This window comes from Mobula hypostoma, chromosome 6 (genome assembly GCF_963921235.1).
Source record: "Mobula hypostoma chromosome 6, sMobHyp1.1, whole genome shotgun sequence".
NCBI lineage: Eukaryota > Metazoa > Chordata > Chondrichthyes > Myliobatiformes > Myliobatidae > Mobula > Mobula hypostoma.
Genome location: NC_086102.1, coordinates 45,890,357 through 46,026,024, shown reverse-complemented (window position 1 = coordinate 46,026,024; position 135,668 = coordinate 45,890,357). Strand labels below are relative to the sequence as shown.

Sequence of the window (135,668 nt, the reverse complement as noted above, 5' to 3'; positions counted from 1 at the left end):
GTATTGACAAAATAGCTTACAGTGGTAAAAAGTACTCTGTTATGGGTGAATCGGCAGCAGGCAAAATTAACTTAGAGTAACTCTTCCCACAGAAGGCTATAGATATTGGGTTAATTTACAAGGCAAAGGTCAACAGGTTTTTTTATTAAATAAGGTTACACTATCAATGGCAGTTAAATAAGGTTCAAACCAAAAATTAGCAGTTATCTATAGGCTAAAGGAGTTGAAAGGCTGAATGTATGCATGTGTGCAATTCATATAGCAGAATTTTATATTTTTTCATGTTTCTTAAGACAGATAAGGAAACCACTCAACTCATCAAGCATATACGGGCTCTCAGAGCATTTCAGTCAGACCCATTCCCTCACTTAATTCCTTATATCCCATTCTCCCTCACATGCCCCACTCAGGGCAGCTTAGAGAGCCAGTTAACCACCTGGAACACATGGGAGAACCAAAGCAGACACGGGGAGAGCGTGCAAACTTCAGTCAGCACCTGACATCAGGATGGACCTGGCTCTGTGGGGCCGTGCTGCCCTGCTCTGCGGTGCAAATGTATTAATATCATACTGTGAAATATTAAAAATAATTATTTCAAGGTGCAAAGTTCGTAGCACAAAGCTGGTGCTTGTCTCCACAAAATTTGTGGCTTTGCTATCAGGTGGGAACTTCCCTCCTCCGTCTGCCTATCAGCTCTTCTCACCTGGATCCAACTACTGCTTCACCCCTTCCCTCACCTTTCTATACTGGCACTCCCCCCTCTAATTTGCAGTCCAGATAAAGGGTCTTGACCTAAAACAACAAATTGTCCATTTTCCTCCACTGATGCTGTCTGACCCCCTGAGTTTCTCTAGCACCTGGCTTTCTGCTCCTGATTCTGGCATTAGCAGGCTTGTGTCTCCATGGTCTATTTGTTTTATTAAAAAAAATCTAGGTTTCTTCCATGAGAATAATTGGGAAATTTCTATGGCTTCACAGACGGTTATGAATTTCTGTCAATTTTGAAAGAAGTAGCAAGAGAAAACACGAACAATCCAGACCTAAGCATTGTGTGGATCGACCCTGATGACTTCCCCCTGGTGAGTACCAATGTCATACAGTATTCACACAAATTATGTAACAAGTGCTTTGTGGCAGTAATTTGAGCTTCTCTGACTATTTCAGTTGTTTACTTACTGGGAGAAAACCTTCAAGATCAACCTTCACAGACCTCAGATTGGAGTGGTGAACGTCACTGATGTAAGTTGAACCATCAACTTCTAAGAGTTCTCTTCCAATCTTTTGTTAACACTGACATTTTGCCATGATCTGTGGATTAGGGTACATGTTCACAGGTAGATCTAACTGTGATTTTATATAGCAACATGTTTGCGTTTGATCATTACTACAAATTCACTTACGGTTATATGTGAGTCTCTATTTGATTATGTGTGTGACCTTAATCAATTCCTGTGTAGATACAATAATTTAAATATACAGTTAAGCATATCTGCTGATTTAGAGTCTTGGATATGACTTCTCTTACAACCCAGTCAGAGAGGTTTTGAATTTGTGGGACACTTTGGAGGAAGAACATCATGGATGTTTTATTAAAAATGATAAGTGTAATATTATTTTAGACCATAGACCATAAGACATAGGAGCATTTTGTTATTAATCATCTTCCTAAAGAGGTAATATAATGAAAGAATGATGTGAGACTGAGAAAGAAACCAGTTGGCTTACCAGGTTTGTGCTAACTTTCTGAAGGACACTCCACCCGCCCCACAACAGCCCTGTAAATCTTGCCGCTTTAAGTATCGGTCCCATTACCAAAATCTGCTACAAATACATTTACACTCCAAATAGTAATAACTTGCTATTAGATCCTGTTTCACCTTTCTACCTATTATATATTTTCTCTGATTCTTTCTGGTTGTTTTGCTAATTACCATTAATGTGCTGGCCAGATTTCTTCCCATTGTAAGCAGCTTGTTATATATGAATGCTCCTCCTCATTTTTCACACCTGTGTCTGATGTATTAACCTTTTCTAACTCAGGTTTTCTCAGTTCAAAGAAGTTTGAGTTTATTATCACAGAGAAATACAAAATAGATGGATGGTTTGCCATTCTGCATCAATGATGTAGAAGGTGCCTTTAACTGTGCTATGTAGGTGCAGAAATATTATTACACTGATGCAATAGGGAATAATAGTCCTGAGTATTTGGGCAGTTTTTTTTTTCTAGTTGGATTCAGTGACTTTAGTTTAAAAAAAAATGGCTTTTGCTGAATTACTTCAAGATTACTTTGTCTTCTGGTAATGAGTTTATCTGGTGGATTTATGCATTGGCTGATTTAGAAGCATTATCATGTTACAAGAAGCTGATAGTTTGTAACACGCGCTATCAATACACCATGAGTTGTATATTAACACTGTGATGTTAATATCTTGTGCCTTAAGGCTGACAGTGTTTGGATGGACATTAAAGACGATGATGATCTACCATCACCTGATGAACTAGAAGAATGGCTTCTTGACGTTCTCTCAGGAAAAGTTAATACAGAAGATGATGATGATGATGATGATGATGATGATGACGACGATGATGATGACGATGATGATGACGATGATGACGACGATGACGATGATGGCGATGATGACGATGATGACAATGACTAATGTTTTTCATTTATTAGCAATTAACAACAATTTGAATAAAATCATTCTAAATGTTTAAAGGCATTTCAAAAAGACACAGTATTTGTAATTTGAGACAAATATTTGAAATAACTTCAAATTCTCATAGCAATCAAAGTAAAAGATCAGATTTTAAAATAAAAAGCTACTGATTTATAAATCCTACTCTGTTGACTTTTTTTATTCTAAGTTTCATCATTTCCATCGTGGCTTTCAGCACCTAAGATCAACTAGACATTCTTTACAGCTAATGAAATATAATTTAAATGTTATTGTAATATGGGAGTCACAGGTCAGCCTAATTGCATACAATCTACAAACAGTTGAGGTAATACAGGTTGAGTGCCCCTTATCCATAAATCCAAAATCCAAAAAATCAAAATCTGAAGAACTCCAAAATCCAAAATATTTTTGAGCGCTGACATGACATCACAAATAGAAAATTCCACAAGGTACTGGGAACGTTCCCAGGTGATGCGCAGGTCTTTGCGCTCCACAGACAGTTCTGAGAAGTGATCTCACATATGTAATGAACAGAAGTTAATGAAAAATAGATAAAACACTGCATAAAGCAAAAAGTGAAGATCTCAATTGTGGATTGAAAGGGTAGATTTGTTGCTGGCAGAGTGAACATTTGCCGCTTAATGGTACACTGACCATGAAACAAGCAAGGTCTATCATGATGAACTGAAAATTGACTGTAAGTGTGAACATTCAGCAGGCTGCTTCCTCATATTTCAGAAGATGCATGGCCTTAAATTTTTTAAGATTTAAAAATATTTTAAAGATAAAACATCTGCTAATGAAAATCTAACACCAGAACGTCTACAATGCTGATTAGTTTTAAACCTGTCATAAAACCTAAAGTAAAATACAAATACAATGTACTGTGACCTTTTAATCAAAACTCAGCATGGTAAGTGGAGACTGAAAGCTTGCTGTTGTTTGTTGTTGTTCAACAGCTGATTCAGTTATTTTCCTAATCCTGTTGTGTTGCTTTTGTTACCCTGCACACATTATATTCTCATCACATTAATAGTATGTAATAATTTTTACTGTTAAGTACATATGTGTGATGAACAAGTGTAAGACAAAGATTTCACCGGTAGCACATAAATTCAGGGTCTGAACTGATGACGATCCCAAGCTACCTCATTATATATTCCAAAATCAGAAACACTTCCAGACCCAAGCCTTTTGAACATAGAACATAGAATAGTACAGCACATTACAGGCCCTTCGGCCCACAATGTTGTGCCAACCCTCAAACCCTGCCTCCCATATAACCCCCCACCTTAAATTCCTCCATATACCTGTCTAGTAGCCTCTTAAACTTCACTAGTGCATCTGCCTCCACCACTGACTCAGGCAGTGCATTCCACACACCAACCACTCTCTGAGTAAAAAACCTTCCTCTAATATCCCCCTTGAACTTTCCACCCCTTACCTTAAAGCCATGTCCTCTTGTATTGAGCAGTGGTGCCATGGGGAAGAGGCACTGGCTATCCACTCTATCTATTCCTCTTATTACCTTGTACACCTCTATCATGTCTCCTCTCATACTCCTTCTCTCCAAAGAGTAAAGCCCTAGCTCCCTTAATCTCTGATCATAATGCATACTCTCTAAACCAGGCAGCATCCTGGTAAATCTCCTCTGTACCCTTTCCAATGCTTCCACATCCTTCCTATAGTGAGGCAACCAGAACTGTACACAGTACTCCCAAGTGTGGCCTAACCAGAGTTTTATAGAGCTGCATCATTACATCGCAACTCTTAATCTCTATCCCTCGACTTATGAAAGCCAATTCCCCAGAAGCTTTCTTAACTACCCTATCTACCTGTGAGGCAACTTTCAGGGATCTGTGGACATGTACCCCCAGATCCTTCTGCTCCTCCACACTACCAGGTATCCTGCCATTTACTTTGTACTCTGCCTTGGAGTCTGTCCTTCCAAAGTGTACCACCTCACACTTCTCCGGGTTGAACTTCATCTGCCACTTCTCAGCCCACTCCTGCATCCTATCAATGTCTCTCTGCAATCTTCGACAATCCTCTACACTATCTACAACACCACCAACCTTTGTGTCATCTGCAAACTTGCCAACCCACCCTTCTACCCTTCTACCCTTCTACCCCAACATCCAGGTCGTTAATAAAAATCATGAAAAGAAGAGGTCCCAGAACAGATCCTCGTGGGACACCACTAGTTACAACCCTCCAATCTGAATGTACTCCCTCCACAATGACCCTCTGCCTTCTGAATGTACTCCCTCCACAATGACCCTCTGCCTTCTGAATCCACCCGGCCAAACTTCCCCGGACCCCATGCCTTCTGACTTTCTGAATAAGCCTACCTTGTGGAACCTTGTCAAATGCCTTACTAAAATCCATGTAGATCACATCCACTGCACTACCCTCATCTATATGCCTGGTCACCTCCTCAAGGAACTCTATCAGGCTTGTTAGACACAATCTGCCCTCCACAAAGCCATGCTGACTGTCCCTGATCAGACCATGATTCTCTAAATACCCACAGATCCTATCTCTAAGAATCTTTTCCAACAGCTTTCCCACCACAGATCTAAGGCTCATTGGTCTATAATTACCTGGACTATCCCTACTACCTTTGTTGAACAAGGGGACAACATTCGCCTCCCTCCAATCCTCTAGTACCATTCCCGTGGACAACGAGGACATAAGGATCCTAGCCGGAGGCTCAGCAATCTCTTCCCTCGCCTCGTGGAGCAGCCTGGAGAATATTCCGACAGGCCCTGGGGACTTATCCGTCCTAATGTATTTTAACAACTCCAACACCTCCTCTGCCTTAATATCAACATGCTCCAGAACATCACCCTCACTCATATTGTCTTCACCGTCATCAAGTTCCTTCTCATTGGTGAATATGGAAGAGAAGTATTCATTGAGGACCTCACTCACTTCCACAGCCTCCAGGCACATCTTCCCACCTTCCCACCTTGGATAAGTGATAGTCAACCTGCAGTCACATGATCAACTTTTTACAAACAGACTTTTATATTCAGTGGGTGCATATGACTATCCAACATTCTTTTGGTACTGCACAGGAAGGATCAGTCTAGTTATGTGCTCATGTTATAAAACTTATCCTTCTACCTCAGAGATAAATGTTCTGCCTTTTATCTGAGGCAGACTGCAGATTACATTTCAGGTATTTTCTTTAGTTGAATAAAAAGACAAGCATATAAAGATTAATTTGTTCCAGTGGATACTGCACTCATTTAACCAATACCAACTTAATCTTATCTATATTCAATCTGTAGACACAGTCCAATATCACGCAACACTTGACTGACAACTTCTGTTCAACATTACATGACATATGATGATTTGCATATTGGTACCACACTGTGTAAAACAGAAGTTCGGCTCAATGCTCCCAACGCAAATCCACCAAATGTTTATTTGATAATAGCCTAAATGCCTGACAATTCTCCACTAAAAGCTGCAAACCTAAAATCTACATTTGCTATAGTCAGATTTTTGACTTTAGGGGGCAGTTCTAATCTCAAATATGTTAAGTGTATAATTTTAATTTTAAACATTAGGCATACATTCTTTTTCCACATTAGTTCTATATGATAGGCATTGTTTTACTTTCCACCAGGATGTCAGCCAACACAAACCATTGAACTATGTACATTGCCAGTAAATGATAACCTAGTGCAATGCAAAAACAAAGCATTAAATTACTTTAGCGAAAAATAATTATTCAAGATTGACTGAGAGTTAAGCAACTTTCTTTAAAAACTGAAAGTGTGTTATAACATTCAAAGTAAAAAAAAATAGAAGCATTATTGTACAAGACACAGTAAGGAAAGTTCTGAAATACATGTCATGTGTGACGGCAAGCAAAGCTACTGGACGGATGATGCTAATGAGAGAGATAACAGAAGACAATGGAGAAACATTCAAAATGCTAATAAGAGAGAAGAGAGAGATTAACGAGAAAGAAACACAATTCAGATATTGACAGACCGTTTGCTTTGAACCTGAACTGTTTGAAGTTTGATGGACAGGTGATACCCCAGCAGGGGGATAAAAAGAGCAGGTTTGCTAAGGCATGACATGCCACGGGACCCTGGAAAGAGCAGTGTGCCCCCACAAGTTGGTGCGAGTTTGGAGGACCGGTTCGCGGGAATAGATCAGAGGCTCACAGGGTGTAAGGGTACGATCGGTGGGAACCTTGGGTGTGTGTCCGCCCTTGCCTGGGTGCCAGGTTCACCGCTGAAGAACGGTCGTATCCGGAATGGAGGGCTCACAGTCGGTAACCGCAGTGGGATCAGAAGACATCAAAAGGTCTGCCCGAAACCAACTGCATCCCTCACTCTCTCTCTCTCTCTCCCCCCCAACGGTAAAACAACAGCGATTACTTTGAACTGCACTAAATTGAACTGAACTCTGTTTCACTTAAGACTGATCATTTTACCCCTAGACTGCGATAGAGCTTAGTTGATTCCTATTACCCTATTTCTGTGTATATGTGTGTATTATCATTGCTAACCTGTTACATTTACATCCTTGCAATTAGTGTACTGTATTACTTATTTCTTTAATAAAACTTCATTAGTTCCTGGTAATCACAGACTCCAACGAGCGTTCCATTTCTGCTGGTTTGGCAATCCAGTTACGGGGTACGTAACATACAGAAAAAGAAATCAAAGAATAACTGAAAGTCACTTTTGTTACCTGAAACAAGTTTTTACATTTTAAACTGAAATGCTATTTCTCCTCTTCTTATAAGCTTTTGCATCTAATGAATTCTAAATGAAATTAAATGATTAAAAACTACATATTCTCTTTATGTAGTGGTTCTTAGAATCAAATAATACTCATATTTTAAAAATAAAGTGGATATATTTCCTCAATGCCGGAATATGCATAAAAGTACAAATTTAACTGTAATTTTTGGACCGACTATACTTCATTAGAAGTTTTAAGAGCGACTATACTTCATTAGGAGTTTCAATAAATACACTCAAAAACTTCTGTGGATGTACCGTGGAGAGCATTCTGATGGGTTACATCACTCTCTGGTATGGGGTGGGGGGAGCTACTGCACAGGACCGAAGGAAGCAGCAAAGGTTTGCAAATTTAGTCGGCTCCATCTTGGATACTAGCCTACAAAGTACCCAGGACGCCTTCAGGGAGTGGTGTGTCAGAAAGGCAGCAACCATTATTAAGGACCTCCAGCACCCAGGGCATGCCCTTTTCTCACTGTTACCATCAGGTAGGAGGTACAGAAGCCTAAAGGCGCACACTCAGCGATTCAGGAACAGCTTCTTTCCCTCTGCCATCTGATTCCTAAATGGACATTGAACCTGTGAACACTACCTCACTTTTTAAATATATATTATTTCTGTTTTTTTGCACAATTTTTAATCTAATCATGTTGTTCCATTGTTTAAAAAGGGTTCTAAGAGCAAACCTAGCAATTATCGGCCTGTGAGTTTGATGTCAGTGGTGGGTAAATTGATGGAAAGTATTCTTAGAGATGGTATATATAATCATCTGGATAGACAGGGTCTGATTAGGAACAGTCAACATGGATTTGCGTGTGGAAGGTCATGTTTGACAGATCTTATTGAATTTTTTGAAGAGGTTACTAGGAAAGTTGACGGGGGTAAAGCGGTGGATGTTTTCTATGTGGACTTCAGTAAGGCCTTTGACAAGGTTCCACACGGAAGGTTAGTTAGGAAAGTTCAATTGTTAGGTATTAATATTGAAGTAGTAAAATGGATTCAGCAGTGGCTGGTTGGGAGACGCCAGAGAGTAGTGGTGGATAACTGTTTGTCAGATTGGAGGCCGGTGACTAGTGGTGTGCCTCAGGGATCTGTACTGGCTCTAATGTTGTTTGTCATATACATTAATGATCTGGATGATGGGGTGGTAAAATGGATTAGTAAATCTGCAGATGATACTAAAGGTAGGTTAGCGTTGTGGATAATGAAGTAGATTTTCAAAGCTTGCAGAGAGATTTAGGCCAGTTAGAAGAGTGGGCTGAAAGATGGCAGATGAAGTTTAATGCTGATAAATTTGAGGTGCTACATTTTGGTAGGTCTAATCAAAATGGGACATACATGGTAAATGGTAGGGCATTGAAGAATGCAGTAGAACAGAGGGATCTAGGAATAATGGTGCATAGTTCCCTGAAGGTGGAATCTTATGTGGATAGAGTGGTGAAGGAGGCTTTCAGTATGCTGGCCTTTATAAATCAGAGCATTGAGTATAGGAGTTGGGATGTAATGTTAAAAATGTAGAAGGAATTGGTAAGGCCAAATTTGGAGTATTGTGTACAGTTCTGGTCACCGAATTATAGGAAAGATGTCAACAAAATAGAGAGAGTACAGAGAAGAATTACTAGAATGTTACCTGGGTTTCATCTCCTAAGTTACAGAGAAAGGTTGAACAAGTTGGGTCTCCATTCTTTGGAGCGTAGAAGGTTGAGGGGGGACTTGATAGAGGTATTTAAAATTATGAGGGGGATAGATAGAGTTGATGCGGATAGGCTTTTTCCATTGAGAGTAGAGGAGATTCAAACAAGAAGACATGAGTTGAGAGTTAGGGGCAAAAGTTTAGGGGTAACATGAGGGGGGAACTTCTTTACTCAGAGAGTGGTAGCTGTGTGCAATGAGCTTCCAGTAGAAGTGGTTGAGGCAGGTTCGATGTTGTCATTTAAAGTTAAGTTGGATAGCTATATGGACAGGAAAGGAATGGAGGGTTATGGGCTGAGTGCAGGTCGGTGGGACTAGGTGAGAGTAAGCGTTCGGCATGGACTAGAAGGGCCAAGATGGCCTGTTTCTGTGCTGTAATAAACCTGATTCTGACATCGAGTACACATATGGGCATGTATATGTTTATCATAGATACCTTCGATGATTATTCAAGCCCACTGTATTATGCCAACTTTAAATGTAAAGAAATGACAATATATATCTAGGAATGTCACTCGCTTCTATACAGTTGCAAGAAAAGGTTTGTGAACCCATTGCAATTCCCTGGGTTTCTGCATTAATTACTCATAACATGTGATCTGATCTTCATCTAAGTTACAATAATAGACAAACACAATTTGCCTAAACTAATAACACAAACAATTGTACTTTTCATGTCTTTATTGACTACATTGTTTTCTCACATTCACAGTCCAGGCTGGAAGAAATATGTAAACACGAGGAATCCTGCAGATGCTGGAAATTCAAGCAACACACATCAAAGTTGCTGGTGAACGCAGCAGGCCAGGCAGCATCTCTAGGAAGAGGTACAGTCGACGTTTCGGACCGAGACCCTTCGTCAGGACTAACTGAAAGAAGAGCTAGTAAGAGATTTGAAAGTGGGAGGGGGAGGGGGAGATCCAAAATGATAGGAGAAGACAGGAGGGGGAGGGATGGAGCCAAGAGCTGGACACTTGATTGGCAAAAGGGATATGAGAGGATCATGGGACAAGAGGCCCAGGGAGAAAGAAAAGGGTGGGGGGGGGGAACCCAAAGGATGGGCACGGGGTATAGTGAGAGGGACAGAGGGAGAAAAAGGAGAGAAAAAGAATGTGTGTATATAAATAAATAACGGATGGGTTACGAGGGGGAGGTGGGGCATTAGCAGAAGTTTGAGAAGTCGATGTTCATGCCATCAGGTTGGAGGCTATCAGGTTGATCCTCTCATATCCCTTTTGCCAATCAACTGTCCAACTCTTGGCTCCATCCCTCCCCCTCCTGTCTTCTTCTATCATTTTGGATCTCCCCCTCCCAAATCTCTTACTAGCTCTTTTCAGTTAGTCCTGACGAAGGGTCTCAGCCCGGAACGTCAACTGTACCTCTTCCCAGAGATGCTGCCTGGCCTGCTGTGTTCACCAGCAACTTTGATGTGTGTTGTTGGAAGAAGTATGTGAACCCTTGTATTTAATAATTGGTAGAACTTCCTTTATTAGCAATAACCTCCACCAAACGTTTCCTGTAGCTGCTGACCAGACTTGTACAATGGTGAGAAGGAATTTTAGACCATTCCTCCACACAAAACTGTTTCAGTTCATCAATATTTCTGGGATACCTTGCACGAACAGCCCTCTTTGGGTCATGCCACAGCATCTGTGGGTTAAGGTCTGGATTTTGACTGGACCATTCCAAAGCACAAATTTTCTTACTCTTAATCCATTTTGTTTTTGATTTACCCTTGTGCTTTGGATCATTGTCTTGTTGAATCATCCAACTTTTATTAAGCTTCAGGTGATGGACCGCTACCCTGACAATCCCCTGTAAAATGTCTCGATACAATTTTGAATTCATTGTTCCTTCAATGATTGCAAACTCTCTAGGGCCTGAGGCAGCAGAACAGCCCCAAACCATGATACTCCTTCCACCATACTTCACAGTTGGGATAAGATTTTGGTGTTGGTGTGCAGTACCCTTTTCCCTCCAAATGTAGTGGATTTCTACCAAAACATTCAACTTTTCTCATAACTGTCCACAGAACATTGTCCCAGAAGCATTGTAGAACATCCAGGTTGTCTTTTGCAAGTTTGAGACATGCAGCAATCTTTTGTTCGAGAGCAGTGGTTTCCTCCATGGTGTCCTTCCATGACCATTCTTGTTCAGTGTTTTTCTTATAGTGGATATATGAACAGAGACTTCAGCAAGTTCTAGAGATTTCTGCAGGTCTTTTGCTGTTATGCTTGGATTCTTTTTCAGCTCTTTCAGCATTGCATTTTGTGCCCTTGATGTGATCTTTGCACGATACCCATTCCTAGAGAGTAGCAACAGTACTGAATTTCCAGTTGTAGACAATTTCTTTCATTGTGGTCTGATGAACACTCAAGTCTTTAGAAATGCTTTTGCAGCCTTTTCCAGCTTCATGCATCTTTACAATTCTTCTAAGGTCCTCTAAGTTGCTTGAGTGAGGCATGGTGCACAAAAACAGATCTTTCTTGAAAAGAGTAGGGTCTGTCAGTATCCTGATTTTTTGTGTTTTTTTTAAAAATAGGGCAGGACACCTCGACAACCCACATCTCCAATCTCATCTCATTGATTGGGACACCTGAATCCAAATAGCTTTTGTAGAAGGCATTACATAGAAATAGAAATTTACAGCACGCTAAAGGTCCTTCGGCCCACAATTACCACAGAGGTTCACATACTGTTTTGACCCTAGACTGGGATTGTTTAAATTGTGTACTTAGTAATGATGTGAAGTAGCACAATTGTTTGTGTGTAGCTTAGGCAGATTGTGTTTGTCTATTATTGTGACTTGGATGAAGATCAGATCACATTTTATGAGTATTTAATGCAGAAAAACAGGTAATGGCAGCCGGTTTACAAACTTTTTCTTGCAACTGTATGTTGTGCTTTACAATATCAGCATGTCCTGCCATTTATACTGTTACCCTCTCAATGGCAGGATGTTTTAACCGTTCTTAGCATGTTCCAAGATGATTATCTATAGTATTAACAATTGTAGTGCACTGTGTATGAATATGCTAGACCCAATAAAATTATTGCAGAAGCCAAAAGACATCCTAATGTCATTACATTATGACATGGAATTAAATTGCAATTCCATTTCCTAAAAGTTGAGGGGGTGGGAGGTTGTTGGTGATAAATACAGGTGGGACAAGGTGTTGTCCCTAAAAATAGGTCCCTCCCAATAACATATGGGAGGACTGACTGAATTGCCAACAATTATGGCCCTTCCAACTTCTTCTGAACTTGGAGAAGCAATGTGCACAAGTTAGTACAGTGTTGAGCACATCTGCTCGAAAAATAGTATTGGGAGGTGCAGATGAAAACAGCAAACATAATTCAAGGTCATGATTTATTTGTTGAAACAACGCTAACCTTATTGAGATCTGGTTCCTGCTACAGTTACACAAGAAAAAAAAAACAGCAGAAAAATCAGATAATTTATGTCCAGAGTTACAGAAGTACAACTTTTTTTATGGTTCCAGTCCAGGGTTGTTCTGTAGCAGGAATTGTTCTGATCTTTAGATTGGACAATTATTGCACTGAATTGTCCGGTACTGGGAGTAGCTGGGGAGCCAACAGCGGGCAGGAATTATGGAGCTCAGCCACCACAGAAAGCAGGAGGCTGGGTCCTGTTGGTCCTCCCAGAAATAGAAGGTTGATATACTGGATACAGAAGTTAGTGGGGTGAAATGTGAGGACCAGGGAACTCTTGTTTGGCAAGGATGAGTGGTAAGAATATATAGAAAATATTGGTTGCCTTCGAGTCAAAAGCCTCATCTGGAGAATATATGAAGCAGAGACAAGAGAAACTGAAAGGGATTGCATCCTTACACTTGTGGTTGAGATATCTGTGGGAGCCTGTAGGTTTATAGCAGATGTCTGTCTCCTGAGCTCGAGACAGAGGTCCAGAAAACAGAGGATCATCAACAGTCCAGATGAGTAGGATGGAGAGTAGTAACGGTGGGAAAATTGACAAATTCTACACAAGTGCAGGAAACACTGGGACAACACCTTGCCCCACCTGTATTTATCACCAACACCCCCCCACTCCAACTCCAGCATCTGCAGTCTCATGTTTACATACAGGTTCAAATATTCAACTGCACACTTCTGAAAATTTGGAACTTTTCCCATACCAGTGAAGTTCTCTAAACAGAAAATGTTTAGGAGCAACTGGCAGATCATATAATAGCGTCAAGCTTCCAAATTTATTGATGCATCACAAACTTCTGCATCCTTGTTCCATATCTACAGACAGTTCAGTATCATGTGCTATAATTAAAAGGTTGAATTTCCACCCCCGTCCCCCCCCAAAAAAAAGCAACAACCAATCTGTTGTGCTTGTATAAAACCTTTTGAGACGGGGATTAGAAAAGCTCCCTATTTAAATGCAGCCTATTCCTTAACCAATCCTTGAAGCCAAGCGTTTCTATTTTCACGTCAGGATTGGCTGCTAGAGCAGGATTGAGGCTTCAGTTGTATGGGAGAATCACATCAATGATTGAGTCACAGCTAAATTATACTATAAGGCAGATCATAAAATAAAACAGTGAATTTGAAGTCAATTTGTTACTGATCATATCTAATACTCTTTCAAATAGAGTGGCTATTCAAGTGGCTTTCAAATAGATTTAATCCATGTTACTCTGGGTTTGAAAGTTCACTGATCAGTTATGACTGAATAAGCTCCAATTAAACTTAGGCTCATGTTTTGTTATGAACATCTAGCACATGCAAATTTTGTTTCCACTCCCATTCCCAACAACTTCCCCACAGAAGAATTGTGCATTTGATGATCTAATTTAAAAAGGTTTGTGACTCAATTACAACTTCACTTTCAGGCTAGCAAGTGAATTTACAAATATAGGTTTCAAAGTTCCTAAGACAGAAAAACTTCCTGGCTTAATAACAGTTCAAGAAACTGAATAAGTAGCTGTAATTTCAAGTTCACTATTGTGCATGGACTCTTGTTAAACAAAAGGCATAAAAATGCATTGAAGTTTTATGGGAAACATATAGTGTTAAAATAACAGATTATCCCTTTAATTATACCAGAGTCAGAATGGATCGTAATTTTCAAAATTTGTCCTCTTCTGTGAAGCTGCAGTATTGCTCTTTTACTTTCATATCACTTAATTTCATTTCATATTACTATACTTCACATACCATGAATTATTCTTGATATTTTCCTAGGCATGTGAATACAATAAGTTACAAGCCCTATTTATAAAATAAAGTGCTGAATCAGGAAGTTGGCTTAATTGTCCCTGGACATTGGATCCTGAGGAAATCTCACTTTTGCTTGATGTTACCTTTCAAAGATAACATGAATTTCAAGTTTCACTAGCTAAGAATCATGACAGACCTGCAATGTATTACATTATTAAGCACTAGAACACCAATGCTCCACTGTTTTAATTCCTTTTGTTAATGCTTACTGTCATTATTGCACAACTATTTAACTATTACAGGCATTTTGAGGGCAATTATATATTGACTTTAAATGCAGCTTGAAACAGTGTCCCAAGAGTGTTGCCAACACCCAAGGACAAGTTAAAGAAAAAAAAACTATATTCGACAACCAAGCAGAACAGCTCTAGCTTTCCTCTTTATTTTCAGGAGACTCCATGTACAAAACCTGGTGTGGAAAAAACATTTTGCAATTTGTTACAAAAATGTAAAATTTAGAGAATGATTCCAAAAAGAAATAAATTACTAAGGCTAAATACACACACAATTGTTAGTGTCTATCATGCACCTATTCAATTGGATTAAAAATTCTGTAATTTCAAATATTGTCCCTAAAATCCACAAATTCTGTTCCAGTACAAGGTGCAGAAGCTTGTAGTTATAGTCCTTGGATATACAATAGAAATTGTGTAAAAATCAGTTCTTGTATAAAATTAGGTGTGAACAGTAGTTACACAGTGACAATTCAATAACACTTTCACAAGACTAGAAATCTCAAGTGAGTTACCAATCAATCTTACAGCAATGACTTTGGCTGCCAAAAATGGTGGCCAACAATTCTTTTTTGCTTTACAGTGACAACTGTACTTGATACATTTTACATTCATATTGAGACCACAATGGAATCAAGTTGCATAATATAAATGAACATTTGTGGTGATGTCCCTGTTCATCAAGGCCATCCACACAGGGTTAAAACATTCTGACCCTTGCAGATTATAAACAGAATAGAGAACTGTAACATCATCTAATTGCAATAGCTTCTTATGACATAGAATGAAAAACCCTGGTGAGCTCACCCAACTATCCGGAAATGTCAATAAACTCCTATGCAAAATTGACATTTACTTTCAAAGGAAGACTAAATAGGATGGAAACTCCTATAGACGTCTTTCTCTTAAAACTGTCAAGAAATCTTAGTGGGTGTTTCCATTAAATATTCTGTTCATAAGATCTCTCGAAATGAAATAAATCATCAGATTATGACCTCTCCTCACCATTAATTCAAAGGGTGGGATGCAGTAGGACTATCTTTGGCAATGGTACAGTGGTTTCTGAGCAAGTGACACCCTAGAATTCTTAGGAGGTGAAGCCATGAATAGTATATGAATATCGAAACCAGAAACAAAAAGGGAAAAACCTGGCACAGACATCACAGACTGTACTATGGGCATGTTCCCTCAGGGATTACACTGGAGTTACAGTGCTCAGAGCGGGACCTGCATGCCTCAATACTTCCAGCAGAGACAAGGGACATTTTACCACATGAATCTAAATACTAAAGCTTATGCTCTTTAAACGCATATGGGAAAAAGAAAAGTTTAATTCAAATAATTGGACCCAAAGTTCTTGCATTAAATGTTTAGCTAGCATTAGTTGTTAGTTTCCTTGCATCTCTGATATTTTTGTTTAAAGGAATGTAATTAAATTTGAGGTAGTGACAGCAGAGATTATGCATAAAGGAAAGTATTTTCCATCTGCATGGTATTAAAGCAGCTACTCAAGAGGCAATAATTATACCACTTCTGTATTTAAAGAATGTTAAGAACCTCTATCCAAATGTTCTTCCGGTCATTGTTTTCTATTAGAGAGAACCAAAGCTTATTCAGCAACCTATTAAGGCTACATCTAGGTGGCAAATCCTTTCCTGCTATTCTATGTTTAGCCAGTTCCTGTTTCCTTGTCAATATGTCTAGCTCCCTAGAGAATTTATTCTTTTTAAATATACATTATCCAATAATATTTCATAGACAAGAAATTCACAGTCATTAACTTCTTAGTCCATTTGCTCAGGTCTTTTCATCACTGTACATGACACAACTGGAATAAAAGTAGCACCAAATGCGCACCAAGGGCACTCCCAATAGTACTGTGTTGTTAACTACATGACAGAAGTATGAATTGGTTCCTGTCAGTTCTCATTTCCAACTAAAGGGAGCAAGCTTTTACGTGATACTTCATCCAACAGTCAAACTGCAAGCTGACACAGGTCGACCAAAAGGAACCATTTAGATTGATAGGCAGCTTTGATATCTTCAAGCTAGAGAGTGCACTTTGAGCTGCTGGGCTACCGCTCTGGTGGGATTTACCCTACCCATTGCCATTATGCATTACTTGCCAATTAAAACCATTAAAGTAAACTGAACAAGAAGACAGAAAGATATCTTGACACATCCCATCAATCAATATGTGAAGCCTTCTAATGAAAATTTAACTTTAGGGCAAAATCAAAAGGATATTAAAATTGAAACCACAAATCAAGCCTTGCTGTAAGATCAATTAGTAAATTCATTGTCAGATGATATTTGACTTTGGGAAAAACAAGCCAAAATCATTTTCTGTTGCAAACAGTAATTTGACAAATGTTTAGATGGTTGCTTGGCTCGATCTGATATACACGTTGACCAAATACTGTACTCTGCTCCTGATCTGATAAAACATTCTTTATACACAAGAAATGTCAATTTAAAAATTGGTAAAAACAAAGTTTTGTTAAAAAATAAAATAGAAAATTCAAAGGCCACAACCATTTAAAAAAAAAGTAAAAAGTAAATCATTTCTCAAACAGAATTCAGACAGCAAACATTTCTGTATAAAAATTCCTTAAGTGGGTGTGCAGTGCATTGTGGCAAGAGGTGAGCCAGCAGGGCACATTCTGCATTGCACTACAAGAGGTAAAAGTGTGAAGAAAATGATTAAGAGTCCTCAGTTAAAGAATGCAGTTCCAACTGGGCAGATTCCAGGATATTAAACAAAATTAAATTTGGAGTATTTTACATGCCTCAAAATTTTGGAAATATGTGACACTGATTTTAGTGTGCATGATTTAAAGATACACAAAAGACAAAATTAATGCTTGTTCTTTGCTGTACAAGTGTGCTCTTGTGTCCCAGATGGATGTGTCTTAGTGTTTCCTTCCTCAAGCACTTCTCAAGCCCTCTTAAAGCAATTTAGCTGAAATTACTTCCAATTTTTATTTTAGAGTGGGGGGGGGTTGATCGTGGGTCTGGAAATTTTTCCCCTATCTTTACATTACCTGCCTAAGGCAATACATCTACAAAAACTCCACGTATTGGATAAAACACTATCTACTCTGTAACAATGCTTACACTGTGCAAGTCTACATTCCTGAACCAAATTTTCCAAGTACATTATCTGGGAAAAGCTGGTTCTCTAGAACACTAGGACTCGATAGATGGAATCTATCTACATCTTCATTTGCAGAACAGTTCGCCATTAACAGCTATTGTAACCAATCTTCTAAAAGAAAGGTCCAAATCTCAAGAAACACACATTTAGGATTTCCAAAGTACTTTCTCTAGAGGGTGAGATGGTCTATATGGAAAAAAAAGGTTTCTCTAGAAACAAGTGGAAAGACAGTGCACTTTTCTCAAAGTGGAAAATGTTCAGGTTTCTAGAGGTCCACTGCTATTATGCTGGTGTCTGGAAGCAGGCTGATACAGTTCTCATCAATCGGGGCAAAATAGGCAAGCCCGTGATAGGTGGAGCACATTTTCTTGAAGATTTAGACCGGAAAGTATAGGTGTCCTGTATTTAGGAAAAAAAATCTAAACATGGTCAAAAGATAAACACCCTTCCCCATCCAAAGTGCAGTTGGATTATCTGACCGATCTGCCATGTGTCCTTGGCATTAACAGCTTACACTGATGTCTCAGACTGAAGACGCAACACAAACTTATGAGATTTTGGGTCGATGAACTCCTCAGAGAGTTTGATGAAAGGAATTTTTTTCACTACGACTATCAGACTGAAGTCAAGACATTTCAGTGTGAAAATCAAGCCATCCTTTAGCCCATTGGTCACCGCCTCTTCACTACTCAATGTCCACTGACTGGCCAACCATCTGTTCTTATCGTACTGGAGGGTGGGTCCAGGGTTCAGGTAACGCTCCAAAAAGGCCTACAAGTTAAACAAAACAGTGAGGAAAGTTCTGAAATACACAAAAAGTGGAAAGAATATATCAGATAAAATGTGAAGCATGTGCTTCGTGCTTCAGCAAAAACCAAATTTAAATGAGCAGATAATTCTTTCACACTAATTCTGGTAACTTTCTGCTCCTATATCTTACTTAGTCTCTAGATGAGGGAAGCTTCACATATCAAAGTAAATGTTTTAGATCAATTTATGTTAAAGTCTGTACTTTTAATGTCATCCTTTTCATATCCTGACATTTCCAGCAAATGAGACAAACATTAAGTTTTCAAATAGGTGCTTTCTCCTTTCATCTTTCACTGGACGGACTCTCCCAATCACTCTAATACCAGTTCTTAACTATAGCTATGAATCAGAGTCAAATCCAGACAGCTCTGACAAAGTTAAATTAAGCTTTGCTGAAAATACTAATTTTGACTAAGCAGTATACATTTTAAGGAAAGTGCTCAGAGTATGCTGATTTTGTGCAGATCAGCAAATCACTTGCATGAAGCATACCTTTGGAGTCATGTTGTTGGTAACACAAAATGCCAGATGCTGCAGGATGCTCTCCATGGTGTGGTAGTGCTGCTGTCTCGTAGTACGTAGATATTTCTGTAATGCCCTTGCCATCGAAGGAAAGATGGACTGTGCAGCATTCAAGGGATCCATCACTTCTCCAGGAGCTTTCTGTTGCTCATCATCCTGAAGTCTCCTGATGTGAGTAAAAGCCTCTTCAACTGCTACCACCAGCCTGAAGAATTACCATTAGCAAAACAAGAATTAGTTTTTCCAAAGTTTCTCTCCTTCCACAGTTTGTTTCAAATAGCAATTTTCAATACTGCAATTTCCATATTTGCATCAGAAATTATGACCAGAATGTCAGGCTGATTGAAAGGAATGTTGGCTAAAATAAGCAGCTACATGCTGCTCAGTAATGAACAGGTAAAGAAACAATAAAAGCATTTTACGAGTATTTTTAGTTAAATGATTTGTAACCTCTTGTAGGCAAAAATAAAATCATTCTGCAATACTGGATCCCATCAAGACTGGTTAATTTGAATACAATTCCAAATCTTTCCAGAAAAATTACAAACCTTCCTCCTTAAAGCAGCATTTTGATTGTAATTGTTTGTAACAGTGACCAAAATTACCTTGAAGCCATAATGAGAATGAAAGAGATTCTTGAGGGTGAACATTTAATGCTGACAAGGTTGTAAAATAGATGTGAAGAAATATGCAGTTTGCACACTGGCTTCTGATCCATTGGTACTTGTTTTAGTTTACCCAATGAGACTGAACTTTACTTGTTACAGTGTAATTATCAGTAATGGCTAAGTTTTAAACAGGCAAGTAACATAAAAAGGGAACCAGATTAGGTCTTTATAGAAACAAACATAAAACTAGCTCACAGGGTATCCTTTTAGCTCTCCTTTGACAATTTCAGAACACATATGTTAGAAAGAAACAGAATCACATTTCTTGATATCACAAAGCAATATAAACAGAAGTCTCTTAATTGAAAGAGTTATTATTGGGCAAAATTGTGGCAAATGGAATTTGATATGGGTACATTCAAAACTGAAAATCTGGAAGTAGAAGCTCAATAGAAACTGGGAGATTGAGAAGGACCACATGCATGGATTACGTAATGCTCTGGCTAACAGAATGGCATCATTATACCCAGTGCATTGGGTGTACCAAGTAACAGAGGTTATACTGGCTAAAAGATGCTGCATTTTCTAGTTCTTCAGATCAAATTGATAGAATATTTTCAGATTTAACCTATAAGACTTTGCCTTTCTCCAATCACACCTTTCATTTAGGCTTCCGTTCTCTGGCCATTGAAATTGATTTTTTTTTTGTTAAAAGTTATTGAGACACGAGGCAAAGACAAATATTAAGTCAGGTCAAACTAGATCTTACTAAATGATAGAACAGGTTCAAGTGACTAAATGGCCTAAAATTTTGACATTACCTTGCACGTCGCTTCCTCACTCTCCGATCATGTTCTGCTTCCTCATAGTACAGCTCATTATGACTCGAATCGCGCCTCCTTGCTGCAGCAGCTATCATTGCACGAGATTGCCCAGCGGCATTGTTTCCTGGACCTAGAAATAGTTAAGTTGCTCAGGATAAAATAAATTCTGCGTATTCAGGCCATCCTTAAGCATTAATATTGATCAGTAGCAGTCTACTGAAGATAACAGTAGGCAAGACCATTAATGAAATGCAAGGTTCTTTCAGGAAAAGAAAGTTCTTTCAGTTCAATAAAAAAATTTTTTTGAAAACTTGTGAGAGTTTGGAAGTTTTGGTGTTTAGACCAACCTGTATGTCTTCTGCAAGAATATTCAAAATGAGCATGCAGGTAAAATAGGCAATTCGGACAGTGCACTGTATATTATCTTAATTACAAGATGACAAGAGTAGGGAATTCCTGTGCAATTTTATAGAGTCCTGATGAAACCAAATCTGGAGCTTGTAAGAAATTGTGAGATATAGAGTTAAGCCAAGTGTCTGAGATAAAAGAATGGCCGTAATCATATTGCCACAAGAGAAACAAGAAACTGAATGGCCCACTTCTGCTTCTGTCCTTTTAAAGCCAAGTGTCACTTTCTGGTTGGATTACTCCTGTACTGACTTACCATCCACGTTGTAGACTTTCAGTCCTGCCATGTGCTTGGCAGCACGAGACTTCGCAGCAGTTAAGAGTGCTGGATTATGGACAGTGAAATCCTTGTAGTAATTCTCCAGTATGACAAGTGCGGCCCGCTGGATACTGCAGACACAAGATGATGCAGCTGAAGTATGTAGAACCCACAAGCAACTAACTAGTTCCTACCTTAGACACAGAATATTCTGTAACCATAATATTTTAGAATTTGTTCTTAAGTTGCCAAGCACTTAGCTTAAATCATGATGAATGGATTCAGCACCTTTTGAGAATTTCAGAGTAAACATGGCAAAACATTTTGATGGATCAGAGAGGAAATTTGAACGTTAAGAATGCCAGGCACTTGCCTGGAGTTCAATTTCAGTCATGATAAACCAATGATGAAAATGGTTCACATACTGAAATAAAATTCCAGAACTTTTAGTAACAAGCAGTAGCTGCCGCATTATGTAGAGGTTTAGTTATGCGTAATGCTCTGCTCTATCTTGAATGCATTTAAAATGAATGTTTAAAACGACATCATTGGGATACAATTAGCTTGGATAGGATGCTTGGAATCAAATTTCTCAACCAGCAGTCAAATTATTCTGCATAAATCTGTGAGGATGATTGGTAGGCTTCAATTTGCATTTTTAAGCATCAGTGCTGCTAATAGTTTCTAGTTCAACGATAAATATTAAAACCTAGTATTCTTGGCATTCTGACCCTCCACTACTCATGCTCTATCTGCCATCTTTCTACTCCAATCCAAGACAGACAAATGCAATTGTTTCAGTAACTGAGCAGCTAGGGATTACTGATATAAAAACAGCATACAATAGAAATATTCAGCAGGTCAGGCAGTTTCTATGGAGACAAGTACAATTAATGATTCAGGTCAATGACCCTTCATCTAAACCAGTGGTCCCCAATCTCCGGGCCGCAGACAGTTACATCGCTGTGAAGAATGCAGTGGTGCAGCGGTAGTCGGAACGCACCCAGCACATCTTTAAGAAAAAAGCCGAAATAAACAAGCTAAGTAATATAATTAAACTGCTATATAATGCGGCAGCTACTGCTTGTTCCTAAATGTGCTGGAATTTTGTTTCAGTATGTGAACCAGTATGTGCCCTAATTAATTAGCTTGTTTATTTTGGCTTTTTTCTTAAAGATGTGCTGGGTGCCTTCCAACTACTGCTGTACCACTGCATTCTTCGCGGCCATGTATCGGTCCGCGGCCCAGAGGTTGGAGACCACTGATCTAAACTCCTATTTCTTGATATGATGGAAACGATTAATGGTCTGAAAGCAAACTGAACTGCATTTGGTGGAATCAGAAACAAAAATAAATTCTGCAAGAATTCATTTTGTTACGATTGAAGACCCTTCATCAAAATCACAGTCAGATAATGCATTTAATTTAGAATTATCAACAGTGCTTATTAGTGCCAAAAATAAAACTGCATTACTGTGAGGAAGACCTAAAGTTTGATGAAGAGTTGGGTTATAGGAAGAGGAGGTCTGGAGAAGTTAAGGGATACTGCACGATTTCCAAAATGCCAGTGCCTCTGCAAATGCCACGTCAAGAAAATGGTACACGTGGTATGTAATGGTCCAAGGCTCATGGCAGAGGAGAATTTTTAAGGAACATTTATGACCAAAGTTATAGATAAGTAAGGTGATGGAGGTGATGAAGCTAAAGCAAGGTAAAGGACCAGAAGAAGACGGCACCAGCGAACACTACCAAAGGTAGTCTACAAGATGGGTCATGAAGCAATTCTCTTCACTTCTTTTATAGGTTCTTTTTACTAGATATGGTTCTGCTACTGTTGGAGCCTGTAATCTTCATTCTAGCAGTATGATTTTGGGTTGACCTGATGCTTTGCTGCCTCTGAGAGGGTTCCACGAGGCTGTGACCAAGGTGTGCTGCATGGTGGCCAAGAAGCCAGGAGACGGGCCAGTGACCGACTCCATCTCTTGCTGATCAAAGTACTGAGGAAGACTGAAATCAGAGGTGAGTGCAGAAGGTGAGCAAGTGCTCAGCACTGCCTACCGGCCTCTTGTTTGCTGCTGCGAAGGTGTCTACACATGGCAGTCTCTTTGCTCCTGAGGGAAGGTCTTTCAGTTTGAGCGATCTCTCTCCCTTGATAGTGGATGGGCCTTAAATCAATGCAGATTGTAGATTTGGACTCTAATTCAGTTTCTATGATGTGTTCTATTTCTAGCTGCTTTTTTTGTTACTATTGGGTGAGGTTTTTTTTTAATCTGGTGGTCTGCAGATAATGAACACTGAGCTGAACTGTACTGAAATATGTCTTTTGTGTTTTGTATTCTGTGCTTTTGATCTTTTTTGTTGCCGTTCGTGCAAATTCTTTTTGCGTGGAGGGCATGGGACAGGGTTTTGATGTTTGATATTTTTCTTTGAATGGGTTGGTTCCACGGTTCTTTGTTTCGTGACTGTCTGTGGGGAAGACGAATTTCAGGGTTGCATACTGCATGCATACTTTGATAATAAATGCACTTTGAACTAAAAGAACAGCAATTTGAGGTGTAGAATCAGTGGCTGGGTACAGAACCTGCGCTGGTTAGTACAGCAATGGTTGATAGAATAAAGGCTAGAGATTTGACATAGCTTGACAGTGCAGACAGCCTAGGGAGGGAGAAACATGGAAGAGTTGGATATTGATTAAGATATGTTAGATGGTGACCAAGAAAACAAGAGGAAATTGCTGAAGTTTTCCTGAGATGTCACAGAACTCAAAAACTGCCATTTAATGTATGTTGGCCAGGAATGTTCGGGAACACTAAGAACAAACAGAGTGCAACCGCAATGAAATATATAATGGAGAGAGGCACTGAAGGAGCTTGGTGTAAACAGACATGTTAGCATCACAGGAGACAGTACAAGAACGGTACAGAGAAAGTATACCATTGCCAGTCAAAGAGAATATTATCTGTAATTTTCGTTAAGGTCATTCAGTAAAGACACTTGAGGTTTAAAATCATAGATAAAATGGGGGGACTTCCGGTAGAGCTCATGGAGTGAAGTCGTGCTCTTGACTCGCTCCATTACCTCTGAGTTTTTTTTCCTATGATCAGCTATATTTTAACTAACCATTAAGGCATCCACTTTTACAATAATCTGAAACAAATTGGGCCTTTTGATATTCGGATGCTTTTAAGGTCCGCTATGTCCAAAACGGAAAAAATGGGTAAGACGGCAAACCTCCGGTTAGACTGAAAGGTACCGATCTCCCTCCGACTGAACCGCCGTTGACTCTGAAAGCTATTTCGGATCTAATTCAAAGGGAAATTTCAACCTCTATAACGGAGCTGATTCGTGCGGAAATTTCAATTAATTTCCAGAAAATTGCCGATTCAATCGATAAAATGCAAACATCTATCACGGAACATCAGTCGGCTATATCTAATCTTCGAAAATCCACGCAACAAAATGAACTCAAGATGGAGAAAATTGAAGAAACAATTACTATAATGAAGAAAAAACTGGACTTTCTGACTTTTAAAAACTCTGACTTAGAATCCAGAATGCGACGGCAGAATATTCGAATTATTGGTGTTCGTGAAGCTGTTGAATCTGACAACCCTATAAAGCTTTTTCTCAACTTTTAAAAGATGCATTCCCTACCGTATTTCCTGACCAACCACCGTTATTGGATCGGGCTCACAGAGTTCCATCATATTCGTCTAAGTCAGATAAACCTCGGCACGTCATTTTACGCTTTCATTACTTTCAAGACAAGGAGAAACTGCTACGATTTGTTCGATCTAAAGGTTACATTGATTTTTTGGATCTTTAGTTCCGATTCGTGGAGGACTGCAGCAAACAGATTCGGGATCAACGGGTTCGTTACAGATCTGTGATGTCGGAACTCTACAAGATGGATTTAAAACCAGCGCTGCTCTACCCTGCACGTTTAAGGATCCGCACGCCTGACGGAGCTCTCCGATTTTTTGAATCTCCATCGGATGCCCAGAGTTATTTGGATCAATTTTCACCTTCAACATCTTAATTGTAATTTTTAACTATCTCCGTTTGATCGGAGGTTGTGAATCTGTCGGGTTTAATTTTTCGTTGCTTTATACGGGCAGAAAAGTTTATTTTTGATTAATTAATATGGTTGCCAAACTTTCTTTCTAACTGCGTCATCTCTTTCTTTTTCCTTGGGGATTCTGGGTGGTTATTCCCTCAGCATCATTTCGTGTATTTCCTTTGAGGCCTTAAATTTCGTAGTCTTTAGTTGTACTCTTTTCTGTAGGTTTTCCTAACTAGTTTATATTAATAATTTTGTTCCTTTTTTTTTGGTTATAATAGGGTCTGTGGTTTGTTACAGTTTTCTTTATACTTTCTGGTTTTTCTCTGTTTTATATTGTGTTTGTCTTAACTGATCTTTTTTAATTCTTTTACTGTTTTATAACCAGCTGATCTTTTTTATATTTACACTATTTTTAGGGAGCATCTATTGGAAGTCATGGGGGTAGTTTTAGTGCTTGCTTCTTTCTGGCAGGTCTGCTTTAGATTTAGCCTTGGGGTCATGGGGTGGAGGGTGGTGGGAGGGGCTTCACGTTTTAGCTTTTTTCTTCTTGGGCTATTTACATTACTGAAGTATTGGTTGCGTTCTCCTTCCCGTTATCTCTGGTTTGTTCTGTTCCCTTTCCGGGTTCGTGGGTCGAACCTATCGTCAATCCTCTTTTTTGCGGGTTGACTTTAGGGTTTATGGAGTCTATTACTAATTTTGTCTCCTGGAATACTAATGGTCTTAATCATCCTATTAAAAGGAAAAAAGTTTTTAAAGTATTCCGGAGACATAAAGCACATGTTCTATTTTTACAAGAGACCCATGTGCGGAGAGGGGACAGACTTCGTTTCTTTAAATTTTGGAAGGAGCAACAGTTTCATTCGAATTCTAACGCTAAGATGCAAGGCGTCTCTATTTTTATAGACTCCTCAGTTACTTTTATACAACATGATATTATCTCTGATCCGAATGGTAGATTTCTACTGGTTAGTGGTCTACTATTCAATAAAAAGGTAGTTTTGGTTAATGTTTATGCTCCCAATATGGACTGTCCGGAATTTTATAAATCATTATTTAATCGGTTCCCGAATTTGAATGAGTTTTCATTGATCTGGGGTGGAGATTTTAATACTTGCTTATCTCCAGTTTTGGACCGTTCGGCTCCTGTACGGACCTTACCCAACAAATCTGCAACTTTGATTAACTCATTCCTCTCTGATTCTGGGTCGACGGACATTTGACGTTTTTTGCATCCTCGGGAAAAAGATTTTTCTTTTTTTCCCACATGTTCACCATTCCTATTCAAGAATTGATTATTTTTTTTATTGACTCTTGGCTTATCTCTTTAGTGATTAAATGTGATTATGATTCTATAAACATTTCGGACCGTGCTCCACTCAAGCTTTCTATTAAAATCCAGGTTAATACACAAAGTAATAGACAATGGCGATTTAACTCGTTGCTGCTTCAGGACTCGGACTTTGTTAACATTATGAATGAACAGATTGATCTCTTTTTTACAATCAACTACACAGAGGATATTTCTGTGAACATTCTTTGGGATACTTTTAAAGCTTATATTCGTGGTCAGATTATCTCGTATTCTGCTGCTTTGAGGAAGAAGTTGAAGCAGGAGGAGTTGGTAATTGTGGACAAGATTAAGGAAATTGATAAGAAATATGTTACAGCTCCCTCTGAGGAGTTGTATAAACAAAGAACTGAACTTCAAATGGAACACAGTTTATTACTTTCGTCCTCGATTGTGAACCAATTAAAGAAAACAAGAAGTGAATTTTATGTATATAGTGACGAAGTTGGTAAACTGTTGGCTAACCAATTGAAGTCTAATTATACTAAATCTCAAATTAATCAGATTTATAATCAAAATGATCGACTGATATTTGATCATGCGGAGATTAATCAAACCTTCTTTGATTTTTATTCTTCCTTATATCAATCTGAGTCTTTACGAGACTCTAAATATATGAATGACTTTTTAGATAACCTAGATTTCCCTGAGATTTCACAGGATATGTCTTCTATGCTTGATACTCCCATTACTACTGATGCGATTAAGAATGTTATTTCCTCTATGAACCTGGGGAAAGCTCCTGGCCCTGATGGGTTTACCGTGGAATTTTATAAGTTTTTTGCACCTTCATTAATCCGTTGGTTCTGTAGGGTTTTGGAGGCTTCACTAAAAATTGGTAAACTTTCTGAGTCCTTTTATAGAGCGTCAATCTCTCTAATATTAAAGGATAAAGATCCTGCTCAATGTGCATCTTATAGACCAATATCTTTATTAAATGTTGATTTTAAAATTTTTTCTAAATTATTAGCAGATTAGAAAAAGTACTCCCTTTTATTATTTTGGAAGACCAAACGGGTTTTATTAAAGGTCGTTACTCTTTCTATAACATTCGCACACTGTTAAATATTGTTTATACCCCCTCACAAAATGTTCCTGAGTGCGTTATCTCTTTAGATGCTGAAAAAGCCTTTGATAGAGTAGAATGGCCTTACTTATTTAAGGTGCTTGAAATGTTTAATTTTAGCTCGAAATTTATATCCTGGATCAAACTGTTATATCATTCTCCTATGGCCTCGGTCCGTACTAACTCTTTAAGCTCACCCTTTTCCCCCTCTTTTTCGAGGTACTTGACAAGGTTGTCCTCTTAGTCCTTTATTATTTGATATTGCATTAGAACCTCTTGCAATTGCCATCCGAGAATCTCCAAATATTATTGGGATAACTCGGGGCTTAAAGTCCCATAAAATATCACTCTATGCTGATGACTTACTTTTATATATTTCTAATCCTCAAAAATCTATCCCTGCTGCTTTAGATTTATTAGCACAATTTAGTCTTTTTTCAGGTTATAAATTAAATCTTAGTAAGAGTGAACTCTTTCCGATTAATAAACAACTTCCCTTATATCATAACTTTCCGTTTAAATTGATTAATAATTATTTCTCATATCTTGGGATTAAAATTACTTGTAAACACAAAGATTTATTTAAGACTAATTTTTTACCCTTAATTGATCATATTACTCAACTTTCATCTAAATGGTTTCCATTATATTTAACTTTGATTGGTCGTATTAATGCAGTTAAGATGTTTATTCTGCCAAAATTCTTATATATATTTCCGGCATTACCTATTTTTGTTCCAAAATCTTTTTTTGATAAAGTTGACTCTAAAATTTCTTCATTTATTTGGCAAAATAAAAACCTGAGATTGGGTAAAATACATTTACAGAAAGCCAAGAGAGATGGAGGTCTAGCATTACCTAACTTTAGATTCTATTATTGGGCAATTAATATTCGACATACGAAATTTTGGTTACTTGACCAAGATACACTATCCATTCCTAAATGGGTAGTACTGGAATTACAACCTGCTCAGGGCTATGCACTTGGCTCTATTTTAGGTTCCTCTCTTCCTTTTGATTTGAAACGCCTCAAACTGGTCTCTAACCCGATAGTTAAATATACCTTTGCGTATTTGGTTTCAATTCAGAAAATTTTTTGATCTCAATCAATTTGGGCTAGCGATCCCTATTTTAGGTAACATTTTTTCCTCCCTCTTTCACGGATCGTACGTTTCAAATTTGGAAGACTAAGGGTATTTCACGGTTTTTGGATTTATTTTTAGATGGCTCCCTTATGTCTTTTGAACAATTATCTAATAAATATAATTTACCAAGAATACATTTTTTTAGATATCTTCAAGTTAGAAATTTCCTAAGTACTATACTTTCTTCCTTTCCAATGCTCCCTCCTACAAATATCTTAGATACTATAATTAACCTTAATCTATGTCAGAAGGGTGCAACGGCTATTATTTATAATATTATTATGAAACTTAGGAAAGCTCCATTTGATAAGATTAGGTCAGAGTGGGAACAAGAATTGGGTTCTATTATTTCCGTGGATGACTGGGGGCAGATTTTACAATTAGTCAATACTTCCTCTATCTGTGCTAAACATTCCCAAATTCAATTTAAAGTTGTTCATAGAGCACATATGTCCAAAGATAAATTAGCTCGTTTTTATTCTCATATTAATCCTTTTTGTGATAGATGTCCGGGGCAGATAGCCTCTTTAACTCATATGTTTTGGTCTTGTCCTACTCTGGAAACTTTTTGGAGAGACATTTTTAATATTATCTCAAAGGTATTGAATATAGATATCTCTCCTCATCCTATTACTACTATCTTTGGATTACCTAAAATTTCCAGTAATCTTTCCCCTTCAGCCCATAGATTGATTGCATTTCTTACTTTAATGGCGAAAAGATGTATCTTACAACATTGGAAAGAGCCTAAAGCTCCAACTACCTTTTTTTGGTTTTCTCAGACGATATTATGCTTAAATTTGGAAAAAATTAGAAGCAATCTTTATGATTCCTCACTTAAATTTGAACAGACCTGGGGATCTTTTATTCAATATTTTCATTTAATGTATTTTTTTTCTCTCTTTTGTTCCATATTTATATTCCCTTCTTGCTTTTTTTAAAAACTGTTTCTAATGGAGGTCGGGTTTGAGGACGTGATTTTAAGTTCTTTAACTCTACCTGTTTCCAGGTTAGCCCATTGCTTTGCTTTGCTTTTAGTTTAGTTTCACAGTGGTTTTTTTTTGGGGTTTTTTCCTTTTCTCTATTGAGATATATATATATAAAAATAAAAATTAGTATACTATTATTTTACCATATTATTTTTTGTTTAAATTGCACTGTTTGTATCAATTTTTTCTTATGTATTAATATCTCCTGTAATTTCTAACAGTGTATTAGTGCCTTTATGATTCACCCTTTGTATACTTATTCAATATAAAGATATAAAAAGAAAGAAAAAAACACATAGGCATGGATCTGGAAGAAGTTCCATTATAAAGATATGTTACATGTTATTGACATACAATGACCATAAAGAAATACAATGTAATGTTTAAACAAAAAAAGGTAAAAAAAAAGCCAATGGCTAATAATTCAAATGTAGAGCCCGAGATTACATGCTAGATTCTCGCCACAGGTATAACAATTTGCTTTGATTCTCTGGGGTTAGAGCTTTGCTTCTGATTGCAATCAAACAATTCCCACTAGAAGGTTCTGTGCAAAAGTCAGATGGGACACCGAATGTTTATAATATCCTCAGCAGCAGTGACCAGGGAGGCACAAAAAAATGGATGAGATCCAAGTTTGCTATCAGCCTGTCTAGTGGTAGCAGTTTAAGCATCGGGTCGAAACATAACTGTACTTTTTTTCCATTAATACTGCCTGGCTTGCTGAGTTCCTCCAGCATCTTATGTGTGTTGCTTCTGCTTTTAGTTGCTGGTTAATATTTAGAAAATAGGACATAGAAAACCTACAATGCTGTGCCGAACACGTACTTACCTACTTTAGAAATTACCTCTCGTTACCCTTAGCCCTCTATTTTTCTAAGCTCCGTGTACCTATCCAGGAGCCTCTTAAAAGGCCCTATTGTATCCACCTCCACCACCGTCACCGGCAGCCTGCCCATTCCACACACTCACCGCTCTCTGCATAACAAACTTACTCTTGACATCCCCTCTGTATCTAATTCCAAGTAACTTAAAACTGTGTCCTCTGATGTTAGCCATTTCAGCCCTGGGAAAAAGACTCTGACTATCCACATGATCAATGCCTTTCACCATCTTATATACCTCAATTAGGTCACCTCTCATCCTCCATTGCTCCAAGGAGAAAAGGCCAAGTTCACTCAACTTATTCTCATAAGGTATGCTCGCCAATCCAGGCAACATCCTTGTAAATCTCCTCTCCACCCCTTCTATAGTTTCCATATCCTTCCTGTAGTGAGGTGATCCGAACTGAGCACAGTACTCCAAGTGGGGTCTGAACAGGGTCCTATATAGCTGTAGCATTCACCTCTCAGCTCTTGAACTCAATCCCACGGGTGAAGAAGGCCAAAACACCACATGCCTTCTTAACCAGAGTCAACCTGTGCAGCAGCTTTGAGTGTCCTATGGACTCGGACCCCAAGATCCCTCTGATCCTCCACACTGCCAAGAGTCTTACCATTAATACTATATTCTGCCATATTTGACCTACCAAAATGAACCACCTCACACTTACCTGGGTTGAACTCCATCTGCCACTTCTCAGCCCAGTTTTGCATCCTACTGACATCCCTCCACACTGTCCACAACACCTTCAACCTTTGTGTCATCAGCGAGTTTACTAACCCATCCCTCCACTTCCTCATCCAGGTCGTTTATAAAAATCAAGAGGAGAAGGGGTCCTAGAACAGATCCCTGAGGCACACAATTGGTCACCAACTTCCATGCAGAATATGACCCGCCTACAACCACTCTTTGCCTTCTGTGTGCAAACTCGTTCTGGATCCACAAACCAAGGTCCCCTTGGACCCCATGCCTCCTTACTTTCTCAATAAGCCTTGCATGGGGCACCTGATCAAATGCCCTGCTGAAATCCATATACACTACATCTACTGTTCTACCTTCATCAATGTGTTTAGTCACATCCTCAAAAAATTTAATCAGGCTTGTAAGGCACAACACGAGGAATTCTGCAGATGCTGGAAATTCAAGCAACACACATCAAAGTTGCTGGTGAATGCAGCAGGCCAGGCAGCATCTCTAGGAAGAGGAGTCCTGATGAAGGGTCTCAGCCTGAAACGTCGACTGTACCTCTTCCTAGAGATGCTGCCTGGCCTTCTGCGTTCACCAGCAACTTTGATGTGTGTTGTAAGGCACGACCTGCCTTTGACAAAGCCATGCTGACTATTCCTAATCATATTATGCCTTTCCAAATGTTCATAATTCCTGCCTCTCAGGATCTTCTCCATCAACTTGCCAACCACTGAAGTAAGACTCACTGGTCTATAATTTCCTGGGCTATCTCTACTCCCTTTCTTGAATAAGGGAACAACATCTGTAGCTCCAATCCTCCGGAACCTCTCCCATCCCCACTGATGATGCATTATTGTTTTACATCAGATGTCTTCATTAATCATTGAGTTAGATATGGCCCTTGTGGCTAAAGGGATCGGGGGTATGGAGGGAAGGCTGGTACAGGGTTCTGAGTTGGATGATCAGCCATGATCATACTGAATGGCGGTGCAGGCTCAAAGGGCCGAATGGCCTACTCCTGCACCTATTTTCTATGTTCCTATAATTAAACTTATACAAAATGCTAATTCATAGCTTCAATTTTCTGGCCAAATCCTGTCACATCATGGGAATCTCAAAATTAAATCTGTTGTTCTTATTAAACTTGGAATTAATTCAACATTGGACAATGACGTGATTTAATAAACGTTTTTAGCCACTAGTTCTAAAATCTAGTACACGCAAACATTTCTTTAGTTATACCGTGGAGAGCATTCTGACAGGCTTCATAAAGTTGTAAATCTAGTCAGCTCCATTTTGGGTACTAACCTACAAAGTACCTAGAATATCTTCAATGAGTGGTGTCTCAGAAAGGCAGCGTCCATTACTAAGGACCTGCAGCACCCAGGGCATGACCTCCATCAGGTAGGAGGTACAGAAGCCTGAAGGCACACACTCAGTGACTCAGAAACAGCTTCTTCCCCTCTGCCATCTGATTCCTAAATGGACATTGAATCTTTGGACACTACTTCACTTTATTTTAAATATACAGTATTTCTGTTTTTGCACGTTGTTTAAAAATCTATTCAATATACGTAATTGATTTACTTGTTTATTTATTATTTATTATTATTATTTTGTTTTCTCTGCTAGATTATATATTGCATTGAACTGCTGCTACGTTAACAAATGTCAGGTCACATGCCGGTGCTAATAAACCTGATTCTGATAGATATTCCATAGCTTTAGTCTACCACTGAGTGAAACACTCAATAGTACAGATCCTCCCCAGGTTATGAATGTACCACTTATCTGGGAAGTAGCGGATTGGGACGCATTTGAAAACCATCAGAAGGCAATTTTAAAAAGCCATAAAGAGAGAAACGGGGAAATATGAAGGTAAGCTAGCCAATAGTATAAAAGGGTACAAAAGGGTTTTTTCCTCAGATATATGAAGAGTAAAAGAGAAACAAGAGTGGATGTTAGACTATTGGAAAATGACACTGGAGAGGAAGTAATGGGGGACAAAGAAATAGCAGATGAACTTAATAAGTATTTTGTATCATTCTTCACTGTGGAAGACACCATCAGAATGCCAGAAATGCAAGGATGTCAGGGGGCAGAAGTGAGTGTTGTTACTACTACCAAGCAGAAGGTTCTTGGGAAGTTGAAAGGTTAGCCTTCATAGTTGGCTATGAAGGCTAAGTAATAGGGTATATTTAAGACAGAGGTCGACAAGGTCTTGATTAGTCAGGGAGTAAAAGCTTATAGGGAGAAGGCAGGAGAATGGGGTTGAGAAGGCTAATAAATCAGCCATGATGGAATGGTGGAGCAGGCTTGATGGGCCAAGTGACCTAATTGAGATCCTATATCTTATGATCTTTTGGGCATCCTGTACATACAGACCAATGTTTGGGGCACTGACAGTCTGGATTGGCGATCTGCTGCAAAGCTCCATGTATCTTCTGCTGCTCAGGGACTTTGCTCACAGCCCCATTTCATATTGCAAACTGTCCAGATTATAAACAGTTCACAGGAATGAGACTGTGCTGTAACCTGGAGAGAACCAGTATTACAATGCCTGGGTTTTAAAATACGATTTGCCACAACACTGCAATGATGAATTTTTTCCAGCAGATGCCCCCAGTCAACTACTTAAATACAGGACACTGAAAATAACCTACAAATGCAGTATATCTACAGCAGGATCAGCAAATACTGTAAATATTCACCAGCTCAGGCAACACGCATAGGAAGAGAAGAAGTTAACACCCAGGTTGAAGAGGTGGCTGGAACCCCTCCAACAGATGCAGCCCAAACTGCTGTATTTTAATATTTATTTTTTTTAAATTTCAAATTTTGAAGTCTTTCAATAACATAAAATATGTAGCCACTATTTGGGCCATAATTCAGTCATTCCTCTCGTTAAGCATTCCTGACGATATGGATCCATCCAATTATAACCCTATCTGGCTCTTTTCCACCTCAAACAGCTGGTGTAATCTGTGTTAAATTTCCTATCCTATAGAATCAAAACATTTATGACAAGGCCATTTGATCCATCATGACTGACAGAAATGAATTACCTTCCCCAAATCCACCTTCCAGCATTTAATCTTTAGTCCTGAAGATGTCAAACAGGTAACAGAAGCTAACCAGTTCCTGAAGACCTGTAGGTAGGTCCTCCTCCACATATCTGAGCTAGTCACAATGAAAAATCTGATCCACACTATTCTTCCAAATAAATGGCATTGATTTGGAAACTATGTGGGCCTAAAGCTTTTCAATTTCTTTGAAGATAGGTAAAATACCCTACATTACCTTCACTTACCCCTCTTCCATGGTACATCGATGACTGTATTGTTGCAGCTTTCAGTTCTCACCAGTACTTATACAGCCAATTTCTATCTTTTTCTCACCTTCCTCAGCTACTATAATTCCAACACAATATAGATGGCTCATCTTCTTCTCTGAAGATCATTATGATCCCCAAGTCTCTCCATTTTTCAAATACACGTGATTTCACCTTGTGTCCAACACTACTGCTTCTGATTTGCCTTCTATTTCCCCCAATGGATGATTCCCCCACACTGAGTTGTCAAGTTCTCCACCATACCCAATATCCTGTAATTTTGTTTTCATGCCTTCTCTCTTCTCCCTAGAAGCCACGCTTCCCTTGTCCTTACTTTCCAATCCCCAGCCTTCTCAATCAACAGCCACCTCCAACCCCTCCCTCCTGCATTCCAGACAATTCTCTTCATGGAATTCTAAGTCACATGTCCTCCACCACCAAACACTCCCTTTCCCAGTCCATGCAAGTGTGGGGGAATACTTGCTCTTTCTCTCCTTCATTCCCATCATATGGGACTTAAGACACTCTTCCTGGGCAAAGCAGGAGTTTATTTGTATTATTTTCAACCTAGTACATGTATATTTTGCTCATGATGTCTTTTCTACACTGGAGAGATGAAACCCAGGTCAGACGACAGCTTTTCATCTCGGCTGCTGAACATAAATTCCCGCGTCACTTCATCACACCCTGATTCTATATTAATGAAGCTCAATCTAAACTTGAGTAAAATCTCATCCCAATTAAGCACACAACATCTGGACTGAATACAATTCAACAATTTCACATCTTAAGCATTTGCAATATTTCGTTTTGATTTCAGATTTTTAACATTCGCAATAAATGAAATCAAAATTTGTGGATGCTGCTTGACCTTAACAACTCCATTATTTCTTTATTTCCAAAATCTTTCCTTTTACAATTTTAGATAAGTGTTGCTTGACTTTACACATCCTCTAGACCTCATGTTCTGGTGCTTGTATACCATTTCACCTCGCATCATTACTTTTACCATTTTCACATACACAATTTATTCCATATGAACTTATGCTTGTAAGTTTTCCTCTCTCCGCCTCCTTTGCATCTTAAAACCAGTATAGCTTTAAGACTGATGTACGTCACAGTGAGAGGCTTTGGTTCAACAGGCTTCGGCGAGAACAGGTGGTTTTAAGTAACCTTCCCCTCTTTGAATATCAGTACATAGCTAGCGCACTAAGAATGGATCCAGGGTTAGTGGTATGTTCTTTGTACAAGATGTAGGAACTCAGGGAGAACACCAGTCTCCTTGATAACTAAATCTGCATGAGGTACATCAAGCTGCAGCTCCTTAGAGACCATGTTAAGGAACTGGAGCTGCAGCTCAATTACCTTCGGTGCATATAGGAGAATGAAGAGGCAACAGACAGGAGCTACAGGGAGCAGATAGGAACTACAGAAAGTTGCTAACCCAAGTTGCAGGAGGCAGGTAGCCAGGTGACTGTCTGTCAGAGGGAAATTGAATAGACAAGCAGTGTAGAGTACCCCTGTGGCCACTCCCCTTACTAATAAGTATACCACTTTGAGTATTATTAGGTGGGTGAGGGGAGAGAAAACTATCTACCAGGGAGAAGCCGCAGTGACCATGTCTCTGGCACTGAGTCTGGCTCAAAAGAGGAGGCGGGGGAGGGGGGGAGGAGAAGTACAATAGCGACAGGGAATTAGAGGAGCAGACAGGAGATTCTGTGGATGTGACAGACATCCAGTTGGCATGCTGCCTCTCAAATCGTATCCACAGCATTTTCAAGGGGGAGTGTGAATGGCTGGAAGTCATGGCTCATATTGGTACCACGACATAGGCAGGAAAAGGGATGAGGTACTGAAGAGAGAACATAGGGAGTTAAGTAGAAAGCTGAAAAGCAGGACCTTCACAGTAACCTGTGGATTGCTGCCTGTGCCAAATGCCAGTGAGGGCAAGAATAGGATTATTTAGCAGATGAAAGTGCGACTGAAGAACTGGTGCAGGAGACAGGGTTGCAGATTTCTAGATCATTGGGATCTCTTCTGGGGAAGGTATGATCTGTACAAAAAGGACAGATTACACCTGAACTTCTGGGGCACCAATATCCTTGTGGGCAGGATTGCTCGAGCTGTTGGGGACAGTTTAAACTAATTTAACAGGCGGATAAGAGCTGAAGTGATAGGGCTAAGGATGGGGCAGTTGGTTTACAAGTAGATGCAATGTCTAGTGAGACAGTGAGGATGGACAGGCAGATGATAAAAATTGCAATCAGTGGGATGAGAGAGTGTAATATGGGGGCAAATCAAAAAGGGTGATGTATACAAGGCTGAAGGTAGTATATTTGAATGCATGTAGTACATGAAATAAGGTAGGTGACAGTAAAGATTGACAGGCATGAAATTGTGGGCATCGGTGAGTTGTCCCTGAAAGAAGATCATAGTTAGGAGCTTAATATCCAAGGGTACACATTGTATTGAAAGGTCAGGCAGGTGGGCAGGAGGTAAAAAATGAAGTTAAATCCTTAGAAAGAGATGACATAGGATCAGAAGATGTAGAATCCTAGCGGGTAGAGTTAAGAAATGGCAAGGGTAAAAAAGCACACTAATGGGAGTTAAAGGTCTCTGAACAGTGGACAGGATGTGGGCTACAACTTACAATGGGAGAGAGAAAAGGTATATCAAAAGGACAATGTTGGGATACTCATGGGGGATATCAATATGCAGGTAGATTGGGAAAATCAGGTTGGTGCTGGATCCTAAGAAAGGGAATTTGTAGGAAGCTTGTGAGATGGCTTTTTAGAGCAGTTTGTGATCGAGCCCACCAGGGAAAAGGCAATTCTAGATTGGGTGTTTTGTAATGAACCACGTTTGATAAGGGAGCTTAAGATAAAAAAAAATCATTTGGAGGCAGTGATCGTAATATGATAGCATTCACCTTGGAGTTTGAGAGAGAGAAGATAAAGTCAGATGTATCAGTATTACAGTGGAGTAAAGGGGATTACTGAGGCATGAGAGAAGAGCTGTCCAAAACTGATTGGGAGGGGGCACTAGCAGGAATAATAGAACAGCAATGGCTGGAGTTTCTGGGAGCGATTCAAAAAACACGCTGGATAGAAACACCCCAAAGATCAAGTAATATTCTAAAGGGAGACTGAGGCAACCATGGCTGACAAGGGAAGTCAAAGAGCATAAAACCAAAAGCAAGGGCATATATTGCAAAAACTAGTGAGATGTTAGATGATTGGGAAATAGACAATAGACAATAGGTGCAAGAGTAGGCCATTCGGCCCTTTGAGCCAGCACCGCCATTCACTGTGATCATGGCTGATCATCCACAATCCGTACCCCGTTCCCGCCTTCTCCCCATATCCCTTGACTCCGCTATCATTAAGAGCTCTATCTAACTCTTTCTTGAAAGCATCCAGAGAATTGGCCTCCACTGCCTTCTGATGCAGAACATTTCACAGATCCATAATTCCCTGTGTGAAAAAGTTTTTCCTCAACTCCATTCTAAATGGCCTACCCCTTATTCTTAAACTGTGGCCTCTGGTTCTGGACTCTCCCAACATCGGGAACATGTTTCCTGCCTCTAGCGTGTCCAATCCCTTAATAATCTTATATGTTTCAATCAGATCCCCTCTCATCCTTCTAAATTCCAGTGTATACAAGCCCAGTCGCCCCAATCTTTCAACATATGACAGTCCCGCCATCCCAGGAATTAACCTCGTGAACCTCCGCTGCACTCCCTCTAGCAAGAATGTCCTTCCTCAAATTTGGAGACCAAAACTGTACACAATACTCCAGGTGTGGTCTCACCAGCACCCTGTACAACTGCAGAAGGACCTCTTTGCTCCTATACTCAACTCCCCTTGTTATGAAGGCCAACATGCCATTAGCTTTCTTCACTGCCTGCTGTACCTGCATGCTTACTTTCAGTGACTGATGAACAAGGACACCTAGATCTCATTGTACTTCCTTTTTCTGACTTGACACCATTCAAATAGTAATCTGCGTTCCTGTTCTTGCCACCAAAGTGGATAACCTCACATTTATCCACATTAAACTGCATCTGCCCACTCACTCAGCCTGTCCAAGTCATCCTGCATTATCTCAACATCCTCCGCACATTTCACACTGCCACCCAGCTTTGTGTCATTTGCAAATTTGCTAATGTTATTTTTAATCCCTTCATCTAAATCATTAATGTATATTGTAAATAGCAGCGGTCCCAGCACCGAGCCTTGCGGTACCCCACTAGTCACCGCCTGCCATTCTGAAAGGGACCCATTTTCTGTCTGCCAACCAATTTTCTATCCATTTCAGTACCCTACCCCCAATACCATGTGCTCTAATTTTTCCCACTAATCTCCTATGTGGGACCTTATCAAAGGCTTTCTGAAAGTCCAGGTACACTACACCCACTGGCTCTCCCTTGCCCATTTTCGTAGTCACATCCTCAAAAAATTCCAGAATATCAAGCATGATTTCCCCTTCATAAATCCATGCTGACTCGGACCGATACTGTTACTGCTATCCAAATGTGCTGCTATTTCATTCTTTATAATTGACTCCAGCATTTTCCCCACCACTGATGTCAGGCTAACTGATCTGTAATTCCGTTTTCTCTCTCCCTCCTTTCTTAAAAAGTGGGATAATATTAGCTACCCTCCAGTTCTCAGGAACTGATCCTGAATCTATAGAACATTGGAAAATGATTACCAATGCGTCCACGATTTCTAGAGCCACCTCCTTAAGTACCCTGGGGTGCAGACCATCAGGCCCTGGGGATTTATCAGCCTTCAGTCCCATCAGTCAAAAACACCATTTTCTGCCTAATGTGAATCTCTTTCAGTTCCTCCGTTACCCTAGGTCCTCCGGCTACTATTACATCTGGGGGATTGTTTGCATCTTCCCTAGTGAAGACAGATCCAAAGTACCTGTTCAACTCATCTGCCATTTCCTTGATCCCCATAATAAATTCACCCGTTTCTGTCTTCAAGGGCCCAACTTTGGTCTTAACTAATTTCTTCCTCTTCACATACCTAAAGAAGCTTTTACTATCCTCCTTTATATTCTTGGCTAGCTTGCCTTCATCGCTCATCTTTTCTCCCCGTATTGCCTTTTTAGTTATCCTCTGTTGCTCTTTAAAAGTTTCCCAATCCTCTGGCTTCCTGCTCATCTTTACTATGTTATACTACTTCTCTTTTATTTTTAAACTATCCTGGACTTCCCTTGTCAGCCACGGTCACCTCTTACTCCCCTTAGAATCTTTCTTCCCCTTTGGAATGAACTGATCCTGCACCTTCCATATTATTCCCAGAAATACCTGCCATTGCTGTTCCACTGTCATCCCTGCTAGGGTATCTTTCCAGTCAACTTTGGCCAGCTCCTCTCTCATGGCTCCACAGTCCCCTTTGTTCAACTGCAATACTGACACTTCCGATTTTCCCTTCTCCCTCTCAAATTGTAGATTAATCATATTATGGTCACTACCTCCTAATGGCTCCTTTACCTCGAGTTCCCTTATCAAATCCGGTTCATTACACAACACTAAAACCAGAATTGCCTTCTCCCTGGTAGGTTCCAGTACAAGCTGCTCTAAGAATTCAACTCGGAGGCACCCCACAAACCCCCCTTCTTGGGGTCCAGTACCAACCTGATTTTCCCAGTCTACCTGCATGTTAAAATTCCCCATAACAACCGTAGCATTACCTCTGTGACATGCCAATTTTAACTCTGGATTCAACTTGCACCCTATATCCAGGCTACTGTTTGGGGGCCTGTAGATAACTCCCATTAGGGTCTTTTTGCCCTTACAATTTCTCAGTTCTATCCATACTGACTCTACATCTCCTGATTCTATGTCGCCCCTCACAAGGGACTGAATTTCATTCCTCACCAACAGAGCCACCCCACCCCCTCTGCCCACCTGTCTGTCCTTTCTTATAAAAAGTCATAAGATGAAATTTGAAGGTAAGCTAGCCACTAAGAGGATATATGAAGTTTTTTTCCCGAGATGTATACACAGAGTAAAAGAGGCAGAAGTGGATATCAGACCACTGGAAAATTAAGTTGGAGAAGTAGTAACGTGGGAATGGCAGACAAGCTTAATATGTATAAAGTACTAAGAAGGTGGTATTTGGGAAGCTGAAAGATATGAAGATAGACAAGTCAACTGGACCAAATGGAAGACACCTCAGGGTTTTGAAAGAGGTAGCTGATAAGATTGAAGAGGCATTAGTAGTGATTTCCCAAGAATCACTACATTCTGGAATGGCTCCAGAAGACTGAAAAATCTTATAAGGAGGGAAGGAACAGAAAAAGGAAATTATAAGCCAGCTAGACTGACTTCAGTGGTTGGGAAGATGCTGAGGTATTTTGGAAGCACATAATAAAATAAGCCAAGGTCAGCATAGTGGAAATCATGCCTGACAAATTAGTTGGGAGTACTTTGAAGAAATAACAAGTAGGATAGACAAAGAGTCAGTCGGTGTTGCTTACTTGGATTTTCAGAAGGCTTTGACAAGATGCCACACATAAAGCAGTATAACAAGATAAAAACCATTCTATTGCTGCTGTTTTTCATGTTAAATGTTAATGTTTGGATAATGGAATTGATGACTTTGAGGCCAAGTTTGCGGATGATACGAAGATAGGTGGAGGGGCAGGTAGGGTTGAGAAAGTAGTGACTTTGCAGAAAGACTTAGGAGAATGGGTAAAGAAGTGGCAGATTAAATATAGCATAGGGAAGTATATGATCATGCACTTTGGTAGAAGGAATAAAGGTGTGGACTATTTTCTAAAAGGGGAAAAAAATTCTAAAAAGTTACAGGTGCAAAGGGACTTGGGAGACTTTGTGCAGGATTTCCTAAGGTTAACTTGTAGGTTGAATTGGTGCAAGGAATGCAAATGCGATATAGCATTCATTTCAAGAACTAGAACATAAAAGCAAGGATGCAATGCTTTATACGGTATTGATCAGACCACACTTGAGTATTGAGAGCAGTTTTAGGCCCTCATCTAAGGAAAGATGCGCTGGCCTTGGAGAAGCTCCAGGAGGTTCACGGGAATGATTCTGGGAATGAAAGGGTTAACATACGAGAAGAATTTGATGGCTCCAGGCCTGTATTCGCTGAACTTTAGAAGATTGGGCAGGGGGTAGGGGGTCGTTCTCGTAGAAATATATTGAATATTGAAAGGCTAGAGTGGACGTGAAGAGAATGCTTCCGGTAGTGGAGGACCAGAAGGCACAGCCTCAGAATAGAGGGATGTCCATTTAGAACAGAGAAGGAATTTCTTTCAACAGAGGGTAGTGAATCTGTGGAATTCATTGCCATAGACATCTGTGGAGGCCAAGTCTTTGGATATATTTAAAGTGGAGGTGGACAGGCTGTTGGTTATCAAAGATTACAGACAGAAGGCTTGAGAAGAGGGGTGAGGGGGATAATAAATCGGACATGATGGAATGGCAGAGCAGACGCGATGGGACTAATGGCCTAATTCTGCTCCTACAGTTGCAAGGAAGTTTGTGGACCCTTTATAATTTTCTGGTTTTCTGCATTAATTACCCATAAAATGTGGTTTGATCTTCATCCAAGTCACAATAATAGACAAACACAATCTGCCTAAACTAACAACACACAAACAATTGTGCTACTTCTCATCATTACTAAGTACACCATTTAAACATTCACAGTCTAGGTTCAAAAAAGTATCTGAACCTCTGGGATAATGCCATCTAACAGAAGTTATTTGGAGTCATGTGGTCCAATCAATGAGATAGATTGGAGGTGTGAGTTGTTGAGATGCCTTAAAAAAGACACAGAAAGGGTAACAGCAAAAGACCTGCAAAAATCTATACAACTTGCTAAAGTCTCTGTTCACGTGTCCACTATAAGAAAAACACTGAACAAAATGGTATTCACGGAAGGACACCAGGGAGGAAACTACTGCTCTCCAAAAAAAAACAACAACATTGCTGCCTGTCTTAAGCTTGCAAAAGACCACCTAGATGTTCCCAATGCTTCTGGGACAATGTTCTGTGGACAGATGAAACAAAAATTGAACTTTCTGGCAGAAATGCACACCGCCATGTTTGGAGGAAAAAAGGGCACTGAACATGAACAGTAATATCTCATCCCAACTGTGAAGTATGGAGGAAGGAACTTCATGGTTTGGGGCTGCTTTGAGTAGCATTTGTGGGAGAAAAGGAATTGTTGATCATTCAGGCCGAAATTCTGCATCAAGATTGATACTACTCGATCCTTTAGCAGAATATTGCTCCAGGTTCCAGCATCTGTGTTTTCTCTCATCTCCATGAAACTAATGTATATGCATTGGAAACCAAAAGCAGAATGAAGCCAGTCCATGCTTCAGAACTATCAAGAATGGAACATATTATTGATAAACATTCATAAAGGAACAATAAAAAAGGAAAAACTTTCTGAAAACGAGACCAGAAGGAGACAAGCTGCTAAAACAAATAAACAGAAGGCATAAACCTGAACAATTAAAGAGATGCATAATAAACATGCAAGAGGAAGCAGGTTCCAATAGCCCAGAAGTCTGATAGAAGAAATAATATAGAAACAGATAACATCCAGAAATCTATTGATAAAGGACTCAAAGAATCTGAAGATAATGCTAAATTATGATAGTACAAGAGAACTGGTAGAACAAGTCTGAAGGGCCAAATAACTTATTCCTGCACCTATTTCTAATGTCCTCAGACCTTTTCAGCACTTGGTACATTAAGTTAGACAGAAAAAGAAAGTTATTAGATTGCTATTAAACGATCATATCTGGGACAGTGCCGAAGTAAGACTTGGGAATCTAAGTATAATTGCAATAGGTTACCTTATAGCGAACTGCTATCTAAAAAAAAAATGCAATGTAGTACTATGAATGATTATGGTCTTCCTAACACCTTCCAGTTTTTATATTAAAGATTAGATAATCACCACTAGATTTAATTCAACTTTCTCTGTATTTTGTAAGTTGGTGGTAGGGTGTGCAGTTAAAGAAAAAGAATTCACTTTAGTTATACAAACTAAGAAAGCAATCACAGAATGGGGAGGTAAAAGCTGAAAAGATCACATTTCAACTAGTTTGTTAATGAAATTGGGAATATTAAATAAAGGTAACAAGATGGATTCAGGTTCTATTTCTGATACAGTTGCACTACTCTGTCAGTCATTCAGGGAGAGGATTACATTACCCTTCCTTTTTTGATGGCTAACACGATTGATTCTATCAAATAATGCCAAATTAGTTTATAACTTATAGACAAAGACAATAGGTGCAGGAGTAGGCCATTCGGCCCTTCGAGCCAGCACCGCCATTCACTGTGATCATGGCTGATCATCCACAATCAGTATCCAGTTCCTGCCTTATCCCCATAACCTTTGATTCTGCTATCTTTAAGAGCTCTATCTATCTCCTTCTTGAAAGCACCCAGAGACTTGGCCTCCACAGCCTTCTGGGGCAGAGCATTCCATATATCCACCACTCTCTGGGTGAAAAAGTTTTTCCTCAACTCCATTCTAAATGGCCTACTCCTAATTCTTAAACTGTGGCCTCTGGTTCTGGACTCACCCATCAGCGGGAACATGCTCCCTGCCTCCAGCCTGTCCAATCCCTTAATAATCTTATATGATTCAATAAGATCCCCTCTCAGCCTTCTAAATTCCAGAGTATACAAGCCCAGTTGCTCCAATTTATAACAACTTTCACTCAGCAGGTGAAGGAAGTAGAAATGGGATACAATTCATATATGCTGATTACAAAGAGGACAATGCAGAAATTCATGAATAGTTAAACTCCAAAACAACCTTTTAAAACTAGCAATTGTCTAAAGATCATTAACTTTATTATAATTTGACCATAAATCTAAAGTAATAAACTCCTGGGATTTAACACAGATAATTAACACTGGCATCTACTGCAAAGTGAAAAAAAGCAAACTGCCATTTTCAGCACACCATTCATCAAATCAGCATAGTACTTTGTAAAAGAGGATCTATAGGTCAACAATGCAAACTTTTCAACCATTCATGGCAGCCGTGTGGTCTCTATGAAATATGATTTTTCTTTTCCTCTTCTTTCTTTGGTGATCCCCAATTAGTTGCAGCTCTTCAATATGCTATTCTCACTAACTTTCGAGTACTATACTATATTTTAGCATGTTAAAAGTATTAGCTAATAATATTTACACTGAACAACCAATTACAAACCCATATTCAATATTCATTTACACATTAACCTATGATTCACACAACAGTCCAATGCTAACTTTTACTTGGGGATTTAAATTTTAACCCAAGCTCTTAAATAGCCTTATTGGGCACATTGAAAAGCAAGTACAACTGAAGGGAAAAAAATCAGCAAGGGTAAAACTTTACTGGCAACAAAAAAAGTTCCTTTGAGCCATTTCCATTACGTACCTCAGTAGGCCCACACTGTAAAAGTGGGATTCTCCATCAGTTGACCGAGTGACTTTCACAGTAAACATAGGCTGCAGTTGACGCAATTCCAGTAGCACAATTGCCAGATAGTGGATAAACAAGAGGGCATCTACCAGTGAAACTGCATACTGAACAATTCCCTGATAATTTGGATCTCTTGAATCCAGAATGCGTACACCATAGAATAGCCAATAAGAAACCACAAACACAAAAATCAGCACCATTAGGAGTGCACGGAACACAAAAACCCGTGGCATCTGTGCCTTTGGTTTGCGGAAGAAGAGTGCCCAGGTTCCGATGAGAAGGATGAGTAGCTTGAAGGCGACAGAGATGAACAGCCCTTCACATACAGTACCACATGGGTCAAGCTTTTCCCGCCACAGTACTTGAGGCAGCACCATAAAGGCAATGGGAGACAAAAAGACCAGTATCCCAAGCACAGCAGCGATGGCTATCCCTAAATGTCGAGTGCAGTCCAGCCCACTATCATCCACATCCTTTGTGATCCTTGCAATGTCTTCTTGTGATATACTGTGCTCTGAAGTCCCTGTGATGGCTGTTGTGGTTTCACCCCAGTTATCATCCTGCAAGATAAATTTCAATGATCAGTTTTAATTTGATAAACTTACAGAAATTCTGCAAGTAAAACCAGAAACTCAGTAATCTCATTGTTTATAATCTGCCACAGAATGATACAGTATAGGCCAAACTGCCCCAATATATACCAAAATATTGCAGTAGACACACATTAAAGTGACAAATCTTAAAAACAGCCCCTGAAAGCAGCACTAGGTGTACAGTTCTGAATTATGAAGAACAGAATCACCCAAAAAAAATTCAGTATGTACTATAAGTAAATGGATATTTTATAAAACAACAGAATGATGGACGAGCTCAAGCAAAATCTGTGGGAGCAAAACGAGGTACAAGTTGACATTTTGAGTTGAGACCTTGCATTAGTACAGAGAGAGCACAGCATAAATTGCCAATATGTCATAATATATTGGTACAGGCTGGTAGGTGATACATGTAACTAAGTGGGGAGGGATTGATGGACTGATGTAGCCAGGTAGGGGCAGAAATGAGAAAAGCAGACAAAAGTAGAAAAATAAGTTCAAAGTAAATTTATGATCAAAGTATGTCATCATATACAACCTTGAGATTCCACTTCTTGTGGGCAAACACAGTAAATACAAGAAACAATAGAATCAATGAAAGATCATACCCAACAGGACAAACAACCAATGTGCAAAAAAAACACAAACTGTGCAAATAAAGGAAAAATAAATAATAATAAATCTGATTTCTTATACAGGTACAATCAAGTGGCAAACATCAGTCATCAAAATCTTGCTTTAAAATACAAACCCAAAAGGCACCACACCTTACTATAAATGCAAGCCTGAACCAGTTTTACAGTCAGAGTCCTATAAATTATGACTGATCCATTATTATAGGTACGACAATCCATATTAACCATCTACTTAATAAATATAGCCATTCCAAACACAAATAACAGAGGAATCAATAAGCGACAAACACCAGAAATATGCTGAATTAAAAAAGGAAATTGAAAGACTATAGAACATGAACAGAGTACACATTGTCCTGATAGTAATATCTACAGCTGGTATCATCCCCAAGACACTACACAATAGCATTAAACAGTTAGGCCTATATAGCAATATTTATGCAAACCTACAGAAAGCCACAATACTATACACCACTAGAATAGTCTGAAAGTTCCTAGCCATTGAGGAATGAGTGTGCTTGGCTATGCCTGTACCTCAGGTGTTACTAGCTTGAGCTGAGAAAAAATAAAAATAAAATAGTAATAAATATCAAGAACATGAGATGAAGAATCCTTTTAAGTGAGTAGGTTGTGGGAACAATTTATTTGATGGGCTGAGTGAAGTTATCCCCTCTGGTTCAAGAGCCTGATGGTTGAGGTGTAATAACTGTTCCTGAACCTGGTGGTGTATGTCCTGAGACTCCTGAACTTTCTTCTTTATGGCAGCAGGGAGAAGAGAGCATGGCCTGGGTGGTGGGGGTCCTTGATGGTGGATACTCAATGATAGGGAGGGCTTTACCCATGATGGATTGGATCATATCTACTACTTTTTTTTTTATACAGGATTTTGCTTTCAAGAGCACTGATGTTTCCATACCAGGCCGTGATGCAACCAATCAGAAAACTCTCCACTACACCTAACAAAATTTGTCAAAGTTTTAGATGACATGTTGAATTTTTGCAAACTTCAAAGGAAGTAAAGGTGCTACCATGCTTTCTTCATCAGGACCCAGGACAAATCCTCTCAAATTATAACACCGAGGACTTCAAATTTGCTGACCCTTGTGGATGTGTGGGAGGAAAGCATTGGGACTGTGTGTCACCTGAATTGAAAAATTCAATATTTAAATCTTTAAGTTGCATGCTATCCAGGCAGAATACGAGATGTTCTTCCAATTTCTGTTTGGCCTCCATAGTAAAATTTCACGTTTTTAAGCCTCCCATTTACTAAGTTCACCTTTGCCAGAAAACAACCTATCCCAATGCACATTTGCCAGATCCTTTCTGATACCAAAATTGGCCTAACTCCAATTTAAAATCTCAACTCGAGGACTAGACTTACCTTCTTCCATAAAGGCATTATGATCACTAGACGCAAAGTGTTCCCTTACAGAAACTTCTGTTACCTGCTGTCTCATTCCCTAACAAGAGTCTAGTATCACACTTTCTAGTTGGGACTTCTATTAAGGAAACGTTCCTGAATACATTTGACTCTTTCCCATCCAGCCCTTCTACACTATGGGAGTCCCAGTCAACATGTGGAAAGTGAAAATCATCTACTATTACAACCTTGTTTCATGCTACAAATGTGCTATTCTAATTCCTGTGAATTGTTGGGTGGTCCATAATATATCATTAATGTGGTCATACCTTTCTCATCCGTAAAGACTCACTGGACAAGCTCTTCTGTCTGTCTTCTGAGTACTGCTGTGATTTTCCCCCTGACTAGTTATGCCACCCCTCCCTCCTTAACCCCTCCTGCTCTATTACACCTAAAACAACAGAACCTCAGAACACTGAGCTGCCAGTCTTACCCCTTCTGCAAACAAGTCTCATTAATGGCTACAATATCATAATTCCACACGCTGACCCGTGTCCTAAGCTCATCAGCCTTTCCTACGATACTCCTGTAATGAAATATATGCAGCTGAGAGCATTAATTACACCATGCTCAACCGTATAAATTCTGACCTTGTATGTAGGCTTAATAATATCTTTCTCCAAAATCACTCTACTATCTGTTTTGGTACTCTGGTTCCCACATCCCTGCAACTCTGGTTTAACTCCTCCATGCAACACCAACAAATGTTCCCAATAGGATACTAGCCCCCTCCAGTTTGGATGCAAACAGTCCCTTCTATACAAGTTCTACCTTCACTGGAAGAACCCAATGATCCAAAAATCTGAAGCCCTGCCTCCTGCACCAACTCCATATCCAAGCGTTAAATTGTATGATCTTCCTGTTTGGACTCACTAGCACATCACATGGGATGCAATCCTAAGATCACAATCCTGGAGGTCTTGTCCATTAAGTTAGCACCTAACTCCCTGAACTCACTTTACAGGACCTCATCACCTATCCTACCCATGTCATTGGCACCAACGTAGCCATGACCTCTGGCTGTTCACCCTCCCATTTAAGAATGCGGTGGACTCGATCCAAGATGTCCCCGGCCCTGGCATCCAGGAGAAAAGAAATCATCCAGGAATCTTGTCACAGAACCTCCTTTCTGTTCCTCTAGCAACGAATTTCCCCCATTAGCTTGCTGCTTCTTCCTTCCCTTCTGAGCCTCAAGAACCAGACTCAGTTCCAGAGACCTGCTCATTGTGGCTTCTCCTTGGTAAGTTTCCCCACATCCACAATATCCAAAGTGGTTACTTATTATTGAGGGAACGGCCACAGAGGTACTTTGCTTTGTATCCTTTCCCTCTCCTGACAGTCACCCAGTTACTTCCCTCCTGCAATATAGGGTGACTATCTCCTTTTAACTCCTATTAATCACCTCCTCATTCTCCTGCATGAGCTGAAGGTCATCAATCTTCAGCTCCAGATCTTCAACATGGTCTCCAAGGAGGTGTATCTCAGTGCACTGTGCAGATGTAGTTACCAGGGAGATTGGACATCTCATACAAGGAATATACCACCAACTCTGGGCCCATTCTGAGCATACTAGTTATGCACTAACAGAAAAAAAGCACTTAAGCGAGTCTGCATCTGTGCTTGACCAAGCCTGTTGAGCCAAAACCCCGACCACTAACATTGCCCCACTCCAACAACTTTCACTTCGGACACTTCCACTTTTAATACTGTTTTCCTCAGATGGTCTTGAACACAAATGCCTCTGCAAGCAACTCAATAATTTACATGCAACATACATCAAAGTTGCTGGTGAACGCAGCAGGCCAAGCAGCATCTATAGGAAGAGGCGCAGTCGACGTTTCAGGCCGAGACCCTTCGTCAGGACTAACTGAAGGAAGAGTTTTAGTCCTGACGAAGGGTCTCGGCCTGAAACGTCGACTGCGCCTCTTCCTATAGATGCTGCTTGGCCTGCTGCGTTCACCAGCAACTTTGATGTATGTTGCTTGAATTTCCAGCATCTGCAGAATTCCTGTTGTTGTTTACGTTTGTTCAATAATTTACATTTAACTTTTGGAAATATTTTAAGCCCTCTGTGTGATGCGGCAAGAGCACCTAAAACTTTCTTATGAACTTAATCTCTGCCATCTGTCCCTGAACTTGTACAGTCCCTGAACTCATGTGGTTGGAAATCATGCAAAACAGATGAAAAGGATGCTTTAGTTTCAGCAGTGAAGAGCTGGATCCTGTCTAATGCATTTATTAAAAATTCTACCATTCCACTAGTACATTTCCTGTCTAGGGGGGAAAAAAAATCACTAAAGCTCTTGCCCACAAGATATTAACAAAAATTTTCTTGAGCAAAGCGTTGGGAAACATCTACATTCTAAGTCAACAGCAAACTACCCTCAAATGCCCATCCAAAATGCATTGTTTGGTATGATATTGGATGCAGTTTATTGAACTTCAAGTGTTCGGTGTGTGACAAGAATACACATAGATTAAGATGTAGCTGTCCTGTGCTGGCACCGGTGGGATCAGCAGTTGGTCTGCCACCTGTCTCCAGGAGAGAGAGAGATAAGGAAAACAATGGAGCAGCACTTGGAGATGTGTAATGAAGGGACGGGAGAGAGAATAACAGAAGGAGAGAGCTGTCAAGAGCGGCTCCCCCTTTGAACCCTGAACTGTTTGAAGTGATGGACAGGCGATACCCCAGCAGGGGGATAAAAAGGGACAGGTTCGCCAAGGCGACACACACGACACCTGAGGTAACAAGACCCTGGAAGCGATGCGTCTCTCACAAGTCGGTGGGAAGTGCCGGGCCATAAACGCACAGGGTGGAAAGGCACAATCGGCGGGAACCTGGTGTGTGTCCACCCTTGCCTGGGTGCCAGGTTCAGCGCAGGGAAACGATCGTATCTGGAAACGGAGGGGTCACGGTCGGTGACCTCAGATGACATCACAAAGGACTCGCCCGAAAGCTGACTGCGAAGGTCTGTCTGGAAGCCTTGAATATTCATTCATTTTTGCTCTCTCTCTCCTTCCCCCCACTGTCCATCGCCACGGCAGCGATTACTGCGAACTGAACTGAACTAAATTGAACTGAACTTTGCGTCACTTTGAAACTGGTCATTTACCCCTAGACAACGATAGAGCTTGATTGATCCTGTCATCTTAATTCTGTGTACATGTATGTTTATCCTTGCTGAACTGTTGCATTCATTATCCTTTTGATTAGAGTACTGTGTTGCTTGTTTCTTTAATAAAACTTTCTTAGTTCTAGTAATCCAGACTCCAACTGAGTGATCCATTTCTGCTGGTTTGGCAACCCAGTTACGGGGTACGTAACAAGTGATGCAAGAGGTGTGCAATTTACTGTAGGTAGAGCAACTTTAATGTTCTTCAAATAGACAAAAATTATTCAACTTCAGTTGGGTATTTTGTTAGTTATTCATTGAGAAAAATTACACAAGCTCAACACTTGCATTTACCTAGAACAATTTTTAAAAATAAAATTAAAAATCCATGTACTTTAAGAAATGATTTCCAATTCCAAATGAACACCCACAAATCAAAAATAGGACCAGAATTAGGCCATTTGGCCTATTGAGACTGCTCCGCTATTTCATTATGGCTGATCTACTTCCCTCTCAACCCCATTCTCCTGCCTTCTTCCTGCAACCTTTCACACCAGACTAATGAAGAACCCATCAACCTCCACCTTAAATACATCCAATGACCTGGCCTCCACAGCCACCTGCGGCAAGGAATTCCAGATTCACCACCTTCTGAATGAAGAAATTCCTCATCTCTGTTCTAAAGATATTCTCATCTGAGGCTGTCCCACCATGGTAAGCATCCTCTCCATATCCACTCTATCTAGGCCTTTCAATCTCGTTAGAATTCAATGAGAACTCCCTCATTCTAAATTCCAGTGAATAAAGGCCCAGAGCCAGCAATCGCTCCTCATGCAATAGGCCTTTCATTTGTGGAATCATTCCTTGAACCTCCTGTGAACCTTCTCCGATCTCAGCCCATGCTTTCTCAAAGGACCCAAAACTGCTCACAAGGCTCCAAATGATGCCTCACCAGTGCCTTATAAAGCCTCAGAATTACATCCTTGCTTTTACATTCTAGTCCTCTTGAAATGAATGCTAACATTGCACTTACCTTCCTCACCACTTATTCAACCTGCAAATTAACCTTTAGGACTCCCAAGTCTCTTTGCACACTGGATATTTGAATTTTAAACCCCACTTAGAAAATACTCTACACGTTTATTCCTTCTACCAATGTGCATGACCATACACTTTCCAACACTGTATTCCATCTGCCACTTCTTTGTCCACTCCCCCATCTGTCCAAGTCCCTGCTTCCTCAACACTACCTGCCCCTCCACCGATCTTCGTATCGTCTGCATACTTGGCCACAAAGCCATCAATTCTGTCATCCAAATCATTGACATACAACATTAAAAACAAGTGACCTTGCAGAACACCACTAGTCATTAGAAGCCAATAAGAAAAGGCTCCCTTTATTCCCACTCTTCACCTCCTGCAAATGCTATATCCATGCTAGTATATTTCCTGTAATACCATGGGCTCTTACCTTGTTAATCTACTTTATGTGTGGCACCTTGTCAAAGGCCTTCTGAAAATCCAAGTACACAACATCTACCAATTCTTTGTCTATCCTGCTTGTTATTTCTACAAAGAATTCCAACAGATTTGTCAGGCAATATTTTCCCTTGGAAATCATGCTGATTACAGACTATTTTATCATGTGCTTCCAAGTACCCAAAACCACATCCTTAACTATCAAATCCAGTATCTTCCCAACCAATGAGGTCAGGCTAACTGGTCTATAATTTCCTTTCTTCTGCCTCCTTCCTTTCTTGAAGAGTGGTGTGACATTTGCAATTTTCCAGAACCATGCCAGAATCTAGTATCTTGAAAGATGCTTCTACAGTCTCTTCAGCTACCTCTTTCAGGACTCAAGGGAGTAGTTCACCTGGTTCAGTTAACTTAGCTACCTTTAGAACTTTCAGTTTTCCCAATCACCCACTCCATAGTAGTAGCAACTACACTCACTTCTGCTCTGTCACTATTGAACCTTCAGCATACTGCTAGTGTCTTCCACAGTGAAGACTTATGCAAAATACTTATTCAGTTTGTCCGTCATTTCCTTGTCCCAAATGATTACCCTGCCAGCATCATTTTTCAGTGGTGCGTTACCTACTTTCATTTTTCTTTTATTCTATGTATATCTGGAAAAAAAACTTTTGGTATCCTCTGATATTTGATAAAACTGAACAAATACAAATTCTAAATAATTACTGGGTGTTGGAAAGATTAGTCAAGCCTCCAGTACAAATATAAACAGATTGTCCTGACAAACTCTGCTTTGACAACTGATACAAACCACCTGTGGGTTGGTAATCTAGAAAATCTCAGGACACGGTCTAAATAGAGGGAAGGAAAATTATTTAAGATTAGTTAACACAGTATGCATTGATACCAGGTAATCAAAGACTTGGATGGAGGAATTTAAAGGAAAATTTGAGTTCACTGATTATAGCTTGCCATATACAGCTGAATTCCCAGTAGGTAATTCACAGAAGGGCAATAAGATGGAAGATCTAAAAGGGGCATTAGAAAGGGAAAAGGAAATTACTAAAAAAAAAAGGGAGTGCAAGATCACTTACAGATTTGAAATGGTAAACATTTGTTAAAAGTTAATGCAAATTATGGGCAAGTCATCAAGCACAAGATGAATGGGCAACCACAATTTTATCCATTGAGAATATTGAAGCTATTAAGCATGCCATAATAGTTGCACAAGGCATAACACTGCTGTGACTTATATCTTACACAGTAGTATACAAGCCAAACCAATCAGTTTGTTTAGGTAACCAGGCTGTGCGACTTCAGAACCCATCTTAGTCTTAGAACTGAGAGAAGGATTTGTGGAGGTGTGGATAGCGTAGTGGGGTCAAAGTGGGAGAGAAATCAAGAAGCATATGCGAAGAAATCCTGGAATCCTCTCCAGAATGGTTGCTGGGTCAATAGGATAAAAAGTCACAGAGCGATTATAAAAATGTATCATGGGATATTTTGCCACAAAATAAAATGCCAAAACTTTTGTGCAACTATCCCACACATGACTGAAAACACATTTTATTATTATAGAAAATTTGGAAACAATTCACCTCAGTTTCCTCTAGAGATAGAGGCAACGCAAAAAAGAGAAAAATGGGAGGCAACGCAAAAAAGAGAAAAGTGAAACAAATTTCAAGGAAGGTGGCCAGTTAACTTATTGAGATGTTTATGTATGTACACCTATCCAATGAAGGAAATTAAGGGATAATAAGTATGCTCTCTTTGACCATCAAAACATGGAGGCACCTTCATCAACTCCCACAGCCGCTGATGACCCTGTGATTTCAGTCTCTGAGGCCGATGTGAGAGCATTCTTCAGGAGGGTGAACCCTTGGAAAGCATCTGGCCCAGACGGGGTACCTGGCCAAGTATTAAAGACCCGTACTATTCAACTGGCTGGTGTGATTACTGATATCTTTAACCTCTCACTTCAGCAATCTAAGCTATCTATCCACCTGCTTCAAGCAGGCTTCCTATTATACTGGCGCCCTAAAAGAACATGGTAACCTGCCTCAAAGACTATTGTTCGGTAGCACTTACAGCTACAGTGATGAAGTGCTTTGAGAAGTTCGTGACTAAGTACACTGACTCTTGCCACTGAAACAACTTGGTTCTGCTCTAAATTGCCTACCGTCACAACTGGTCAATATCAGATGACATTTCATTGGCTCTTCACTCAGCTCTCTAACACTGAACAATGAAGATGCATACATTTGGATGTTCTTCATTGACTATAGCTTTGCATTCAATACTATCATCCCCTCAAAACTAATCAATAAGCCTCAATGCTTCCTTGTGCAACCTGATCCTTGATTTCCTCACTTACAGACCCAGTCAGTTTGGACTGGCAACAACATCTTCTCCACAAGCACCATCTATATAGGTGCACCGCAAGACTGTGCCTAGCCCCCTATATACTTGTGACTGTGAGGCTAAGTATAGTTCCAATGCCATATTTAAGTTTGCTGACACCACTGTTGTGGCTGAATCAAAGTTGGTGATGAATCAGCACATAAGAGTCAGATTAAGAATCTGGCTGAATAGTGTTGCAATAACCTCTCACTCTAATCAAAGAGCTGAGTGACTGCAGGAAAAAGAAACCAGAGGTCCATGAGCCAGTCCTCAGAGATGGAGAGGGTCAGCAACTTTAAATGCCTCGGTGCTATCACTTCAGAGGATCTGTCTGAGTCCAACACGTAACAGGCTTTACAAAGGCAGCACAGCACGTCTCTACTTTGCACAGATTTGGCATGACATCTAAAATTTGCGTAAACTTCTACAGATGCGTGGTTTGGAGTATACTGACTATATGTATTACGTCTTGATGTGGGAACATCAATGCCCTTGAATAGAAAAACATGACAAAACGTGCTCCCACTATTGAGCAGATTTATAGGAAGCAATGTCACAGGAAAGCTGCATCCATCATCAAGAATGCAGACAAGCTCCATATCCCACACCACCAGGTTCAGGAATAGTTAATACCCCTTAACCATCAGGCTTTTGAACCAGAGGGTGTAACCTCAATCACCCCAACATTGAATTGATTCCACAACCCAAGGATTCACTTTTAAGGACTGTACAACTCATGTTCTCAATATATATTGTTCATTTATCTTTTATGTATTTGTACAGTTTGTTTTTTCCATAATTTGTCCATCTCTGCCATGTGTAGTTTTTCATTGATTGTATTGTGTTTCTTTCTGTTTACAATGAATGACTGCAAAAAAATAAATATCAGGGTAGTACATGTAACATAATATACTTTAATAAATTTACTCTGAAACCACAAAATACATATATAATTGCCAATGCCCATTTCAATATAGCAACTCAAAGAGCTGCAGCAAAATCTTAGTAGCTTTTACACACACAGCCATAATTTTGAAACATGTTTAGCCTCTTACCTGTACAGTCTCATCTCCACGTGTTGACTCATTGCCCAGTAGTGGCTCTGCTGGAGGTGTCTGGATGGTAACAGATTTCTCAGACCGACTGCCATCTTTGTTTCTGGATTTTTGCCGGTCCCGATTCCTTTCACTGATGAAGCAAAAGCAGGGATTTAAACTCTCACAAGAGTTAAAACTCGACAAAGCGATACCGCAATTTAAAGCAGAATACCACAATTCAACATTAACTACACAAAAATAATAAATGTGCCCTTCCAACCTGATTTTATAGTATCATGCTTAGCTCAAATATGCTCAGACATTGAGCCTTTCTCTCATTTTAACAGAATGAACTCTAGCAAACTTCACTCAAAAACTCCCTCAAATGTAACATAACAGAACGTTTAGATATACGAATTAGGAACATTTCAAAGGATAAATGAAAATGTAAATAATTGGAATAGAACAGTATGGGGTGGGGGAGGAAGAGAAGAATCAAAATGTCTTAATGGATAGTAAGAATTATTGTACAAAGTTAATCCTAAATGACTTACAGTGGGCTCTGGTTAATTGGGACACACCAGGATCAGTACATTTTAGCCCAATTAAGTGACGTGACTGCTCCAGTTAGCCGATATTTTATGGAAATAGTTAAAAGGCGTTCCAAAGACAAGCTACCATTTAACTGGGTAACAAATCATGTATTTAAATGAAATACAGAACAAATTAGAGCACTACCAATACTCCTACAATATTATAAAACTGTATCAGTTCCTAATAATTATTGCTGCTGTGTTCTTTTTGCTTGGCTGTAAATGAACAAAATCAACACAAACACCTAGTGCAAATAATAGACAACCTTCATTCAACACACATCAAAGTTGCTGGTGAACACAGCAGGCCAGGCAGCATCTCTAGGAAGCGGTACAGTCGATGTTTCGGGCCAAAACCCTTACTGTACCTCTTCCTAGAGATGCTGCCTGGCCTGCTGTGTTCACCAGCAAGTTTGATGTGTGTTGCAGACAACTTTCATTGCCTTCCTGCATAAAGTCGAAATAGAAACAAAATTATCAAAAAAAAAAATCACTGCTTTTGGAACTGGTGTTTATTACCCAAATGGATAACATAACAAAAGCACACGCAACTTAAAAATTGCTCGCTCCATAATGTCTAAAGGCCATTTCTGGTATCTCCAAGACTGAATGCCTGAAACTACAGTGAGCAAAACAGTTTGGAATTGTCTTGCTGCTAGTTTATCGCCAACTATCAACTGACAAAAATCACTAGATTTTGAACACAAGCACACTATTTAAAGACTATTCGGTCTTAACAATTGTCAAGTCTAAGTGCACGTAAATAACGTTAGTTAGAAACTGTTCGGCAACAGTCTTCTGTCCCAATTAAGTGCCATGGTGTCCCAAATAAACAAAGGGAATCCTAGTTATTTTCTCAATTAGTTTTTGTTCATTGAGTTGTTCCCAGTACAGGGCTGCCCCAATCCACTGATGGCTCAATTAACTGGAATCCACTGTACTACCTCCTATTTCTCGCTAACATCTAAAGGAATACAGAGGAAATCAGTTTTTTTGGCCCCCCCAGAAAAGCTGGTTTGTAATCAGCTGACAAAACAGCACTCTCATTTAAGCATTTCACCTCCCCTTTCTTCCACATTTTTATTGTGGTCATCTCATGTTGACTGAATCCTAACAACGGCAATTATTGGATGCACCTAAATTTTACCATCACAGAACTGTGATGATCTAATATACTGTGTCACTTGGAGTGCTTTAGTTGATATTTTAAAGAAAAAAAGCACATTAGAATATAGACAAAACCACTGCCAATCAACTACCATTAATGGTGGTACTAAAGTCAACTCTGGAAAAGATAAGCTAATTTACCATGCTAATGTGCAATTACTCCTAAATTAATGTAATACACAACATTGTCCAAAAGAAATACATATGGCTAATGTGTCTGGATGTCAAATGCTTAGTTAAACTCCTGTTAGATTATATAATGAAGGAGGCATGGTGCGGTTTGCACTCAGCAAGGTAGAAAAGGCTACAATTGTATACCAAAATTATACAGGAAATCATGATTTTTTTTGCTGTTGCATCAAGCATTCCCACAATTCCCACAGAACACAGCCTGAAGATTAAGGTGATTAATGTGTTAAGAGCTTCACTGTTCATTAAGGCTGTTCATAAGGTGATTGCAGTGGCTCTAATAACTTTAGTGTATATTCTAATTTGTTGATCCATAGAAACATAGAAAATAGGTGCAGGAGTAGGCCATTCAGCCCTTCGAGCCTGCACCGCCATCTATTATGACCATGGCTGATCATCCAACTCAGAACCCCGCCCCAGCCTTCCCTCCATACCCCCTGACCCCCGTAGCCACAAGGGCCATATCTAACTCCCTCTTAAATATAGCCAATGAACTGGCCTCAACAGTTTCCTGTGGCAGAGAATTCCACAGATTCACCACTCTCTGTGTGAAGAAGTTTTTCCTAATCTTGGTCCTAAAAGGCTTCCCCTCTATCCTCAAACTGTGGCCCCTCGTTCTGGACTTCCCCAACATCGGGAACAATCTTCCTGCATCTAGCCTGTCCAATCCCTTTAGGATCTTATATGTTTCAATCAGATCCCCCCCTCAATCTTCTAAATTCACAAAAACAAACTTGTTGTTCAGTGGGCCAAAAGATTGCTTTCCTAAATTTGTGATCATTTTAACTGGGTGTAAATTTCCTTTGTAACAGAATTACTTATTGTTTAATGTTAAACAAAGTCAGCAGTGTTCCAAAGAACTTCCTCCAATTCTTTTCAAGAGGAGCTTATATAAAGGTCTGCTTTAGTTACTATGGAAGCCTAATTATATTGCCAACATTAAAAACTACTCTAAAAGAAACAATACCAACCCATGTCTGTGAGAACTCTTGGAGCGGCCCGAATAGTAGGAATATCCCGAGTACGTGGATTCTGTGTCCATTGTTGCAGCTTCCTTGCTGATAGGAAGGTAGGCAGATTTCCAACAGTTAATGGATTTTGTTCTGGTTTTCTGGGGGCCAAACAGGGGTTTGTGAATGCTCTTGTCCAAGCCAGATGGGATGGTCAGTAGGCTGGCAGCATGGCTCTTTAAATGGTCTATTTTGGAAGCAAATCGGGGGCTTCTTGTGAAGAAACATTAACCTGCAGCAATAAGAGATAAATAGATATCCCTGAAGTACATTTTAGAGACAACAACACATCTAATGGTTACTACACTCAGGTGGCCCACTAACATAATTACAATACATTGTTCCAAACAGCCACAAGGAAACCACCGCATTACCTCTGTAAATTGAATCTTTAAACCCAGCTATTAAAGAATATCCAAAAAGCACAAGAGGAAATGTTCCCCAAGCAGAATATAAACCAGAAAACCGATGGACTGAATTTATATTGCCTATGCCAACAGTCCACATATGTCCACTCCTATGTTTTATGTATTATGTTTTACATACATGAAGCATAAGCACGCTTGACAAGATTTGATTCAATGGTTGTTTCCATTAAATGCTGCTTTCACTTAATTACAAGGGATTGGAGTAACATTCGCACAGTTATTTCCAGTGGGGCAACCTCCCAATTACATCACTAGATTGATAATTGACTATTCGACAGAAGGGTGAACATGGTTAGACACATGCTTTCTTGCATTTACAGATTTTCACATGGAGATTAAAATGAAAATATTTAAAACATTTACATTAACCTAAATTTTGATTAAAATACAAGTTTCAGTTCAAAATATATTTGGGAATCCACTGAATTGTGTAAGTTTAAACCCCATGCCAGAGTTGGACTGCATATAATATATCTACATTTGGGACATTCTCTTCCAAAGAGGGTTACATTAGTATAGAGCATTAGGAACTATCTTGTTATTATTCTTATATTAATCCTATATGTGATAGATGTCATTTCGAGATAGCTTCTTTAACTCACATGTTTTGGTCATGTCCTTTGTTGGAAAAATATTTTTGACATTATTTCAACCGTTTTGAATATAGACTTACAACCTCATCCAATTACTGCTATCTTTGGATTACCAATGATAGATTCAAATCATTTAATCTCTTCAGCACGCCGGATGATTGCATTTCTTACTTTAATGGCGAGAAGATCCATTTTGCTGAATTGGAAAGAGATTAACCCTCCTACTATATTTCATTTTTTTTCACAAACTATGGTGTGTTTGAATTTGGAAAAAATTAGAAGTGCTGTTTATGACCCTTCCATTAAATTTGAAAAAACCTGGAGGCCATTCATTCAGCATTTTCATATGATGTAATTTGACCATTTCCAAACTTATTTTATTTCTCTGTACTGTTGGTTGAGAGGAATGGAGTCATCGACACTAAGGTTTTCTTCTTCCCCATTCTTAAGTTGTTAGAATTGCCCAAGTCTTTTAGTTTAATTGACTAATTCTGTTTAGTTTAGTTTTTTTTTTAGGATGGGGTTTGTTTTTTTTTTCATTTTTTTTCTTTTTCATGGTTTTTCTTCAGTTTTTTTTGTCCTGTATTATTCATTGTTATCCTACACGATTGGGAGTTTTTGTCAATTTATACTATTTGGTCTTACAATTACTCATTTTAAGTACAACAATGTATCTCCTACTATTTGTATTATTGCTATGTTATGTTTTCATTTTATGAAATTAATAAAAAGATTGAAAAGTAAAGGAATTGTTGCAAAGTATAAAATGCTTTCCAATAACGCCAATGCTATTATATGCAAACTATCACTGAGGGTAATCATGAACATGCATCATTAATACAGTCTTCAGCAAAATAGCAAATTAATATACAACCATATTCACTTCTTTAATATTTAACTCCACCATTTAGGCCATGCCCTCTCCTCGCTGCTGCAGTCGGAAGGATACAGGAACCTTGGATTCTACAACAGTTCAGCAACAGTTATTACACTGGTTCAGGAACCTAATGGTAGAAGGATAATAACCTCAACTTTGTGCCGATTCCACAACCTATGGACTCTACAACTCATTCTCAGCATTATTTACTGATTGTTACTTTTTGTATTTGCACAGTCTGTCTTTTTCACATGGTTGTTTGTCAGTCTGTGTATTCTATTATTTCTTTGTTCTACCATGAACGCCTTCAAGAAAATGCATCTCAAAGTAGCATATGGTGACATACATGTACCTTGATGATAAATTAACTTATCTACCCAGAATCTTGATAGTTTAAAAAAAAAGATACATTGCAATCTGCATTTATATTTAAATCAACATTATATTGTTAGTTATTTCAAGTCGCGCACGAGTTGCTTAATCTTTCAAGGCAGCTCTTCTTTGACATCAGAAGAATTACTGTGAGCCTAATGGGTTTCTTAAGTACCAATAATTTGGTACTCTTGTTTCATAAGTATGAACAGTTTTTTCTCTATTAAACAATGAAGACAAACTGTCAAAACAAGTGGCTATTTAAAAGTCTATGTAACTTTTTTAAAATGCTTACAAAAATGTGTTTATGGGATTTGAACTAGAAATTCCTCAAATTCCCTAGATACTCATACATTTTAAAGCACACTATTAATACACAAGCATGGGAAAAATGATACATTCTACATACTCCATGTACATATGGTTAGGAAGTTCTGTTATAAAAAATACAAACATTGCACAAGACCATATCAGATGATCCGGCAAAGTTCTACAAATTAAGCACTCTAAAACCAAAATAATAGCAAAATTGAATTTGTAAGCATGTATTGAACTTATGGTCTTTACAGTTAATTGCACAAAATTTTTCATTTTAACTTACACTTTACTGGACAATTTTGCCATTTAGTCACCAAATAAGCTCTAAACATTAAGTGATCAGACACATAATGCAGGGAAATATTTAACTGCAAAGATTTTGTTATAATAGTTGATTAATTTACTTCTGATCACAACCAGATCAAGGAGATGCCAAGTCAATGAAGTATGTTGGTTCATCTCACCTTTGAGCTCTGAATCCACAGCTCTTCAGGTGCTTAATGAGTACATTTATTTTAGAAAAAAAGTGAGCATTTCTGCCTGCACAATTTCAGGCAATTGAACTCCAGATCCACGGTGTTCACTGAACAAAATAATTTTCTTTCAAGAGACTAGATTAGTTCCTTATAGCAACTAATTTAGATCTACGCTCATTTAACTACTGGCTTCTCCGCTAAAGTGCTTTTTATTGTGTAATTCCATCATAACTATTAGAAAAAAAATTAAACTGCCTGTCTCTTTTGTTCCAAAGAAAACAACACCACCTTATCCTGTCTCTCAGCCATAGCAATATCCTCAACTTTCCTCTGCACCTATCTAGCACTGTACACACAAAACAATAAAGTACTTTTAAAAATGTACCGACTAATGGTGTCCATCTCTCCTCCCATCACCACCAATAATTCAGATATACAAAGTTCCTCACTGCAAGAGCTCCTAACTTTAGAATGTCAAATTTTGTTTCTCTTCTGTGATTAGTGATACCGTGGTATAAGCTTGACCTGCATCTTAGCAAAATTATACAATCGGATGATCTTGAACAGGATTCGCACCGCCATTGACCCTAAGCTAAGATTCAATCAGAATGGTTTTTGGCGGAAGCGCACAACAGTAATGCAAATACTTGCTCTCCGTAGGATCATCAAGGAAGTCAAGAAGAACAACCTACCAGCCATGCTTACTTACATCGATTTCCGCAAAGCTTTTGACTCCATTCACCGAGGTAAAACGCTGAAGATCGTGAAAGCTTATGGAGTGTCAGACCATCTACTGAGAGCAATAGAGTCCAGTTATACCAAACCCATGGCGAAAGTTGTATCACCAGATGGAGAAACAGCAGTGTTCGAGCTCCTAGCTGGTGTGCTGCAAGGAGACACTCTGGCACCCTACATGTTTATAATCGTCCTTGATTATGCTCTGCGTCAAGCTACCAAAGATCATGACAAGCTTGGTTTTACTATAAGACCAGGGCGAACCAAAAGGGTCAGACCAGTTACGCTCATTGATCTCGATTTTGCAGATGACATAGTCCTGCTCTCTGACCAGATGGAGGAAGCACAGCAGCGACTGATAAAAGTAGAAATTGTATGCAATAAAGTTGGACTTCACCTAAACGCTAAAAAGACAGTGCACATGGCATTAAACTGCAACGAAGGTACTCTCAAGACCGTAGGGAATGATACCATTAAGGAAGTCTTTGACTACACGTACCTCAGGTCAAGAATGATGAGTTTGGAGAAGGACATAAAGATACAGAAGGCGCTGGCGTGAAGGGCTATGAACGACATGAAGGAAATCTGGAAGTCGAACCTGACCAGAAGGCTTAAAAAGACGGTCTTCACAGCAGTCATAAGAGTCCATTCTCACATACAGATGCGAGATGTGGACACTCACCAAGACGATGCAAAAGTCTCTAGATGGTTGCTATACACGAATGCTCCGGATGGCTCTTGACGTGAGTTGGCAACAGCACATGATGAACGTCGAGCTCTATAACAACCTACCGATGCTCACCACTAAAATTGAGGCGAGAAGACTGCAACTAGCGGGGCACTATCTACGCCACCCCGAGCTACCTGCCAGCCTAGTCATCATATGGAAGCCCAAGCATGGGAGGATGAACCCTGGGCGCTTTCCCAAGACTATGGTGAACACGCTCCTAGAAGACAGTGGCGCTGATAATTTAGATGAACTGAACACACTGATGAGGGAGAGGGAAAAGTGGAGAGTCCGTCATCGTGCCTGACGCCAGCCCCCTAGGCCTGAGTCGACGTAGTAGTAGTATTAGTAGTCTGTGATTAGTAGCCTTTTTTAATAAATCATTTTCCATGATCTTAAGTTTTGCTGGCAGGCCCATCCCTTATTGCCCTTGAGAAGGTACTGGTAAGCAGTGTTCTTGAAATGCTACAGTCCTGGTGAGGGCACTTTCATGCCTTGATACAGTAATTGCAGCTTGTTCATGTTCAGATTAATGTTACTTGCCTCACTCCATTCTTAGCTATCTAGTCATAGGCAAAAGATTTAGATTATTAGATTATGAGGACTCTTTTATTGTTATTTAATAGTGCATGCATTAAGAAATGATATAATGTTTCTCCAGAATGATATCACAGAAACACATGACAAACTGACTGAAAAACTGACAAAAACCATGTAATTATAACATATAGTTACAACAATGCAAAGCAATACCGTAGTTTGATAAAGAACAGACCATGGGCACGGTAAAAAGTCTCAAAGTCTCTCAAAGTCCCATCATCTCACGCAGACGGTGAACCTCCAGTGCCGCAAACTTGCCGATGAAGCATCCTGGAAGTATCCGACCACAGTCTGACTCAGAGTCGATCTGAAAACTCCGAGCCTCCGACCAGCTCTCCGACACCGAGCACCATCTCTGCCGAGCGCTTCGACCCCGGCCCCAGCAACAGGCAATGCCGAGGATATGGGGCCTTCCCTCCAGAGATTCTCGATCGCACAGTAGCAGCGGCAGCGAAGCGGGCATTCCAGAAGTTTCTCCAGGTGTTCCTCCGTGCTTCTCACGGCTGTCTCCATCATATCAGGATTGTGCACGGCCCCCTAGTTAACACATATGATACTTTCTAGAAATAAAGATAAGAACGATGAATTTGTGACTGAGGAGCTGATGCCAGGGGCAGTGATTCAGGTTCTTGGACCACTGGGATCTCTTCTGGGGTAGAGGCAACTTGGACAAGAGCAGCGGACTGCATTTGAAGGAGAAAGGGACCAATATCTTTCAGTGGAAATTTGCTAAAGCTTCATGTGAGGGTTTAAATTAAATTAGCAACGAATAAAACAGTATCTGGCAAGATCAAGTTTAGTAATCAGGATTGCCAGGGACACAGTAAAAGCAGGAAAATGAATTCCTAGTTAAACTGCATTTGCTTAAACAGGCAAGGTGGATGAACTTACTGTGCATTCACTTTGAAGACTGGGACCTTACAGCCACAAGAAAACCATGGTTAATAGAAGGGCAGGAGTGGCAGCTCAGTATTCCAGGATTCAAATGCTACAGTCATGACTGAAGTATAAATAAGCGAGGAGGAAATGTTGCCTTTTTGATGAGGGAAAACATAACAGCAGTACTCAGAGATTCCCCAGTATTAATTGAACTATCCAGAATGTTAAAGGTTTGGAAGGGTGGAATTTTTGAGATGTGTCCAATAAAGTTTCCTGAATCAATTCAGGAGGGTACAATATGCACCATTTCTTAGCAGAAACAAGGCAGGGCAAGTAACTGAAGTGGCAATAAGGGAGCACTTTCAATCAAGCAACCATAATTCTATTGGTTTTAAGGCCCTGATAAAAAAGGATAGGGCAGATCCATAGGTTAGGGTAATAAAAAGAAGCAAGCTAATTATGGAGGAATTGGACAAAATCTAGCAGAAGTCAAATGGGTCAGCCTGTTTGAAGGGAAAGGAACAATAGGCAAGTGGGAAGTTTTTAAAAGAGTGCAATATCAGAAGACCAGGAGCAGCATATTCCTGCTAGGGTTAAGTGTAAACCTGTCAAGTTTATAGAACCTTGGCTGATGAAAGGAATTGAGACTCTGGTCAAAATAAAAGCACACATTGGTTCAGAAGATCAGGGATGATTGAATCCTTTGACTATAAATAGAAATACTCTTAAGGGGAAAGAGAGGGTTTGAGATGTACAATGGCATGCAAATGTTTGGACACCCATGGTCAAAATTTCTGTTACTGTGAATAGCTAAGCGAGTAAAAGATTAACTGATTTCCAAAAGGTAAAAAGTTAAAGATGACACATTTCTTTAATATTTTAAGCAAGATTACTTTTTTATTTCCATCTTTTACAGTTTCAAAATAACAAAAAAGGAAAAGGGCCTGAAGCAAAAGTTTGGGCACCCTGCATGGTCAGTACTTAGTAACACCCCCTTTGGCAAGTATCACAGCTTGCAAACGCTTTCTGTAGCCAGCTAAGAGTCTTTCAATTCTTGTTTGGGGAATTTTTGCCCATTCCTCCTTGCAAAAGGCTTCTAGTTCTGTGAGATTCTTGGGCCGTCTTACATGCACTGCTCTTGAGGTCTATCCACAGACTTTCAATGATGTTTAGGTCGGGGGACTGTGAGGGCAAAACCTTCAGCTTGAGCCTCTTGAGGTAGTCCATTGTGGATTTTGAGGTGTGTTTAGGATCATTATCCTGTTGTAGAAGGCATCCTTTTTTCAGCTTCAGCTTTTTAACAGACGGTGTGATGTTTGCTTCCAGAATTTGCTGGTATTTAACTGAATTCATTCTTCCCTCTACCAGTGAAATGTTCCCCGTGCCACTGGCTGCAACACAAGCCCAAAGCATGATCGATCCACCCCCATGCTTAACAGTTGGAGAGATGTTCTTTTCATGAAATTCTGCACCCTTTTTTCTCCAAACATACCTTTGCTCATTGCGGCCAAAAAGCTCTATTTTTTCAGTCCACAGGACTTGTTTCCAAAATGCATCAGGCTTGTTTAGATGTTCCTTTGCAAACTTCTGATGCTGAATTTTGTGGTGAAGACACAGGGAAGGTTTTCTTCTGATGACTCTTCCATGAAGGTCATATTTGTGCAGGTGTTGCTGCACAGTAGAACAGTGTACCACCACTCCAGAATCTGCTAAATCTTCCTGAAGGTCTTTTGCAGTCAAATGGGGGTTTTGATTTGCCTTTCTAGCAATCCTACGAGCAGTTCTCTTGGAAAGTTTTCTTGATCTTCCAGACCTCAACTTGACCTCCACTGTTCCTGTTAACTGCCATTTCTTACATTACGAACTGAGGAAATGGCTACCTGAAAACGCTTTGCTATCTTCATATAGCCTTCTCCTGTTTTGTGGGCATCATTTATTTTAATTTTTAGAGTGCCAGGCAACTGCTTAGAGGAGCCCATGGCTGCTGATTGTTGGGACAAGGTTCGAGGAGTCAGGGCATTTATAAAGCTTTGAGATTTGCATCACCTGACCTTTCCTAATGATGACTGTGAACAAGCCATAGCCCTAACAAGCTAATTAAGGTCTGAGACCTTGGTAGAAGTAATCTGAGAGCTCAAATCTCTTGGGGTGCCCAAACTTCTGCATGGTGCTCCTTTCCTTTTTCTCACTCTAAAATTGAACAAAACAAAAATAATACACTAATCTTGGCTAAAATGTTGAAAAGAATGGTTCATCTTTAACTTTATGACTTTTAGAGATCAGTTCATCTTCTACTCACTTATCTATTCACAGTAACAGAAATTTTGACCGGGGTGCCCAAACTTCTGCATACCACTGTACCTAGCAGGTAAGATTAAGGAAAATCCCAAGAGATTCTATAGCTATATTAAGAGTAAAAGAATGGCTAAGGAGAGAGTATACCCCTTCAGAATTCAGCAGGTTTTTGATTTGAAGTAGTAACAAAAGTGGTAGATAAGTTGAAAGTGGTAGATATGTTGTCCACTTTGACAAATGAGGTCTTCAACAAGCTCCCACATGATAGGCTGGTCTGGAAGGTTAGGTCCCATGGAATCCAGGGAGCACTCAATAAGGTGAACTCAAAATTGGCTAGGAGTTGATGGTGGTTGTTGAAGGTTGCTTTCTGGAATGGAGACTAGTTGTGACTAGTGATGTGCCACAGGGACCTTTGATATTTAGATAAGTGGTTTGGATCTGAATGCACAGGACTTGATCAGTAAATTTGCAAATGACAAAATTAGAGGTTGCTGATAGCAAAGATTATTGTAGGTTACAAATGAATCTTGTCACTTGAGCTGAGGAATGGCAAATGAATTTCAATACAGGTAAGTATGAGAAGTCAAACCAGTGTAGGACTTGTACTATGATACGTAGGCACAACGGAGTGTAATGGAACAGAGGGAGCACAGAGTACAAGTTCAGTTCCTCGGCATAAACATCACCGAGGATCTCACATGGTCTGTACATACCGGCTCTGTGGTGAAAAAGGCACAACAGCGCCTTCTTTACCTCACGAACAGTTGAAGAAGTTTGGTATGGCCCCCCAAATTCTTAGAACTTTCTATAGAGGCACAATTGAGAGCATCCTGACTGGCTGCATCACTGCCTGGTATGGGAACTGTACTTCCCTCAATTGCAGGATTCAGCACAGAGTGGTGCGGACAGCCCAGCGCATCTGTAGATGTGAACTTCCCATGATTCAGGATATTTACAAAGACCGGTATGTAAAAAGGGCCCGAAGGATCATTAGGGACCCGGGTCACCCCAACCACAAACTGTGCCAGCTGCTACCATCCAGGAAGTGGTACTGCAGTATAAAAGCCAGGACTTACAGGCTTCGGGACAGCTTCTTCCACCAGGCCATCAGACTGCTTAATTCATGCTGACTCAACTGTATTTCTATGTTATTATCCTATGACTATCCTGTTGTACATATTTATTATAAATTACAATAATTGCACATTTGAACAAAGACGTAACGTAAAGATTTTTACTCCTCGTGTATATGTAGGATGCAAGTAAAGTCAATTCAATTCATAGCTCATTGAAAGTAGCATCACGGATAGACAGGTGGTGAAAAATGCATTTGTAACATGTCATCAGGCATGGCATTAAATATAGGAGTTGGGACATCATGTTGCAGTTGTACAAGTCATTGCTGAGGCTGTACTTGGAGTACTGTGTATAGTTTTGGTCATCTTGTTGGGTGATTAAATTGGAAAGAATACAATAAAAGATTTGCGAATATTGTCAGGATTAAAGGTCTGAGTTATGAGGAGAGGTAGCCCAGGCTAGCTTTTTATTCCTTGCTATGCAGGAAAATGAGGGATTATCATATAGAGGTTTATAAAATCAGGAGGGCATAGATAAGATGGCTGGTAACAGTCTTTGTCCCAGGGTACAGGAGTTCAAAACTAGGCAGCATAGATTTAGGGCAGGAGGGAAAAGATTGAAAAGGGACCTGAGGGTAGTTTTTCCACACAAAGGATGGTGAGTATTTGGAATGAGCTACCAGTGGAAGTGACTGAGGCAGGTACTATAATACTTAAGAAGCACTTGTACAGATACACGCAGGGGGTCAGGATTAGAGGGAGCAGGCTCAACACTGGAAATTCCGGCTAGATGGGTAGGCACCATGGTCAGTGTGGACTTACTGGGTCAAAGAATCTGTACCCATGTTGTATTGCTGTATGTCCATTCTAATGATATCAAATTGCATCATCTCAACCCATGATGCTTCAATGCAAACTGTCGCTGTTCTTATTTTAGGAAAATGCAAAGCCAGTCAATATGCATGGAGATTAGAAGTGAATCTTGTCACTTAAGTGGGCTGTTACTCTTCTGACTTTAATATAATTGCTCCAAAAGCTAGTTTTCCCTCCAGACCCTATTTCAGCCTCATGGGAGACAAAGTTTAGGAGTTCCAACTTCAAAGACTGCTTCATTTTGTGCCAGTGTCTCTGCTAACATTTCCCAAGTCAACATCTGATTGTTGGCTCGGCACTATTGTTAATGCTATGTAATGTAATTTCTTTGTGAATAATGTGAACTATGACAGACTGAGTACCAATAAATTCTGAAATAGCTTAATAAGAAATTTGTAAGAAGCGAATTATTTCACATCTGCCCTATGCCACAGGATAATCAAATTACCAAAAAAAAACCCCTCAAAAATACAATTGGAGGACAGTACTATTCTTGCTGGATTGAGTTATCACAAAACCAATGTGCTTGCGACATTTCTGGTATTATCCATGATCAATACACAGCCAACACTTTAATACAGAGCTGTGCAAAGGAGCATTTATAATGGGAATAGCTTTTGGTTGCTACGCTGTAGACATCAGAAAACATGCTGCATTAATTTCTGTGCAATCTTTCATTTCTTCACATCCAAAAAACAATTTACAAAAGTTATTGAATATTAAGGCATCCATTGCAATGATCTCCAAAAAGAAATCTGGTGGCTAATTTGGCCAATGCTGTTAAATTTTATTTCCATTCAAAGGCCTGTAGCATTAGCAACAACCTCATTCAGCACATTCTCTTCAATCTTACTCATTCGAATTTGTAGCTGGGGTAACTGAGATGGGAGAGCTTGCCTTTAAGTTCAATAAAGCTTTTGTCAAAGATGCTTTCCATATTATGCCACAAAAGCAACAGTTGTGCTTGTTGGCATTTTGTACATTAAATGTATTTTGAACTGCAAAAAAACTTTCTATTTGTTGTTTCAGATATGGGGGAAATCCAAATCTGTGAAGGCTCTATTTAAGACTCCTGATAATAGCTATACTATTAGAGCATCAGCACAATGGACAAAGACTGACTGTAGGATCGACCTCTTGAATTATGACCTTCATTGTTCAACTTTAAACTCTGGAATGGATGTTCAAATCAACCAAATTTTAATGGTGTCACATGCATTCAATTAACAATTTTTTCCACAAATAATTAATGATATAAAAATTATAAATAAGAAGTTAGTTTCTACATTGCATTATGAAGACAATAACTCAACAAATTCTTAACTTATACTCTAAAGAAAGAACATTACAGAGGTAGACTTTGGCATTTAATCTCACTGTGGCACATATTGTGGAAGTCAATGAACCATAAAGGTTCATCAGAACTAATGATGGAATCACATTATACAAATGTTTGTAGACAGATTTTCTGTTCTGTATGCTTAAATATGTTACAATTCACTATAAAATTATTCTGTCCAATAAGATAATAGCATTATGTGGTATTTTCCCTCTGTTGAGTAAGCCTAACAATTTACCTAGCTTGAGTATTACTGACCCACTTTTGGCTTAAAAAGTAACGGACCACATTTGTTATTTTGGCCGTAGATTTGGAGCTGAAAATTGTTGAAAATAATATTTACTATTCCCTTCCTTGGAGGAATCTGCTTTGGAACCCAGATTTCTCTTAAATAAAAACTATTCATAAATTCAATAAAGGGAACAAATTTCTTAATCATCTGCAGGCTGCACTGGAAAGATGATTAGAAATTTAGTATTCAAGCCTCACTGCGAGGTTTTACACAACAGGAAATCTCTTGTAGTTTCAAAAATTCAGTTTAAATGATAAATTCAGAATTTGATGAAAATTATACCACTTCACTCAAGGATTGAAGCTGATTAGCATTTGCATGAAAGCTTTGCTTGTATTTAAACAACACCAAAGATAATACAAAATAAAGAGCAGTGCTTCAAAAATAATCTTGGCAAAATTTTACACTATATTTTTGGACCAATAGAGTAATTATCAATTAAAACTACCCTTTTAACAAGTTTCATGAATTTCGGGGAATTACTCATTTTGTAAATAAACAGTTCTGATCCAGAAATGCAGCTTGGTTTAGAAATGCAGGAAAGTACATGACAAGTAGTAATGTATTCGCATAAAATAGTTATCCTAGATATTCTCCCCTCAAAATTTCTTCAGTATCTTCTCCCTCTACCTCCTTATACAATACTCTTCTCATACTTAGTTTGTAACTTCCAGGAGATCAGCCATTTCTCCTGATTACACAGTTTATGACAATGAAAATAAGATCTTGCTAAATAATTTATAACTCGATACACTATGATTGTATTTTCCATCCCCTCAAGAAATTTAATTATTTCCCTTAACTTTTCCCTTTAGTATCAAGAATAACACTTTTCACTCTCTTGATAGTTTGGTTCTTGAGCTAAAAGCTAACTACTGAATTTTCTGTTCTGCCTTTATGTTTTTAAACTCTCAATGTAATTCAGTGACCAAAATTGCTTTTATTCCAGCATACACTGAGTTTTCCTTCTGCTGCTGCACACTGTGCTATTGTTTCCAGTGAGGTTTCCATGAACACTTTTACAAAAGCCATCATTTTTTCAAAAAAAAATCCATTGCAAAGTGCTCCCAAAAGAAATTCAATGCCAATAAATCAACATCAATGTTACTAAATGTCATTTCCATTCAGAAATCTGTGACATTAGCATCAACCTCACTTACCACATATTTCCAAATTTATTTGCATTATTCAGAGCCATTTAGCTCACGTTGTGACTTCCCTCCATTTGATCCATTATTTGACAATGTAATTGCTATCTGACACTCGTGTGTACCTTCCCAAGCTATTCAGATCTCTGCCAATGGTTAACATTATAAACAGAACCATCTTTTGTTATTTCTAATGTAGCCAAGGTACAGTATGTCAGAAGTCTGCCTCTCATACAATACCATTTTACACATTTGATTAATTGCTTTAACATGATTATCACTATAATTTAAAATCAAGCCCACCTTGCTTACTATGATCATACATCTTGAATCTTCACTTCAAAGCAAATGCAGAAATTCAAAGGACAGCATGTCAGTAGTAGCCACTTCAATATAAAGCAATAAACAAAGATAAAGAACAAATGTCCATCCAGTAAAATCTACCTTTCATTATTACGAAGGTCCTCCTTTGATAACTACTGTATTTCTACTCTGAATTGGCTCTTCATCACAAATTTAGTACCATCCACAAATTTAGAAATTGTATTTCTGATTCTAAAGTCAGATACATTCAGATAAAATGACAGAATTTAAACTTTCTGACATTATGACCACTTTTATGGGGTTTTCAAGTTCTGATACCAAATACAATCTGTGAACAGAGTATTAAGGTCGCCTGCAGTCATAAGAAAATTATGTGCTACATAATTATCACTTCAACTAAAGAATAGTATGGGATTGATCAGCGCAAAACAAAATATTTAGCTATATTTTTATTTCTTTAGAGTAACAGCATGGAACAGGCCTTTTGAGCCCCAGTACATCTTAGGACTGTTGGAGGAAACCACAGCACCCAGAGAAAACCCATGCAGTACAGACTCCTTACAGATAGTGCTGGAATTGAACACCTTGATGCCCCAGTTGTAATAGCGTCCTAGCAATTGCTACACTGTCATCTTAAAACAGTGGATGTGTGCAACAGACACACCTCATTGATAATACATGACAAGTCACTTTCCCAAAATTTTAAACTTTTCGTGTTTCTTGTCACTACAGGTACTACCTAACCAAAGTTTTGCAAGCTTAGAGAACATTACAGCACAGTACAGGCCCTTCGTCCCATGATAATGTGCCAACCTTTTAGCCTAATCTAACCTTTCCCTCCTACATGTTTCTATATATATTATATAGTCCCCCAATATTCTATCAATATGCCTATCTACATCCACTACTCTCAAAAGAAACTTCCCTCTGATAACCGCTACATTTTCCTCCAAACACCTTAAAATTATGTCACTTTTAAAATCTATTTCCACCCTGGGAAAAACTCTTTGGCGATACTTTTGACCTATGCATAATCACCTGGTACACCTTAAGTCACCTCTCATCCTCCTCATTTTCCTAAATTCCAGCAATGAGAATTACGGGAGTGAAGCAAAATGAAGATATTTTAGCTCAAGTCATGACATCATAGTCAATTAAAAAAAAACCATACAAGTTATGGAATTGATTTTATTTTAGGTCTGAAAAATAAATGGAATGTTCAGGCACCAATAATTTGTTATCATGTTCAATCCACTTAGTTGATGTATGATATCCATTATGCAAGGTTAACATTCAATTACAAGTTTGAGTTATAATTATCTGAAAATACCAATTTACATTTTTATAAAGATTCACTCGAAAGTAATAAGAAAATTTAAAAATTGTTCATAACTTTTTTTGCTGACTGCTTGCTTAAATAACAATTTTTTAAAACTGAGTAAACATGGAAAACCTCTCTACATTCAACAAAAAATATGCTACATCTAAAATGCAAACAATAACCAACAAAAAGCTTCCTAAATCAAAGCAGAATAAAAATTAACACAATATTTCAAATGGAACTGGAAATTTTAAGCAGTGTGAACAAATAAATCACACTTATAATTTCACAGGGTGTCTTCCTGCTCTACATCACTAATTTTTTTTTACACTATTTGCCAGTGTAAAATCTTTAAAAGCAGCAGAATCAATTTATCAGCATAGGTACTGTCTGACCCACTGAGTTCTTGCTGCTTTTATTTTAGATTATTCTCAAAAATTTTCAAGTATTTATGTTGTTAACCTCACTTCTTAAAAGCTCATTTTTCCTTTGAAATTGAATTATGCATGGCATGCAAATTCAACTGGGAGGTAGGGCAATTCATTTTTAAATGTTTGCCAATAGTAGGTTGAACACTACTGATGAACCCCCATGATTATTATTTTACTCTACAATGAATTGACAACCCACTAATTAGACACTTATTATAGTAATGGAGCGTGCAACAGTTCAAATTCAAGACAATTTCGAATTCATGGCACAATCCATCAGTGAGATATACACGTTTCTGCAGAATGCCCTGTGCTTACACACTTAAACCTGATGTAGTGGAGTGCGATGGCACTATTTCAGAAACTAGTAAATTAAAATTTAAGTGACATAAGCTTTGCATTAAAGTTGTGTACCACAGCATCTTACATAGTTTACATCAATAATTTTCAACACAATCTGTGTATATGCAACCAAACAATAGTTTTTGATCTGTCTACCTCGTTAGCCTATATGCAGAAGATAGAAGATAACTTCTTATATTCCTCTCCATCAATCATCCACACTGAGCAGTATATTTCCATCTGCCGATCACCATGAGGACCTTACTTTTCCAACCTCAATATACATACAGATATGTATCATTCACCAACCATCACATCCATTCTGTCACTTTCTCTCCCCAAGAGTGACTTGCCTTCAATTCCTAAATGAAGATCTAATGCAACACTCTTTCCATTCCACTCCCCCACCCTTGCCCGGGACATATTCGTCCTGCTTTCATCTCCCATCCACTCCGGAATATCATTCATCACATTTCACCATCCCCATTGGGAAATCGTTGTCTACCTCCCAACCCCCGAGATTTTGTATGATTTGCCGAATTTGAAACATTCCCTCGATTTAACGTCATTGTTTCACGGGACCAATGTAAGCGTCGAGCTGGTGGCGATGCGGGCCCAGGGTTGCTTCTCCGCCTGTTGTGTGTCCGCCCCTGATACGGAGGCCTGGCGTTGGCGCGTCCTTTCTCAGGTCTACAACAGTGCAGGCGGTAGCACCGGCTCTTTTCCGTCCCTACACTTGTGCATGGGAATGCAAGCAAGGCCTGCTAATGGGAAAGGAAATCAAGAGCCTGCGAACTAGGCCGCAGCGTCCACCGCTTCTCCTTTCTCTCCCAGCAGACTAATCCCAGAGACCGCTTCACAATTCCCGAGCCCGAGTATTTCCCTTAACCGGATCGCGAAAAAAAAAACAGTGCTTTACAGCCTCACTGACCTGGACCTGGCGTCCTGTGGAAACGATCTCGCTGCTGACCGCTCGCAATCACAAAAAAACCCGGATTCAGTGGGGGAGGGGCAGAGAGGGGCGTCGAGATGGAAACACATCCACCGGGGAAAAAATTCAATCCCGAGAAAACGCGACAGCCCACTCAGGCCGCCGTACACCACTCGCGCGTGCGCACGACGAGCGAGCCGCTCCGATTACCCGCGCGCGTCACGTGACACGCTCGGCGTTTCCCTGGCAGCGCGGCGCCATCGGCCGCTGTTGTCCCTAAGCACCGCCGGTGATGCGTCGCTGCCCCCGACCGGTGGAACTCTTCAGGCTGCAGAGACTTTCTGTAAGGAAGTACACCGAGCACAAAGCTTTCACCAGATCTCAAGCTCACAGTCACCTGTAGTGCTTTGTTTTGGGCTGACCGGGCAAGAAAAATGTCCTTCAACTTGACAGAGAATTTTCTACCCGTTGTCCGAGGTTTCTTGTCAACTCCTTTCTCTTTGATGGTGAATTAATCAGACAATACAAAGCCTACATGTTATGTTCGAAAATTAAACAATTACAATTGTTGGAATTAAATATAACTACAAAAAATGAACAACATCTGTGGAGAGAGGGAAATAGTTACCATTATAGGCAACCAGAAACTTTTAGAAAAAGTGTTTTAAGTTGTAGAGAAGGTGCTGAGAGCAAAACGATGGATTATAGTTGGATGGAGATTGGAGAAAAATGTATGATTGGTGTCAACTGAAAGTATGATTAAGGCTTCCTAATGGTTGTCAATATGTGTAAACAGACAGAGAACAAAACCTGGGTATAAACTTCTCTAACTTCTGCTAAGGCCCCACCTCCCCCTCGTACCCCATCTGTTACTCATTTTTATGCACACATTCTTTCTCTCACTCTCCTTTTTCTCCCTCTGTCCCTCTGAATATACCTCTTGCCCATCCTCTGGGTCACCCCCCCCTTGTCTTTCTTCCCGGACCTCCTGTCCCATGATCCTCTCGTATCCCCTTTTGCCTATCACCTGGCCAGCTCTTGGCTCCATCCTTCCCCCTCCTGTCTTCTCCTATCATTTTGCATCTCCCCCTCCCCCTCCAGCTTTCAAATCCCTTACTCACTCTTCCTTCAGTTAGTCCTGACGAAGGGTCTCGGCCTGAAACGTCGACTGCGCCTCTTCCTATAGATGCTGCTTGGCCTGCTGCGTTCACCAGCAACTTTGATGTGTGTTGCCTGGGTATAAAACTTCGGTTATACCACATTTGGAGTTACATGCGGTTCTGGTTGCCAAATAAGGATATTGAGTCTTAGGAGATGGTACAAAGGCAGTTTCCCAGGATGTTGATTGGATCAGAGAATATGTTTGTATTTAGATTAGGTTTATTAGTCACATGTACATCAAAGCATACAGTGAAATGTCTCATTTGTGGTCATTTCACTAGCTACATTAGCTATTAATTATAAGGAGAGGCTAGACTTACTTGGATTGCTTTCTCTGACGCATTGGAGAGTTCGGCCATGTGTTCAGCAATCATGTTTGGCTTTGCCATCGCTGATTTCTCTTTCTGCTAGATGTTTAATTGTCCACTGCCCTTTAAGACTTGGTGTGGGAGACTTGATCTGATTTATTGGGGTTGTGGAATGACTTAACTCTACCTATTGCTCCTATTTTTGATGTCTACACGTATGTTTTTTCAGCAGCTGCAATATAGAACTGCTTTTTTTTTAGGTATCTTGGTGTTGCTCTCATTGGAAAGATTTTTGGATTTTTAAGTAATTGTTTTATTTAATAAGGATTATTTACATACTTTACAAAAATAAGCCTTGTGTATGTAATAGATTTTAAGGCCATAGCTTCTTTGAACATTTTGGACAGAGTGCTGGGTTGGGGAGGTGTGTGCAGGAATATCATGCTGTCTTTATATAAAATGAAACGTGTGTTATGCAAGTCAATTAATATATTACTTGAGCTACTGATCGTTTCCCAAAGTTATCTTCAAAAGCATCTTGTTTTTTCCTCTCCTGCTCTGCCATTTTTGTCAGCCAACAATGGGCAACTCTTTAAACCACACCCCCTCCCATGCCCAACAGCTCACAGGAACAGAGGAGGAGTTGAGTAGGACACCCTGGTAGGGGGTCTGCAAGGGTGGGTTTATTTTAGAAATGAGTAGTGGGGTAGGGAGGAGAGAGGTGGTGTGGTGGCTTGAACAGATAGGTGTCAGTAATTGTGGGAAAATGACTGGCAGAAATGGATGGTGGTCAATGAATCAGTATTGGGCTTTATTTCACCGGTATGTATTGTGAAATTTATTAACTTTACAGTACCAGTACAATGCAAGACATGATAATAGAGAGAAAAAGAAAACTGTGAATTACATGAAATATATATAAAATGGTTAAATTAAATCAGTAATGCAAAAAATAGGAAATTAAAAAAGACAGTGAGGTACTGTTCATGGGTTCAATGTCCATTCAGAAATTGGAGGCAGAGAGGGGAAGAATGAGTGAGGGTAGGAGACTGGTGCTGAAGATACTTCTTTAATGGGAAGATGAGGAGTGAAGGTAGATGTGAGCTTTACCTGTATATGAAAAAAGCACCTGCAATAACAGCTAGCGTTAGTTGCCAAAGGTTTGTGACTATTTCATTTTGAACAGTGCCTTGTCAAATGGGATGGTCTGTAGAAGAATGTGCCAGTTGAACAAAGATGAATGGGTATATAACTTGAATATGGGGTAGAAAGAACTACCAGTAGATGAGAGGTTTGGAGAGAGGGAAGAAAAATGCCAACTTGAACTGCAGGAGTATTGTGTTTCTGTGAAGTTCAGAAGTTAATGTTTACTGTATCTCATGAACTGGTTTGGAATGTGGACTTGAAAAGAGACTACTTCTCCAAAACTACACTCAATAATAGTTTGATTTGTTTGCCATAAAAATCTATCAAACAAAAAAGTGAGCAAATGACCCCAGATGCAAGATTTTAATGTAAAGAAATATGCTTGTGTGGGAAATATAATGTTGGACTCTTCACACTCGGATTTTCCCTTTTAGGCTTTTATGTACTTATGCTTTCATATTAATCACAGCTTAAATTTCAAAGCCCATGCAACTATTTGTTTTGAGATATCAGAAGCTTAAAATCAGCGCCCATTCTTGAGCAGTTAGTATTTGGAAATTGTGCCAACTTTCATTGAAGTTGTTAGTCAGCTTTGTTAGTTATCTACATCTACTTCAGTGCTTTTTGGGATCATTTCAAAATCAGAAGCAATGAAATAGAGAAGGATTCATTAAACCTGCCAGCTGTACACAACAGACCTATCATGTTGGTAGTATCCCAGTGAAGCGTGAATCCTGTTAGCTCAGTTGCACTCGCGATTTTTCTGTGGGTGGAAAGCAGTGCAGAATTTAGATGTTTTCCAGCCTACTATATCTACAATTGGCACTGCAGAATGTATTACAGATTGGAATTTCCTTGGAGCTGTTCCTGCTTCATTGATGTAATATTGCCATATGTGTTAGCAGGATTTTTGCCATATTTCCAGTGAAGTTATAGTGGCAGAGTGAAGTATTCAGAAGAAATCCTTGGCCACAATTCACTTCAGAAGACTGTAAAGTTTACTCAGTGAAATCTGTTTGAGAAGTGGGTGAGAACATGGAAGTATTATTATCCAGTGTTAAATTGCCAATGTTTGTTGTCCATTTAGTGATCTGGAATCCACTTGATAGTGTTAAGTTCAAGATACTGGTGACTATCACCAGTACGGCAGACAAGCTTTCACAACCAATAGTTCGCACTGGTCACACAAGAGGTACTTCATTCACCACCTTTGCCATCCCCAGATTTGATTGGATTGTTGCACATTCACTGTTTGGGATGGTGTTTCCTGCGATGTTATATCAACCTTTCCTCCCTTTTCCTTCCTGAGCGATGGCAACATATCCATGAAGGAGCACATGTATGCAGTTCTCAATGTACACAAGTGAAATCTAACCTGAAGTAAAACTTAACTTTTTTAAATTTGAGTCTGTAGTTGTATAAAGGTTCATTAAGGATCTTAACATGTTTAGTGAATGCTTTCATTATTTTTCTTCAGAGAAATATAAACACTAAGCAGGGTGAAATAAGAAATGTGTTTTTTTGGTTCTTCCAATCTCATTTCACTACTCTTGACTTCATATCTGTTTTTTGTTATGAAATATCATAGTATTGGCCATTCATTATTTTATTCTGGGCAGGTGATAAGCAGCATAACTAGAGCATGTGTTATTAACACTAATACAAGGAATGCAAATTTAGTCCTGTTCCTCAGCTACAAATTATTACTAGCTATAAAGTCTGAGTCTGTTAGCCAAATATAGCAAAAATGAAGGGGTAAACAGGCCTCGTTTCTAAAGCATATGGCAAATTAAAAATGTGACAAACCATTTGCATTCAGACTCCTTGGAAGAAGATAGAGGAAAATATTCTCTCTGAGTTTTTAAAGCCACGGTAAGGCTAATGTGAGATAATGGTGGTTAGTAAAGGACCCAGTCAACTATTTTAAAGGCTTCTGGATTAATTTGACTATGTAAACATTGAGGAGATATGAGCAAAATATATTATCTCAGAGTATAAGGCAAATTGCAAGTATTTAAAAAGTGGAATTGTTTTAGTTTTAATCGATTACAATAATTGAGTAAGTGAATACTACTCCCAATGAGTAACATGTGGCAGATGTGATTGTTATTTTGGGTGCTTTGTCTAGTTGTTCAATCTCCCTGGAAATCTAGATGAATTGTTTTCGTTTGTCATTTTGATAAAAACATTTAATGTTTCAGGATAATGCAAAGTTAGTGTGTTACTTGAATCCAGATGGTATTACATTGCTTTTAACACAAACTCTATTTTTTTGACATATACAATTCACTTTATACTTGGCATTTTTCTTCATTTGTAATTCAATATCCCCCTGTTAAGCTGATTGAACCTCTTGCACTTTGTCAAGTCTATTTTTTCATTATTCGTTTCATGTCTGTATCTGTTTATGACTTGAAAAAGTCTTTTGTTATTAGGGGAGTGATTTAAGTGTTGATTAAAAAATTACATATATCTTGTTTTAGGTCACATGTTTTTTCTTTTTATGTGCAGCACACATTAATTCTGCATTATGATCTTTAAATCTCAAAAGTCTTAAAATCTTTATAAGGCAAATATATAAAAGGACATATTAGAAATGGAGAACAGGTTAACTATCATGTGGAACAGTGAAGTGTTAATGTTTTGGGTGTAATCAATCCTTCCTCAGATAGCGTAGTGGTCAGCATAATGCTATTCCAGCTCGGGTCGTCGGAGTTCGGAGTTCTATACCAGCATCCTTTGTAAGGAGTTTGTACTTCCTCCCTGTGGAATGAGTGGGTTTTCTCCGGATGCTCCAGTTTCCTCCCACAGTCCAAAGCTGTACTGGATAGTAGGTTAATTGGTCATTATAAATTATCCCATGACTAGGCAAGGTTAAATCAAGGTTGCTGGTGGCGCAGCTTGAAAGGCTGATTCCACGCTGTATCGCTAAATGAAAATAAAATAAATTAATCTCCAACATATATTAAGAAGGATAATAATTCAAGTAGATTTTTATTTGCAAGACTGTTCCTCTACCTGAGATAAGCATATGAGAGCGAGAGTAAAGGTTAAGGTTGGTAGATTTAGATATGGAAAGATTGAAGGGGGTTTGAAAGCAGCCCACTCCCTCGAGGTTGTGACTTAATTGTTTTTTAGGTTTGTAGGGAGAGTTTTGAGGACAGAGAGGGGAGTCAGGGACAGATTAGGGGCAGGGATGTGGAGGAGTTAGAGGTCACACTGGAGTCAGCATCATGAAAATAGGATCCATATTCGTTTGTTGGGTCAGTAGACCAATGAGGATGAGGGCTGGTACTGCTCCCACCCCAGTCAGTGAGCTATTGGCAGGTTCCATGATTGGAGTTCTATGTGGACAAGGGGTACGAGGGCTGGTGACCCCCCCCCCCCAAGTTGTGCAAATTGACAAGACTGGAGTTCAAGGCCTGGTGTTTGGGTTTCCATCTTTGGTAATACTGCAATTTGAAGCCTGGAGTTCATGATCTTCAACTAAAGTCCTCATGCATTATCATTAGATTCTGAAGACCAAAGCCTGAAGGTCACTCAGAAGTCTGGAATTTGAGGCCTGATGACCGGAGTGCTGAGTCTCTGAGCCCACTGAGAAAGTTGAAGCTGAATGTTGGTGAATCTGCAAGACCACTGGAGGCTGGAGGTGAACTGTCTTGGGGTTGGAGAACTCTGTGTGTGTGTGTGTGTGTGTGTGTGTGTGTGTGTGTGTGTGTGTCAATGGGTGGGTGGGAAGGGGGACAACGCTTGTTTTACTGTTGATTTTTTTGCTAGTTGTATAGTGTTTTGATTTGGCATGTCAACAAATACACTCAAAAACTTATATAGTTGTACTGTGGGAGCATTCTGACAGGCTGCATCACTGTCTGGTATAGAGGGGCTATTGCACAGGACCGAAAAAAGCTGCACAAGGTTGTAAATCTAGTCAGTTCCATCTTGGGTACTAGCCTACAAAGTACCCAGGACATCTTCAGGGAATGGTGTCTCAGAAAGGCAGTGTCCATTATTAAGGACCTCCAGCACCCAGGGCATGCCCTTTTCTCACTGTGATCGTCAGGGAGGAGATACAGAAGCCTGGGGGCACACACTCAGCGATTCAGGAACAGCTTCCTCCCATCTGCCATCTGATTCCAAAATGGACATTGAATCTTTGGACACTACCTCACTCTTTTTTAATATATGGTATTTCTATTTTTGCACAGTAAAAAAAATCCATTCAATATATGTATACTGTAATTGTAATACTTGTTTATTTATTATTATTATTTTATTTATTATTTTTTCCTGCTAGATTATATATTGCATTGAGCCGCTGCTGATAAATTAACAAATTTCACGTCACATGTAGGTGATGATAAATCTGATTCTGCCGAGCATTGTGGTCATGCTATATTGGCATCAATATATTTGGTGACACCATGCAGTCTGCACCCAGTACAATCTTAGGCTTTGTTGGTTGTTAATGCAAACAACTCAGTTCACTGTATGTTTTGATGTACATGTGATAAAATAATTAATCAGAAGCTGAATCACTTATTTGGCCAGACTGGGTCCAATATCCTGTCCTGTATTGTTCTGTACATTCTATTTCATTCTATGTAACTGCTACCAAAGTACACTTCAATACCTTTTGTTCTTAAAAATATGGTCATTGTTGAAATGAGCAAACAAAGAAAGTGTGTTCCATTACTTTCGGGTATTTCCAAGTCGGTTAAAGCTAAATAATTGCAATTAAGTTTATCTTTAAAAGCCTTCACTGTTTTAAGAGATGTAACTGTCAGTTGGTCTCCCAAGTAACAAGAGCCAACTACCTACAGTGCCTGTAAGAAGTATTCACCCCCTCCCCTTGGATGTTTTCATGTTTTATTGTTTTACAACATTGAATCACAGTAGATTTAATTTGGCTTTTCTGACACTGGTCAACAGAAAAATACTTTTTTGTGTCAAAGTGACAACAGAACTCTACAAAGTGATCAATATTAATTACAAATATAGAACACTAAATAATTGGTTGCATAGGTATTCTCTCTGAGGCAGAACATTCTGTCCTTAGCAAGGGCCTCATTTTTGTCCCCCTCCGTCCACACCTCAGTAAGTTCCGTGCCCTCCTATTCTGGTACTGCTCCCCAACTTTTCCTTCGGTACATTGACGACTACATTGGTGCTGCTTCCTGCACCCATGCTGAGCTCGTGAATTTCATCGACTTTACTTCAAACTTCCACCCAGCCCTCAAATTCACTTCCTCTATCTCGGACACTTCTCTCCCCTTTCCCGATGTCTCGGTCTCCATCTCTGGAGATAGACTGTCCACTGAGATCTTCTACAAGCCCACTGACTCTCATAACTACCTCGACTATACCTCTTCCCACCCCGCCACATGTAAAAGTACCATTCCCTATTCCCAGTTCCTCCGTCTCCGCCGCATCTGCTCTGAGGATGAGGCTTTCCGTTGCAGGACATCTCAAATGTCCTCTTTCTTTAAGGATCATGGTTTCCCTTCTCCGTCATCAATGATGCCCTCACCCGCATCTCCTCCATTTCCCGCACTTTGGCCCTCACCCCATCCTCCCGCAACCACAACAGGGACAGAGTTCCCCTTGTCCTTACCTACCACCCCACTGGCCTCCGGATCCAGCACATTATCCTCCGCAACTTCTGCCACCTTCAACAGAACCCCACCACTAAGCACATCTTTCCCTCTCCACCCCTCTCTGCTTTCCGTAGGGATTGGTCCCTCCACAACTCCCTTATCCGCACGTCCATCCCCACTGATCTCCCACCTGGCACTTATCCCTGTAAGCGTAAGTGCTACACCTGTCCCTACGCTTCTTCTCTTGCAACCATTCAGGGCCCCAAACAGTCCTTCCAGGTGAGACAACACTTCACTTGTGAGTCTGTTGGGGTCATCCATTGCATCCGGTGCTGCCTCCTCTACATCGGTGAAACCCGACGCAGATTGGGGGACCGCTTCGTCGAGCACCTCCACTCCGTCCGCCACAATAGACATATCTCCCGGTAGCCACCCACTTCAACTCTGCTCCCATTCCCATTCAGATATGTCCATACATGGCCTCCTCTACTGCCATGATGAGGCTAAACTCAGGTTGGAGGAGCAACACTTCATATACCGTCTAGGTAGTTTCCAGCCCCTTGGTATGAACATAGAATTCTCCAACTTCCGGTAATTCCCTTCCCCTCCCTTCCTCTATCCCTATTTCACTCTACCCCCTCCCCCAGCTCCCTCATGGTTCCGCCTCCTTCTTCTACCACCCATTGTTTTCAAGGGCTATGACGTCAATGCTTCCCCTCCCCACCCCTTTGTCTTTCAAATTACTGGTCTTTCAACTGAAGCTACAAACATTCTTCAGTCCTGATGAAGGGTTCCGGTCTGAAATGTCGACTCATCATTTCTAACTGATGCTGCCCGACCTGCTGAGTTCATCCAGTGTACTGAAAGTGTTGCTTTGATCACAGCATCTGCAGATTATTTTGTGCATAGGTATTCACCTCTCCCTTTTAATATGACACACTGGTGCAGCCAATTAGTTTTAGAAGTCAGATATTTAGTTAAATGGAGATATGTTTTTGGAGACCTATGTGCAGTCAAGGTGTTTCAATTGATTGTAGTAAAAATACACCTGTATCTGGAAGGTCCAACTGCTGGTGAGTCAGTATCCTGCATAAACTACACCAAGAAGATAAAAGAACACTCCAGGCAACTCTGTGAAAAGGTTATTGAAAAGCACAAGTCAGGAGATGGATACAAGAAAATTTCCAAGTCATTGAATATCCTTTGGAGTACGGTGAAGTCAATCATCAAGAAATGGAAAGAATATGGCACAGCTGTAAATCTGCCTAGAGCAGGCCGTCCTCAAAAACCGAGTGACCGTGCAAGAAGGGGACTAGTGAGGGAAGCTACCAAGAGACCTATGACAACTCCGGCGGAGTTAGAAATTTCAGTGGCTGAGATGGAAGAAACTGCACATACAACAACTGTTGCCCAGTTGCTTTACCAATTGCAGCTTTATGGGAAAGTGGCAAAGAGAAAGCCACTGTAGGAAAAAAAGCTCCCATGAAATCTTGGCTAGAAATCTTTGTCAGAAGGCATGTAGGAGACTCTGAAGTCAGCTAGATGGTTCTATAGTCTGATGAAACCAAAATTGAGCTTTTTGGCCATTCGACTAAATGCTATGTTTGGTGTTTGCCAAGCACTGTTTTTATAGGCATCCGTTAGTCTCGTGAGACCATGGATTTGCGCCTTAGAAGGTTACCATGGAAGACCAGCAGTTGCCCATGCTGCAAGTCTCCCCTCTCCATGCCACCGATGTTGTCCAAGGGAAGGGCACTAGGACCCATACAGCTTGGCACCGGTGTCGTCGCAGAGCAATGTGTGGTTAAGTGCCTTGCTCAAGGACACAACACGCTGCCTCAGCCAAGGCTCGAACCAACAACCTTCAGATCAACGCCTTAGCCACTTGGCCACGCGCCAACACTGTACATCATCAAAAACACACCATCCCCTATTATGAAACATGGTGGTGGCTGCATCATGCTGTGAGGATGCTTCACTGCAGCAGGCCTTGGAAGGTTTGTGAAGATGGAAGGTAAAATGAATGCAGCAAGATACAGGGAAATCCTGGAGGAAAACCTGATGCAGTCTGCAAGAGAACTATGACTTGGGAGAAGATTTGTTTTCCACAAAGACAATGATCCCAAACATAAAGTCAAAGCTACACAGGAATGGCTTAAAAACAACAAAATTAATTTCCTGGAGTGGCCAAGTGAGAGTCCAGACCTCAATACAATTGGGAATTTGTGGCTGGATTTGAAAAGGGCTGTTCACTCATGATCCCCATGCACACTGAACAGTTTTGTAAAGAAGAATGGGGAAAAATTGCAGTGTCCAGATCTGCAAAGCAGGTAGAGACCTCGCCACACAGATTCAAGGTTGTAATTGCTGCCAAAAGTGCATCTACTAAATACTGACTTGAAGGGAGTGAGTAATTAAACAATCAATTATTTTGTGTTTAATAATTGTAATAAATTTAGACTAATTAGTAAAAATTTGTTTTCACTTTGACACAAAGGAATCTTTTCTGTTGATCAGTGTCAAAAAAGCCAGATTAAATCTACTGTGATTCAATGTGTAAAACATGAAAACTTACGGGGTGGGGGGAGGGATGAATACTTTTTATAGGCACTGTATTATTGATATTGACTGAGGAATATATCGGTTGGTCAGAAGTTCACTCCACTTTTATGCTTTGAATGTTTTGTGTGATGTTTATGTTTCATGTTTTATATTTTATGTGCATCTCAAGGGTCAGACGGCAGCTTGGTTTAGCATCCCACCCAAAGGATAGAGCTTTTTAAAGTGCATTACTTCTTCTGGAGAGCCGGTGCTGTCTTAGCCAATAACCTCCTTCTCCAGGCCAACATGCCTAGTATTAATTCCCTAGTTAAACATCTTTAGTTTCAGTGGGCAGGCCGTGTTATTCATATTCCAAATGCCTGGCTTTAAAAACAGACATCCTGTACTGAACTCTATGATGGGAAGAGATTATCAGGTGGAAAATAAAGGGGAAGAAGTTCAAGGATGTGTTCAAAGTGTAATTAACAAAGTGCAACATCTCCACTGATTCCAGGGAATCTCTGGCCCATGACCACTCAAAGAAGAGAAAGAACATTCAGGATGGAATTACAAACCTCAATTGTATCAATGGCTTTCATAACAGTCTCCTACCCTCCATGTAAACGATCACTACTGCCCTATCTGTGAAAGTTTGTGGCTCCCTCATTCGCCTCATTAGCTTCTGCACAAACCCCAAAACCAGAGTGAAAGTAAATCATCCTCAATCCCGAGCAACTGCCTAAGAAGATGGAAAATGAAACTAAACAACTGTGCTTAAAATTTTGGTGTGAGACTTGAGTTCACAATATTTTGATAGAGTATGAGTATGATCGCTAAACACACAACACAATGTTATGATGGCAATTTATGAGAAAAGACAGTGGATTGTCAATGATCTTTGCAATTAGGTGAAAATCAAGTTACTCAAAGAATAGCTCAAATTATTTTCTACCATAAAACTTATGTACTACTATTTCTGAATTATTATCTTGTGACGGTGGTGGAGATTAAGAGAAATGTGTGAATATGTTACAGTCTTGCATTAAATATATAGGTTTATAACTGCTTTGTAGGCCAGAGATAAAGCAGATAAATCAGTGTGTTTATTAACAACTACAACTGTTGGCTTGGGTTGGCTAAGCACAAAAGTGTTTTACCTTCTTAACTCAGGGTCATTAATTTGGTTTAGCAATAGTAGGTCACCGCAAAATTGCTGGAATTGAGGGGTTGACCATGTGCGCAACCAAACCTGCTACCATGGCCATGTATCCTTCCTGGGAACATGTCTGTGCCACATGGCTTCCAGATCAGTTTACTAGCTTCTTGATTTGGACCCTCTGAGGACATCTGGTACTGGCATTCAATTGACTGCATATTCTCCCTTCTCCTGTCCTTTATCTCTTTCACCTATCAACTTTCCAGCTTTTCACCTCTCCCTCCCCCTCCCCTGGTTTCACCTATCACCTACCACCTTGTACTTGTCCTCCCCTCCCTCTATCTTCTTGCTCTAACTTCTCACTTTTTTTTTCCTGTCTTGATGAAGGGTCTCGACCAAAACATCAACTGTTCACTCTTATTCATAGATGCTGCCTGGCTTGCCGAGTTCTTCCAGCATTTTGTGCGTGTTGTTTGGAATTGAGGGTTGATGAGGTGAGTAGGAGTCTCCTTTATATTACATACTGCTACTGGCAGTTGTAAATTTTGGGATTCTGTAATCACTCCTCAGCTGATCAAATTGCATTAGTTACACTCTTTTTATAGAAGATGTTCTCTAAAGCAGTCTGCAAATTAAAGCAATCTAAAGCAATTTCCAAACCAGGGACTTGAAACATAGGCAGCTATGGCAGCTGCTTGCCTTATTTTGTCTTACCTCTTTGTGCAGTGAAACACCATGGAACTGAAACAACATGTGGAATCCATCCATGGTGCTCAGGGGTCACTCTACTCAAGCTTCGAGTTGCAGTCAACAGAGATTACAATGAAACTAAATATTATAGGAAAGCTCACTGTAAGCAATCATCTATTGGTTAACTCAGACCTAAGTACTCCCCATACCTGGCAAATTGCATTTCTATTTGGCAGCGAAGGATAATAAAGAAAATAATACATTCAATTATTATCTCAACCTCACAAACTTTCTCTCCACCAATACCCTTGTTTTAAGGTCCATTCTCTTTATCTTGACCTTCTTTCCTTCCGTGATGCACTTTGGGACATTTGTTACGTCAATGCACACCATAAACATGTTATAAACACAAGAGATTCTGGAAATCCAAAGTAACACAAACAAAAAGCTGGAGGACCTTAAAGGCTGTACAACATCAATGGAAAGGAATAATATCTCAACATTTCGAGATGAGATTTTTCATTAGTGAGTCCTGATTGACTTTATTTCTTACCATAGATGCTTTCCTACCTGCTGAGTTCTTCCAGCATTTTGTATGTTTCTATAAGCTTAAGTTATTGTTATGAGGTAATTGAACATTTCCTGCCAGAAATAGTGAACTTACATTGAGCAATTTCTTTAAAACTCTCTGCTTTGTGTATTACAGCATCCAAAGCTAACAATGGCAAGTCAACACAAGGAAATTAATTGTTATCACAAATGGACTGTGTCAGCTACTTTTAGTTTGTTAAAAGTTAATATTTTCAAGCGAAAAGGGCATCAGATTATTTTTAATTTGCACAAAAATCTCCTATTGCTGTACTATCAGGGACTCCAGGGGTAACTGAGGCACTCTCTGCACCTGCGACCTATTTGCTCAAGTATAGTTAATATAGCAGTATATGTACACAGGAAGGAAAGCTGCTCACTTTCAGTCAGACAGAAAAGAGAGTCATTCATTTGTTCATACACAGTGGCACATCTGCGATTTTTCTGACATATAGGTTTTTAGTTGTCTGTATGTCTGACTTCTTCATTGTTGCAGCTGCTATAACTTTTGCATGCTTAACCTCAATTTCTGGATTAAACATGCAGGGAAAATAGGTTCCTGCTATTCTTTATGTGGAAAATACCTGTATAAAAACAGAACATTTACTATTTAACTATATTATTATCTGAATAAATTACATGGGATCAGAAAATAAACTACAGTGCGAAGAAAATATTTGTATAAGATGTCACAAAAATAAAGCAATGATGAAGAATACATCTCACAATGATCTGAACACATCATCAGTGATGTAATCTGGGGTCAATGGGTGTTCCAGGTCTTTCAACATCAAACACTCTCATCCAGGCGCCTCAGCCATGGTTCATCAAGCCACGGCTTGTGTTCAGGTAGCATATACTGTCAATCCTCATGGATTTGTTCTCTTCATTCAGAGCCATCTTGTTGATATTGCTGATGGGTATTTGACCAGCTCCTCATATCTGGCAAGCTTCCTCTCATGGGCCTCCTCCAGACTCTTCTCCTACAGCACTGTCAGCTCTAGCCAGATAATGTATTTTGCTGCTTCTGAGACCAGGAGGATATCTAGTCTCACGGTGGTCTTGACGATGTGCTGTGGGAACTTTAGTTGTTTCTCCAAGTCAGTCATGAGCTACCAGTCGTGAACAGGTGCCAGAATCCCTGTGGGTGGCTTTACTCTTGCTTCTGATTGCTCTCCTGCTCTCAAAAGGTGATTGTTCAACTGTACTGTTGAGCTTGTTTGCTGTTACTGATTTTTTCCTTTTGTAAATTATTTTTTATTGAAGTTCATCATTAAACAAACATTTCCATAAGATGTATTTCAGGTATTGTACATACATATCATATAGACATATTTGCTACAAATCTCCACATAGTATTTATTTGAGGTATACACTTATAGAAAAGAGAGAAAAGAAAGAACAAGGAAAAGGAGAAAACTATGTACAAGTGGCGAGTGATTTTTTTTTACAATATACTCATTGATTTGTGAGAATAAAATCAGGGCTATTAGGTGTTATGTAGTTAAACCATTTTTCCCAGTATGAATCAAATTGTTCCAACTTATGATTAACAGATGCTGTTATCTTCTCCGTTTTGTAAATGTCCATTGTAATTTCCATCCATACATTTAAAGCTGGGCTCTCCTCTTATAACCATTTCCTGGTAAGAGTCTTTTTATCAGCCACCAGCAGTATGTTCATTAAATGTTTATGTCTTTTCAACCATTCTTGAGGTATATACCCAAAATATATGGTCTTACTCTCTAAGGGTATTTCACACTTAAAGATGTCTTGTAGGGCATTGTGTATCCCACTCTAATAGTCTTTGATAACGGGGCATTCCCAGAAAATATGATAATGGTTTGCATTTTGATTTCCACAATTTCTCCAGCAAACATGGAGGTTACTATCATAATGGGATTTCTGAGAGGGTGTAATAAAATATCTTATCAAGTTTTTCCATCCAAACTCCTTCCATTTCTGTGAACTGGTACACTTCCATTGATACCTCCATATCATTGTCCATTCTTCCTCAGAGATAATTATCCCTCCTTCCTTCTCCCATTTTGTTTTAATGTATGAAGTCAAATGTGTTTTAAGATTTGACAAACCCTTATACACACTTGAAATGATTCTACTACCGTTATCTGAATTTTATGCTTTTCTAAATAGCTCTATCAAACACGTACTTGCCTTGGTTACATTTTTAACCGTCCTATTAACATACTGTCGCATCTGTAAATACCGATTAAAGTCTTGTTTTTCTAATAAGAGTTTCTCTTTAAGCATTTCAAAACTGAACAGTGTTCCTTCTTTCATTATATTGCAAAGAACTGTTATTCCTTTAGCTGTCCAGTCCTTAAATCTAGCATCCAGTTTATTCAGCGTAAAATCCAAGTCATACGCACACCATTTAAGAATTGCAATATCTCCCTCTATTTTATATTCTTTTATAATAGTTTTCCATATTTTAAGAGTCCATTTCACCCATGGGTTATCAATAGTATTTATGTACCTTCGTAGGTTGTTATCAGTCAAAATTGCCTGTATGGGGATGGAAAGTATCTCCTCCTCAATGTTTTTCCATTGAGCGTCATATGATGAGTTGCACCAACATATCACAGCTCTCAACTGTGCTGCAAAATAATAATCTCTAAGAGAAGGTAGGCCCCATCCCCCCTTTCCCTTGGCTAATTGCAAAGTTTTGATACAAACGCTAGGCCTTTTACCTTGCCATATATATCCTGAATGGTGCAAGTTAGGAAAAGGGGAAATACAACGAGATCTGGGTGTCCTTGTTCATCAGTCACTGAAAGTAAGCATACAGGTACAGCAGGCAGTGAAGAAAGCTAATGGCATGTTGGCCTTCATAACAAGGGGAGTTGAGTATAGGAGCAAAGAGGTCCTTCTGCAGTTGTACAGGGCCCTGGTGAGACCCCACCTGGAGTATTGTGTGCAGTTTTGGTCTCCAAATTTGAGGAAGGACATTCTTGCTATGGAGGGAGTGCAGCATAGGTTCACTGGGTTAATTCCAGGGATGGCGGGAATGTTATATGTTGAAAGATTGGAGCGACTGGGCTTGTATACACTGGAATTTAGAAGGATGAGAGGGGATCTGATTGAAACATAGAAGATTATTAAGGGATTGGACACGCTAGAGGCAGGAAACATGCTCCCGATGTTGGGGGATTCCAGAACCAGAGGCCACAGTTTAAGAATAAGGGGTAGACCATTTAGAACTGAGTTGAGGAAAAACTTTTTCACACATAGGGTTGTGGTTCTGTGGAATGCTCTGCCTCAGAAGGCAGTGGAGGCCAATTCTCTGGATTATTTCAAGAAAGAGTTAGATAGAGCTCTTAGTGATAGTGGAGTCAAGATATATGGGGAGAAGGCAGGAACAGGGTACTGATTGTGAATGATCAGCTGTGATCACAGTGAATGGCGGCGCTGGCTCGAAGGGCCGAATAGCCTACCCCTGCACCTATTGTCTATTGTCTAGTGATAACATTTTGTTCCATTCATTGAATTGATTTTGTTTAATCTCTATTGGTAGGGTCTGAAAGAGCTATAATAGTGTGGGCAGTATATTCATTTTAATAGATTCAATAGACTAAAAAAAAAGGAATTAGGTTCCATCTTGTTATATCTTCCTTTTTTTTATATATATAGGCTGATAATTGCATTCTGATAATTTTGCCAAATCTTTTGGCATAATGATGCCCAAATATTTGACGGACTCTGTTTGCCATGCCTAGGGATATCTACTTTCAATTTCTCTTGGTGGGCTATAGTTATATGAAAGTAATTGGGTTTTATCTATGTTGATCTTGTATCCTGATACTTGACCATATTGTTCAAAGGATTGCATCAATTTAGGTAAAGAGTATGTTGGTTGCCCTAGATAGATCAAAATGGCATCCGTGTAACAGGCCAATTTATGCTCTGTCCCTTTAATAGTAATTCCCCTGATATCTTCATTTTGTCTGATGTATTGAGCTAATGGTTCCAGATATAATGCGAAGAGTAGCGGTGACCATGCACAACCCTGTCTCGTGCTCCTTTCTAGGGGAAAACTATTTGATATATATCCATTGATTTTAATCCTAGCAATAGGGTTGTCATATAGTGCCTGTATAGTTTTAATAATTGTGTCATGGAAACCAAATCTATGTAAAACTCTGCAAAGAAAATTCCAATTAACCAAATTAAGTGCCTTTTCAGGGTCCACGCTTCTCACTATTGCTTCAATTTTATTTTTTTGTATATGATCCAAAATGTGAAGTGTCCTTCGTATATTGTCTTGTGTTTGGCGTTGTTGTAGAAAATCTGTCTGATCCTTATGTATCAGTATGGGTAGAACTCTTCTAATCATTTGGCCATGATGGAGGTAAATCATCTATAATCTACATTAAGAATGGATATTGGTCTAAATGACCAACAGTCCGTTTTATCCTTGCCTTCTTTTGGTATAGCTGAGATTATCGCTTCCTTCCAGCTGGGTGGCATTTGTGCTTTTTTTAGAGCCCAGTTCAGTGTGGGGAGTAAGACAGGAATTAACTCATTTTTAAATTCATTGTACCACTCTGCCATATACCCATCTGATCCTGGTGACTTGCTTAATTTAAGCCTACTAATTGCAGCTTTTAGTTCAACTTCAGTTATGTTGGCAGTCATCGTTCTATTTTGTTCTTCGCTTAAAGTGGGTAACTCTAGAGAATTCAGGAAGGTGTCAGTTTGGTTTATGCTTCCCCCTGGAACTTTGGAATATAGAGTTTTGTAAAACACTTCAAAAGTTTCTTGAATTTTCTGGTACTGATTCTTAAGAAGATTGCTTCTGCAAGGGTCTTCAATACCTGGTCATGTCTCCAGTGGTATCAGCCTTTTCCAAGAGCTTTCGGGCGGCAGCTCAGGATGTGCTCCAAGGTTCCTCTCCTGGAACACAACAGACTGCCTGAGGCATCAACCTTCCCCCAGCTATGCTGGTTGGATGGACTGGGCAAGATGTCATACACCACCTGGACAAGGAACTTGATTTGGTGTGGAACTTGAGCTTGCCAGCCATCAGTCCTTGTCACTCTCCTTTCCAGGGCCTGCTCCCACTTGGTCTAAGCTACTTGCTGCTTCATGCCCGCTGCTTTTGTAGATCTCTCTTCATCCAAGGCTGCTCTCACTTCCTCCTGGATGAGCTTGTGCTTCTCCCTCCCCTTAGCTGTGTCATACCTGGGGACTGGGAAGCTTTCCAGGCCAACTCTTGCTTGGACCACTGCTCCCACCAGGACATTGTGGCATAGCTGAGATTCAGCCTGCTGCACAGCCTCTTCCACTCTTCACTTCCTCCCAGCCTTCACAATGGCCTGTGCCTGGGCTACCTTTGGGTGGCTGGACTCCCTATACTGCATCACCTCTCTAACTCTTGTCACCTTGAACTCTTCCTCCAAGGATTTCAAGGGCACCTGCAGCTTGGTGCTCTTTCCGTAGAGGGCAATGCTGCTGAGAGTCCCAGCCGCCTCTGGAGAAAGCTGCTGATCTTTCTCTCTAGGTTCTCGACAGTGGAAATTGGAACTTCATATACTCGCAATGGCCATCCCAGTAGGATGCTGTGCTGGTATCCCAACCTTGCCCAGTTGATGAGCCTCTCCAGTCCTTGAGGAATCCACCTAGTTCCAGCCAAGGACTCTTTTTATGTAACTTCTTTTATTGTTTATTTTTACTATAGTGGAATTAAATAATGCCTGAGTCAGTGGTGGAGGCAGATACACTAGTGAAGTTTAAGAGACTACTAGACAGGTATATGGAGGAATTTAAGGTGGGGGCTTATATGGGAGGCAGGGTTTGAGGGTCGGCACAACATTGTGGGCCGAAGAGCCTGTACTGTGCTGTACTATTCTATGTTAAATGGGTTCTGGGTCTTATCCAATTATGTGTCAACAACAGTATATTAGCCTACATGCCCATTTAGGTGAGATCAGATTTGTACACAGGTTTCTTCTCTTTTGAAGGACATTATTAAACCAGGTGGGTTTTCACAACAGTAAATCTTCACAATTCTTACTATATTATAGATTTATTTACTTAATTGAATTTCCATTCCCTAAATGCTATGGTGCAGTTTGAGCTCATTTCTCCAGATCATTCATCCAGCAAGTAAATCAGTAAGTCCCCATACCCTGTACTGATTACCATATATCTGTTTGTTTGCTAGAATTCAAAAGGGAACAGCCAAGTAAATATTCATCAAGGGAGGTTATATAATGTATTTCCATTTCTTAATTTATGTACTCAGATTGTTGTCATTCTCTCGAAGCCTTAAAACAAGAAGTTTATGATTCAAGTCCAGAACAGATCGTATCCACATAACATTACAGTTGATTGTTGGGAGATGCTGCATTATTAGAAATATACCATTAAACCATGGCCCCATCTGCCCGTTCAGGTAAATGAAAAAATACCCTGTCATTCAAAGAAGAAAAATAAATGTTGATACCTGGCCAACATTCCCGTGTGCTAAACATTGCCAAAAGCAGACCTTTGGCCTTTGTCTCCTCTTGGGTTTGTAAAGACTCTGCAACTTGGAAAGTAAAGTGAATGCTTTCACTTAAGAGGTGATTTATGGATTGTGAAGCTATAACGTATTCTAACATTACGTATACTGCAAGTTGTTTATTCAATCATTGACGGATAGGAAATTGCATTATCAAACGATTGCCAGCAGGTGGGGTGGTGTCAGAGGATGATGATGTATGAGCTCAACATTGGAGACAGAAAGAGACACAGCTGCTGTTCAGCTGAAAGGATAATCAATGACAGGGAGTATGATCTCAATTCTTATTCAATTACTGAGAAAGATTGTATAACCTGCAAGTATGATAGGAACAAATCTGTTGTACCATTCTTTTATTTTGAATTAAGTTAAAATTAATTCTCTTGTTGTCACATTTAGTCCTGTTTTTCATTTGCAGGTTATTTACGCAGGAAGAAACTATACAAACATAGTGCATAGGACAATATGAAGAAAGTATTCAACTTACTTCTTCTGTCATGGTATTTCAATATTATTCAACATTTTCCAACTTACGAAAGAAAATTGAAATAAAACCCATTATAGGAAATGAAGTGTCGAATTGACATTCAGTTATTCAGCATGTTAATATATGTTATAATAAGTTTTGACTGAACATAATTTTGGTAAACTGCAATGAAATATTATTTGTCAGTGCTCATTTTTCAGCACCATAAGTTAATAGTACCCTTCTGTGGATCATTCAGGATCCATGACGTTCCTAATTACCACTTCTGGCACAAATTTCTTACAGGCATAACACAACAACTAAAACAAATAAAAAAACAAGTACTGCTTTGTGTATGTGTATCAAAAGAAATGCAGTGAAATACTATTGACCTATAAAATCCTCATTGAAAAATTTGAAATCAAGTATGTAATTGCAAAGTTTTTTATACAGTGGAAAGAATTTGATTGTTCATTATGTTTCTCTCTGGCTTTTGGTTCTACAAAATAAGTTCATTCACATTGAAAGTCTAATGATACTGTAGTACTTCCGATGTTTTCCTCAGTGGCAGTTGATTCCTGTCCACCAGGGGGTGTGCAACAGCAGGGTGAGTTGCCCTATGATACCATTCTCAATTCGGAAGCATCATCAGTTACAGGCAAACCCGAGAGATATTGTGAAAGTACATCTGCTTCATTAATTTAGGGAACCATTAGGAATCTTTTCGGGAAGGAAATCTGCTATCCTTACCAGGATGGCCTATATATGACTAGACAAATAAGTATTACTGACTGCTCTCTGAAGTGGTCAAGCAAGATACTAAATTCAGGCACAAATAGAAATAGGCAACAAGTGCTTATTTTGCCTGCACCACCCACATCCTTTGAATGCATAAAAAGGTACAAGTAAAAAAGGATAGGAACTGAAGGTTCTAAAAGTGAGTCATTAATCTTTTTGTTATCTTCACAAATGGAACAAAATGTTGTGTTAAAATGTAATATGTACTTTGCAATGTAGACAAAAATATGTCCTGCTAATTGAATATCTTTGCTGGAACTGAAATATTGAAATACATAATTCATTCATAGAATGCAAATAACTGCCTAAATGATCCTTTTTCATGGAAGCAATAATGTTGGCTAAATTACAGGGAAAATTATCTTCAAACATGCCAAGAGGATGAAAGGAATGACATTCGTCAATGTCCAGAAGTGTAAAATGGGCTACTTACAAACATCCTGTCTCTTTTAAGACCATAAGATATAGGAGCAGAAGTAGGCTATTTGGCCCATCGAGTCTGCTCTGCCATTCAGGTCATGGGCTGATCCAATTCTTCTCCAGTCATCCCCACTCTCTGCCTTCTCCCCATACCCCTTGATTCCCTGGCTAATCAATAACCTATCTATCTCTGCCTTAAATACACCCAGTGACTTGGCTTCCACAGCCACTTGTGGCAACAAATTCCACAGATTTACCACCCTCTGACTGCAGCAATTTCTCTGCATCCCTGTTCTAAATGGACGTCCTTCAATCCTGAAGTCATGCCCTCTTGTCCTAGACTCTCCTACCATAGGAAATAACTTTGCCATATCTAATCTGTTCAGGCCTTTTCATACTTGGGAGATCCTCCCTCATTCTCTTGAACTCCAGGGAATACAGCCCAAGAGCTGCCAGACGTTCCTCATAAGGTAACCCTTTCATTCCTGGAATCATTCTCATGAATCTTCTCAGATGTCTCCAATGTCAGTAGATCCTTTCTAAAATAAGGACCCCAAAACTGCACACAATACTCCAATTGTGGTCTTACGAGTGCCTTATAGAGCCTCAATATCACATCCCTGCTCTTATATTCTATACCTCTATAAATGAATGCCAACATTGCATTTGCCTTCTTCACCACTGACTCAACCTGGAGGTTAACCTTTATGGTATCTTGCACAAGGACCCCCAAGTCCCTTTGCATCTCTGCATTTTGAATTCTGTTCCCATCTAAATAATAGTCTGCCCATTTATTTCTTTCACCAAAGTGCATGACCATACACTTTCCAACATTGTATTTCATTTGCCACTTCTTTGGCCATTCCCCTAAACTATCTAAGTGTGATCGCGGGACTGTCGCAGCAGGGGGAGGAGCGAGGGGCTCGGGAGAGCGCTGAGTGTTGGGAAGCAGCTGAGGAGCTGTGGTGAGCATGCTTTAAAAGGAGCGTGGAGCGGCAACTTGGGACAGTGTGATCGTGGGACCATCACAGCAGGGGGAGGAGCGAGGGGCTTGGGAGAGTGCTGAGTGCTGGGAAGCAGCTGAGGAGCTGTGGTGAGTGTGCTTTAAAAGGAGCGTGGAGGGCAACTGAAGGGTTAAACAGAGTGTTGATTAGTTGATTAGAGGGAGTGAGTACTTGAGATAATTGTCAGAGACAAATAAAAGGAGGGGTAACTAAAGAGGAGCGGCCTGTGTATGAGAGGGTAGGGGTAGAGCTTTCAGGCTTTGGCTCGAGAGGCTTCGGTGAGCAGAGTCTGAGGATGAGCTTGCTCCCAATGAGGTAAGGCTGGGTAAGTTCCTTTAACGAATTTAATGAACTCAAGAGTAGGTAATGGAGGCAGCAGTTAGGGCAGTTGAGTGCTCCATATGCAGTATGTGGGAAGTCAGGGACAGCACAATTGTCCCTGATGACTACACCTGTAAAAGGTGCATCCAGCTGCAGCTCCTGACAAACTGAGTTAGGGAACTGGAGCTGGAGCTGGAGCTGGATGAATTTTGGATCATTCGTGAGGCAGAGGTAGAAACAGACAGGGATTTCAGGGAGATAGTCACCCCTAAAAGTCAGGAGGCAGGTAGCTGGATGACTGTCAGGAGAGGGAAGGGGAATAGGCAGCATGAGCAGAGCACCCCTGTGGCCGTTCCCATCAACAATAAGTATACCGTTTTGGATACTGTTGGTGGGGACAACCTACCAGGGACAAGTTGTAGTGGTTGCGTCTCTGGCTCTGAGACTCAGCTCTGAAAGAAAGGAGGGAAAAGAGGAGAGCAGTAGTGATAGGGGATTCGATAGTTAGGGGGACAGATAAGAGGTTCTGTGGGAGAGATTGAGAATCCCGGATGGTCTGTTGCCTCCCTGGTGCCAAGGTTCACGATATCTTGGATCAAGTTCTCGGTATTTTCAGGAGGGAAGGTGAGCAGCCAGATGTCGTGGTCCATGTAGGGACCAATGATGTGGATAGGAAGGAGGAGGAGGTCCTGCAAAGAGAGTTTAGGGAGTTAGGAGTTTAGGGACAGGACCTCCAGGGTTGCAATCTCAGGATTGCTACCCGTGCCACGTGCTAGTGAGGCTAGAAATAGGAAGATAATGCAGCTAAATATGTGGCTAAGGAGATGATGCAGGAGGGAGGGCTTCATGTTTCTGGACAATTGGGCTTTGTTCCAAGGAAGATGGGACCTATTCCAATGGGACAATCTGCACCTGAACTGGAGGGGGACTAACATCCTTGTGGGTAGATTTGCTATGCTGCTCCAGGGGGTTTAAACTAGATTTGCAGGGGGAGGAGAGCCAGAGTGTTAGAGCAGATAATGAGGTGGAGGAGGATAAAGGTCATGCAAGGATTGCATGTACAGACAGAAATCAAAGGTTTGTAAGTGATAGAAATGTTCTCAGGTGCATCTATTTCAAGGCAAGGAGTACTGTAGGTAAGGCAGATGAACTTAGGGCGTAGATTGGCACATGGGATTATGACATTATTGCTATTAGTGAGATTTGGTTGCAGGAGGGGCAGGACTGGCAGCTTAATGTTCTGGGGTTCTGTTGTTTCAGAAGTGATAGAGGGGGAGGGATGAAAGGGGGAGGAGTGGTATTACTAGTCAGGGAAAATATCACAGCTGTGCGTAGGCAGGACAACCCGGAGAGCTTGTCTACAGAGGCCATATGGGTGGAGCTGAGGAACGAGAAAGGTGTGACCACACTAATAGGGTTGTATTATAGACTGCCCAATAGTCAGAGAGAATTGGAGGAGCAAATCTGTAGAGAGATAGCAGACTGATGTGAGAAACAGAAAGTTGTAATTGTAGGGGATTTTAACTTTCCATATATTGACTGGAACTCCCACACTGTGAAAGGGCTGGATGGCTTGGAGTTAGTAAAATGTGTTCAGGAAAGTTTTTAAAATCAATATATAGAGGTACCAATGAGAGAGGATGCAATACTTGATCTCCTATTAGGGAACCAGACAGATCAGGTGACAGAAGTATGTGTAGGCGAATATTTTGGGTCCAGTGACCATAATGTCATCAGTTTCAAGTTAATTATGGATGAGGATAGGTCTGGTCCTCGAGTTGAGGTTCTAAATTGGAGAAGGGCAAATTTTGTGGAAATGGGAAAGGATCAGGGAAGAGTAGATTGGGATAAGTTGTTTTCTGGCAAGGATGTGTTCAGTAAGTGAAAGGCCTTCAAAGGCGAAATTTTGAGAGTGCAGAGTTTGCATGTTCCTGCCAAGATTAAAGGCAAAGTCAACAGGCATAGGGAACCTTGGTTTTCAAGGGATATTGGCGACCTGGTTAAGAAAAAGAGGGAGGTGTATAGAAGGTATAGGCAACAAGGAATAAATGAGGTACTTGAAGAGTATAGAAAATGTAAGAAAATACTAAAGAAGGAAATCAGGAAGGCAAAAAGAAGACATGAGGTTGCTTTGGCAGATAATGTGAAGGTAAACCCGAAGGGTTTCTACAAGTATATTAAGAGTAAAAGGATCGTAAGGGACAAAATTGGTACTCTAGAAGATCAGAGTGGTCGTCTATGTGTGGAGCCTCACGAGATGGGAGAGATCTTAAACAGTTTTTTTGCATCAGTTTTTACTCAGGAAACTGGCATAGCGTATATGGAAGGAAGGGAAACAAGCAGTAGTGTCATGGAACATATAGAGATTAAAGAGGAGGAGGTGCTTGCTGCCTTACAGCGAATAAAGGTAGATAAATCCCCCAGGCCTGACATGATATTTCCTCGGACCTTGAGAGAGGCTAGTGTAGAAATTGCAGGGGGCCTAGCAGAAATATTTAAAATGTCCTTAGCCACGGGTGCGGTGCCGGAGGATTGGAGGGTAGCTCATGTTGTTCCGTTGTTTAAGAAAGGCTCCAAAAGTAAACCAGGTAATTACAGGCAGGTGAGCCTGACATCAGTAGTAGGTAAATTATTGGAAGGTGTTCTCAGAGATCGGATAATCAAGTATTTGGACAGCCAAGGGCTGATTAAGGATAGTCAGCATGGCTTTGTGCGTGGTAGATCGTGTTTAATGAATCTTGTAGAGTTTTTCGAGGAGGTTACCAAGAAAGTAGATGAAGGAAAGGCTGTGGATGTTGTCTACATGGACTTTAGTAAGGCCTTTGACAAGGTCCCACATGGAAGGTTAGTTCGGAAGGTTCAAGCACTAGGTATCCATGGACAGGTTGTAAATTGGTTTTGAAATTGGCTGTGTGGGAGAAGACAGAGAGTGGTAGTGGATGGTTGCTTCTCAGACTGGCGGCCTGTGACTAGTGGTGTGCCTCAGGGATCTGTGCTGGGACCATTGTTGTTTGTTGTCTACATCAATGATCTAGATGATAATGTGGTAAATTGGATCAGCAAGTTTGCTCATGACACTAAGATTGGAGGCGTTGTAGACAGCGAGGAAGGCTTTCAAAGCTTGCAGAAGGATCTGGACCAACTGGAAAAATGGGCCAGAAAATGGCAGATGGAATTTAATGCAGACAAGTGTGAGGTGTTGCATTTTGGAAGGACAAATCAAAGTAGGACTTACACAGTAAATGGTAGGGCACTGAGGAGTGCGGAGGAACAAAGGGATCTGGGAATTCAGATACATAATTCTTTGAAAGTGGCGTCACAGGTAGACAAGGTTGTAAAGAAGGCTTTTGGCATCCTGGCATTCATAAATCAAAGTACTGAGTATAGGAGTTGGGATGTTGTGGTGAGGTTGTATAAGACATTGGTGAGGCCAAATTTGGAGTATTGTGTGCAGTTGTGGTCACCTAACTATAGGAAGGATATCAGTAAGATTGAAAGAGTGCAGAGAATATTTACTAGGATGTTGCCAGGTCTTCAGGAGTTGAGTTACAGGGAAAGATTGAACAGGTTAGGACTTTATTCCTTGGAGCGTAGAAGAATAAGGGGAGATTTGATAGAGGTTTACAAAATTATGAGGGGTATAGACAGAGTAAATGCAAGTAGGTTCTTTCTACTTGGATTAGGGGAGATAAATATGAGAGGAAATGGCTTTAGGGTGAAAGGGAAAAGGTTTAGGGGAACATTAGGGGGAACTTCTTCACTTAGAGAGTGGTGGGAGTGTGGAATAAGCTGCCATCTGACGTGGTAAATGCGGGCTCACTCTTAAGAATAAATTGGATAGATACGTGGATGGGAGAGGTCTGGAGAGTTATGGACTGGGTGCAGGTCAATGGGACTAGCGGAATAAAGTTTCGGCACAGACTAGAAGGGCCGAATGGCCTGTTTTCTGTGCTGTAGTGTTCTATGGTTCTATGGTCTCTCTATGGTCTCTCTGCAGACTCTCTGTGTCCTCAACACTACCCACTCCTCCACCTATCTTTGTATCATCAGCAAATTTAGCCACAAATCCATTAATCCCATAGTCCAAATCATTGACATACATCGTAAAAAGCAGCGGTCCCAACACCAACCCCTGTGGAACTCCACTGGTAACCGGAAGCCAGCCGGAATATGATCCCTTTATTCCCACTCTCTGTTTTCTGCCGTTCAGCTAATGCTCCATCCATGCTAGTAACTCCCCTGTAATTTTAAACTACATTTAATTTTCTTTTCCATGGAATAGGAACGAAAGGGGATTAATGAATTTGATTGAGCAATCTAAGTGGCACATGTTCCTGAGTGTTAACAGTCAATAGATTCTATTAAAGTTTTTATTCATAGCTAAAATTATTTGTTTATCACAATGATAATTTTGTATGCCTTTAAATAATCCACAGGAGCTCATCTTTAAATAAAAATTTAGTCCTCTATATAAAATTGCAGCTTTCATCTTCTTTGCCTGTATTAGGGTCAGTTTTTACAGAGCTTTGTTCAGGTTTTCTTCTATATGTATTGCATTCAATTGATGTCAGAGTCAAATCCAGGCAAAGGATACAGTGCAGAACAGGCATTATGGAATATATCGGTCAGAGGAAGGCCATCTTACAAATGGAGGGAAGACAAATTCTTAACAATGCAGCTTATGTTGAACCAGGATGGGAAATTTCCATTCACCATTTTTGCCAAGCTTGATAACAAAGCAGTCTAGTCAGGACATTTATCTTTCAGTCTCCACATTTGTGCTTTTTACCACATTTGATCTTTGCCGATCTGTTGAAGTTTTTCCCTACTTCATGACTTAATATTTTAACATGACCCATCTCCAGTTTAAGTGCAGTATAGGTTAGATCTCATAAAAGAGAATTTAGCAGATTTTCATACAAATTTTTTTTGTTTATTTAGAGATTCTTCTCAAATGCAGTTAAAAATGTAGTGTGTAAACTAACTCCATTGAAATAATCAAATCATGCAAAGCACTGTTTATTCATTCATGAGTACACCTCCTGTCTCAAATCATTCTGAAAGAATATCCAACGACAGGAATGCAATAACTGATTGACAGACTTGTGGTAACCCACTGATCCTATTATAATTTTCACTGTATGGTTCTACGTACAGTTAAACTTGTCATGTGCACACACCATTGCATGTTACCTGATTAGATGAAATGTCAATGCTGTATATCCCCTCAATCTTCTACGTTACTGAGGTTAACTTAAGGTCAGTCTAAATTAATGTATAATTTCTTAGGCAGAACTAATGAAATGATGAGTAGCTAGGTTCCTGTAAATGTTTATGTGCCTTGGCTCCAGATAAGATCATCATCTTCACTTCCCATTAGAATTTATAATCTTCAATTTTATAATACAATAAGTTGTATGTGTATATATTTTGATTAATGACAAAGTCTAGTGAACAACAGTTTTGTTGATTGCCTTAGGCTTTGTAAATTTGATTATTGGTGCCTGCACCAAGTGGTGGCAAATTCTAAAGAGTAAAATGATTAATTGTTATGCCTGCTTACAACAGAGAAAACAAGGGCAGATTTGAAATATTCTCCAGGATTACTCATTGTTCTCAATGATCCCAGAGTACTGTTGAAAGCCATGGTTGTTGTGTCATAGGAAGATTTTTTTTTCCCCAGGCATTACCAAATACAATGGGTCTATGAGATTCCAAATGCCTAATTTTGTTCTTTACCAAAATTGTGGGCTACGTTCCTTCCTGGGTGTGAATTACACTGGCTAGATTAACATTTGAGGCTCAATTGAAGATGTCCTTGTGAAGCAGCTTTCTGAATTTCTGGTCTGTTTGGAAAAGGGGTGGTTGAAAGTTCCAGGATTTTGAAACAGTGGTGATGAAGGACGAGTAATTTACTTCCAAGTCAGGAGGGGAACCAGTAGGTGGTGATGTTCTCATGCACCAGTTGCTCTTGCCTTTCTAGATAACAAAAATTCTTGGCTTTGTGGTGTGAATTACAACAGTGCACTTTGGAGAAGCAGCACTTGTGTCAGTGGTGTAGGGAGTATTTAAGGTGATGCACTGGGAGCTAATCAAGGAATTGATGCCAAAATTAGTTTTTTAAAAGGCTTGATATGGAACCGAGAGGAGAAAGAGCGCTTATCCAGGTTTGGCAACGATCCAAATTGATTTTGACTCACCTGTGATTTCCCTCCTTCTAGCTATCCTGGAATTTTCTCTTGGAATCGTCGAATGAGGCAGGTGGGTAAACTGGCTACAGAGGCAAGATGGGTAACTCATTCAGTGTATTGAAAAGTATATCTAAGTAACAAATTCAGGCCAATGATGAATTTTCTAGCTGGGATATACAGTGTCCGTACAAACTGAATCTGGGCTCAACAATAGAAGCAGGTTATTTTATTTCTCAAAATATAGAGTTATGTTCTGTGGCTAACTTCTCTTTGTTCAATTGTTGATATATCATTGAAGTACATAATGACAATTGAGCAAGAAGTTAATTGCAGAACCAAAATAAGCTGAGCAGCTAACCATCAGAAAGATCTGCTCAGGAGAAAGTTTAAAAAATACCAAATATGCAGTCACATTTTCGAAGGAACATAAAAAGCAAAACTGGAATGATTCAGCAGGTCAAGCAGCATTTCTGGAATCAGAAATGTAAACCCTTTCAGGTTGAGACCCCGCATCAAGTCGATGAGGGAAGAGGAAAGATTGCCAGCAGATAGCACCGGGGGAGGGGTGGGCAGAGGCTGGCAAGTGATAGGTCGAACCAGATAGTGAGAGGATGATGCTGATTGAACCATTTTCAATGGATTTGTTTTGCCCAGTCTGTAGAAAGTGTGCTTTCCAAAACAGCACTCATCAACCAGACACTGGGGTCCATGCATTGGCTTTCCAAGCCATTTTTCTCTATGTATTAATCTCAAGGATTATTAAATTATAAGTGTATAATTCTGGTGCATCCTACTATATGGTAGTGACAGCCAGCCAATATCTAAATTAATCAGCTGCAGACTAGATATTTTTAAGACGCACAATTTATGATACTCAGAGAATCATCAATGGCCTGACTTTATCAGAAATGACAAAATCATTAATGAATGCAGCAACATGGCTCTTCCTGCTTAGTCCAGCTTCCTGTAACGAAGCCCATTTTTAGCCTTCAATACAGATACATAATGTCAACTATCTATCCTATCTCTCCACCCTCAATCCTGTCTCCACTTTTGATGCCTGGAATCTCCCATACAGTTGAGCCGGGTGTTAAAGTCAGATTGTATCAAACAAGATTTAAATATCCTACGGGTTACATCATCTCACACATAGAGAATAGTTTGGTGCCATTTAATGAATCAGCCTCAGGCCATAAATATTGCAGCTATAAGTACATAAACTAAAAATGTACAGAAAGCTTCAACTTTTAACATAGAAAAATTAAATTGAAAACTGAATGCTGTAAATCTGTTGGGAAAACAAAAACTGCTGGAAAACAAATCAAGTCAGTCAGTCTCTAATAGAGAAAGACAGGTTATCATTTCATTAAAATTTTTAACTCTTCTTCAGTGTTAGCTTGTGGAAAAGAATTCCAAATTTTAACCCCTTTTTCACTCATTTCATGTTATTAATCTTTGATTACTAATGATTGATTATCTCATGATAATGTTTCAATACTTAGAAAATTTCTATCTGGTCATCTTATAACTAGCTGGACTGTAGTGAAAAATACTTACTTTTCACATTTCTATTTACACTTGTAATTTTATATCTCCATTAGCATCATAATATCATCGTGTGAAAATGGAGATAAATGCTGGAAATCTGAACTGAAAACTAAATGCTGGAAACACCCAGCAGGACAGTCATTATTTGTGAAAAGACAAGTGGAATAAGCATTTCTGGTCAAAGACCCTTTTGATATTTGGCCTTTTTTTTAGAATCATAATTTTTTTGGCGTCAAAACTTTCACATTGCGAATAACATGCAGTTCATTTCCATTATTTCCAGTTTTTTCAAACTTTTAGAAATGCAAGCTATGAATGGTTGCATGATTAACATTATTCATCCATTGCAGTATTAACATATCTGATTCGAAACAAAATTTGTTTTGCTCTCTTCTAGTCTTGAATTTGGTTTAGAGCTCTTATCTAGTTGGTATTCAAAAGTCGCAAAAGAAAAGCTGCTACTCAACCAGACATATGCAAGAGCAGACTCTTTTGATAATCAATTCAAATTTATGTACATATCAATGCCAAGGCTACAGATAGCAAAAGTCATTTTCTAAAACTACAAAAAGGTTTCTTAGACCAAAAAGTCATCTTCTGTCAGTTAAACAACTAAACAGAAATCCAAACAAACAAAAAAAATATAAATAATTTAATATCATTATACAAACCTATTCATTGTACATTGGAATGATCATATGCCAGGGAACACTTAAGCATGAGTGATCATAATTTCATTAACTTCAATATCATGGCAAGGGAACCTGAAACAAATAACACATGTTTTTTGAGAGCTGATTCTGAGTCTGCATTGGTCAGGATAAAGAGAACAAATAGGAAAATAAATGCAAATGAAAATGAGTATGAATGGAGCACTGTTTAAGACATTTCAGAGGTTCAAATTAAATCAACAGGATCATTGTGAGCTCGGCGACTTAGAAGGCCAAAGATCCCGAATTTTTGTGCTTGGACTGTGAAATGCAAAAGTCAAGGAGTCACATTTTAAAAATATAAAGTGGCAGATAAAAATACATAGGGTTTGGAAGGCCAAACCTGTCACTTCACTCTATAACTGGGCTCCCTGTGGAAATCAGCAGAAATGTCCAGCCTTATGCTAGGGGAATCACCATACAGATCCTACACTGTCATTTGTGGGAACCTGGTGCTGGATTCAAGACCTTAAGAGTTCAATAGGAATTCTAAGACAAAGCAAAGAAAATGACGAATTACTTACTAAAAATACTTTGGTTTAGTTTAATGTTTTTAGTTATCTATAAGTATGCTATGTCTGTTTATTTGTGATTTTTGTTTTCATAAAATACCTTTATAAAATACCTCCTAATATTTTTATCACTTCAATTTTAATAGCTTTTTATGACTTGTATGTCAGAGTCATTTGAAAGCTATTCAAATCATTCAGTATTTTCATAGTTAGTAAATAACTGATCCCAGGTTTCCCAATGTCAAGGGACATCAAGGAGCAAGCCTATACATCAACCAGACCAACAATGGATTCTAGACTGCAAAGGGTCAGTGAGCTAGACCCTCCATATCTGCCCCAGGTATGTGAAGGTGAATTTAGCCCAGGAGCTTCTGACCCAGGATTACAATGAGAACAAAATCATAAGTGGTATGTAAAGCAATCAAAATATGATCTTCAAGAGCAATGATTAAGAGCTTGACTTAATAAAAGAGGTAAAATAGAACAAACAAAAAAAAAGGGAAACACACGGTTGGAGAAACAACATTAACATTAGAAAATTAGTTTTGACCTTTGGATGTACCCAGTGAAGAAAGAATAAAAGGCTAAGATATATGCAATTTTGTCTTAATTCCCCATCAGGAAACTGACTGAATCAGGTTTAGATTTGGGATTGGATAGTTCCCAACTTTTCATGGAAAGCAAATGAGTGGCAACATTTGGTGGAGTGTAAAACCAGTATTCCATCCATTTCTGCAGGATTTCTGTTAGGTAAATTAGATTAAAATAACCCTTGATACAGCATTTGACAAACTAAACAGGTTACCAGTCTTCTGTTTCTCTCCATATTGAAGTTTTATATGTTTGTCGTGTAACTGGTGAATAAACATTGAAGTTTGGCTCCCTGATTAAGGCACATTTACGGTCACATTTCATGACTTCTTTCCTATTTGGCCTAGAAAAGATCATAGTTCAAGAAATTGAACTTGGTCTCCAAAGGGTTAACTTCTATTTAGACACAATTGCTCTGGTTCAATTGCAAGTCCAAATACAGCAGTTAATAAAATTGTTTATCTTATGATACCATATCTAATTGAGGCAATCAGGGTGATTGCCAGCTAATTTCAAAAAGGTTTGTAACTATAATGTTGGATTTGTTTCATTCATTAATAAATTAGATAAATCCAATACTATGACTTTGGGAATTTTGTTGCTATGGTTCTTAAAGTAAGAAGTGTATGTTTATGAGCTAAGGTTTCAACTTTGATTAGCTGAATTAACTGATCCTCAGAGTGCCAGGGGAAGGGGACATTTTGAAATTTAGCCTCTTTCCATTTTCCTTCAGTGAAAGTTAGTCCATTAGGAGCAAATTATGGATTTGCAGCCTTAAGCAGGGCAAAGAGATCAACTAAAGCTATCATTAATTAGTTCAGTAAAAATTGGTCACAAGGTGAGATTGTTTATAAAAAGAGAAAAGTTTGTATAATATTTCTATTTGTAGGAAGCTATAGAAAATGCATTGATCTACAAAGAAAATAACTTTTGATCAATCACTTTTTCATAAAATAGTTTTGTATTCTTGATTTAGCCATCATAATGCTTTACACTGTACAATGCTGATTAGTCTTCCTCCTTGGAAAATATTAAAAACACACTTGGGGTCGTGAGTGAGATTCCTGTATCCAGTACATCTAGTGAGAGATCCATTATTACACTGTTATCTTTGTGTCAGTAAGAATATATTTCTAATTTTTTGGATACAGTACATGATAACCAAGAATGAATTACTGTAATGCTGAACTGCATAATATATTTAGTAGAAACATCACATTTACAGTATTTCAATTTCATGTTCAGGGTTTCAGTGATCACCATCATTGGTTGTATTGAGGCGAGTAGATCTCCATCAGCTGGAGATGGATACACTATTTGATTAGGTATTGTGTGCTACAAATTTAGTCAGGATTATGGTGATAAAACATATTTTATAGTAACACGTGCAATATGGAAGGAAATAAACAGTCAACGTTTTGGGCCAAGAAGCTTCCTCCAGCATTTTGTGTGTGTTGCTCAAGATTTCCAGCATCTGCAGAATTCCTTGTAGTTCACATTTTATGGTAAATTGTGTTTCTGATCAAGATTGTCTGATGGCATCCATGAGGACTGAAACCAACATTTCTAAATTATCTAATGATCACCCAGTTATTATTGTGGGGATAGATGTAATTAAGGCCTCTTTGAAATCAAGTTAGTTTCATGATAACATGAAGATTAAAATAATGGGATCTTTCTGTTGGAAACTCTGCAAGCCTACGTGTGAATATAACAGTTTCTAGTAAACTAGGCCATTGTTGGTGATAAAACAGCTAGTTTAAATCACTCATTAATGTGACTTGGAAGGACAATAGACTGGGATACTTTCCCATCAGCTACAGCCCAGTGGTGTTGCCGTTAATTGATCAAGCAGCAGGAGGTCTAATAACATTCATTGTTGCTTGTCCATACAATTTTAATAGTTTAACTTTCTTATTAAGCAACTGACAAAGGCCATTCAGTGCTTTGGTTCTATACTGGCTCCTAGCAGAACAATCCCATGGTTCCATTTGATCTCTCCTTATTTCCTTTTTAGCCCTGAACTTAATCTATCTCGCATAGTCATCAATTCCCTGTTGAATCTTTTGCCATTCACTTGTATTAATTGGTAATATTCGGCTGCAAGTTAACTTTGTAGCCTGCCTATGGGATGTGAGCGGAATCTGGTCAGCCAGGGGAAGCCAACAAGGTCACACAGAAGACATGCACACTGCATGTAATGGTACTCCAGATCAGGATTGAACCCAGGTCACTGGAGCTATAGAGCAGCTCTAACTGCACCACCATGACACGCATAGCAACAGCTAGGACAGCATACTTAAGCTTCATCAATGCATAATAATGAATTAAACCCTCACCTTCTCTGCTTCTGGCACACGAGAACACCTTAGAACGTAGAACTGGACAGCACAGGAGCAGTTGCTTCAGCCCATGACATCTGCGCTGATCATGATGCCAGTTTCCCTTGTTCAGGATGTTTGAATGAAGGATGTGATTTAGCACTCATTTACAAATAGGCACGTGATGGAAACTCAATTTGTTGCATGCAAGGCTTAGACTGACTAAAGTTGCCTTGTTAATGACCCAAGTAGCTTCAGAGAAAGGTGCCACTTTATCACCTTAAAAACATATTTCTGTCTTTTATTGTGCCATCTAATCCTGATACATTAATTACAGTGGATTCTGGTTCAAAGTACATTTATTATCAAAGTATGTATACAGTAAACAGCCTTGTGATTCGTTGTCTTGCAGACAGCCAAAAAACAAAGAAACACCATAGAACCCATTTAAGTAAAACCCCACACAACAAGACCATCAGATGTGCAAAAAAAAAGAACAAACCATGCAAACAGCAAAAAGTGAACAAATATCACACAAAACATTAAACAAACCATAGAGTTCCCAGAAGTGAGTCTACAGTCACGAACTGCCAAGGCTAGTAAAGCCAGTGGCCGTAGCCGTAGCCACTACGTCAGTCAGATCAGCACTGTGTCGATGGCTGCAGACCACAGTCACAGATCCAGTTCCACGCTGAAGCACCCTGATCAAATCGCGGAAGTAGTAAAGCATTCAGTGTGAGGACATTAAACATGAAACTGCAGCCAAAAGGGAATCCACAGCCACAAACCACGAGCTGCTGAAACATTTGAACTTTGCAATGTGGGAACCAAGACTCCTGCACCTTCCGCCGGCAGCAGCAAGAGGGAAACGTGTCAAATGCAGGCAGATGACAATTTTCCATTTACATCCTCGTCGATTTTAATCTTGCACGCTACTTTAATCAGCACGGAATAATGGAGCCAACTACAGGTTTGTATCCACCATTAGGAATTGGTGCAGCTTATACCCCCAGCAATGGCCATAGCTGCACTCCATGCCAAATCCTCCAGGAGATGGCAGAAGTGCCAGATCGTTCAGTCAACCCATAAATACATTTTTAACAGGGAAATTACAGGCTGCATCAATCCCAGTTCAGAAGAAGTAGTATATTTAGAAGAAGAGTATTCAGTAGTGTTGTAAGCTGTTGGCAAGATGTCGCTGTTGGTCACTGGCACCATCTTACAGAAGCCACTTATTTGGGGCAAGTTTTCAAGAACAAAAGCAAATCAACAACATAGCTGGGATCCCGTTCATTTATTTGGAACAATTACCAAACATTACACAGTGCTTGGAGTGACCAGTTTTAAAATAGCATCACTTGTGCATTTCTGTTCAAAAAGCAACAATTTTTGTCATTGGTAGTTGGCAAGTAATAAACACACTGTGGTTTCAAACATTCAGGCTTGGAGATGCCAGAAACAGCCAGAAGTGAAAATGAAATGATTTTCTACTTCAACAATTTAGGTACTATGAAGAATTTGAAGGTATTGACAATCATCTTAAATATTACAATTAAAATGATTTGGAAATTGTAATCATCGAAAGCACTATTTGAAGGCAGTCCACTATCTGATCTAGGTGCCTTCACTAATTTTGTTCATTTACAGTCAATCCAAAGAACACATCAGTGCACACTGAATGAATTCCTCTTTTGATAACTATTATGAACCAATACACAGTTTTATGATACTTTAGTAATTTTGCTAGTGTTTAATTCAAATACATAATTTGTTACAGTTAAACAGTAGTTTTTTTTTACCTTTAACTATTTCCATGAAACTTTGGTTAATTGGGCAGCTGCTTAATTGGCTCAAAATGTACTGGTCCTGATGTGTCCCAATTAAATGGCGTTCACTGTAGATCTCAATGAAGATTCTTCACCTTGCTGCCCATCTTGAGTAAATTAGGTTACAGCTTGTCCAGTACTTACTTCATGAAGGTAGCTGGATGTTTAATTGAATTATTTGTGGAAATGCATTAATTGTTTGTCAGTTACATTGCATGGAATTCTGCCAGCAGCAGCAGCCAAAAGATGAATAGGCAATAAAAGTTACGTTTTTGAGACAGAAGTTCAAAATAAGCTTATTAAGGGTGCATTTCAATATCCTTTTCCAAACTTTATATTTCTGCTTATGTCCCAGTTATCTTAGTTGTGGCCATGACAATGACAGAATTATTTTCTTTTCCCATTATTTCAACTCCCAATCCAGTTGAATAGAATACACACCTGCTCCATTGACACTAACTCAAGCCCTGCACTGAAATATTAACAATGTGAATTTATGCAGTACCTTTAACTCAGAGATCAGAATCAGGTTTACTATTACTGGCATATGACAGGAAGTTTGTTATGTGGCAGCAATACATTGCAATATATAAAAATAAAAACTGTAAATTACAGTAAGAAAAAACAGGATCTCCCAATGGCCACCCATTTTAATTCCACTTCCCATTCCCATTCCAATATGTCCATCCATGGACTCCTCCACTGTCGTGATGAGGCCACGCTCAGGTTGGAGGAATAACACCTTAAATTGCGTCTGGGTAGCCTCCAACCTGATGGCATGAACATCGATTTCTTGGACTTCTGGTAATGCCTCCACCCCCCCAACTTCACCATTCCCCGTACTCTTTTCCCTCTCTCACTTTATCTCCTTGCCTGCCCGTTGCCTCCCTCTGGTGCTTCTTCCCCCTTTTCTTTCTTCCATGGCTTTCTGTCCTCTTCTATCAAACTTCCCCTTCTCCAGCCCTGTATCTCTTTCACCAATCATCTTCCCAGCTCTTTACTTCATCCCTCCCCCTTCAGGTTTCACCTATCACCTCGTGTTTCTCTCTCCCCTCCACCCACCTTTAAATCTACTTCTCAACTTTTTTTCTCCAGTCCTGTTGAAGGTTTCAGTCCAAAACATTGACTGTACTCTTTTGCATAGATACTGCCTGGCCTACTGAGTTTTTCCTCCAACATTTTGTGTGTGTTGCTTGGATTTACAGCATCTGCAGATTTTCTCTTGTTTGTGATTGCATAACAACTCACATTTCTCTGGAGTCAGGAGTATGCATGGATGCGGGATGACAAATAACAGTGGAGAAAATCTGGTGGAATTCTGTGCCATGAATGATCTGGTCATAGCAGGGACCCTCATTCCATGGTGTAAAGTCAACAAATTGACATGGTGCTCACTCAGTGGATATGACAAGAACTGGACTAACCATTTTAATGATCAATGGGATGTGGAGACGATCCTTGAAGGATGTAAAGGTGAAGAGAGGAGCAGATTCAGGAAGTCATCACCACCTTGTTGCAGCACTGATGAAACTCAAGCTAAGAAGTGCTGGGATAAGAACACATGTACAAAGATAATTTGTTGCTGAAAAGCTCAAGGCCACCAGTGTGAAGTCTGCTTTCACCATTCAGCTGAAGAACAGATTCCAGGCTTTGCAAGACCTTGACAAGGATGTCTCAGTGGACAGGATCGACATAATGTGTTACTGTTAGGATCCCCAAGAAAGGAGCTGAAGTGATCGCAACAACTGGTGTAGCATCACACTTCTGTCAGTGCCCAGCAAGGTTCTCGCCAAAGTCATTGTCCAACGGATTACAGGTGCTGCCGATATGTGCTTGAGGAAGGAGCAAGCTGGCTTCAGGAGAAACAGAGGCTGTATCGACCAGATCTTCACACTGAGTAACATCATAGAACAGTGCACAGAGTGGCAGAGGCAACTGTACGTGATTCTGTGTTCTTTGAAGAGGCATTTGATAGCATCCACAGGAAGAGCCTCTGGCGAATTCTCAGATCATGCAGGATCCCTTCCAAAACTGTCCAGCTTATCCAGAGTTTCTGTGCTAACTTCACCTGCACAGTTGAGGATGGGAATTTGAGATCTGAAGTCAAGGCAGGAGTCAGGCAAGTCTGTGTGATGTCAGTGATATTGTTTAACCTGGTGATTGACTGAGTTATGAGGCAAACAATGAAAGATAAGCAGAGAGGCATTAGGTGGACTCTATTCTCTACTCTGGAAGACTTTGACTGTGGATGACCTCACACTACTATCACATACACACCAGAACGTGCAAGAGAAAACTCAGCACCTGTGTACCTTTGCTGGACAGGTTGGACTCAGAATCAGCCAGAGAAAGACTGAGACCATGACCCTCAACGTAGAGTCTCCTCCCCCTGTCAAGGCATATGGCATCACCTTACCCAGCACCTGCAGATTCACCTACTCGGGCCGCATCATTTGGCAGGATGGTGGGACCAAGGACAACATCCAGTGGAGACTCAGCAGAACTAGGAATGTCTTCAGATCAATGAGCAACATATGGGGATCAACCAAATACAGCGTCCACACCAAGGTGAAGTTGTACTAGGGCTGCGTTCTGTCCACACTCTTGTATGGGTCAGAATGCTGGCACATGACAGAGGACAACCTTGCCATGCTGTCATCATTCCACACCATGACCCTATGGAAGATCCTCTGTATTCTCTGGCCAAGGAAGATCTCCAACCACGCCTTGCTCTTTCAGAGGCACCGAGAGAACATGGCCACAGTCATGATGAGGAAGCATTGGAGATGAATTGGGCATGTGATGAGAAGAAAGGCCAACTTCATCATGAAGACAGCATTTGATTGGACCCCTGCAGGGGGGAGGGAACGTGGGAGACCAAAGACAACTTTGTGCCATACCATAGAGGCAGAAATAAGGACCATGAACCACACCTGGGGCACAATAGAGAAGATGGCCAAGGACAGACAGAGATGAAGGACCTTCATTAGTGTCCTAAAGGCCAGCAGTGTAACAGGCAGTAACTAACTAACTAACTGACGTAGTATTGGTATTATCCAGGTGATCCAAGGCTGTATGAAGAGCCAATGAGGTTCATCCACTATAGATCTATTGTGGTGATAGGCAAATTGCAGTGGGTCCAGGTCCTTGCTTAGGCAGGAGTTGATTCAAGCGACAAACCACAGATGTGAGTGCTACTGGATGATGGTCATTAAGACCATTCACTCCGCTCTTCTTGGGCACTGGTATGATTGTTGCCCTTTTGAAGCAGGTGAGAGGTTGAAAATGTCTTTGAATGCACCCGCCAGTTGGGTGGCGCAGGTTTTCAGAGCCCTAACAGGTACACCATCAGAGCCCATAACCTTGTGAGGGTTCACCCTCTTGAAAGATGTTATGATGTTAGCCTCCGAGACAGAGGTCACAGGGTCACCGGAGGCTGCAGGTATCCTCATAGCTGTAGTTTTATTCTCCCTTTCAAAGTGAGCATAAAAGGTGTTGAACGTGAAGCATCACTGCCATTCATGATGTTAGGTTTCGCTTTGTAGGAAGTAATGGCCCACAAACCTTGACAGAGTTGATGTGTATCCAATTCTGCCTCTAAGATCAATTAGAGTTGTTCTTTTGCTTTTGGGATAGGCTTCCATAAGTCCTGGACCACCAGACTTGAATGCCACAGATCTAGCCCTCAGCAGACCATGAATCTTCTGCTTTATCCATGGCTTTTGATTTAGGTATGAATGGTATGTTCTCGTAAGCACACAGGTTTTAATGAATCCTTGACAACAATGGTGTATTCATTCAGACTCAAAGATGAATCCCTGAACACTGTCCAGTTCACTGACTCAAAGCAGTCCTGTAAGAGCTACTTCGCCTCCCTTGTCCATGCCTTCCTGGTCCTCAGTCTCTGCCTGTACTCTGGAAGTAGAAGTACAGCCAGGTGACCCAGACTTTCCAAAGTGTGGATGTGGGATGGTATGGTAAGAGTTCTTGATGGTGATATAACAGTGGTCCAATGTGTTTTTTCCTCTAGTTCCACAAATGATATGTTGGTAAGAATTAATTAGACATTTTTTCCATCTGGCCTGGTTAAAATACCAGAAAATGAATGGGAAGACATCAGGGTACGCTGTTTCATACCTATTGATTATGCCACTCATTTTGTCTAGACCCTATTCAACACAGACCTGAGGTGGAATGTATACTGCTACTCAGATGATGGCTGACCCAGACACTTTATCAAAGTGTTAGGAAACAAAAAATTGACTCTGAGCCATAGCAACAGAGTACAGTCTGATGAGCAAAATCTTAGGCAAAGGAGCATCTTAAAGAAAGAGAGTTGAAGATGTTCACAGTGGGTTTCTAGAACTTGCGGCTGAGGTGACTTTGGCCCAATTAACAGTGGAAAGGGTGAGCAGTTTCAAGTTCCTGGGTGTCAACATCTCTGAAGATCTATCCTGGGGTCCAACATATCGATGCAGTTACAAAGAAAGCCTGACAGTGGCTATATTTCATTAGGAGTTTGAGGAGATTTGATATGTACCAAAGACACTTGCAAATTTCTATAGATGTACTTTGGAGAGTATTCTAATTGGTTGCATCATCATCTGGGATGGGGGTGAGGGGGAGGGGCTACTGCACAGGATCAGGAAAAGCCGCAAGAAGTTGTGAGCTCAGCCAGCTCCATCATGGGCACTAGCCTCCCTAGCATCAAGGGCATCTTCAAAAGGTGATGCTTCACAAAGCTGGCATCCATCAATCAGGACGCCCATCACTCAAGACATGTCCTCTTCTCATTATTACCATCAAGGAGGTGGTACAGGAGCCTGAAGACACACACTCAATGCTTTATGAACAGATTTTTCCCCTCCACCATTAGATTTCTGAATGTGCAATGAACCCATGTACACTACCTAATAATTCTTTTTGCTCCCTTTTTGCATTATTTATTTAATTTATTTTTAAAAAAGTATATTCCTTATTGTAATTTATAATGTTTTTATTATGTATTACAATGTATTGCTGCGGCAGAACAACAAATTTCACAAAATATGCCAGTGATATTAAACCTGATTCGGATTCGGATTCGGATTCTGCTTCTGAATCCGCTCAACTCTGTCCTAAAGGGATGGCCTCTTAATTTTAAACAAGGTACCCACATTCATTCTATTCTTGCACAAGAAGAAACATCCTCTCCACAGAGGTAAGTATCAAATCATACATCATATAAGTATATTATCCATCATAATGATCTCAGAGAATTTCCAGTAATGTTGTTTCAGGCTGAGACCATTAATTTCCATTTTCACAAAAATATGAAAATCTACATGATAAACAATAATATAGTGCTAGTAAAGTGAAAAATAAGACTAATTAGAAAACAGCAGATATCATCAACATCAAAATAGTTTTACTTATATTTAGGACAACATCAGCATAAAAGTGGTGGATAGAGTAATATACAATCTAAATGGTTATTTTTATTGACCTCATTAACATCATATTCTGCAATATTGTAATATAATGTTCCTCAGCACTTTAATTTCATCCCCTTTTCAATTTTTGTAACTCGAAACAAAGTGATTCTTTTCATATCCACAATAATAGAAAATACACTCAAAACATTTCGAATATGCTACTTGTTCCTGATATTTCTGATTTCCTTCAGTTAATCTAAGCCGAAACTTTAGAGTTAAGACCTGGATTCCACTACTTTATTTGCAGTCTGGAGTGCAAAGCTTGGGGATATAACTCTACTTCAGTCTGAAATTCCATGTTCACCACAAATTCTGCAGACTCCTTCCTCTCCAGTCCTTGACCCTTCCCACTCACCTGGCTTCACCTATCAGCTTCCAGATAGCCTCCTTCCCCTCTACCCACCTTTTTATTCTGGCATCTTCCCCCTTCCTTCTCAGTCCTGAAGAAGGGTCTCAGTCTGAAATGTCAACTATCTATTGACTTCCATTGATGCTGCCTGTCCTGCTAAGTTCCTCCAGCATTTTGTGTGTGTTCCTTTCATTATTTTGCCATAGTGAGCTCATCTTTATTATTCCAAGTTCTAGTCTCATGCATGTGCTTTCATACCACATCTTTCTGACCAGATCTGATTTTAAAAACAGATAGCTCATTTATTTCTCTAAAGCTTTTACCCATTGCCCACATACTCCTGCTCTCACTTCCTTTTTGTCACTTTAGTTCTGCCTCTTATTCTCAAGACCTTGCAGATGGCTGCATTTCCCGCCAACCATTGTATCACCCAGATTAAATGAAAAGTATTCTGGATATTATCAGTACTTCTAAAAACTCTAAAGGTTAGATCTGCATACCAGCTGTAAGTTTAAAGATAAGCCGGAGACTAACATGCCAATAACCATATTTCTTTGGCCGTCCATCGACTCTCTGCTCCCTGACATTTTCTAACTATGCGTGAATTAATCTCTGTCCTTGCCAGGAACTTTGATCCTAACTCTTCTGTTGATGGCCATGTTAATCTGAGTTCCTATTTTTGGCTTTACATCACTGTAAAAGCTCTTGCTGTCTCTTCCTTTCTATTTCTGCATCACCTGTTCATGTTCTCTTTGCCTTACGCTTTTCCTCGTTCTTTGTATGATCTGACTGTCTGTCTCTCTGACTCTCTGCAGACTGGGTACAGATGGCCACATACTCCTGCATTCACTGTCTGATAGAGAGTGCATGAGAAGAGACTGATTCTCTTTTTCTCTGCTAATCGGCAACATCTGTGCAAACAAAGGGCTGAGAGTGACAGAGGGCTGGGTCCCTGCTGCTCAAGAGGCGCTTCCTAATGAACTCCATCCTGGACCAGCATTTCACCACACCCCACTAACAGACAACAGAAAGTGGAAAGCCAATAGACTCCATACACATCAATACACCGCTATAGACATCAGTCCCCATTAATATACAGTCTTACAGAATGATATTCAGCCACACACAGTCACTGGCTGGGATTATAGGGCTCTTAATGGACTCTGTCTCATTGCTGAAGAAAGACCCTGGAGATTGTGTAGAACAAAATCTGACAGTGAGCAGGAGTAAAACAAGGAGAGGTGCTGCACAAGGAATTCGATGGAGAAAGAGATATAAGCAGCAGTTAGTGAAAAAGAGGGAAGAAGATGTGGATAAAGGGACATTTATAAATGATTGCGATTAAATAAAGTAACAGGCAAAGATCAAGCAGATAAATCAACAAAAGTTAACAAATAGAAGAACAAATAAGACAAATAAACTCCCCTGGAGAGTGATGGCACTATTATTATTAAACCTACCCATATAAGACAATTGATCAACTGCATGTGAGTTCATGTTTCTCCAACATCAGTGCATTGTACTGTTGTTTTATTTGTCATATCGGTGTTTTATTCAATTTTAAAATGGAGTGCAGTTCTAACATGTTTGCATGTTCAGTACAGGTTTTCTCACGATCACTTTCGAGACAAGCAATCACAGTAGGAAGCAGTGGTTGGAAGTGTTGTTAGCACAGTGTTCATTTCAAATGGCACGTAGTTCAGAAAGATTTACAGTCTCTTCCAGACTTCTGAATAAATGATTTATCACTAAAATGGAAATACTGAGCTGAACACCATTAGGTGAAAAAATTGGTTGGAAACTCTTTTCAAATACTCAACCACTGATCAAGAAGTCTTTTTGTTAGTTATTCTTGGATGTTTTCTTGACTGATCAGAAAATGTGCATTCATAAGTATCCGATAAAGTCAATTTTTTTTAATAATGCACGTAAATTTGTAGCATTCATAGGTTAAATAAATGATCTGATCTTTTGGTGATATTGGTAAAGTGGGGAAAGTTGACCTCCCTAAGAACAGTTGAAAATGAGAACGAATCTGCTTCAGTAAGCTGCTGAAGGAGCTCATCGGGCCAGACAGCATCCGTGGAGGCAAAGGGGTGGTCAGATGTTTCAGGCCAACACCCTACATTAGGATTCACAGTGGAAAGGGGAGATAGCCAGTATAAAGTGGTGAGTGGTGGGGGTGAGGCAAGGCTGACAAATGATTGGTCTAGTTGAGGAAGAGTTGCCAAGCAGATGGAGTAAAGATGGGGAAGGAAAGGTGGAGATAGCAACAGAGGCTTTCTCCAATATGTGCACATTACAGCAAGTGATGTATATAGTTCTGGGTTTAAAATTTATTTGCAGTATGATTACATTTCCGAGCAATGACACCATAAGGAAATCGGGTTCAGAAAAGATTTATATAAAACTAATTTGCAATCTTTGTCATGGCTTTTTTTCACTGTTTCCAAGAAATATTATGCTGGATATTTTGATGAGATTTCTCCCATTTAAGAGAGTAAATAAGGCAGGCCCAATCAGTTTACCATATTTGGTCAATGCTATACTAGTTTCATGTCATGCTATGTTGGCCCAAGCTGAGGCCCAATAATGGGAGCACAACAGAAGTTAGGTATTTGCAAAGATTTTATGTGGAGAACTCCAAGACAAAGCTCTCGGTATAAGGGGCATCAATGTACCTGATGGTCATTGATAAAGGTCAGGTCAAATGCTTTAAGGTAGTATTAACCATATAACATATAACCATTTCATTTCATTTTTAAAATCTTTTTATTGATATATAATCTTCTACAGCTATGAAATACAAAAGTTCAACAAATTAGTATATATATATAATTAATAAAGCTGAAGAAAAAAAACATATATGCTAATGAAAAAAAAGTTATATAAGAAAAAGAAGGAAAAAAAGATAACTCCAACTAACTAAAAAAAACCCACCAACTACAAAAGAAAAAAACCCCATTAGGAACTAACTCCAGGAGCAATATGTCTTACAGTCATCTATATATATAAAAGAAGAAAAAACAACAATGGCCAAATCACATTTATATAACAAAATTGGAAGGAAACCATATAAATTAATTCAAATTAAATAATAATATTTGGCAAAAGAGCCCCACCTTCTCTCAAAATCGAATCGGGGATCCGAAGTTCTACTTCTAATTTTTTCCAAACTAAGACATAACATTACTTGGGAAAACCATTGAATTAGTGCAGGAGCAGAAGTATCTTTCCACTTCAATAAAATAGCCCTTCTTGCCAACAATGTAATGAATGCAATTACATGTTGGTTTGAAAATGAAATACCCTGAATATGATGTGGAACTATTCCAAATAGAACAGTAAATGTATTAGTTTGTAAATTAAATTTCAAAGCTTTAGAAATTGTAGAAAATAAAGATTTCCAAAAAGATTTCAATGAGGAACATGACCAAAACATATGTGACAAAGTAGCTCTTCATTTTTACACCTTTTACAATAGTTGTCTATATTAGGAGATATTTTGGATAACCTCTCCTTTGTTAAATAATAACGGTGAACAATTTTAAATTTAATTAAATAGTGATTGGCACATATCGAAGAAGAATTAACCATTTTCAGAACTCGCAACCAATCTTCATTAACAAAAGTCATATTAAGTTCTCTCCTAATCTTGTTTAATCTTTAGTGATAGGTTATCTTTTTGTAGTAAAAATAAATTATAAATTCTACCAATGGAACCTCTCACTAAAGGATTCATATTCAAAATAGTATCCAACAAATCAGATTCTTGCATATATGGAAACATAGAAACATATTTTTGTAAGAAATGTCTAACCTGAAAATATTGCAAGAAATGTGTATGAGAGAGAGAATATTTGCTAATTAACTCTTCAAAAGTCATCAATCGACCATCACTAAACAAATCTGCAAAAGAACAGATCCCCTTATTTCTCCATAAAAGAAAAATGGGATCAGTAATTGAAGGTTTAAATAGCAAATTTCGAAACACAGGGCTAGACAATTTAAATTGTTTAAAATTAAAAGAGTTGCAAAACTAAAAACAAATCTGTAATGACTGTTTAATAATAGTGTAGAGATTTAAATTGGGAATTTTAGCAAGTTGTAAAAGTAATGGAGCTCCTAATAATGAAGTTAAATGAAATTGTTTAATAGCTTTTAATTCTAAATCAATCCAAGCTGGTTTTTGGCTCTTATCGAGCCAATATAACCAAAAGCATAGTTGTCGAATATTAACAGCCCAATAATAACCATATAACAATTACAGCATGGAAACAGGCCATCTCGGCCCTTCAAGTCCGTGCTGAACTCTTACTCTCACCTAGTCCCACCGACCTGTACTCAGCCCATAACCCTCCATTCCTTTCCTGTCCATATATCTATCCAATTTAACTTTAAATGACAACATCGAACCTGCCTCAACCACTTCTGCTGGAAGCTTGTTCCACACAACTTCCAGTCTGAGTAAAGAAGTTCCCCCTCATGTTACTCCTTAACTTTTGCCCTTTAACTCTCAACTCATGTCCTCTTGTTTGAATCTCCCCCACTCTCAATGGAAAAGGCCTATCCACGTCAACTCTATCTATCCTCCTCATAATTTTAAATACCTCTATCAAGTTCCCCCCTCAACCTTCTATGCTCCAGAGAATAAAGACCCAACTTGTTCAACCTTTCTCTGTAACTTAGGAGATGAAACCCAGGCAACATTCTAGTAAATCTCCTCTGTACTCTCTCAATTTTATTGACATCTTTCCTATAATTCGGTGACAAGAACTGTACACAATACTCCAAATTTGGCCTCACCAATGCCTTATATAATTTCAATATTACATCCCAACTCCTATACTCAATGCTCTGATTTATAAAGGCCAGCATACCAAAAGCTTTCTTCACCACCCTATCCACATGAGATTCTGCCTTCAGGGAACTATGCACGATTATTCCTAGATCCCTCTGTTCTACAGCATTTTTCAATGCCCTACCATTTACCATGTATGTCCTATTTTGATTAGTCCTACCAAAACGTAGCACCTCACATTTATCAGCATTAAATTCCATTTGCCATCTTTCAGCCCACTCTTCTAAGTGGTCTAAATCTCTCTGCAAGCTTTGAAAACCTACTTCATTATCCACAATGCCACCTATCTTAGTATCATCTGCATATTGGGAAGTTGTGGGTTGAACATCATTGTGGACTTGTGATTAATACCATGCAGTACATTCTTCAAATTTATCTGCCCTGGTTTCCCTGTTCTTTCTTAATTAGAAGAGCATAATATCTTTCTCCATGTTGAGTATATGTTAAGATCCTCTGCTAATATTCTGGCTATCTAATATTCTTGCCTTGGATTGCCTTGTATTGTGTTATCTATGTGAAAACATCCTTCCATTCCTTCATGAACCCTGAAGCAGGGTGCTTAATATCATTGCATTGCTGCTTCATGCTTATAAAAAAGTTCATGACAACAAATAATACTCTATCATTTCAGTTTATTTTAGAGGGCACCATTGTAGAAAGACAAATACTTATATTTCCTACATAAGAGCTAATAGCCAACATTCATCTTAAAAACAATCCTCAACAAGTCCAAATTGAAAAATATGTACCGTATTATTATTCACTTATGTTAATTTAGGTTAAGTTTTTTGCTTTCTGATTTTTTCTCCAATGTATTATTGAATTCATTGGGAGATTATATGTAAATATCCTGATCAATACCACCTACTATTTATAGTTTTACCCTCTGCTCAGTCACCCTTTGAAAGCCTTTTTGTTTCTTTGATTTTTAGGATGTGTCACTGGCTGGTGTTTACTGCACACTTACAACAGACCTGGAGAATGTCATGATGAGCCACCTTCTTGAATGATAATGTTCTTGGGTAAGGAGTTCTGCCATTTAGACCCAGTGATGAAGAAGTAACAGCAATTTTCAATTTCAAAGGTACACTTAATGTCAGAGAAATGTATACCATAAACATTCTATAGTTCTTTTTCTTCGCAACCATCCACAAAAGGAATGCCGCCAAAGAATGAATGACAGTTAAATGTTAGAACACCAAAGCCCCCCCAGCTCTCCCCTCCCATGTGTAAGGAGCAGCAAAGCAACAATCCTCCCTCCCCACCAGTAAAAAAACCCATCGGCACCCACCACCGAGCACTCAAGTGTGCAACAAAGCATTAATTAAGACGCAGACTTACAGAACCCTAAAGTCTACTTGTTCACCTTGTAATTCGACATACCATAGGTGCTCTCTCTCTCCCTAATAAGGGAAAAAGAGGTGTACCTGTTTCACAGTGAGAGGGGAGACATAACAAACAACTCGCTGATTTGCAATGTTAAAAGTTTGTTGTGTCGCGCTTTCTGAGGTCTGTGCCCAAAGAACTCAGGTCTCTGGGCACACAGCCAGCAGCCAGCTTGCTGCTTTGGATTTTCTGCCTCCCACAACACACCGATTTCCTGCAGAGGAACCGACCTCGAATTCACCCACCTCCAGAGCCACGAAAACCCAGAACCCTGAAGGCACGCTAGACTTTTAGGCTGCGTCCTTGATATATTGAATAGTGGCCAGTTGTGAGACCCGGAGAGCAGATCCTATTAGCGCAAATAACCAAAGTCAGCGTGTAAATCCAGGTCAGGGTCTTCAAAAACAGCCCTGAATAGAAATAGAGCTGTTCATGAAGATGCAAGCAAAGGAATTGTCGTTAGGCGCCTTCGTCCTCCTAAGCTCCACCCAGAGGTTCTCAGTATAAATAGCTGACCTGGAAGGGAACCTGCAGGCAATAATGTTCCCACGCCCCTGTGGTTTGGCCGTGGGTTTGGTAATGTGGTAAAAGTAGCCTATTTGAGCAACTGCGATGAACACTTGCAACACACTCACAAGTCAATGTTGTTACCTGTGATTATATGATGGATGTCCCGAACAATTGCTGAACTTCATAAGGGAAAGGATTAACAAATAGGGACTGAAATATTTCACCCCTTTCCCTGAGCTAAACACCATTGAAGAACTTACATTGGTGAAGAAAAAAATGTAGACCAGGCAGATCTGAAGTAAAAGCAGAAATGTAGCTGATTAACTAGCATCCAAAAAGAAACAATGGTATAGCTGGGGGTGGTAGCTGGGATAAGCTCCCACTACCTATTAAGTGCTCCCAATGGTGTGATCTCAAATAGCCTCTGACAACTAGGTCCAACTCTTGGCTTTAGCTACCAAGCCCAGTGGAATTGTTTCTACTGATAGGAGAAAGGGCAAAGGCGGGTTACTGGTGCCTTAAAACCAGTCGCTTTTGGCTAATAGGGCTCGTCAGCTCATTTAGTAGAAGGAAAACTTGGATCTCAAAGCTCCGTTGCCTTATGGCTGTACCCACTCATGGGGAAGGCTTTGGGAGTAAACACTGACACTGACGCTTTGCTGCACCCTTGAGTGCTCGGTGGGGCGGGGGGGGTGCAGACGCTTTTTTTTGCTGGTGGGGGAGGGGGGATCGTTGCTTTGCTGCTGCTCACGTGTGGGAGGGGGAGCTGGGGGTGCTTTGGGATTCTAACATTTAGCTGTCATTCATTCTTTGGGACATTCCTCTGTTTTCGTGGATGGTTGCGAAGAAAAAGAACTTCAGGATGTTTATTGTATACATTTCTCTGACATTAAATGTATCTTGGAAACCTTTGAATATTTTCACTTTCGTATATCCTCATATGGTATAATATTGGCTGAATGGAAAAATGAGGTTAAATAGCGAAATAGATAGCAATGTTATCAGAAAATAATTCAATCTAAGTTTTCTGGTTAGATCTACTTTATAAAAATATACCTGACGTCTGAAAATGACTTTGAGAGGTTTAGAAGACCAATGGAAAATCTGACTGGGCCTACCCTGATCTGAAATTATGCAATGAGGATGACATGTTTGCTGTTCAGGAATAATTGCACTACATCTGATGCTTGGATACACGAAATTCTGCAGTGTGGCTTACATTTAATGTTAGTTTAATGATTCATTTTTAAAATAATTAAAAATAATTTAGATCCAAAAGAACTATTGATGCAATGCCACTATCAAGGGAAATTACTTCCAGGTATTAATATGCCTGTTAAGGCAAAGCTTAATACTTAAATGTGTTTTAAAATTTCCATTTCTTTCCTAATCAAATAAATGCACAGTAAGAGTAGAATTTCATTTCTAAATTTCCTAGCTATGAATATCTTAAGCATTTCAAGAGTGGTTTTAGCTCTTAAACTGATTCATTGATGTGATGGGATAGGTTCTGAGGCTTAAAAGCAAGTTTGTGAATTTTGAATTCAGAGTGATAATATAGAATTTACATTAATAAACACAATTACGTTGTTAGCATTTTGAATATTAAAAACACAATTGTGGAAAACAGAATTGTGCAACAACCCAATATTTTTAGTGCTGCTGTTCATTTCAAGTCTTTTGCAAAAGAAATGTAAGTTATCAGGTGCATTGGCATACCCTGAAGCTTTTGGGCTTTACCTGGCATAACTATAATAAACACAAGCCATTCTACAGATGTTGGAAATCCAAAGCACCAGACCCAAAATGCTGGAGGAACTCAGCAGGTCAGGTAGCATCTCGGAAAAGAATAAACAGTCACGTTTCAGGTTGAGAACCTTCTTCATGATTGGAAAGGAAGGGGGAAGACACAGGATAAATTGAAAAATGTATCTATCATTGATGCTGCCCTCAACCACATCTCCTCCATTTCCCGGACACCCGCCCCCACCCCATCTTCCCGCTGCCTTAACAGGGATAGAGTTCCTCTTGTCCTACCCTACCACCCCATGAACCTCCGCATCCAACACACCATTCTCCACAATGTCTGCAGTCTCCAAAGGGATCCTACCACCAAACACATCTTTACCCACTCTCTGCTTTCCATAGGGATTCTTCCCTCTGTGATTTGTCCATCCATCCCTCCCCACTAATCTCCCTCCTGGCACTTATCCCTGCAAGCAGCTAAAGTGCTGCACCTTTCCATTCACTTTCTCCCTCACCTCCATTCAGGGCCCCAAACAGTCCTCACAGGTGAGGCAACACTTCACCTATGAATTTGTTGGGGTCATCTATTGTGTCCAATGGTCCTGATATGGTCTCCTCTACATTGGTGAGATCAGTCGTAAACAGGGGGATGTTTTGTCAAGCACCTCCACTCCAGCCACCGAAAGCAGAATTTCCTGGTAGCCAACCATTTTAATTTCTATGCCCATTCCTGTTGTAAAATTTTGGTCCATGGCTTCCTCTTGTGCCATGATGAAGCCATTCTCAGGATGGAGGAGCAACACCTCGTGTTCTGTCTGGGTAGCTTCCAACCTGATGGCATGAACATCAATTTTTCTATCCAGTAAAGAAATCTTCACTCCCCCTCCCCTCTTCTTCTATTTCCCACCTTGGCCTCTTACCTCTTCTCACCTGCCTATCACCTCCCCTGTTGCCCCTTCTTCTTCCCTTTCTCCCATGGTCCACTTTTCTCTCGTATTAGATACTTTCCTCCCCAGCCCTCTACCTTTCCTGCCAACCAGGCTTCACCTATAGTCTTCTAGCTATCCTCCTTCCCCTCTCCCACTTTCTTATTCTGGCATCTTCCCCCTTCCTCTCCAGTCCTGAAGAAGGGTGTTGGCCCAAGTCATTGACAGTTTATTCATTTCCATGGATGCTGCTTAACCTGCTGAGTTCCAACATCATTTTGTGTGTAAAACTACAATGAAGTTATTTTGTGATGGTAAATTGGTAAAGGCTGTACACCATCAGCATCCCCATGTATAGATACGAACTGGGGAGTGTTTTCTCAGCTGTTGGGATTTTCCTAGGAAAACAAATGCCCAAAGTTTCTAATTGCAATGTATTTATTTATTATCTTTTATTTGGAGATACAGAGCAGAATAGGCCCTTCCTTCCAGCCTTTGAGCCGCACTGCCCAACAACCCAAGCCTAATCGTGGGCAATTTACAATGACCAATTAACCATATAACCATATAACAATTACAGCACGGAAACAGGCCATCTCGGCCCTTCTAGCCCCTGCAGAACACTTACTCTCACCTAGTCCCATCTACCTGCACTCAGCCCATAACCCTCCATTCCTTTCCTGTCCATATATCTATCCAATTTTTTTTTAAATGACAAAATCGAACCTGCCTCTACCACTTCTACTGGAAGCTCGTTCCACACAGCTACCTCTCTCTGAGTAAAGAAGTTCCCCCTCATGTTACTCCTAAACTTTTGCCCCTTAACTCTCAACTCATGTCCTCTTGTTTGAATGTCCCCTACCCTACTCTCTTTGGAAAAAAGCCTATCCACATCAACTCTATCTATCTCCCTCATAATTTTAAATACCTCTATCAAGTTCCCCCTTAACCTTCTATGCTCCAAAGAGTAAAGACCCAACTTGTTCAACCTTTCTCTGTAACTTAGGTGCTGAAACCTAGGTAACATTCTAGTAAATCTCCTCTGTACTCTCTCAATTTTGCTGACATCTTTCCTATAATTCAGTGATCAGAACTGTGCACAATACTCCAAATTTGGCTTCACCAATGCCTTGTACAATTTTAACATTACATCCCAACTCCTATACTCAATGCTCTGATTTATAAAGGCCGGCATACCAAAAGCTTTCTTCACCACCCTATCCACATGAGATTCCACCTTCAGGGAACTATGCACCATTATTCCTAGATCCCTCTGTTCTACTGCATTCCTCAATGCCCTACCATTTACCATGTATGTCCCATTTTGATTAGTCCTACCAAAATGTAGCACCTCAAATTTATCAGCATTAAACTCTATCTGCCATCTTTCAGCCCACTCTTCTAAGTGGTTTAAATCTCTCTGCAAGCTTTGAAAACCTACTTCATTATCCACAATCCACCTATTTTAGTATCATCTGCATACTTACTAATCCAATTTACCACCCCATCATCCAGATCATTAATGTATATGACAAACAACATTGGACCCAGTAAAGATCCCTGAGGCACACTACAATTAAGCTGCTAACCAGTGCACCTTTGGACTGTGGGAGGAAACCAGAGCACCCAGAGGAAACCCACGTGCTCACATGAAAGAACATTACAGACTTGCTTATAGAGGATGGCAGAATTGCTCTCTGAATTGCACCGCCCCGAGCTGTAATAGCACTATGCTCACCGCTACACTAACACTACCCTACGGTAGCAGAGCAGTTACAGAGAGCAAACTTGGTGAGTGTTGGACGGGGTGCCTGTTTTCATTCCTCCTTGTGATCCCTTTGCAGAGTGAATGCTGCTGAATTTCTTAGGGCTGTATTTTACTGATTTAACATTCCCTCTCTCCCAGAGGAGATGACAGACGGCGTGTAATTTAGTTACATTCGCTCGGATGGAGAAACACCTGGCTCCCTCCCCCAGGACAAGAAAAAAATCTCACAAAAAATTTAAAAAGATAGAATCTCCCTCGATCTTAGCTAGAAAATATTACATAAAATGTTATGTCATTATACTAAAGAATTATTTACTTTAATACAATATAATCAAATCTAATCTAATGCAATCAAATGTAATGTAATCTAATTGATTATATGTCCGTCTATTTGTCAATATCTATCTGTTTAACTTTCTGACTGTTCTCATGTTTGTCTATCTATATTTATATTTGTTTGTTGTCTATCTAGTTGTATGTTAATCAATCAAAGTGTCTGTGTCATTTTATCATTTATTCATAATCTTTCTTTTTTTCCTTGTCGACAATGATATCCATCTGTTTAGAGTTGTCTGTCCCTTCATCTACCTATCCCAAAATACAGATTCCTGTATTCTTCCACTTCTCCTCTGCCCATTCAACTGTCCTAAACACTATAGTGATCAGATGATCTGTATCCCTGAAAATAATGCACCTAATATAGTCTGATGAGTAAAATTAATTGATGGAAAATTGTATAGGCCATCAATCAGGCATGCTGACCTTCATGCCCGAGTTCCTGATGTGCACTTCTGTTGCATGAAGCTCTGTGAAAAATCATTAAATTTACTCTTAGATTGCCTTTTTGTCTTTTAAATGAACCCAATACCACTAGAGGATCAATTTTCCTTTTGGTCTGCGACCAGTTGCTTCCCAACTGAGAGTGCTCAAATGTCATTTACATGTTCAAGACATCTCTGTGCCCTATTTTGGTCTCTTGGATCATTTTAATAAGTCGGGTGCATCTCTGGCGTGGGTTACCATCTGATAGTAAAACATAGGTGGTGGGGTGGAAATGGGAAGGGAGCTGGTCTCTGGCTACTGTAAAATTCATTTGGCTACTGTTCTCATTGAGAGCTTTCAAACTATGTCTACTTACTATTGTGTTATTTTTGGCTTGGTCTTAGGCCCCTTCATCTAAGTAGACTTTAGGATTTGGAGCATTGTCACTGGAAATGTGTGTTCCCACCATGGTCTACAGTTGTGGGTTTTGTTATGTGCATATAAAGCCATAGTTAATGTACAATATAGATAGTGGTAAGAGAATGTAACCTGTCAATATATATCTCTGACATCATTTTCTTTCCCTCAGATTTGTGTCTGCTAATTTGACTTACAACAAGCCAAAATCAATTCAGGAAATACATTCAGTGGTCACTATATTAGGTATCTCCTGTACTTAATAAAGTGGCCATTGAGTGTATGTTTGTGGTCTTCTGCTGATGTAGCCCATCCACTTCAAGGTTTGACGTGTTGTGTGTTCAGAGGTGCTCTTCTGCAGATCACTGATGTAACGCGTTGCTATTTGAGTTACTGTTGCCTTCTGTCAGCTTGAAACAATCTGTCCATTCTCCACTGACCTCTCTCATTAGCAAGGGCGCATTTTTGCCCATGTAACTACCGATCACTGGCTGTTTCCGCTTTGTGCACCATTCTCTGTTAGCTTTTGAGAACTGTTGTGTGTGAAAATCCCAGGAGATCAGCAGCTTCTGAGATACTCTAACCACCCCATCTGCATCAACAATTGGAGTTAAGATGTCGCCAACTGGCTGCCTCTTCAAGCTCATCCGCTGAAACAGCTTAAATTCCTCTCTTTAATGTCCCTACTTTTCTCCTCTTCAAGGTGGTTGGGGTTCTGTTGAGGCCCTGATCTGCAACGGCACTCGAGCTGTGTTTTTTTTTTTACGGCAGACGAGTTCCCGTTCCTGGAGCTACCATTTTCCGATATTCTCCAGGCACGGCTTGGAAGGTGGCACCTCTGTCTACAAACGATTCCAGGTTGGTGTTGCCAGCTGAGGCGCTGCAGGAGATGGAGCATCAGGATTTCGCTGCAGTGGATGTATGGACAGAGGTCTCTGTAGTCCAGCGACCGCACTCTGTCTCTCTTCCTCTCGATGGTGAGAAGAGTTTGCTGCCAAATCTTGAGTCGCAGAACCTTGGAATAAAGTGCAACACATCAGACTGTAATATTGTGACAGTCAATCTCCCCCTTCACTGTGAAATAGGTGACATCTCTCTGTCTCTGTTCCTTGTTAGTGAGAGAGAGAGAGCCTGTAGCATGTCAAACTGTCCAGTAAGCAATAGTTTTTGTTGACTGCAGATGATGGTCTCTCTTTGGGGGCTTTGCTAGTGCTTGGTGGGTGGTGGGGGCTGATGCTTTTTGCTGAAACGGGCAGGGGTGGAGGGGGTGGCTGATGCACTGGCGCTTGCTGCTGCTCATGGGGGTAGAGGGGGCTTTGGGGTTCTAATGCTTTTCTGTCGTTCGTCAGTTTCTCGTGGATGTCTGCGAAGACCAAGTATTCAGGTTGTATACCGTATACATCCTCTGATAATAAAATAAACTATTTGAACAATCATTCCACGGTCAAGTTCACTTAGATCACATTTCTTCTCCATTCTGATGCTTGGTCTGATTAACAAATGAACCTCTTGACCATGTCTGCATGTTTTTATGCGTCGAGTTACTGCCATATGACTGCCTGATTAGATATTTGCATTAACGAGCAGGTGTACCTAATAGAGAGCACACTGAGTGCATATAAAACTGAAAAACACGGTATGTTATACAAAGTTTTGCTTGATGGGATGCAGATAGAGAATTGGGGTTAAGTCCATGCTTTCAAACATCTTTCATCTTTGCCTCTGTTTAGCAATGCTATTCACTGTGAGCAGCCTGGCAAAATTTACCTCAATGAGTACCATACACCCAATTTAAGGCAGAATACAAAATCTGTTTCCTCAAGAGGAATAACTGTAAGAATTATTATACAGCCAAATAGGGTAGCAAGAGGATGGTCTAAGAATATCCCATCTACCCTTTTACATATCAAAAGGATATCACTGCAGCAAAAGTTTAGAGAAATTCCCATTCATGATTCTTGATTAAGGAGCATTGCAGTAATTTCTAGAGCTGAGAAAGTTAGAATTAAAACTGCACACAAAATCTACATTTTGCAAGTGAGCCAATACCAACCTTCAGTAACATCATAAAAAATTCATTCTTAAAATAGTGTGCGTCTTGACACCTTCCTATAGCTTTTACTGCCACTTATATCATCGTACTAAATATTTGTGGTTAGTTTTTTTTTCTTGTTTGGGTGGAATTTGGCTAAGAGGGATAGCGGCACAGAATCTTCGTAGTCATTCTGGGTGGTTTAACACTTCAAACCTACAGTATTTCAAAATTTGTAGTTAAATGCAAACCAATGGACAGATTGGTTTGTGGTGGAACAGATAAATGACCCAATATGGTGTAGGTTCCTGGATGTGTTGGAATGGCTGAAGATTCTTGAACAGGCGCAATCACCTCGGGTAAGTGGTCCTCGTCATAAGGATCAGGCCACTCTATCTTTTTCTCAACTTTTTGTGGACTTTGAGAGCACATAAGCACATGCCTGTTCTGCCTGATTTCACCTTGTGATGTTCTGATCACAATTGATCGTGATGCTGCTGGTGGACGATTGTTCCTTTGGTGAATTGGTCTGAAACCCAAACAGCTTCATCACTCCCGAGCGGTGAGATAACAAAGATCTTGCTCCATGTCTGATATCATACATGCTCTTCGTTTTCTCATGCTGTGTTGTCTCAAAATTTCTCACTTTGTCTAAGTCCAGTAAGTGAGATTGAAGAAGGGAAGGAAGATCGGGCAAGTTTGTTCTCAGTCTCTGGCCCGTTGACAGCTCTGATGGACTGTAGCCATTCGCAAGAGGTGTGGAGTGATAAGCTAGCAGTGCTTTGGACAGGTCTTTTGACTTCAGTAGGAGGCTCCTGACAGTTTGCATTGCTCCTTCTGCTTCTCCATTTGCCTGTGGCTACTGTGGACCACTTGTCTAGTGTTTGACCTCATAGTCCCCAGCAAAGGCTTTGAATTCTGAACAGCTGAATTGTGGACCATTGTCTGACACAAGTGTCAGGTATCCCATGACGAGTGAATGCAGCTCTCAGATGCTGTATAACTGCTGCTGAGGATGTAGAGGACAGCTTGGACACCTCAACATTCTGTCAGTATAATCCACACTGAGGAGATATTTGTCTCCTTTCAGCTCGAAGGTGTCTGTGTCTGCAATTTGCCACGGAAAGTCTGGAAATTCTATGGGACAGAGAGGTTCAGCATGATTTTTGTGCAGTTTTCTGCAAGCTTCACATTGCTTTACATAATCTCCCACCTGTGTGCTCAGATCAGGCCACCACATGGATTGCCTTGCTCTTGACAATATTCGTTGATGTCTTGATGTCTTTGGTGGATCTGACTGATGATTTTGGTGTGCATAGAAACAGGAATGATGAGTCTGGAACCCTTTAGCAGCTAACTATCAAGGATGGTGAGTGGGTCTCTTTCAAACCAGTAAGGTCTGAGTTCACGAGCTCCTTTTGAAACAGTTGGCCATCCATGCCTACAGTGTTGCATGATCTTGCTGTAGATTTGGTCCTTTTGCAACTCAGCATGAACTTTATCCTGTTCACTCTGTGATGCAGGAAAGCTTTCATGTACCTGAGCTAAGTAGATGCTGATATCTTCCATGAGGGCAGAGTTAGCTTCCGTTCACTCACTTTTGCATGCTATCCTCGACAGAGTGACTAGTGGTGTGAAAGTTTTGCCAGGGACAAGTTCAATGTCATGACAGTATCGCATAGGACTCATTCTGAATCTTAGCAGGTGTGGAGGTAAGTCATCCAAGTGTTTCGAGCCGAGGAGGCTGCCAAGTGGCTTATGGTTGTTTCAAGTAGGAATCTAGTGCCTATCAAATAGCAGCTGAGGTGTTCACAAGCCCACATGAGAGCCAGCATTTCCTTTTCGATTTGGGCGTAATGCTGTTCAGTAGAAGTCAGTGCTCTTGATGCATATGCCATCAGTTTCCATACACCACTGCAGTGTTGCATGAGCACTCCCTCCAGGCCAAAGGAAGAGGCGTCTGCTGAGATCTTGGTTGATTTGTTCAGATCAATGAATGCTAATGTTGGTGAGGAGATAAGCTCTACTTTAAGTGATGAGAATGACTTCTATGGTGTGTCCAGGTCCAAGCCTTTCTCTGATAGGAGGTCACATAGTGGCTTTGTTTTCCCTGCAAAATCTGCAGTGAACTTTCCCATCTGGTTTACCATGCCAAGGAAACTGTAGATCTCTGATACGTTCATAGGATGTTCCTTGTTCAGAACTCCTGCCACTTTGTCTGAATCTAGTTGCACTTCCTCTGAAAACAGTTGCAGACCGAAGACTTTCAACTCCAACTTTGAAAATTCACATTTCTTTTTGTTCAGGGTGATTCCAGCCTGTTTCAGTTTCCACTCTTTTATAAAGAAAAAAACATCATGTTCCTTGCTTAGAGGTACTTTACACACTGCCCCCTTGTCTGTTTAAAGCAACACTGAGATACAGGTAATATATCAATGCACACAGTTAATGAATTAAGCAAAATTTGGGAATAATTTTGTAGATTTGAGTGATTCCCACGTGTGATTTGGTGTTGAATATACTTTTAGACTTACCTTTCTCTGTAGCTAGTACTTTCTAATCCAGGCAGCATCCTGGCGAACCTCTTTTGCACCCTTTTCAAATCTTCTGTATCCTTCCTGGAAAGGGGCAACCAGACATGCAGTATTCCAAATTGGTCTAACCTAAGTTTTATTTTGCTGCAATATGATTTCTTGAGCCTATATTGAAAGTCCTGACTGATTAAGGCAAGTATGCCATACCCTACTTTACTGCCTGTGTTGCCACTTTCAGGGAGGTATGGATTTGAACCCCCCTGTAAAACACTACTAGTGATGCAGTTAGGAAGAACAGAGGTTATTATGTAATTATAGCAAGGCCTATCTCACTCAAGACTAAATTTCTTGAAGTACATTTAAAAATATTAAAGGGTGTTATGCTGGATAGCTTGGTTTTCTAAAGGTCTTTGATAAATTTCACATAAAATGTTAAATAATGTAGTCAATTATGCAAATGGTAAGTGTGCTGGATGTGTAAATAGTTGCTTTCAGAGGACGGATTTTAAATGTCACTGATCTGCGTTCGGGAATCAGTTGCTTTTTACCAAAATCAACATCAGTTGAGTTGGTTTAGATTACCTTTATTAATGACTGGGACGATGGCCACAATTCAGTGGCCCAGAAGTTCACTGATGACATGAAATAGATATGGAAGACAAAATAAATAATCTGCATACCAGTGAACTAGATGCACTGGGACAACGAGCTCCTGAAAGGCAGACAACTTAAATGTCATGCAAGTAGAGTAATACATTTCTGCTCCAGCGTTTGGTTGTATAATTCCATTATGATAGGTGGATTGTCCATTTCTTCACCCATTATGATGTCCTTGCACTTGGATCGAATACCACCAGCAGTACTAGGGTACTTCACTAGGATAAAGGATCTGCCTAGTTAAACACAGTTATGGGGCTGCCTTCAAACATGTCATTATACATTTTCAGTGGTGGGTCAGGCTGCGGACTGGTGGTTTTGGGAGTTTCCACGTGCAAGATATTTATTTTTATTTATTTATTTATTGAGATTCAGCATGGAGTAGGCTGTTCTGGCCCTGTGAGCCGTGCTGCCAAGCAACTTCCGATAAAACCCCAGACCAATCATGGGACAACTTACAATGACTAATTAGATGAGCAACCAATACCTCTTTGGATTGAGGGAGGAAACCAAAGCACCCAGAGGAAACCCATGTGGTCATGAGAAGAACATACAAACTCCTTACAGGTAGAAGTGGGATGACTAGATCATCTGAGTTTTCATCTCGCGTTG

General features: G+C 39.8%; 2 protein-coding genes and 1 long non-coding RNA gene across 3 annotated transcripts in view; 2 read left to right on the top strand and 1 right to left on the bottom strand.

Moving 5' to 3' along the window:
* The window catches only part of casq2 (calsequestrin 2), a 38,459-nt gene extending 35,619 nt beyond the window's left edge, over nucleotides 1-2,840 (top strand). The window contains exons 10-12 of the mRNA XM_063050750.1: nucleotides 979-1,079; nucleotides 1,165-1,239; nucleotides 2,443-2,840. Coding sequence (XP_062906820.1) covers nucleotides 979-1,079; nucleotides 1,165-1,239; nucleotides 2,443-2,661 — 395 coding nt within the window. The 3' untranslated portion in view covers nucleotides 2,662-2,840. The remainder of the gene's footprint in view (nucleotides 1-978; nucleotides 1,080-1,164; nucleotides 1,240-2,442) is intronic.
* Nucleotides 2,841-14,761: 11,921 nt separating this feature from the next.
* vangl1 (VANGL planar cell polarity protein 1) lies at nucleotides 14,762-75,377 on the bottom strand. The gene is made up of 8 exons (XM_063050741.1): nucleotides 75,220-75,377; nucleotides 58,804-59,074; nucleotides 55,902-56,034; nucleotides 45,168-45,772; nucleotides 21,218-21,351; nucleotides 20,551-20,683; nucleotides 19,092-19,326; nucleotides 14,762-18,560 (listed from the first exon to the last, which is right to left on the bottom strand). Exons 2-8 carry the CDS (start codon nucleotides 58,872-58,874, stop codon nucleotides 18,300-18,302), a joined length of 1,572 nt encoding a protein of 523 aa, XP_062906811.1. The 5' UTR covers nucleotides 58,875-59,074; nucleotides 75,220-75,377; the 3' UTR covers nucleotides 14,762-18,299.
* A 67-nt stretch (nucleotides 75,378-75,444) lies between these two features.
* On the top strand, nucleotides 75,445-96,572 carry LOC134347524 (uncharacterized). Its single transcript, XR_010018178.1, has 4 exons — nucleotides 75,445-75,562; nucleotides 81,347-81,483; nucleotides 87,553-87,619; nucleotides 95,345-96,572. It is a non-coding gene; the product is annotated as an uncharacterized LOC134347524 (long non-coding RNA).
* Nucleotides 96,573-135,668: the final 39,096 nt, after the last annotated feature.

Bases quoted from the DNA above. Each gene is read 5' to 3' on its own strand.
- vangl1 (XM_063050741.1), bottom strand. From the start codon at position 58,874: ATGGACACAGAATCCACGTACTCGGGATATTCCTACTATTCGGGCCGC. The intron at 56,035-58,803 runs GTTGGTATTGTT...TTGCTTCATCAG, and splicing joins AAGAGTTCTCACAGACATGG to TGAAAGGAATCGGGACCGGC. The intron at 19,327-20,550 runs GTAATGTCAAAA...GTAATTCTTCAG, and splicing joins GTGAGGAAGCGACGTGCAAG to GCTGGTGGTAGCAGTTGAAG.